Source organism: Lycorma delicatula, chromosome 9 (assembly GCF_047948215.1).
Source record: "Lycorma delicatula isolate Av1 chromosome 9, ASM4794821v1, whole genome shotgun sequence".
Lineage (NCBI taxonomy): Eukaryota > Metazoa > Arthropoda > Insecta > Hemiptera > Fulgoridae > Lycorma > Lycorma delicatula.
The window spans coordinates 254,051-398,229 of NC_134463.1; the positions used below are offsets into that span (position 1 = coordinate 254,051).

General features: G+C 40.2%; 1 long non-coding RNA gene across 3 annotated transcripts; it reads right to left on the reverse strand.

Annotated features, from left to right (window-relative positions):
* Positions 1 to 36,882: 36,882 nt before the first annotated feature.
* LOC142330295 (uncharacterized) lies at positions 36,883 to 109,396 on the reverse strand. 3 transcript variants are annotated; one of them, XR_012757752.1, is made up of 6 exons: positions 109,025 to 109,396; positions 67,868 to 67,947; positions 66,927 to 67,377; positions 52,854 to 52,998; positions 51,403 to 51,512; positions 36,883 to 36,992 (listed from the first exon to the last, which is right to left on the reverse strand). It is a non-coding gene; the product is annotated as an uncharacterized LOC142330295 (long non-coding RNA). The 3 variants fall into 3 exon arrangements; XR_012757753.1 differs by lacking the exon at positions 36,883 to 36,992 and adding an exon at positions 42,867 to 43,266; XR_012757755.1 differs by lacking the exons at positions 36,883 to 36,992; positions 51,403 to 51,512; positions 52,854 to 52,998; positions 66,927 to 67,377 and adding exons at positions 62,571 to 62,914; positions 63,008 to 63,053.
* Between the last annotated feature and the right edge of the window lie 34,783 nt (positions 109,397 to 144,179).

Genomic DNA, 144,179 nt, shown 5'->3' on the forward strand with positions numbered 1-144,179 from the left:
AGGCGAGCTGGCCAACGCAACGAGGCGAGCTGGCCAACGCAACGAGGCGAGCTGGCCAACGCAACGAGGCGAGCTGGCCAACGCAACGAGGCGAGCTGGCCAACGCAACGAGGCGAGCTGGCCAACGCAACGAGGCGAGCTGGCCAACGCAACGAGGCGAGCTGGCCAACGCAACGAGGCGAGCTGGCCAACGCAACGAGGCGAGCTGGCCAACGCAACGAGGCGAGCTGGCCAACGCAACGAGGCGAGCTGGCCAACGAAGCGAGGCGAGCTGGCCAACGAAGCGAGGCGAGCTGGCCAACGAAGCGAGGCGAGCTGGCCAACGAAGCGAGGCGAGCTGGCCAACGAAGCGAGGCGAGCTGGCCAACGAAGCGAGGCGAGCTGGCCAACGCAACGAGGCGAGCTGGCCAACGCAACGAGGCGAGCTGGCCAACGCAACGAGGCGAGCTGGCCAACGCAACGAGGCGAGCTGGCCAACGCAACGAGGCGAGCTGGCCAACGCAACGAGGCGAGCTGGCCAACGCAACGAGGCGAGCTGGCCAACGCAACGAGGCGAGCTGGCCAACGCAACGAGGCGAGCTGGCCAACGCAACGAGGCGAGCTGGCCAACGCAACGAGGCGAGCTGGCCAACGCAACGAGGCGAGCTGGCCAACGCAACGAGGCGAGCTGGCCAACGCAACGAGGCGAGCTGGCCAACGCAACGAGGCGAGCTGGCCAACGCAACGAGGCGAGCTGGCCAACGCAACGAGGCGAGCTGGCCAACGCAACGAGGCGAGCTGACGAGTGCAGTGCGGCGAGCGGGCGAGCGGGCGTGTGCAGCGAGTACAGCGCGGCGAGCGGGCGTGTGCAGCGAGTACAGCGCGGCGAGCGGGCGTGTGCAGCGAGTACGAAGCGAGGCGAGCTGGCCAACGAAGCGAGGCGAGCTGGCCAACGCAACGAGGCGAGCTGGCCAACGCAACGAGGCGAGCTGGCCAACGCAACGAGGCGAGCTGGCCAACGCAACGAGGCGAGCTGGCCAACGCAACGAGGCGAGCTGGCCAACGCAACGAGGCGAGCTGGCCAACGCAACGAGGCGAGCTGACGAGTGCAGTGCGGCGAGCGGGCGAGCGGGCGTGTGCAGCGAGTACAGTGCGGCGAGCGGGCGTGTGCAGCGAGTACAGCGCGGCGAGCGGGCGTGTGCAGCGAGTACAGCGCGGCGAGCGGGCGTGTGCAGCGAGTACGAAGCGAGGCGAGCTGGCCAACGAAGCGAGGCGAGCTGGCCAACGCAACGAGGCGAGCTGGCCAACGCAACGAGGCGAGCTGGCCAACGCAACGAGGCGAGCTGGCCAACGCAACGAGGCGAGCTGGCCAACGCAACGAGGCGAGCTGGCCAACGCAACGAGGCGAGCTGGCCAACGCAACGAGGCGAGCTGGCCAACGCAACGAGGCGAGCTGACGAGTGCAGTGCGGCGAGCGGGCGAGCGGGCGAGCGGGCGTGTGCAGCGAGTACAGCGCGGCGAGCGGGCGTGTGCAGCGAGTACAGCGCGGCGAGCGGGCGTGTGCAGCGAGTACGAAGCGAAGCGAGCTGGCCAACGCAACGACGCGAGCTGGCCAACGAAGCGAGGCGAGCTGGCCAACGAAGCGAGGCGAGCTGGCCAACGAAGCGAGGCGAGCTGGCCAACGAAGCGAGGCGAGCTGGCCAACGCAACGAGGCGAGCTGGCCAACGCAACGAGGCGAGCTGGCCAACGCAACGAGGCGAGCTGGCCAACGCAACGAGGCGAGCTGGCCAACGCAACGAGGCGAGCTGGCCAACGCAACGAGGCGAGCTGGCCAACGCAACGAGGCGAGCTGGCCAACGCAACGAGGCGAGCTGGCCAACGCAACGAGGCGAGCTGGCCAACGCAACGAGGCGAGCTGGCCAACGCAACGAGGCGAGCTGGCCAACGCAACGAGGCGAGCTGGCCAACGCAACGAGGCGAGCTGGCCAACGCAACGAGGCGAGCTGGCCAACGCAACGAGGCGAGCTGGCCAACGCAACGAGGCGAGCTGGCCAACGCAACGAGGCGAGCTGGCCAACGCAACGAGGCGAGCTGGCCAACGAAGCGAGGCGAGCTGACGAGTGCAGTGCGGCGAGCTGGCCAACGAAGCGAGGCGAGCTGACGAGTGCAGTGCGGCGAGCGGGCGAGCGGGCGTGTGCAGCGAGTGCAGCGCGGCGAGCGGGCGTGTGCAGCGAGTACAGCGCGGCGAGCGGGCGTGTGCAGCGAGTACGAAGCGAGGCGAGCTGGCCAACGCAACGAGGCGAGCTGGCCAACGCAACGAGGCGAGCTGGCCAACGCAACGAGGCGAGCTGGCCAACGCAACGAGGCGAGCTGGCCAACGCAACGAGGCGAGCTGGCCAACGCAACGAGGCGAGCTGGCCAACGCAACGAGGCGAGCTGGCCAACGCAACGAGGCGAGCTGGCCAACGCAACGAGGCGAGCTGACGAGTGCAGTGCGGCGAGCGGGCGAGCGGGCGTGTGCAGCGAGTACAGTGCGGCGAGCGGGCGTGTGCAGCGAGTACAGCGCGGCGAGCGGGCGTGTGCAGCGAGTACAGCGCGGCGAGCGGGCGTGTGCAGCGAGTACGAAGCGAGGCGAGCTGGCCAACGCAACGACGCGAGCTGGCCAACGCAACGAGGCGAGCTGGCCAACGCAACGAGGCGAGCTGGCCAACGCAACGAGGCGAGCTGGCCAACGCAACGAGGCGAGCTGACGAGTGCAGTGCGGCGAGCGGGCGAGCGGGCGAGCGGGCGTGTGCAGCGAGTACAGCGCGGCGAGCGGGCGTGTGCAGCGAGTACAGCGCGGCGAGCGGGCGTGTGCAGCGAGTACAGCGCGGCGAGCGGGCGTGTGCAGCGAGTACGAAGCGAGGCGAGCTGGCCAACGCAACGAGGCGAGCTGGCCAACGCAACGAGGCGAGCTGGCCAACGCAACGAGGCGAGCTGGCCAACGAAGCGAGGCGAGCTGGCCAACGCAACGAGGCGAGCTGGCCAACGCAACGAGGCGAGCTGGCCAACGCAACGAGGCGAGCTGGCCAACGCAACGAGGCGAGCTGGCCAACGCAACGAGGCTAGCTGGCCAACGCAACGAGGCGAGCTGGCCAACGCAACGAGGCGAGCTGGCCAACGCAACGAGGCGAGCTGGCCAACGCAACGAGGCGAGCTGGCCAACGCAACGAGGCGAGCTGGCCAACGCAACGAGGCGAGCTGGCCAACGCAACGAGGCGAGCTGGCCAACGCAACGAGGCGAGCTGGCCAACGCAACGAGGCGAGCTGGCCAACGCAACGAGGCGAGCTGGCCAACGAAGCGAGGCGAGCTGGCCAACGAAGCGAGGCGAGCTGGCCAACGAAGCGAGGCGAGCTGGCCAACGAAGCGAGGCGAGCTGGCCAACGAAGCGAGGCGAGCTGGCCAACGAAGCGAGGCGAGCTGGCCAACGAAGCGAGGCGAGCTGGCCAACGAAGCGAGGCGAGCTGGCCAACGAAGCGAGGCGAGCTGGCCAACGAAGCGAGGCGAGCTGGCCAACGAAGCGAGGCGAGCTGGCCAACGCAACGAGGCGAGCTGGCCAACGCAACGAGGCGAGCTGGCCAACGCAACGAGGCGAGCTGGCCAACGCAACGAGGCGAGCTGGCCAACGCAACGAGGCGAGCTGGCCAACGCAACGAGGCGAGCTGGCCAACGCAACGAGGCGAGCTGGCCAACGCAACGAGGCGAGCTGGCCAACGCAACGAGGCGAGCTGGCCAACGCAACGAGGCGAGCTGGCCAACGCAACGAGGCGAGCTGGCCAACGCAACGAGGCGAGCTGGCCAACGCAACGAGGCGAGCTGGCCAACGCAACGAGGCGAGCTGGCCAACGCAACGAGGCGAGCTGGCCAACGCAACGAGGCGAGCTGGCCAACGCAACGAGGCGAGCTGGCCAACGCAACGAGGCGAGCTGGCCAACGAAACGAGGCGAGCTGGCCAACGAAGCGAGGCGAGCTGACGAGTGCAGTGCGGCGAGCTGGCCAACGAAGCGCGGCGAGCTGGCCAACGAAGCGCGGCGAGCTGGCCAACGTAGCGCGGCGAGCTGGCCAACGTAGCGCGGCGAGCTGGCCAACGTAGCGCGGCGAGCTGGCCAACGAAGCGAGGCGAGCTGGCCAACGAAGCGAGGCGAGCTGGCCAACGAAGCGAGGCGAGCTGGCCAACGCAACGAGGCGAGCTGGCCAACGCAACGAGGCGAGCTGGCCAACGCAACGAGGCGAGCTGGCCAACGCAACGAGGCGAGCTGGCCAACGCAACGAGGCGAGCTGGCCAACGCAACGAGGCGAGCTGGCCAACGCAACGAGGCGAGCTGGCCAACGCAACGAGGCGAGCTGGCCATCGCAACGAGGCGAGCTGGCCATCGCAACGAGGCGAGCTGGCCATCGCAACGAGGCGAGCTGGCCATCGCAACGAGGCGAGCTGGCCAACGCAACGAGGCGAGCTGGCCAACGCAACGAGGCGAGCTGGCCAACGCAACGAGGCGAGCTGGCCAACGCAACGAGGCGAGCTGGCCAACGCAACGAGGCGAGCTGGCCAACGCAACGAGGCGAGCTGGCCAACGAAGCGAGGCGAGCTGGCCAACGAAGCGAGGCGAGCTGGCCAACGAAGCGAGGCGAGCTGGCCAACGAAGCGAGGCGAGCTGGCCAACGCAACGAGGCGAGCTGGCCAACGCAACGAGGCGAGCTGGCCAACGCAACGAGGCGAGCTGGCCAACGCAACGAGGCGAGCTGGCCAACGCAACGAGGCGAGCTGGCCAACGCAACGAGGCGAGCTGGCCAACGCAACGAGGCGAGCTGGCCAACGCAACGAGGCGAGCTGGCCAACGCAACGAGGCGAGCTGGCCAACGCAACGAGGCGAGCTGGCCAACGAAGCGAGGCGAGCTGACGAGTGCAGTGCGGCGAGCTGGCCAACGAAGCGAGGCGAGCTGACGAGTGCAGTGCGGCGAGCTGGCCAACGTAGCGCGGCGAGCTGGCCAACGTAGCGCGGCGAGCTGGCCAACGAAGCGAGGCGAGCTGGCCAACGAAGCGAGGCGAGCTGGCCAACGAAGCGAGGCGAGCTGGCCAACGAAGCGAGGCGAGCTGGCCAACGAAGCGAGGCGAGCTGGCCAACGCAACGAGGCGAGCTGGCCAACGCAACGAGGCGAGCTGGCCAACGCAACGAGGCGAGCTGGCCAACGCAACGAGGCGAGCTGGCCAACGCAACGAGGCGAGCTGGCCAACGCAACGAGGCGAGCTGGCCAACGCAACGAGGCGAGCTGGCCAACGCAACGAGGCGAGCTGGCCAACGAAGCGAGGCGAGCTGACGAGTGCAGTGCGGCGAGCGGGCGAGCGGGCGTGTGCAGCGAGTGCAGCGCGGCGAGCGGGCGTGTGCAGCGAGTGCAGCGCGGCGAGCGGGCGTGTGCAGCGAGTGCAGCGCGGCGAGCGGGCGTGTACAGCGAGTACAGCGCGGCGAGCGGGCGTGTGCAGCGAGTACGAAGCGAGACGAGCTGGCCAACGCAACGAGGCGAGCTGGCCAACGCAACGAGGCGAGCTGGCCAACGCAACGAGGCGAGCTGGCCAACGAAGCGAGGCGAGCTGGCCAACGAAGCGAGGCGAGCTGGCCAACGAAGCGAGGCGAGCTGGCCAACGAAGCGAGGCGAGCTGGCCAACGCAACGAGGCGAGCTGGCCAACGCAACGAGGCGAGCTGGCCAACGCAACGAGGCGAGCTGGCCAACGCAACGAGGCGAGCTGGCCAACGCAACGAGGCGAGCTGGCCAACGAAACGAGGCGAGCTGGCCAACGAAGCGAGGCGAGCTGGCCAACGCAACGAGGCGAGCTGGCCAACGAAGCGAGGCGAGCTGACGAGTGCAGTGCGGCGAGCTGGCCAACGAAGCGAGGCGAGCTGACGAGTGCAGTGCGGCGAGCTGGCCAACGAAGCGAGGCGAGCTGACGAGTGCAGTGCGGCGAGCGGGCGAGCGGGCGTGTGCAGCGAGTGCAGCGCGGCGAGCGGGCGTGTGCAGCGAGTACAGCGCGGCGAGCGGGCGTGTGCAGCGAGTACGAAGCGAGCCGAGCTGGCCAACGCAACGACGCGAGCTGGCCAACGCAACGAGGCGAGCTGGCCAACGCAACGAGGCGAGCTGGCCAACGCAACGAGGCGAGCTGGCCAACGCAACGAGGCGAGCTGGCCAACGCAACGAGGCGAGCTGGCCAACGCAACGAGGCGAGCTGGCCAACGCAACGAGGCGAGCTGGCCAACGCAACGAGGCGAGCTGGCCAACGCAACGAGGCGAGCTGACGAGTGCAGTGCGGCGAGCGGGCGAGCGGGCGAGCGGGCGTGTGCAGCGAGTACAGCGCGGCGAGCGGGCGTGTGCAGCGAGTACAGCGCGGCGAGCGGGCGTGTGCAGCGAGTACGAAGCGAGGCGAGCTGGCCAACGCAACGACGCGAGCTGGCCAACGCAACGAGGCGAGCTGGCCAACGCAACGAGGCGAGCTGGCCAACGCAACGAGGCGAGCTGGCCAACGCAACGAGGCGAGCTGGCCAACGCAACGAGGCGAGCTGACGAGTGCAGTGCGGCGAGCGGGCGAGCGGGCGAGCGGGCGTGTGCATCGAGTACAGCGCGGCGAGCGGGCGTGTGCAGCGAGTACAGCGCGGCGAGCGGGCGTGTGCAGCGAGTACAGCGCGGCGAGCGGGCGTGTGCAGCGAGTACGAAGCGAGGCGAGCTGGCCAACGCAACGAGGCGAGCTGGCCAACGCAACGAGGCGAGCTGGCCAACGCAACGAGGCGAGCTGGCCAACGCAACGAGGCCAGCTGGCCAACGCAACGAGGCCAGCTGGCCAACGCAACGAGGCCAGCTGGCCAACGCAACGAGGCGAGCTGGCCAACGCAACGAGGCGAGCTGGCCAACGCAACGAGGCGAGCTGGCCATCGCAACGAGGCGAGCTGGCCATCGCAACGAGGCGAGCTGGCCATCGCAACGAGGCGAGCTGGCCAACGCAACGAGGCGAGCTGGCCAACGCAACGAGGCGAGCTGGCCAACGCAACGAGGCGAGCTGGCCAACGCAACGAGGCGAGCTGGCCAACGCAACGAGGCGAGCTGGCCAACGCAACGAGGCGAGCTGGCCAACGCAACGAGGCGAGCTGGCCAACGCAACGAGGCGAGCTGGCCAACGCAACGAGGCGAGCTGGCCAACGCAACGAGGCGAGCTGGCCAACGAAGCGAGGCGAGCTGGCCAACGAAGCGAGGCGAGCTGGCCAACGAAGCGAGGCGAGCTGGCCAACGAAGCGAGGCGAGCTGGCCAACGAAGCGAGGCGAGCTGGCCAACGAAGCGAGGCGAGCTGGCCAACGAAGCGAGGCGAGCTGGCCAACGAAGCGAGGCGAGCTGGCCAACGAAGCGAGGCGAGCTGGCCAACGAAGCGAGGCGAGCTGGCCAACGAAGCGAGGCGAGCTGGCCAACGAAGCGAGGCGAGCTGGCCAACGAAGCGAGGCGAGCTGGCCAACGAAGCGAGGCGAGCTGGCCAACGAAGCGAGGCGAGCTGGCCAACGAAGCGAGGCGAGCTGGCCAACGAAGCGAGGCGAGCTGGCCAACGAAGCGAGGCGAGCTGGCCAACGAAGCGAGGCGAGCTGGCCAACGCAACGAGGCGAGCTGGCCAACGCAACGAGGCGAGCTGGCCAACGAAGCGAGGCGAGCTGGCCAACGAAGCGAGGCGAGCTGGCCAACGAAGCGAGGCGAGCTGGCCAACGAAGCGAGGCGAGCTGGCCAACGCAACGAGGCGAGCTGGCCAACGCAACGAGGCGAGCTGGCAAACGCAACGAGGCGAGCTGGCCAACGCAACGAGGCGAGCTGGCCAACGCAACGAGGCGAGCTGGCCAACGCAACGAGGCGAGCTGGCCAACGCAACGAGGCGAGCTGGCCAACGCAACGAGGCGAGCTGGCCAACGAAGCGAGGCGAGCTGGCCAACGAAGCGAGGCGAGCTGGCCAACGCAACGAGGCGAGCTGGCCAACGCAACGAGGCGAGCTGGCCAACGCAACGAGGCGAGCTGGCCAACGCAACGAGGCGAGCTGGCCAACGCAACGAGGCGAGCTGGCCAACGAAACGAGGCGAGCTGGCCAACGAAGCGAGGCGAGCTGGCCAACGAAGCGAGGCGAGCTGACGAGTGCAGTGCGGCGAGCTGGCCAACGAAGCGCGGCGAGCTGGCCAACGAAGCGCGGCGAGCTGGCCAACGTAGCGCGGCGAGCTGGCCAACGTAGCGCGGCGAGCTGGCCAACGTAGCGCGGCGAGCTGGCCAACGAAGCGAGGCGAGCTGGCCAACGAAGCGAGGCGAGCTGGCCAACGCAACGAGGCGAGCTGGCCAACGCAACGAGGCGAGCTGGCCAACGCAACGAGGCGAGCTGGCCAACGCAACGAGGCGAGCTGGCCAACGCAACGAGGCGAGCTGGCCAACGCAACGAGGCGAGCTGGCCATCGCAACGAGGCGAGCTGGCCATCGCAACGAGGCGAGCTGGCCAACGCAACGAGGCGAGCTGGCCAACGCAACGAGGCGAGCTGGCCAACGCAACGAGGCGAGCTGGCCAACGCAACGAGGCGAGCTGGCCAACGCAACGAGGCGAGCTGGCCAACGCAACGAGGCGAGCTGGCCAACGCAACGAGGCGAGCTGGCCAACGAAGCGAGGCGAGCTGGCCAACGAAGCGAGGCGAGCTGGCCAACGAAGCGAGGCGAGCTGGCCAACGAAGCGAGGCGAGCTGGCCAACGAAGCGAGGCGAGCTGGCCAACGAAGCGAGGCGAGCTGGCCAACGCAACGAGGCGAGCTGGCCAACGCAACGAGGCGAGCTGGCCAACGCAACGAGGCGAGCTGGCCAACGCAACGAGGCGAGCTGGCCAACGCAACGAGGCGAGCTGGCCAACGAAACGAGGCGAGCTGGCCAACGAAGCGAGGCGAGCTGACGAGTGCAGTGCGGCGAGCTGGCCAACGAAGCGCGGCGAGCTGGCCAACGAAGCGCGGCGAGCTGGCCAACGTAGCGCGGCGAGCTGGCCAACGTAGCGCGGCGAGCTGGCCAACGAAGCGAGGCGAGCTGGCCAACGAAGCGAGGCGAGCTGGCCAACGCAACGAGGCGAGCTGGCCAACGCAACGAGGCGAGCTGGCCAACGCAACGAGGCGAGCTGGCCAACGCAACGAGGCGAGCTGGCCATCGCAACGAGGCGAGCTGGCCATCGCAACGAGGCGAGCTGGCCATCGCAACGAGGCGAGCTGGCCAACGCAACGAGGCGAGCTGGCCAACGCAACGAGGCGAGCTGGCCAACGCAACGAGGCGAGCTGGCCAACGCAACGAGGCGAGCTGGCCAACGCAACGAGGCGAGCTGGCCAACGCAACGAGGCGAGCTGGCCAACGCAACGAGGCGAGCTGGCCAACGAAGCGAGGCGAGCTGGCCAACGAAGCGAGGCGAGCTGGCCAACGAAGCGAGGCGAGCTGGCCAACGAAGCGAGGCGAGCTGGCCAACGAAGCGAGGCGAGCTGGCCAACGAAGCGAGGCGAGCTGGCCAACGCAACGAGGCGAGCTGGCCAACGCAACGAGGCGAGCTGGCCAACGCAACGAGGCGAGCTGGCCAACGCAACGAGGCGAGCTGGCCAACGCAACGAGGCGAGCTGGCCAACGCAACGAGGCGAGCTGGCCAACGCAACGAGGCGAGCTGGCCAACGCAACGAGGCGAGCTGGCCAACGCAACGAGGCGAGCTGGCCAACGCAACGAGGCGAGCTGGCCAACGCAACGAGGCGAGCTGGCCAACGCAACGAGGCGAGCTGGCCAACGCAACGAGGCGAGCTGACGAGTGCAGTGCGGCGAGCTGGCCAACGTAGCGCGGCGAGCTGGCCAACGTAGCGCGGCGAGCTGGCCAACGTAGCGCGGCGAGCTGGCCAACGTAGCGCGGCGAGCTGGCCAACGTAGCGCGGCGAGCTGGCCAACGAAGCGAGGCGAGCTGGCCAACGAAGCGAGGCGAGCTGGCCAACGAAGCGAGGCGAGCTGGCCAACGCAACGAGGCGAGCTGGCCAACGCAACGAGGCGAGCTGGCCAACGCAACGAGGCGAGCTGGCCAACGCAACGAGGCGAGCTGGCCAACGCAACGAGGCGAGCTGGCCATCGCAACGAGGCGAGCTGGCCATCGCAACGAGGCGAGCTGGCCAACGCAACGAGGCGAGCTGGCCAACGCAACGAGGCGAGCTGGCCAACGCAACGAGGCGAGCTGGCCAACGCAACGAGGCGAGCTGGCCAACGCAACGAGGCGAGCTGGCCAACGCAACGAGGCGAGCTGGCCAACGCAACGAGGCGAGCTGGCCAACGAAGCGAGGCGAGCTGGCCAACGAAGCGAGGCGAGCTGGCCAACGAAGCGAGGCGAGCTGGCCAACGAAGCGAGGCGAGCTGGCCAACGAAGCGAGGCGAGCTGGCCAACGAAGCGAGGCGAGCTGGCCAACGAAGCGAGGCGAGCTGGCCAACGCAACGAGGCGAGCTGGCCAACGCAACGAGGCGAGCTGGCCAACGCAACGAGGCGAGCTGGCCAACGCAACGAGGCGAGCTGGCCAACGCAACGAGGCGAGCTGGCCAACGAAACGAGGCGAGCTGGCCAACGAAGCGAGGCGAGCTGACGAGTGCAGTGCGGCGAGCTGGCCAACGAAGCGCGGCGAGCTGGCCAACGAAGCGCGGCGAGCTGGCCAACGTAGCGCGGCGAGCTGGCCAACGTAGCGCGGCGAGCTGGCCAACGAAGCGAGGCGAGCTGGCCAACGAAGCGAGGCGAGCTGGCCAACGCAACGAGGCGAGCTGGCCAACGCAACGAGGCGAGCTGGCCAACGCAACGAGGCGAGCTGGCCAACGCAACGAGGCGAGCTGGCCAACGCAACGAGGCGAGCTGGCCAACGCAACGAGGCGAGCTGGCCAACGCAACGAGGCGAGCTGGCCATCGCAACGAGGCGAGCTGGCCATCGCAACGAGGCGAGCTGGCCATCGCAACGAGGCGAGCTGGCCAACGCAACGAGGCGAGCTGGCCAACGCAACGAGGCGAGCTGGCCAACGCAACGAGGCGAGCTGGCCAACGCAACGAGGCGAGCTGGCCAACGCAACGAGGCGAGCTGGCCAACGCAACGAGGCGAGCTGGCCAACGCAACGAGGCGAGCTGGCCAACGAAGCGAGGCGAGCTGGCCAACGAAGCGAGGCGAGCTGGCCAACGAAGCGAGGCGAGCTGGCCAACGAAGCGAGGCGAGCTGGCCAACGAAGCGAGGCGAGCTGGCCAACGAAGCGAGGCGAGCTGGCCAACGAAGCGAGGCGAGCTGGCCAACGAAGCGAGGCGAGCTGGCCAACGCAACGAGGCGAGCTGGCCAACGCAACGAGGCGAGCTGGCCAACGCAACGAGGCGAGCTGGCCAACGCAACGAGGCGAGCTGGCCAACGCAACGAGGCGAGCTGGCCAACGCAACGAGGCGAGCTGGCCAACGCAACGAGGCGAGCTGGCCAACGCAACGAGGCGAGCTGGCCAACGCAACGAGGCGAGCTGGCCAACGCAACGAGGCGAGCTGGCCAACGCAACGAGGCGAGCTGGCCAACGCAACGAGGCGAGCTGGCCAACGCAACGAGGCGAGCTGGCCAACGCAACGAGGCGAGCTGGCCAACGCAACGAGGCGAGCTGGCCAACGAAGCGAGGCGAGCTGACGAGTGCAGTGCGGCGAGCTGGCCAACGAAGCGCGGCGAGCTGGCCAACGTAGCGCGGCGAGCTGGCCAACGTAGCGCGGCGAGCTGGCCAACGTAGCGCGGCGAGCTGGCCAACGAAGCGAGGCGAGCTGGCCAACGAAGCGAGGCGAGCTGGCCAACGAAGCGAGGCGAGCTGGCCAACGAAGCGAGGCGAGCTGGCCAACGCAACGAGGCGAGCTGGCCAACGCAACGAGGCGAGCTGGCCAACGCAACGAGGCGAGCTGGCCAACGCAACGAGGCGAGCTGGCCAACGCAACGAGGCGAGCTGGCCAACGCAACGAGGCGAGCTGGCCAACGCAACGAGGCGAGCTGGCCAACGAAGCGAGGCGAGCTGACGAGTGCAGTGCGGCGAGCGGGCGAGCGGGCGTGTGCAGCGAGTGCAGCGCGGCGAGCGGGCGTGTGCAGCGAGTGCAGCGCGGCGAGCGGGCGTGTACAGCGAGTACAGCGCGGCGAGCGGGCGTGTGCAGCGAGTACGAAGCGAGGCGAGCTGGCCAACGCAACGAGGCGAGCTGGCCAACGCAACGAGGCGAGCTGGCCAACGAAGCGAGGCGAGCTGGCCAACGAAGCGAGGCGAGCTGGCCAACGAAGCGAGGCGAGCTGGCCAACGAAGCGAGGCGAGCTGGCCAACGCAACGAGGCGAGCTGGCCAACGCAACGAGGCGAGCTGGCCAACGCAACGAGGCGAGCTGGCCAACGCAACGAGGCGAGCTGGCCAACGCAACGAGGCGAGCTGGCCAACGCAACGAGGCGAGCTGGCCAACGCAACGAGGCGAGCTGGCCAACGAAACGAGGCGAGCTGGCCAACGCAACGAGGCGAGCTGGCCAACGCAACGAGGCGAGCTGGCCAACGAAGCGAGGCGAGCTGACGAGTGCAGTGCGGCGAGCTGGCCAACGAAGCGAGGCGAGCTGACGAGTGCAGTGCGGCGAGCTGGCCAACGAAGCGAGGCGAGCTGACGAGTGCAGTGCGGCGAGCGGGCGAGCGGGCGTGTGCAGCGAGTGCAGCGCGGCGAGCGGGCGTGTGCAGCGAGTACAGCGCAGCGAGCGGGCGTGTGCAGCGAGTACAGCGCGGCGAGCGGCCGTGTGCAGCGAGTACGAAGCGAGGCGAGCTGGCCAACGCAACGACGCGAGCTGGCCAACGCAACGAGGCGAGCTGGCCAACGAAGCGAGGCGAGCTGGCCAACGAAGCGAGGCGAGCTGGCCAACGAAGCGAGGCGAGCTGGCCAACGCAACGAGGCGAGCTGGCCAACGCAACGAGGCGAGCTGGCCAACGCAACGAGGCGAGCTGGCCAACGCAACGAGGCGAGCTGGCCAACGCAACGAGGCGAGCTGGCCAACGCAACGAGGCGAGCTGGCCAACGCAACGAGGCGAGCTGGCCAACGCAACGAGGCGAGCTGGCCAACGCAACGAGGCGAGCTGGCCAACGAAACGAGGCGAGCTGGCCAACGAAACGAGGCGAGCTGGCCAACGCAACGAGGCGAGCTGGCCAACGCAACGAGGCGAGCTGGCCAACGAAGCGAGGCGAGCTGACGAGTGCAGTGCGGCGAGCTGGCCAACGAAGCGAGGCGAGCTGACGAGTGCAGTGCGGCGAGCGGGCGTGTGCAGCGAGTGCAGCGCGGCGAGCGGGCGTGTGCAGCGAGTACAGCGCGGCGAGCGGGCGTGTGCAGCGAGTACGAAGCGAGCCGAGCTGGCCAACGCAACGACGCGAGCTGGCCAACGCAACGACGCGAGCTGGCCAACGCAACGAGGCGAGCTGGCCAACGCAACGAGGCGAGCTGGCCAACGCAACGAGGCGAGCTGGCCAACGCAACGAGGCGAGCTGGCCAACGCAACGAGGCGAGCTGGCCAACGCAACGAGGCGAGCTGGCCAACGCAACGAGGCGAGCTGGCCAACGCAACGAGGCGAGCTGGCCAACGCAACGAGGCGAGCTGGCCAACGCAACGAGGCGAGCTGGCCAACGAAGCGAGGCGAGCTGGCCAACGAAGCGAGGCGAGCTGGCCAACGAAGCGAGGCGAGCTGGCCAACGAAGCGAGGCGAGCTGGCCAACGAAGCGAGGCGAGCTGGCCAACGAAGCGAGGCGAGCTGGCCAACGAAGCGAGGCGAGCTGGCCAACGAAGCGAGGCGAGCTGGCCAACGAAGCGCGGCGAGCTGGCCAACGAAGCGCGGCGAGCTGGCCAACGAAGCGCGGCGAGCTGGCCAACGAAGCGCGGCGAGCTGGCCAACGAAGCGCGGCGAGCTGGCCAACGAAGCGCGGCGAGCTGGCCAACGAAGCGCGGCGAGCTGGCCAACGAAGCGCGGCGAGCTGGCCAACGAAGCGCGGCGAGCTGGCCAACGAAGCGCGGCGAGCTGGCCAACGCAACGAGGCGAGCTGGCCAACGCAACGAGGCGAGCTGGCCAACGCAACGAGGCGAGCTGGCCAACGCAACGAGGCGAGCTGGCCAACGCAACGAGGCGAGCTGGCCAACGCAACGAGGCGAGCTGGCCAACGCAACGAGGCGAGCTGGCCAACGCAACGAGGCGAGCTGGCCAACGCAACGAGGCGAGCTGGCCAACGCAACGAGGCGAGCTGACGAGTGCAGTGCGGCGAGCGGGCGAGCGGGCGTGTGCAGCGAGTGCAGCGCGGCGAGCGGGCGTGTGCAGCGAGTACAGCGCGGCGAGCGGGCGTGTGCAGCGAGTACGAAGCGAGGCGAGCTGGCCAACGCAACGAGGCGAGCTGGCCAACGCAACGAGGCGAGCTGGCCAACGAAGCGAGGCGAGCTGGCCAACGAAGCGAGGCGAGCTGGCCAACGAAGCGAGGCGAGCTGGCCAACGCAACGAGGCGAGCTGGCCAACGCAACGAGGCGAGCTGGCCAACGCAACGAGGCGAGCTGGCCAACGCAACGAGGCGAGCTGGCCAACGCAACGAGGCGAGCTGGCCAACGCAACGAGGCGAGCTGGCCAACGCAACGAGGCGAGCTGGCCAACGAAGCGAGGCGAGCTGACGAGTGCAGTGCGGCGAGCTGGCCAACGAAGCGAGGCGAGCTGACGAGTGCAGTGCGGCGAGCGGGCGTGTGCAGCGAGTGCAGCGCGGCGAGCGGGCGTGTGCAGCGAGTACAGCGCGGCGAGCGGGCGTGTGCAGCGAGTACAGCGCGGCGAGCGGGCGTGTGCAGCGAGTACGAAGCGAGGCGAGCTGGCCAACGCAACGACGCGAGCTGGCCAACGCAACGAGGCGAGCTGGCCAACGAAGCGAGGCGAGCTGGCCAACGAAGCGAGGCGAGCTGGCCAACGAAGCGAGGCGAGCTGGCCAACGCAACGAGGCGAGCTGGCCAACGCAACGAGGCGAGCTGGCCAACGCAACGAGGCGAGCTGGCCAACGAAACGAGGCGAGCTGGCCAACGAAACGAGGCGAGCTGGCCAACGCAACGAGGCGAGCTGGCCAACGCAACGAGGCGAGCTGGCCAACGCAACGAGGCGAGCTGGCCAACGCAACGAGGCGAGCTGGCCAACGAAGCGAGGCGAGCTGACGAGTGCAGTGCGGCGAGCTGGCCAACGAAGCGAGGCGAGCTGACGAGTGCAGTGCGGCGAGCGGGCGTGTGCAGCGAGTGCAGCGCGGCGAGCGGGCGTGTGCAGCGAGTACAGCGCGGCGAGCGGGCGTGTGCAGCGAGTACAGCGCGGCGAGCGGGCGTGTGCAGCGAGTACGAAGCGAGGCGAGCTGGCCAACGCAACGACGCGAGCTGGCCAACGCAACGAGGCGAGCTGGCCAACGAAGCGAGGCGAGCTGGCCAACGAAGCGAGGCGAGCTGGCCAACGAAGCGAGGCGAGCTGGCCAACGAAGCGAGGCGAGCTGGCCAACGCAACGAGGCGAGCTGGCCAACGCAACGAGGCGAGCTGGCCAACGCAACGAGGCGAGCTGGCCAACGCAACGAGGCGAGCTGGCCAACGCAACGAGGCGAGCTGGCCAACGCAACGAGGCGAGCTGGCCAACGCAACGAGGCGAGCTGGCCAACGCAACGAGGCGAGCTGGCCAACGCAACGAGGCGAGCTGGCCAACGCAACGAGGCGAGCTGGCCAACGAAACGGGGCGAGCTGGCCAACGAAACGAGGCGAGCTGGCCAAGGCAACGAGGCGAGCTGGCCAACGAAGCGAGGCGAGCTGACGAGTGCAGTGCGGCGAGCTGGCCAACGAAGCGAGGCGAGCTGACGAGTGCAGTGCGGCGAGCGGGCGTGTGCAGCGAGTGCAGCGCGGCGAGCGGGCGTGTGCAGCGAGTACAGCGCGGCGAGCGGGCGTGTGCAGCGAGTACAGCGCGGCGAGCGGGCGTGTGCAGCGAGTACGAAGCGAGCCGAGCTGGCCAACGCAACGACGCGAGCTGGCCAACGCAACGACGCGAGCTGGCCAACGCAACGAGGCGAGCTGGCCAACGCAACGAGGCGAGCTGGCCAACGCAACGAGGCGAGCTGGCCAACGCAACGAGGCGAGCTGGCCAACGCAACGAGGCGAGCTGGCCAACGCAACGAGGCGAGCTGGCCAACGCAACGAGGCGAGCTGGCCAACGAAACGAGGCGAGCTGGCCAACGAAACGAGGCGAGCTGGCCAACGCAACGAGGCGAGCTGGCCAACGCAACGAGGCGAGCTGGCCAACGAAGCGAGGCGAGCTGACGAGTGCAGTGCGGCGAGCTGGCCAACGAAGCGAGGCGAGCTGACGAGTGCAGTGCGGCGAGCGGGCGTGTGCAGCGAGTGCAGCGCGGCGAGCGGGCGTGTGCAGCGAGTACGAAGCGAGGCGAGCTGGCCAACGCAACGACGCGAGCTGGCCAACGCAACGAGGCGAGCTGGCCAACGAAGCGAGGCGAGCTGGCCAACGAAGCGAGGCGAGCTGGCCAACGAAGCGAGGCGAGCTGGCCAACGAAGCGAGGCGAGCTGGCCAACGAAGCGAGGCGAGCTGGCCAACGAAGCGAGGCGAGCTGGCCAACGAAGCGAGGCGAGCTGGCCAACGAAGCGAGGCGAGCTGGCCAACGCAACGAGGCGAGCTGGCCAACGCAACGAGGCGAGCTGGCCAACGCAACGAGGCGAGCTGGCCAACGAAGCGAGGCGAGCTGGCCAACGAAGCGAGGCGAGCTGGCCAACGAAGCGAGGCGAGCTGGCCAACGAAGCGAGGCGAGCTGGCCAACGCAACGAGGCGAGCTGGCCAACGCAACGAGGCGAGCTGGCAAACGCAACGAGGCGAGCTGGCCAACGCAACGAGGCGAGCTGGCCAACGCAACGAGGCGAGCTGGCCAACGCAACGAGGCGAGCTGGCCAACGCAACGAGGCGAGCTGGCCAACGCAACGAGGCGAGCTGGCCAACGAAGCGAGGCGAGCTGGCCAACGAAGCGAGGCGAGCTGGCCAACGCAACGAGGCGAGCTGGCCAACGCAACGAGGCGAGCTGGCCAACGCAACGAGGCGAGCTGGCCAACGCAACGAGGCGAGCTGGCCAACGCAACGAGGCGAGCTGGCCAACGAAACGAGGCGAGCTGGCCAACGAAGCGAGGCGAGCTGACGAGTGCAGTGCGGCGAGCTGGCCAACGAAGCGCGGCGAGCTGGCCAACGAAGCGCGGCGAGCTGGCCAACGTAGCGCGGCGAGCTGGCCAACGTAGCGCGGCGAGCTGGCCAACGTAGCGCGGCGAGCTGGCCAACGAAGCGAGGCGAGCTGGCCAACGAAGCGAGGCGAGCTGGCCAACGCAACGAGGCGAGCTGGCCAACGCAACGAGGCGAGCTGGCCAACGCAACGAGGCGAGCTGGCCAACGCAACGAGGCGAGCTGGCCAACGCAACGAGGCGAGCTGGCCAACGCAACGAGGCGAGCTGGCCAACGCAACGAGGCGAGCTGGCCATCGCAACGAGGCGAGCTGGCCATCGCAACGAGGCGAGCTGGCCAACGCAACGAGGCGAGCTGGCCAACGCAACGAGGCGAGCTGGCCAACGCAACGAGGCGAGCTGGCCAACGCAACGAGGCGAGCTGGCCAACGCAACGAGGCGAGCTGGCCAACGCAACGAGGCGAGCTGGCCAACGCAACGAGGCGAGCTGGCCAACGAAGCGAGGCGAGCTGGCCAACGAAGCGAGGCGAGCTGGCCAACGAAGCGAGGCGAGCTGGCCAACGAAGCGAGGCGAGCTGGCCAACGAAGCGAGGCGAGCTGGCCAACGAAGCGAGGCGAGCTGGCCAACGCAACGAGGCGAGCTGGCCAACGCAACGAGGCGAGCTGGCCAACGCAACGAGGCGAGCTGGCCAACGCAACGAGGCGAGCTGGCCAACGCAACGAGGCGAGCTGGCCAACGAAACGAGGCGAGCTGGCCAACGAAGCGAGGCGAGCTGACGAGTGCAGTGCGGCGAGCTGGCCAACGAAGCGCGGCGAGCTGGCCAACGAAGCGCGGCGAGCTGGCCAACGTAGCGCGGCGAGCTGGCCAACGTAGCGCGGCGAGCTGGCCAACGAAGCGAGGCGAGCTGGCCAACGAAGCGAGGCGAGCTGGCCAACGCAACGAGGCGAGCTGGCCAACGCAACGAGGCGAGCTGGCCAACGCAACGAGGCGAGCTGGCCAACGCAACGAGGCGAGCTGGCCAACGCAACGAGGCGAGCTGGCCAACGCAACGAGGCGAGCTGGCCAACGCAACGAGGCGAGCTGGCCATCGCAACGAGGCGAGCTGGCCATCGCAACGAGGCGAGCTGGCCATCGCAACGAGGCGAGCTGGCCAACGCAACGAGGCGAGCTGGCCAACGCAACGAGGCGAGCTGGCCAACGCAACGAGGCGAGCTGGCCAACGCAACGAGGCGAGCTGGCCAACGCAACGAGGCGAGCTGGCCAACGCAACGAGGCGAGCTGGCCAACGAAGCGAGGCGAGCTGGCCAACGAAGCGAGGCGAGCTGGCCAACGAAGCGAGGCGAGCTGGCCAACGAAGCGAGGCGAGCTGGCCAACGAAGCGAGGCGAGCTGGCCAACGAAGCGAGGCGAGCTGGCCAACGAAGCGAGGCGAGCTGGCCAACGCAACGAGGCGAGCTGGCCAACGCAACGAGGCGAGCTGGCCAACGCAACGAGGCGAGCTGGCCAACGCAACGAGGCGAGCTGGCCAACGCAACGAGGCGAGCTGGCCAACGCAACGAGGCGAGCTGGCCAACGCAACGAGGCGAGCTGGCCAACGCAACGAGGCGAGCTGGCCAACGCAACGAGGCGAGCTGGCCAACGCAACGAGGCGAGCTGGCCAACGCAACGAGGCGAGCTGGCCAACGAAACGAGGCGAGCTGGCCAACGAAGCGAGGCGAGCTGACGAGTGCAGTGCGGCGAGCTGGCCAACGAAGCGCGGCGAGCTGGCCAACGTAGCGCGGCGAGCTGGCCAACGTAGCGCGGCGAGCTGGCCAACGAAGCGAGGCGAGCTGGCCAACGAAGCGAGGCGAGCTGGCCAACGAAGCGAGGCGAGCTGGCCAACGAAGCGAGGCGAGCTGGCCAACGCAACGAGGCGAGCTGGCCAACGCAACGAGGCGAGCTGGCCAACGCAACGAGGCGAGCTGGCCAACGCAACGAGGCGAGCTGGCCAACGCAACGAGGCGAGCTGGCCAACGCAACGAGGCGAGCTGGCCAACGCAACGAGGCGAGCTGGCCAACGAAGCGAGGCGAGCTGACGAGTGCAGTGCGGCGAGCGGGCGAGCGGGCGTGTGCAGCGAGTGCAGCGCGGCGAGCGGGCGTGTGCAGCGAGTGCAGCGCGGCGAGCGGGCGTGTACAGCGAGTACAGCGCGGCGAGCGGGCGTGTGCAGCGAGTACGAAGCGAGGCGAGCTGGCCAACGCAACGAGGCGAGCTGGCCAACGCAACGAGGCGAGCTGGCCAACGAAGCGAGGCGAGCTGGCCAACGAAGCGAGGCGAGCTGGCCAACGAAGCGAGGCGAGCTGGCCAACGAAGCGAGGCGAGCTGGCCAACGCAACGAGGCGAGCTGGCCAACGCAACGAGGCGAGCTGGCCAACGCAACGAGGCGAGCTGGCCAACGCAACGAGGCGAGCTGGCCAACGCAACGAGGCGAGCTGGCCAACGCAACGAGGCGAGCTGGCCAACGCAACGAGGCGAGCTGGCCAACGCAACGAGGCGAGCTGGCCAACGAAACGAGGCGAGCTGGCCAACGCAACGAGGCGAGCTGGCCAACGCAACGAGGCGAGCTGGCCAACGAAGCGAGGCGAGCTGACGAGTGCAGTGCGGCGAGCTGGCCAACGAAGCGAGGCGAGCTGACGAGTGCAGTGCGGCGAGCTGGCCAACGAAGCGAGGCGAGCTGACGAGTGCAGTGCGGCGAGCGGGCGAGCGGGCGTGTGCAGCGAGTGCAGCGCGGCGAGCGGGCGTGTGCAGCGAGTACAGCGCAGCGAGCGGGCGTGTGCAGCGAGTACAGCGCGGCGAGCGGCCGTGTGCAGCGAGTACGAAGCGAGGCGAGCTGGCCAACGCAACGACGCGAGCTGGCCAACGCAACGAGGCGAGCTGGCCAACGAAGCGAGGCGAGCTGGCCAACGAAGCGAGGCGAGCTGGCCAACGAAGCGAGGCGAGCTGGCCAACGCAACGAGGCGAGCTGGCCAACGCAACGAGGCGAGCTGGCCAACGCAACGAGGCGAGCTGGCCAACGCAACGAGGCGAGCTGGCCAACGCAACGAGGCGAGCTGGCCAACGCAACGAGGCGAGCTGGCCAACGCAACGAGGCGAGCTGGCCAACGCAACGAGGCGAGCTGGCCAACGCAACGAGGCGAGCTGGCCAACGAAACGAGGCGAGCTGGCCAACGAAACGAGGCGAGCTGGCCAACGCAACGAGGCGAGCTGGCCAACGCAACGAGGCGAGCTGGCCAACGAAGCGAGGCGAGCTGACGAGTGCAGTGCGGCGAGCTGGCCAACGAAGCGAGGCGAGCTGACGAGTGCAGTGCGGCGAGCGGGCGTGTGCAGCGAGTGCAGCGCGGCGAGCGGGCGTGTGCAGCGAGTACAGCGCGGCGAGCGGGCGTGTGCAGCGAGTACGAAGCGAGCCGAGCTGGCCAACGCAACGACGCGAGCTGGCCAACGCAACGACGCGAGCTGGCCAACGCAACGAGGCGAGCTGGCCAACGCAACGAGGCGAGCTGGCCAACGCAACGAGGCGAGCTGGCCAACGCAACGAGGCGAGCTGGCCAACGCAACGAGGCGAGCTGGCCAACGCAACGAGGCGAGCTGGCCAACGCAACGAGGCGAGCTGGCCAACGAAGCGAGGCGAGCTGGCCAACGAAGCGAGGCGAGCTGGCCAACGAAGCGAGGCGAGCTGGCCAACGAAGCGAGGCGAGCTGGCCAACGAAGCGAGGCGAGCTGGCCAACGAAGCGAGGCGAGCTGGCCAACGAAGCGAGGCGAGCTGGCCAACGAAGCGAGGCGAGCTGGCCAACGAAGCGAGGCGAGCTGGCCAACGAAGCGAGGCGAGCTGGCCAACGAAGCGCGGCGAGCTGGCCAACGAAGCGCGGCGAGCTGGCCAACGAAGCGCGGCGAGCTGGCCAACGAAGCGCGGCGAGCTGGCCAACGAAGCGCGGCGAGCTGGCCAACGAAGCGCGGCGAGCTGGCCAACGAAGCGCGGCGAGCTGGCCAACGAAGCGCGGCGAGCTGGCCAACGAAGCGCGGCGAGCTGGCCAACGAAGCGCGGCGAGCTGGCCAACGAAGCGCGGCGAGCTGGCCAACGCAACGAGGCGAGCTGGCCAACGCAACGAGGCGAGCTGGCCAACGCAACGAGGCGAGCTGACGAGTGCAGTGCGGCGAGCGGGCGAGCGGGCGTGTGCAGCGAGTGCAGCGCGGCGAGCGGGCGTGTGCAGCGAGTACAGCGCGGCGAGCGGGCGTGTGCAGCGAGTACAGCGCGGCGAGCGGGCGTGTGCAGCGAGTACGAAGCGAGGCGAGCTGGCCAACGCAACGAGGCGAGCTGGCCAACGCAACGAGGCGAGCTGGCCAACGAAGCGAGGCGAGCTGGCCAACGAAGCGAGGCGAGCTGGCCAACGAAGCGAGGCGAGCTGGCCAACGAAGCGAGGCGAGCTGGCCAACGAAGCGAGGCGAGCTGGCCAACGAAGCGAGGCGAGCTGGCCAACGAAGCGAGGCGAGCTGGCCAACGCAACGAGGCGAGCTGGCCAACGCAACGAGGCGAGCTGGCCAACGCAACGAGGCGAGCTGGCCAACGCAACGAGGCGAGCTGGCCAACGCAACGAGGCGAGCTGGCCAACGCAACGAGGCGAGCTGGCCAACGAAGCGAGGCGAGCTGGCCAACGCAACGAGGCGAGCTGGCCAACGCAACGAGGCGAGCTGGCCAACGCAACGAGGCGAGCTGGCCAACGCAACGAGGCGAGCTGGCCAACGCAACGAGGCGAGCTGGCCAACGAAGCGAGGCGAGCTGACGAGTGCAGTGCGGCGAGCTGGCCAACGAAGCGAGGCGAGCTGACGAGTGCAGTGCGGCGAGCGGGCGTGTGCAGCGAGTGCAGCGCGGCGAGCGGGCGTGTGCAGCGAGTACAGCGCGGCGAGCGGGCGTGTGCAGCGAGTACAGCGCGGCGAGCGGGCGTGTGCAGCGAGTACGAAGCGAGGCGAGCTGGCCAACGCAACGACGCGAGCTGGCCAACGCAACGAGGCGAGCTGGCCAACGAAGCGAGGCGAGCTGGCCAACGAAGCGAGGCGAGCTGGCCAACGAAGCGAGGCGAGCTGGCCAACGCAACGAGGCGAGCTGGCCAACGCAACGAGGCGAGCTGGCCAACGCAACGAGGCGAGCTGGCCAACGAAACGAGGCGAGCTGGCCAACGAAACGAGGCGAGCTGGCCAACGCAACGAGGCGAGCTGGCCAACGCAACGAGGCGAGCTGGCCAACGCAACGAGGCGAGCTGGCCAACGCAACGAGGCGAGCTGGCCAACGAAGCGAGGCGAGCTGACGAGTGCAGTGCGGCGAGCTGGCCAACGAAGCGAGGCGAGCTGACGAGTGCAGTGCGGCGAGCGGGCGTGTGCAGCGAGTGCAGCGCGGCGAGCGGGCGTGTGCAGCGAGTACAGCGCGGCGAGCGGGCGTGTGCAGCGAGTACAGCGCGGCGAGCGGGCGTGTGCAGCGAGTACGAAGCGAGGCGAGCTGGCCAACGCAACGACGCGAGCTGGCCAACGCAACGAGGCGAGCTGGCCAACGAAGCGAGGCGAGCTGGCCAACGAAGCGAGGCGAGCTGGCCAACGAAGCGAGGCGAGCTGGCCAACGAAGCGAGGCGAGCTGGCCAACGCAACGAGGCGAGCTGGCCAACGCAACGAGGCGAGCTGGCCAACGCAACGAGGCGAGCTGGCCAACGCAACGAGGCGAGCTGGCCAACGCAACGAGGCGAGCTGGCCAACGCAACGAGGCGAGCTGGCCAACGCAACGAGGCGAGCTGGCCAACGCAACGAGGCGAGCTGGCCAACGCAACGAGGCGAGCTGGCCAACGCAACGAGGCGAGCTGGCCAACGAAGCGAGGCGAGCTGACGAGTGCAGTGCGGCGAGCTGGCCAACGAAGCGAGGCGAGCTGACGAGTGCAGTGCGGCGAGCGGGCGTGTGCAGCGAGTGCAGCGCGGCGAGCGGGCGTGTGCAGCGAGTACAGCGCGGCGAGCGGGCGTGTGCAGCGAGTACAGCGCGGCGAGCGGGCGTGTGCAGCGAGTACGAAGCGAGCCGAGCTGGCCAACGCAACGACGCGAGCTGGCCAACGCAACGACGCGAGCTGGCCAACGCAACGAGGCGAGCTGGCCAACGCAACGAGGCGAGCTGGCCAACGCAACGAGGCGAGCTGGCCAACGCAACGAGGCGAGCTGGCCAACGCAACGAGGCGAGCTGGCCAACGCAACGAGGCGAGCTGGCCAACGCAACGAGGCGAGCTGGCCAACGAAACGAGGCGAGCTGGCCAACGAAACGAGGCGAGCTGGCCAACGCAACGAGGCGAGCTGGCCAACGCAACGAGGCGAGCTGGCCAACGAAGCGAGGCGAGCTGACGAGTGCAGTGCGGCGAGCTGGCCAACGAAGCGAGGCGAGCTGACGAGTGCAGTGCGGCGAGCGGGCGTGTGCAGCGAGTGCAGCGCGGCGAGCGGGCGTGTGCAGCGAGTACGAAGCGAGGCGAGCTGGCCAACGCAACGACGCGAGCTGGCCAACGCAACGAGGCGAGCTGGCCAACGAAGCGAGGCGAGCTGGCCAACGAAGCGAGGCGAGCTGGCCAACGAAGCGAGGCGAGCTGGCCAACGAAGCGAGGCGAGCTGGCCAACGAAGCGAGGCGAGCTGGCCAACGCAACGAGGCGAGCTGGCCAACGCAACGAGGCGAGCTGGCCAACGCAACGAGGCGAGCTGGCCAACGCAACGAGGCGAGCTGGCCAACGCAACGAGGCGAGCTGGCCAACGCAACGAGGCGAGCTGGCCAACGCAACGAGGCGAGCTGGCCAACGCAACGAGGCGAGCTGGCCAACGCAACGAGGCGAGCTGGCCAACGAAACGAGGCGAGCTGGCCAACGAAACGAGGCGAGCTGGCCAACGCAACGAGGCGAGCTGGCCAACGCAACGAGGCGAGCTGGCCAACGAAGCGAGGCGAGCTGACGAGTGCAGTGCGGCGAGCTGGCCAACGAAGCGAGGCGAGCTGACGAGTGCAGTGCGGCGAGCGGGCGTGTGCAGCGAGTGCAGCGCGGCGAGCGGGCGTGTGCAGCGAGTACAGCGCGGCGAGCGGGCGTGTGCAGCGAGTACAGCGCGGCGAGCGGGCGTGTGCAGCGAGTACGAAGCGAGCCGAGCTGGCCAACGCAACGACGCGAGCTGGCCAACGCAACGAGGCGAGCTGGCCAACGCAACGAGGCGAGCTGGCCAACGCAACGAGGCGAGCTGGCCAACGCAACGAGGCGAGCTGGCCAACGCAACGAGGCGAGCTGGCCAACGCAACGAGGCGAGCTGGCCAACGCAACGAGGCGAGCTGGCCAACGCAACGAGGCGAGCTGGCCAACGCAACGAGGCGAGCTGGCCAACGCAACGAGGCGAGCTGGCCAACGCAACGAGGCGAGCTGGCCAACGCAACGAGGCGAGCTGGCCAACGAAGCGAGGCGAGCTGGCCAACGAAGCGAGGCGAGCTGGCCAACGAAGCGCGGCGAGCTGGCCAACGAAGCGAGGCGAGCTGGCCAACGAAGCGCGGCGAGCTGGCCAACGAAGCGCGGCGATCTGGCCAACGAAGCGAGGCGAGCTGGCCAACGAAGCGAGGCGAGCTGGCCAACGAAGCGAGGCGAGCTGGCCAACGAAGCGAGGCGAGCTGGCCAACGAAGCGAGGCGAGCTGGCCAACGAAGCGAGGCGAGCTGGCCAACGAAGCGAGGCGAGCTGGCCAACGAAGCGAGGCGAGCTGGCCAACGAAGCGAGGCGAGCTGGCCAACGCAACGAGGCGAGCTGGCCAACGCAACGAGGCGAGCTGGCCAACGCAACGAGGCGAGCTGGCCAACGCAACGAGGCGAGCTGGCCAACGCAACGAGGCGAGCTGGCCAACGCAACGAGGCGAGCTGGCCAACGCAACGAGGCGAGCTGGCCAACGAAGCGAGGCGAGCTGACAAGTGCAGTGCGGCGAGCGGGCGAGCGGGCGTGTGCAGCGAGTGCAGCGCGGCGAGCGGGCGTGTGCAGCGAGTACAGCGCGGCGAGCGGGCGTGTGCAGCGAGTACAGCGCGGCGAGCGGGCGTGTGCAGCGAGTACAGCGCGGCGAGCGGGCGTGTGCAGCGAGTACGAAGCGAGGCGAGCTGGCCAACGCAGCGAGGCGAGCTGGCCAACGCAGCGAGGCGAGCTGGCCAACGCAGCGAGGCGAGCTGGCCAACGCAGCGAGGCGAGCTGGCCAACGCAGCGAGGCGAGCTGGCCAACGCAGCGAGGCGAGCTGGCCAACGCAGCGAGGCGAGCTGGCCAACGCAGCGAGGCGAGCTGGCCAACGCAGCGAGGCGAGCTGGCCAACGCAACGAGGCGAGCTGGCCAACGCAACGAGGCGAGCTGGCCAACGCAACGAGGCGAGCTGGCCAACGCAACGAGGCGAGCTGGCCAACGCAACGAGGCGAGCTGGCCAACGCAACGAGGCGAGCTGGCCAACGCAACGAGGCGAGCTGGCCAACGCAACGAGGCGAGCTGGCCAACGCAACGAGGCGAGCTGGCCAACGCAACGAGGCGAGCTGGCCAACGCAACGAGGCGAGCTGGCCAACGAAGCGAGGCGAGCTGGCCAACGAAGCGAGGCGAGCATGATATGAATGATATGAATGATAACAATTACATCTGAAACAAAAAAAAAAATAAAAATAATTTTAAAAGTATTTTAAAATCTTAAACAAAAATGTATGATTTTATTATTAATCTATGTGCCTATTACCGAATAAAATCTAATATTCGTATCTAAAAATACTGTTAGTTAATATGACGATGCTAACAAAACTGTACATTACCGCTCTTTAATTTGTACTGAACAGAATATAGTAATCAGCTCGAAAGGCTTGAAAATGGCATAACTTAAAAATAAGTACAGTAGTTAAATGAAACCTCCTGCATCTGAAACACAAAAAAAACATATTTTATAAATCTCAAACAATAATCAATTATAATATTAATTAACTAGATTTATGATTCCCAATAAAATCTTATAATTATAAATCAACATGTGTAAACCAACAATATATATAGCACTAAGTTACTGACAAAAATGTTTACTACGTTGTGGAATTAATACTGAACATCGTGTATTTATTAATCACACCGAACAACTGTTTGAAACAGGCTGAATTTAATATGAAGAAAAAATTTTTATATGTTACACATGTACTTGAAAAAAAATTTGATTCATCAGAAAAATTTTGTTGATGATATTATTGAAGCAATAGTTATATTATATTATATTTATCATAAAAAATTATTATTACTTGTTAGAAAATATGGTGATGATTGTGAATAATTATCACAAACAATTTCTTAAAATTTAGAATCAGGGTAATCAGGCTAATGCATCTAATGCATTAGAATCAGGCTAGACTTTTGAACAGCTGACCGTATATTTGCATCCTAACTTTATTCTTTTTTACAAACGAGCAAGTAAATACGCACTTCAACTAAACCCACACAGAACAAGCGCAATACAGATGTAAAAATGATATAAATGTCTTATGAATATGTTTTTCTTTCATAGACCGGGTGTAACTTACTTTCTAATCGTCCCTAATATTTTACTCACAGTCAAGCAGTCTTGAATCATTATCATTAGAATCAGGCTGTACTTTTGAAGGGTTAACCGTATAATTGTATCCTAACAACATTCTTCTTACAAACGACCACTTTTCTAGGCACTTCAACTAAATACACACAGAACATGCGCAATACATATGTAAAAACCAAAAAACTCCACTACTCGCTCTTCTAAAGCTAACCGAATAACAAAACCAATGCTATACAGTAAGATAAACATTTATTAATGAATAGAGTTGTACAATCAGTTAAAAATAGCAAATATGATCGTTACAAAAATATCAGATTTAAAGAATATCCCCCTAAAAATTATTTAATGCGAGAAGTAAATTGTATGATCCGGTATTGGAATTTTTCAAAAAACATCAATGAAATTTTTTTTTTCCACTTCTTTTCAATATATAGTCATGTTTTACATACCTTTTTTACAGCTAGTTCTACAATATAATAAACAATAAAAAAATTAAAATCCAGTTTAAAATTACATCTGTTTGTTTAATATAGAATTTTGATAACTCTTACATTATATTTGATAAAATCTTCTTAGATGATTATCTGTTCTGAAATTTACATAGTAATCAGGTTACCATTAATTAAAAGTTATAGAAATTTTGAAAAAAAAATTATATAAACTATAGAAAACTTGTAAATAACATTATTATTGTGTTTATAAAGGTTTTTTTTTAATTATTAATAAAGTACTCATGAAATAAAATTAATAATTACTCATATTTAACAGAAGAAATAACAGAAAACAATGGTTTATGTTATGCCCAAATAAAAAATACTGAAATAACAATAAATAATATTAGTCTATTTTGTTTATTTAAGAATGACAAGTGATCATGTAATCTCAAGTAAAGAGATTCAAATTGTTGCTTTAAAACAGCATAAATTCTACCAGTCTCTCAATAATTTGTAAAATAAGTCTCTGATATAAGTAGTAATTTCATACTGCTGCTACTAGTTTAACAATTCAACGGTAAATATAAGAAAATGAAACATTCAGTTAAAAATCAAATAAGATTGTAGAGAAGATTTCAACTGCCTACAATGTTACCTTAAATAATCTTGGATTATTTAAGGTAACACCCAATTTCATTCTGTTGCAACAACTTTAACAATTAAAGTAAATATGATATGAAACATTCAGTTTCGCATCAAATAAAATTACAGGAAAAATTTCAACAGCTTACAATGAATAATCTTACATTATGTACGGTAGCAGCCATTTAATTTCATCATCTTTTTTTAAAATTCAATCAAAACAAAAAAAAAAGTTATAGAAATAAATAGTAAATATAGCGAAAAATCTGAAAATGTTGGTACATAAAAATGTTTAATTACATTACTGTAATAGAAAAAAGAAAGAATGTGTCATCATGAAAGCATGGAACATTATAGAAAAAACTATTTTTTATCAAACATATCATATTAATTTAAAATATAATACAAAATATATCATCATATAATTCAATCGATGCATATTTATATTAAAAATAGATAAAATATTAAATGAATTATTATGCTTCATTGCATTTTATAATTTTGAACAAAGGCATGTGCCTGCCACGTTGTCAGTAAACATTTACGTTAAAGTTTTAATTAAATAATTCAATTTAAAATACTTAAAACTAGCATTTAATACTTATTCCTAGCATTAATATGTTGTATTCAATAAGCTTACCCTAATTTTAACTTAAAATCCTGGTCAGTTTTACATTTTATTTTAAAGTAACGACGGATTTGAAGTTAACTACTCCGTAATTGCGACGACAAAGAGATACGTTAACCGACTGACGTCGAAAACAAGATTTTCGTTATCTTCTTTTTCTTCACTGAATTTATAACTTTTAATTTTAATGTGAATAATTTTTATTTAATTATGAATTTTTATTATAATTATGAGTGAATTGAATTTTTAATTATAATACTATTTTATTATAATTTATAAAAATAATGTAATCTTTATTTTTTTTAAAAACAATATTTTTAAAAAAATATTAATATTAATATTTTTTAAAAACAATCTTTATTTTTTTTATTTTTTTTAAATACAATAAAAATAGTCATCAATAAAAACTGCTGTGATTAATGCAACCGTACGTATATATGTAGCACATTTGATTTGATCATATGTTCGGGCAAAGATAGGTTAGGTGAAATTAAATCAGTCCTAGTGAGTAAAAAAATTGAGAGAACGTTTAAAAAGCAATGATTGTAGCAATTTTAAGAAAATCTTGTTAATGGTTTTTTGGTTACTAATAATTAAATACGTCTATTATAATTTAACCAAATTATTATTGAATTTTAAGATTGAAAGGTTATCCTACGTTCACGTTCGTTTTTAACAGTTTTATTTTCAGTTTTACTGTGTGTTGTTTTAATAGAAATAGATAATATAAAAACAGTAATGAAATGTAAGTAGTAGATTGTACTAAATGTTAACAAAAAATATATATTAGAATTTCTACCCGGCTTCGCACGGGCTCTATTCATTAACTTTGTTATCTTTCTTTTACAGGAAAAATATTATTCTGTTGATGAATTTTTGGTAATACTAATCAAAAATATAAGTTTTTTGCATCCCGTTCAACGTGTACGTAAATATGTGCTCAAAACAATTTCCAATGTATATATATATATATATATATATATATATATATAATTTCTTTTTATATTTGTTACTTATACTGACGTGATCTATATAATATAATGTACTATATTTCAATCAAAATAACGTTTTATTTTTCGTTTACATACACAAGTCTTTATGTATTGTTAAATTTTACTAAATATTCATAAAAAAGAATTTTTACTCGGCTTCGCACGGTTAGTTAATAAATAGAATTAGATACCTTCTTTTAATAGACAAATTTTTTTTTTAATCGTCAGCATTGTATTATTGACTATGTTGAAGTTGATTTATTTAAAATTTTCTTTAAAACCTAGCCGGGAATCAAACCAGAGACTTTGTGTTTTTATAAAACAAATTATATGAAATCGATTAATTATAAAATTTTAAATCTTTACCCATTTAAGAAATTAAAAAATCGCTGCAGCAGTAGTCACATTCGTATAAAAGTATGGTTTCCATAAAATATACTGTTAATTCTACGGGAACTATTATACATAATCTTAACAAAATACGGCAATCCTAAAATAACTTTTCAACAGTTAAATATAGAAAAGCTAAATTCAGCAATAGGATTATGACACATAATTGTGAAGGGGATTGAAAAACAAAAATGTTTGCTTTACATAAAGCAATCAGGCAACGTGAAGTCTAATAAAAATGGCGGTCATTTAATGCCTTTTTTTAGAGATAATTAAAGAAATAATCTTCAGTACCTCTTACATAACTGTTCAACAATCAAAACTAAAAAATAAATATACGAGTATAAAATAAAATTTAGTAAATGCTCCAATCTCAAAACGATTTAAATTTCGGTATTAGATTACCAAACACCCATGCTCTAAAAAGAAACAAGAATTTTGGGGTAAAAATTTCGGACTACAACAACCCTGTCAAAATGGTGGCCATTAAATATTTTCACAATTAGTTATAATACATCTACAGTAAATCACTAATAGCGTTCTCAAAAAATATTTTAAAAAAAATTAAAAATACGCTTTTGTTTAAAGATGCATGAAAAAAATAAAAATAATTTTACTTTCATATTAAATCAAGAATAAATCTTTATAATAAACTCTTTGAATAAATTCAAATAACGTTTTTTATTGATAATGATGATCTTTACATCTGTTTTCTACTGACGGTAGTGATTTTACTTTTATGTGAACATTTATTTATAATAATACATATTGAAGGAATTTATTAACAAAATTTCGGGTCTCATGAGTTATACGACCCCCACTATAAATATCCAATAAATAAATATCTGTCCATAAATATTTGTCCAATTACGGTTATGAGATAACCAAATAATATATATATAAAACCCACAAAACTTAACCTACCCTTGCTTCTCTCGCTAACCATGACTATCGAGCGAAGCGAGCGTAGGTAAGTTAGGTTAGATTGTATTTATACTTTTAGATTTATTTATTATATAAATTTATATATATATATATATATATATATATATAGGTCGTATAACCTATGAGATCCAAAATTTCTTTTCCATTTATATCACGAATAATAAAAGGGCGCATGGGGCTCCCTTTATTGTATTAATTATATTTTATAATCATTTCATTCATAATTTTCTATGTAATACAATGAAGGGCGCTCCATGCTTTTAATATTCGTGATAAAAACGTAATTTCTGAGAAAAATTTAAATAAAAATTCAAATTTAAATTTTAAAAAAAAATCTGGTTGGTTGGTTATGTAGTGATCTTGAATTTTAGTTAAATTCGTTGCAAAAGAAGTGGTTGAGATGAAAATTACATTGAAAAGCATAATAATACTGGAAAAGAATTACTATCGTTCTAAAAGTGACCCGTTTAGACACATTTATTTTTCCGACTCAACAGAATATCTATTCCGGGAAAATCGTTTACATAAGGGTGTATGTTGGAATTTATTACGCTTAATGGGTGAAGTGAATAAAAAAAAATATATTTACTTTTTCTCGTCGGTTTTTTAGTAAAAAAATTCGCTTCTTGTGAAAAAAAATTAAAATTGTTTGGTGTTTACGACGTTCGGAGTACTTATCGGCCTGATGAGAATTTTCTGTAAAATATACATAATTATTTTTTAGTATCTGTAAATATTTAAATGAAGTGAAAGGTTCTTTTTTCTTCTAATAATTACTACAGAAATTTTAATGCTACCTCAGATCAACCTGAAAAGTAAAATCATGTGCTGGGCGTTGTAAAACCGCTGAGTTAATGAATATGCGTAATCACAAAAATTATGTAGGTCTATCAGCGCTACGTATAAAAACTTAATTTTTTCAACAAATAATCGGTTTCTGCCTGATGTAAATAAAGAAAAGGGTGAAGGATTAAATTCTTATCAGAAGATTAAAATATTTCTTTGACTCGGGGTTTCAAAGCTGCATCAGCGAAGATTGTAGCAGTAGTATAATATGTCCACATACGGCATCAATTCGACCTTGACCCCGTCATCAGAAAGCTGGAAAATTAAAGGGAGACCACCCCTCCACAATTACTTCCTGTTTTTCGTTAAATTTTCAAGCTGAAAGAGTGCATTCACTGTAAAATACGTATTAAAACACGGGTTTCAAATTTTATTTCCCAAAAAATTAAGGGGGTCAAAGGTCAAAATGATGTATGTAATAACTTCTCATCAAAAAAATCAGTGGTGTTTTACTATTATATTTTCATTGAATCCACTCTTTCATCGTGAAATTTAACTGCAAACGCAAAAAATGTGTTAAAATTATCTAACAGCTACTCAGGTTACAGCCTGTGACTCTTCGTTTGTCTCGTATCTTACTACTTTTTCACTGTTAATGGTGAGTAAGAAACTATATTTTCATAAATTAATAAACAATCCGCTATTGTATTAGGTGTAAAGTTCTCTTTCTGTTTCGGTTTTAATTTTCAAATCGATAACGCCTATTTTAACCGATTCATCTTGTCTCGAACAATCGATCGCGTACAACGGATATTTGTTTTTACAATCTGAAAACGTGTACGGCGAATCGATCTTTTTATAATATGATTTTTGAAAGTCTATAAACATCTTAAACATCATCGTTCGATTCCCTTCTAAATCCTCGTACGGATAACGATTTGAATTTATGAATACTTCAATATTTTTCACATTACACGAATCAAATTCTGACGCGTCCCTTGTAGCTTTATTTATCCTATCGGTTTGAAAACCCGCAATAACGTATCGCGGTTTGTCTAATTGTGATGATGTTTTCACGTTCCACGCCACAGATTTTGTTTGAGGAACTGTTGGATTTTCGAGAAAGTTCCCAAATTCTAAACGGCATACGCAACTCTTCGTTTTTCTTTATCGAGCGATTCCAATAGATATTGAGACCCCGCCTTTAAATACGGTATAACCCGTGCGATTTCTGTTATTTCTAGTGTAGATTTACGATATGAAACTCTAGCCGGTATCGGTTTCACATCATCTCGACTACGTTTCAAGAATAAAACTCCTGCCTATTGTTTACGATTATTTTTTTACAGGCTTCAGCGAAACCTATCGACATCGATAACGGTATACAAAAACTAAAATTACTATCGTAGTCGGTATCAATTTTATTTGTATCCTTAACCCATCCGCCTAATTCAGGTAATGGAATTAAAGAATTTGTCATTGAAATTGCGTTTTTCATTTTAGAGGTCACACCTGCATTTCCCGTTCTGGCCACTTCTTTCCCGTTTATTATATTTTGTATCTCGTCAAATAGAAAGGCGCCCGCGAAATTAACCAATTCTGATGTTGTTAAGTTTTTACCGTTTTCGCCTACAAGCTTCCCACAAATACGTAAAAAACTATCACCCGGTTGATTTATTCTTATTCTAACCTTATCGACCGCTTTGTGAAATCTATTATATGTTAACAATTAATCTGAACGCGTGACTTTTTTCAAATCGTCTCCACATTTCTTTCGTATTTTTTCCGCCTAATTAAATCAGCAGTTCCCAGATAAATTGATCGATCGAGACGGTACACAACCCTCGCCACCGAGATCACCAGATCTTACGCCAATGGATTTTTGAGTATGGGGTTGGATGAAGTGTAATGTTTATAAATTGAAAGTAAATACCCGATAGAAGTTACTTGACCGTATTACTGATGCTTTTGTGACGTTAAAGAACAGCCCCGATGAACTAAAGCAACACGACCGATCCACAATCGTGAAAATTTTATAACATTTTTACAATAAATTTTCGAAAATTTATTGTAAATTTTATCAACTTTTTACGTTAAAAATCATTTTTCCGTCAAATGTAGCTTTGTATCGCTCTAAATAAAAGTTCATTTTATTTAATTGTTACTCGCTTTCTGTTTGCTTTATTTACTATTCTCTTTAGAATTAAATTTCGTACAAGTTTTATCTGTTTATTGGCAATTTAAAAAAGATGTTAAAAGTTAGACTAAGAATGTCCGTTCTTCGACTACCGTTTTTTGCGTTTTTCTAAAAAGAACTACAGAAGTTACGGTTCTCGGACTCATTTTTTTTCAATTTTTCAGATTGAATTTCATATGAAACCATCAAATAGCTTACATTTTTGCGTCCCAAGAATTAATGTATGGCTTCACTGGAGGAGATGAAATACGAGCGAAATTTTTCGCTAGCCGTTAACTCGTTAACGCAGCGTTTCCGGACGTATGTTTACATGTACTTTTATTTTCCTGCCTAGCGCTGCAGTAGACATATACTGTAGAGGGAAAGTACGGCAATCTGTCCGATTTGGGCATATGCGGTTTTCACCGGATTTTTACGTTTTGACACCTAAGGAACCCGAAAAACCGGGTAGAAATTTTCCGAATCTTGGAATGTACTTGTACGTGTTTGGTTTACTTCTATATACGGGGCACTGATGCCGTTAAATTTTCAATTTAAAATGTCAAGGGGGTAAGCTTGCAACTAGGTCGCACTCAGTATCTCGAGATTTCCACTGATGAAGGTCTTATTTTTCTTAGGCCCATTTGCTACTTAAAAAATAATATTTCCAAAAAAAGTTATCCAAAATCGCACCCCGCTCTAAAATGTATTCTAAATAAACTAGCGACTAAGCGGGTTGGTGTGTCATTAGTATCCGTTCTCACCACAAGAACCGCTAGTGTACCGCTGATGTACAACTACTGTAGTCGTACTGAAGTCTTTTTCTGTTTAGCTCTGTCACTAACTATGTTGTAACGTCACAGGTGAGCGATAGAATTAATGATATTTTAAGTGGCTGCTAGTACCGCCACACCCGCGCGAATGAAATCAGGTATGCGCGCGCGTTTTAGTTAGAATCATTTAATTAAATAAAAAATACTATATTTAAATAAATTGATTAATATTTTTAATTAAGTTGTATATGTTTGTGTAAAGCCGCGTGACGGGAAAGTCCTACAACCATGTTGTCAGCTTTTATTTTTATTTTTACATGTAATGAATGAGCTGCTAAAATATCTACTTAACGTGATATATCATCCGTATTTTAACCAATATTATATGGTTTACGGTTATAATATTATTACACGGTCTATATGGTTTATAAACCGCCAAAATATAGTAGACAAGTTGTACGTACCGTATTAATTCCAATAATCAATTATCGTGGGATCCAGCATCTTCAGATTGTATTTAATTTATAATAATATTAAAATATGAAGATGCAGGATCGATTACTGCGAAAGAGAGAAAATCGATTATTGGAATATTTTAAGTGCAACTTTGGTTTTGGCGGTTTATATTTCATAAAATGTTAAGTTTTATAAACACAATTGTCAATATATTAATAAATTATTAGAATTTCCGATAAAAAATATACGTATATTAAATGAAAACCTAACCACCAAAACTCAGTAACAGATAAGCAAAAGCTTAAAAAACTTAACACCAAAATCGATCGCGGGATCCCGCATTATCGATTGGAATAAAATGTTATAATTACATTAATCAAATATTAAAAACCTAAAAATTTAGAAAAAACTTACATTACCAGTATTATAACACTAAAATTTGTTACGATGAAAACATAACTCCACAACTATTACTGGAACGAGTAATAATTTGAGTATAAATCTAGGTTTTTTAAAATTTGTTTATGCAATTATATAATTGTATACCGGCTGATGATGCGGGATCCCGTAAAATCGATTTTGGTTAAGTTTTACTGTGTTTTAGTGATTAGGTTATCAGTTAATATTGAATTTAATTAGCACACTAATCATTAGGTAATTATGTTAATCGATTATTTAAATTTTCAAAAAAAATAGTTATGTATATATATTATAGGGTGTCCAAGGAGGAATTGGCCAAACTTAAGGGACTGATTCGGGATATGAAACTAAACAAAAACATTCACATGAACAAGTACCTTGATTCACTTCATTTTGTAATTTTTCAATAAAAAATAATTATATACTTTAAGAACAAATTTAGATATTTTAATGAAATTTGATACACATATCCCAACACAATTTAAGAGAGGAGTATACCTGAAAAAAAATGTTTTTCCTGTAAATCATATAAAGCTGATATTTTATAATGCGATTCCTGTAGGTAAATGAAATATTTTCATTATACATAATTAGCATTCAACCTCAACCGTTCCTTAAAAAATGTGTTTAAGTGAAAATGCAGGATGGAGATGGTCATAAATTAGAGTTCTCTTGCCCCATTATTAAATTTAGCGTTAAATAAGAGATAAAACCTCATTCTTTGATTCATAAGAGGTTTTTTGTGTTAATATTTTTTTTGTCAAATTATAATTTTTTGGATAAAATTAAACATTTACTGAAACAGTAATTACACCGTTATTTTGAGCAGACTTTAGGCTTTCAGAAAAACAGGAAAAAGTTTGGCGGTTTTTGTAAATTTTCCTTAGATTAATGGGGATACTCCACCCTTAAGTTTTACCTTTGAAAATTCCAAATCGGTGGCCATTTACATTTTTTAATCGTTAATAGGTCTGCAAAGAGCTTTATCGAATAAAAGTAATTTATTGTACGTATTTTACTGAATTAAAATAATCATTATACAAATAGCGTTAGTTTTATCGAATTGTGTTTTATTAGATAAAATTTTAAGCATTTTATTATGAACAAAATGATTCCCCATTCGTTTAAATACATCGATAAAAAAGTTTGAGATATGGTTGAAATTGTTAAAGCGAACACAAAATTTATGCAGCCAAACATTTTGCGCCTATTTTTACCCCGAAAAATGTTGGTGGCAAATATCTCCTTCAACACTCTTATTATATGTTTAATATTTAAACTAGTTTTTATACTACCAGCTAGAATTACGTTTATTATAAAAATATTTTCCATTTTTTTCAAATTCAGCTTCAAAATTAATATAACAAAAGAAAAGTGCAGTTGTATATTCAATAGCGGTTGAAGAAAGAACAAAAATAAATGGTAAAACATAATGAAATCCACCCTATAAAATAATAAAAGAACATCATCATTAATTTATAAAACATAAAATAACAAACATTAAATTTTTTTTTAAATTACGGGCGTGAATGTATGAAGGAATGGAAGTATTTACGGTTAATAAATTACAAATATAAAATGAAAAGTTTTACAAAAGGTTTCAGCGATGGCTATGAGTTCCTAACATGATTGTTAAGTTTTCTAAATACATTCTGTTTTCTAAATATTTAGAATAATAATATTATAATAATAAATATTTAGAATATAATAGATATATCTAATATTTATAATATTTAGATATATCTAAATATTTAGAATAATAATATTTATATTTTCTGTTTTCTAAATACATCTTGTTTTTATTTTACAGCTGCATGTCAAAGTTAGTATTTCTTTTATTATAGATCTACCTAAAACATTAAATATCTAACACTTAATTCACCGATTAACACAATGAAACATGATAAACTAAAATATTAAAAATTATTACTCGCTTTCAAATTACATCAAAATCGTTCTTCTAAACCATTTTTTAGAGATACTTATATAAATAATTTACTGTAGAAGCTATCAAAGATTATTTTGTCTAAATATTATATATAAATATTTATGTATATTTTAATGAGAAAATAATATATTTTTTCATTTAGTATCTTTTTTTTGTAATGAAACCAGTCATTTGACTGGTTTGATGCAGCTCTCCAAGATTCCCTATCTAGTGCTAGTCGTTTAATTTCGCTATACCCCCTACATCTTACATCCCTAACAATTTGTTTTACATATTCCAAAACATGGTCTGCCTACACAATTTTTCCCTTCTACCTGTCCTTCCAATATTAAAGCGACTATTCCAGGATGCCTTAGTATGTGGCCTATAAGTCTGTCTCTTCTTTTAACTATATTTTTCCAAATGCTCCTTTCTTCATCTATTTGCCACAATACTTAATCATATAATATAATAATATTAATATTATAATATTAATATAACAATAGGAGGAGTAGCAGGAGTAGGTTTCGTGATGAACAAGAAGATAGGGAGGAGAGTGGAGTACTTCAAAACGCATAGCGATAGAATCATTGTAATAAGGATAAAATCAAAACCTAAACCGACAACGATTGTTAACGTCTACATGCCTACAAGCGCCCATGATGATGATGAGGTAGAGTGTGTATACGAAGAGATTGATGAAGCAATTAAACACGTAAAAGGAGATGAAAATTTAATAATAGTTGGAGATTGGAATGCAAGCACTGAAAAAGGCAAGGAAGGAAATATAGCGGGTGAATACGGGCTGGGCAAAAGGAATGAAAGAGGGGACCGACTTATAGAGTTTTGCACGAAGTATAATTTAGTAATTGCCAACACCCAGTTTAAAAATCATAATAGAAGAATATACACTTGGAAAAAGCCAGGCGATACTACAAGGTATCAGATAGATTGTATCATGGTTAAGCAAAGATTTAGAAATCAACTCGTTGACTGCAAAACTTACCCTGGAGCAGACATTGATAGCGACCATAATTTGGTGATAATGAAATGTAGATTGGGGTTTAAAAACCTGAAGAAAAGGTGTCAGATGAATCGGTGGAATTTAGAGAAGCTTGAGGAAGAGGAGGTAAAGAAGATTTTTGAGGAGGACATCGCAAGAGGTCTGAGTAAAAAAGATAAGGTAGAAAATGTAGAAGAAGAATGGGAGAATGTTAAAAAGGAAATTCTTAAATCAGCAGAAGCAAACTTAGGCGGAATAAAGAGAACTGGTAGAAGACCTTGGGTTTCAGACGATATATTGCAGCTGATGGATGAACGTAGAAAATATAAGAATGCTAGTGATGAAGAAAGTAAAAGGAACTATCGGCAATTAAGAAATGCTATAAACAGGAAGTGCAAACTGGTGAAAGAAGAGTGGATTAAAGAAAAGTGTTCAGAAGTGGAAAGAGAAATGAACATTGGTAAAATAGACGGAGCATACAGGAAAGTTAAGGAAAATTTTGGGGTACATAAATTAAAATCTAATAATGTGTTAAACAAAGATGGTACACCAATATATAATACGAAAGGTAAAGTCGATAGATGGGTGGAATATATTGAAGAGTTATACGGAGGAAATGAATTAGAAAATGGTGTTATAGAGGAAGAAGAGGAAGTTGAGGAGGATGAAATGGGAGAAACAATACTGAGATCTGAATTTAAGAGAGCATTAAAAGATTTAAATGGCAGAAAGGCTCCTGGAATAGACGGAATACCTGTAGAATTACTGCGCAGTGCAGGTGAGGAAGAGATTAAGAGATTATACAAACAGGTGTGTAATATTTATGAAAATGGGGAATTTCCATCAGACTTCAAAAAAAGTGTTATAGTTATGATACCAAAGAAAGCAGGGGCAGATAAATGTGAAGAATACAGAACAATTAGTTTAACTAGTCATGCATAAAAAAAAAACTAGAATTTTACACAGAAGAATTGAGAGGAGAGTGGAAGAAGTGTTAGGAGAAGACCAATTTGGTTTCAGGAAAAGTATAGGGTCAAGGGAAGCATTTTTAGGCCTCAGATTAATAGTAGAAGGAAGATTAAAGAAAAACAAACCAATATACTTGGCGTTTATAGACCTAGAAAAGGCTTTCGATAACGTAGACTGGAATAAAATGTTCAGCATTTTAAAAAAATTACGGTTCAAATACAGAGATAGAAGAACAGTTGCTAACATGTACAGGAACCAAACAGCAACAATAACAATTGAAGAACATAAGAAAGAAGCCCTAATAAGAAAGGGAGTCCGACAAGGATGTTCCCTATCTCCGTTACTTTTTAATCTTTACATGGAACTAGCAGTTAATGATGTTAAAGAACAATTTAGATTCGGAGTAACAGTACAAGGTGAAAAGATAAAGATGCTACGATTTGCTGATGATATAGTAATTCTAGCCGAGAGTAAAAAGGATTTAGAAGAAACAATGAACGGCATAAATGAACTTCTACGCAAAAACTATCGCATGAAAATAAACAAGAACAAAACAAAAGTAATGAAATGTAGTAGAAATAACAAAGATGGACCGCTGAATGTGAAAATAGGAGGAGAAAAGATTATGGAGGTAGAAGAATTTTGTTATTTGGGAAGTAAAATTACTAAAGATGGACGAAGCAGGAGCGATATAAAATGCCGAATAGCACAAGCTAAACGAGCCTTCAGTAAGAAATATAATTTGTTTACATCAAAAATGAATTTAAATGTCAGGAAAAGATTTTTGAAAGTGTATGTTTGGAGTGTCGCTTTATATGGAAGTGAAACTTGGACAATTGGAGTATCTGAGAAGAAAAGATTAGAAGCTTTTGAAATGTGGTGCTATAGGAGAATGTTAAAAATCAGATGGGTGGATAAAGTGACAAATAAGAGGTATTGCGGCAAATAGATGAAGAAAGTAGCATTTGGAAAAATATAGTTAAAAGAAGAGACAGACTTATAGGCCACATACTAAGGCATCCTGGAATAGTCGCTTTAATATTGGAAGGACAGGTAGAAGGGAAAAATTGTGTAGGCAGGCCACGTTTGGAGTATGTAAAACAAATTGTTGGGGATGTAGGATGTAGAGGGTATACTGAAATGAAACGACTAGCACTAGATAGGGAACTTGGAGAGCTGCATCAAACCAGTCAAATGACTGAAGACAAAAAAAAAAAAAAAAAAAATATAACAATACATATCTTTTCTTTATAAATTTCATATTATTTTCAGGTGTTTTTCATACTGTATATCTATAATACAATATGAATTGTATTTCATGATTTTATATAATTTGTTTTTAGTTGTAAAATTAATACAGTAACTGATTTTCTTTAAAATACTGGTAATTTTGCATGCCTGCTGGTTAATTTATATTATCAAAGTATATTTTAATTTAAACTATTTAATTCAAATCGCTAGTTAAATACAAGAAACTCAGAATTTATAAATACCTTACTTATTTAATGCCAACAACATAACCGTATTTGCGATAAGATCAAGAATCAATCAATTTAAAACGGCACTTTTTAAAACTGATAAAAAGATATGATTAATAGAAAGTAGTAAACTTAACAAACATTTAAATTAGTAATAAATAAACTGATAGATAATTGTAATAGCTTATCGATTAGATGCCCACATGCAGCTAGTACTTAGTACCTTTTTTTCTTTTTCCTGTTTAGCCCCCGGTAACTACCGTTTAGATAATTCTTCAGAGGATGAATGAGGATGATATGTATGAGTGTAAATGAAGTGTAGTCTTGTACATTCTCAGTTCGACCGTTCCTGAGATGTGTGTAACTAAGTTAATCAAACATTGATAAACACCGGCTTTAAATTTATCGGGTTACATTTTTATGGAAATGTTTCACTAAAAATAATATGAAAATAGATAAATCACATCTAAGAAATGACATCATTACACACTGTAATATTACATTGTGTTATTTTGCATGTAAAAAACCAAATTAAAATTTCAAGTTGTTAAGTAGATAACAGTGGAAGGTTTTTATAAATTCTATTTGTAATTAAACTGTACTGCAGTCAACTAAAAATCTGTTCTACAAATATACTGAATAGTCTTAAAAGATCGATTTAAAATTTCAAAGGTTTATTTTTTTAATTCCCAAGCAGCTAACATATGAAAAATCAGGTACAGTTAAACAGCTACTGACAGCTGCCTGTTGACATTAGCAATAGTTTTGAGAATACTCATGCGGGTTAACCATAAAAATTTGATTGTGAAACTATAATATAAAGTGATCGTATACACATCTGGGAGATTTTAAACTAACCCTTGAAATATTTTTACTTATATAAATAACTAGGCGGAATAAAAAAAAAATTAATTTTAACCACTGAAATCAGAACAAAATAATAATTACATAGTTTTAAATGAATTCCCTGTTTGTGAAAATTATAACAAGTGTAGTCATGACCATCTTTAATCTCAAAAATTAATTGTTCATTAAGCGTTTGCTAAGCATTGTTCATTAATTGTTCATTAAAAACGAACTTAAATATGTTAGATTCTTCATTTTATTTAATCTAATACAAAGCATATGCTAATGGCTTAACACCTACTGTGTAAAATTAAACAAAAAACAAATTGAAACAAAAAACTACTTATAAAAAATACAAAATAGGTAGTTTTAATTATTTTTTTTTTGTCTTCAGTCATTTGACTGGTTTGATGCAGCTCTTCAAGATTCCCTATCTAGTGCTAGTCGTTTCATTTCAGTATATTTAATTATTACTTCATTAAAACTAAAATCTCTGAATTACAATGTTAGAGGCAAAGACAGCATCTATTTGAAAGTTTTTTTAAGTTTACAAAGAATAATTGGATATAACTTCAGTATTCAACAAAAAATATACAAATAAAAAAAACTAACTATACTATGAGCAGAATATTTTAAACAGCATAAAGAAAATAAACAAAGTAACAGTGATTACATGGAAGACCATGTTATACAGCAGAATATTTTATAACAAAAAAAATTTCTTTTTTAATAGAACGAACTGGATGACCTTAATGTAAAAATTAACCAATATAATGTATAAAAATGTTAATACACTTTTCTTCTCCTTAATCCCTGGAACATTTAATAAATAATTTTTTTCTACGTTTTTGTTTATGACAGCAAAAATATTAATTTAAAATTGTAACTTTAAACGACAAACTGAATGAAATTGCATAATAAATTTTTTTTTTAAAAACTTGAAAAAGTTTTCAACCTTCATCAGTAACTCAAGTCAAGCAGTCTTTCTATAAAAATTTAACTTCTACAATGATAAACAAAACCAAATTGTAAGCAACTTCTTTTTTTTTAATCAGACTTCAAACTAAAGGTTGTCATAAAAGCATATGAATATGTGTTAAAGTATATATATTTTTTTATAGTAATTACACAATTTGGTTCAGTTTATTGATATGATAAGTTAAACATTTTAAATTAATAATGACTTTATTCAGATCAGTTATAATTGTACTCTTTACACCATCTCAGGAATAGGGAAGTGTGAAACCTTTTTATTCCTTCTGGAATTGTTGACAAATCATCTTTTATTAGATATTGTCTAATTCCACGCATATAAATATTAATATATTTTTCCCGTTTAAGATCTTTTGAATTAAATGGAAAAATTTCTTTGTCTCTCTCATCTAATGAGTGCCATAAATCCTGTGTATTTTTATCAGAAAATTCCCATTGCCTTAAAGAGAAATATGAGATTACATCCATAAATTTGTCAATTTTTTCTGAAATTATTAATAACCTGAAATCAAATAAATAAAAACAAGTTAATCGATTAATTTAGGTATCAGGTTTTTAAATTTATTATTTGTTTATTATTGTAGTTTTTTATTATTATTACTGTTGTCACTACTATTGTTATTGATTTGTCTTATTTTATTTATGTTCTTAAATTAATAACTTATAATTATAGAATCATTTAAAATTTTTAATCTCTCAATATCTTGATCGCCGGGAACACGTAACAATATGTTTATTAGCCCGACGGGCTGGTCTAATGGTTAAATCATTGTCACAGATCAGTTGTTTAATAGTTGATTTTTGAAGTCGAAGGTTTTGAGGTTCTAATCCTTATAATAGTTAATCTCTTTTATATTGATTTGAATGCTAGACAGTGAATATGGTATACTTTCGTGATTGGGGTTCAATTAACCACACGAGTCAGGAAAGGTCAGCCAGATTCTGTACAAGACTACATCTTATTTACATGATGTCATACATATCACCCTTATTTTAATTGGCCATGAGGGGGGGGTTGTTTGTTGAAATCCCATAAATTAGAAGTAAAGACCCTGTTTTTTTATGTGGAATATACAATAACTTTATTAAACGGGTAATAAACATAGAAAACTTTTAAACAAAGCGTGTAGAGAATTTAATTCTATATGAAATAGTGTAAGATAAGTTGAATAAAACAAAAAAAGTTAGAACAATTTGAATTTTATTTAGAAACCGTACACTAGATCAAGTTTACTAGTGCATTATACATACCGATTTGTAATAAATGTTCAAAAATGAGCCCACCATTTTCAACACATTTTTTTGCATGCTTCTTTCTATACTGTTTTTGTTGCTCTTTTTGTTCTTCAGTTGTCCTTAAGCGACTCAGCTGCATCCATAATGTGGACAATTTATCCCTCACGAGAATGTATTTTTGTTTCATACAAAATCTTTTTTAATCATCCTCAGACGCAAAATTCTAACTGTGTTAGATCAGACTATCTTGGTCACCAGGAATGTGGATCTCCACAACCAATCCATTTTTCAGAGAAATGATGATTTAAGTGAGTTGAAACAGCATTAGAAAAGCGGGGAGGTGCACCATCGTGCTACACTTTGTGTCTCATTGGCAGAGTAACATCTTAGGTACACCTGAGGATGTAAATAGACCTCAGCATTAAGCGGCCAGGTTATATGAACAGTCAAAACAGCTGGTTATGAAAATGGTTGTACCATACACTGATGCTAATTCTGTGTTGAACATTGTTTTTCACCGTTCCATGATTTACTTTTGCCTCTGTAAGCTCATTTCATAAGTTGTTGACACCATCTCAAGTGAAATTTGCTTCGTCAGCAAATAAAACGTACTTGTAGAGTTGTCAATTTGTATTCCATCAGTTGTAGAACTGTATGTGAATCAGACCATCTCCTGGCTGTAGATGTTGAAGTGGTTGTTTATTATAAGGATAAAACTTGTTTTTTAAATGTCCTCCAAACCATCAAATGTGAAGCTCCGGTCCACTTAGAAAGGTGCCGTACATGATGCCTGGACTGCAATGAATTGCTTCAATAATAATTTTATCAATAACAGCATCGTGTCGGTTAGATCATTTGTAGCTGATACGAATAATAGGTAGTGAACCAGTTTCCTGAAGATTGTGAAAATTCATGTTAATTGTTTTGATACTGCAATCCTGTGATTCAGAAAACGTATTTCATATTCTACAACAGCAGCTGTAGCATTACCATTACATTCACCCCATATCAGCGTATTTCTCTATTGTAAATAAGTATGGCATTACTTCAATGACAGACCGATTACATTCAAAGTGAAATTCACAGAAAGACTTCGATAACGATAGCGCAGTTTGCTGTACCCGATATACTTAATGTACCTCAAGAATGATTTAAAATCCAGTGTTGCATAATGTTGAACAGTTATTTTATTGGCAACTTTGAAATAATCTTTTAAATTTATTTTATTTCTGTCAATAGTTGTGTAATTTCCACTTTTTTTTTTATTTTTTAACAGCAAATTTTATTTTTACAAATTTTTCACATGCCCAAAAAATAATTTTTCTTTTTTGTTTATATTATGTAAAAACTTTTCTAAGAAATATAGTAATTCTATTACTTAGTAATAGTACCTAGTAATAGTAGTAATTCTATTACTTATAAATACCTTCCAAGCAAATGAACGTTCATAAATCCAGGAGAATGCTAATGTTGCATCTGAATACAAATGTATTTCATGAATATGTTTATTCAGAGCATTTATTACCTTCTCTAATAAATGTGAGAGTAGTAAAGAACCAGATAATTCAAACCTTGGTAGTGTTATTTGCTTTAAAGAAGTAGGTCTTGATTTGGAACAAAGTAAATTACACAAAATTGTTTGATTAGAAAATAAGAGTTTGAATGTACGACTGTAATCCTTTATGGAGGCATCTGAAAATCCATGTATTTAGATTGAATTAACCTCAGCACCATCGATGAATTTAATTGGACGAATCATCTTAATTAAATCAATTAAGTGCAACTGATTGTATAATTTACATCGTTGAGGTAACATCATTGTGAATAATCTATCATCCCAATCAATTTTAAGTTGCATTAAAGATAGCATAAAACATTTATGATAGAAAACAATAGGACCAATTAGACCTAATGGGTCAAATATTCCTGCAATAATAGTGAGAATAATTCTTTTAGTATCAATAGATTGAGTAATTGTGTCTGTAGAATTGTTCCATAAAATGCCTAAGATATGTAACTCATGTTCATGGGCTAAAGGAATAGAACAGTTGTGCTCAGGAGTAGCAATATTATGATTACACTGATAGGCAAAAAAAAAATTTTTTTAATGTTTCTCCAAGTGTGATACCATTTCTTGAATTTCATTTTTGCATACAATACAGATCTGTAAATAGAATTTTTCTATCGCCCTTAGTTTTAAGTAAATTACGCTTCAAAAAAAAATGAAAGGAAAATATAGTTAAAATCTGTAAAATTTATAATTTTGCATGGCCATACCTATGTTAGAATGATTTCACTGATGTTTTTCTGTTATAAATAGCCTCAAGCACATCCCAAATTAATATCCAACAGTAATCGACTAGCATGTTAGTATTCCATTTCCCTTTATAGACAGCTTTCCATCACCAAAATGTCTCTAGAAACATTCACTGTGTTCATCACTATCTCCAAGGTTGTCTGGGAAAAATTCCAAATATTAGTGGAGGAAATGTATTTTCAGACATATTATATAACATAGCTCTTATGAAGTAAAAGTTGATTAACAATATCATGGTAATTGTTGGATTTTTGTTTGCCGAGAAAAGTTTGCAAACGTCTTTAAATGAAGCCCAAGCTACACGTTCTACATTATTTAACATTGTGTTAAATACATCATCTTTGACCTCTCTCTTATTTGAGGACCAACAAATATTCCTTCTTTAAGTTTTCCTTCACTTGCATTCAGAAATTTCTGAATGCAACTATCCTTCTTCATTGCTTTTACAAAATTTTTCATTAGTCCTAGCTTGATTGGGTAGGAGGTAAAAATATTTTTTGGGGTTCAACTAAGGGCTCATGAATAATATTTTTCCCTTTTGGAGTTAAGTTATCTCATTTCTTCTACTCTTTAGTAACTAAATGTTTATCCCTAGCTTGGCTGTCCCAATCGCAAAGAAAACACATGTACTTGGTATAGTCTAACAAAATAGCTATAACTTTCAAATCACCACATATGTTCCAGCTATGTTTTTTATAATTTATTTGTTCAAGGACGTCTTCATCACATCGTATATCTCTTTCAAATTAATATCATAAGTGATTGGTATTGAAGGATATTTGTTACCGTTGTGTAGTAGAACCGCTTTTAAACTATACTTGTTTGACAAATCTATCAAAAGGTGCCAGTCCTCAGGTTTATGAGCTTGTCCTAAGTGCAACATAAGCTCATATATTTTTGCAATAAATCAAATTATTTTCATCGATAAGTACTGAAAATTTCTTTTTGCCGGCTTCAAAAGGCTGAAATTTTGTATTTTTTTGAAGTAAATTCCAACCTTGCAGTCTTAATCCTAACAGTTCAGCTTTTTTTTTTTTTTGATGAATTTAAATCCCTAACTAAGTCATTTAATTACCTGTTAATTAAAGGTTTAGTCACCTTGTGATATAAGAGTGGCTTATTTGAAGATAATTCAAAATCAAAATCATTGTTGCCCTTCAGTACTGCCTGATTCTTCATCGCTGCTTTCAAAACATACATCCACAGGTGGCTCAGGAACTGGAATAATTTCAGTGTGAGGTACAGGTCTGATTGTAGATGGCAATGAAGGATATTTTACATATGTTTAGGTTTTTTAGAAATTCTAGACACGTTTGTTAAAAAAAGTAACAATCGGTTGCATGATCCTTTGGTTCATGCAAAACCATAGGTATACAAAATGGCAAAGCCTTCTGTGTACGTTTCAGCCGTCCTCTTAAATATGCAGAACAGTTAATGCATATCATATGAGGAGTCATAATTACTAAATTTATCATTACTTAATTTAGAATCATTAATGTTATCAGTATGAACTAGTATGTTGTATTTTTGTTGACATAAATCATATAAGTTATTTGAGTAACATTGATTGTTACTATGACCTTTGTGAAAACATATGAGACAACTATTATTATCCTCAAAAATCTCTTCGTTCATCATTGGATAAATTTAAAGATTCTTTGCATTTTTTTTTAATTTATGATTGCCATTACAAAATAAACAATGTTTAAAGTTAGATCTAGAATAATAACTAACATTGTTGTTTATGAATCTTGTTAACATTTAAAGTAGGATGTTTGCAATGAGATTTAAATGCATTGTAATATTGTTCTTCAACATTTCCAATACTGAATTGTGAATTTATAGTACTCAAACTAAGATTTTCCAGGTTGTATCATCGGGTTTCAAGAAATTCTAAGAACTCTTGAAAGTTTGGACCACCCTTATTTGATAATCTTTCCTTCCGTAATCCAGCCGTGTTGTTAGAAATTGAATTGCAATGAATTTGAATATGTTAACTGGATGTTGTATTGCTTCAAGTGAGTTTAAAAATGAAGAAATATCATTAATGAATTTAGACTGAAGAGCTAATGATTCTCTTTTTAAAAAATGTATTTTTAAAATGCAATCTGTATTAAAATATAGTCATAAATTTTTTATCAAATGTTTTATTAATAAATTTAATGTGATTTTATCATTTTCATTGGTTAATGGAAGCTTTTTAATAATGGCTAATGCTTCATTTTAGCGGTGAATGTAAGTAATGTAATTTTTGAACATTTGTTAAATCTTTTCAAGTGTGGATTGATTCATTAAATGTATTAAAAACTTGAGGCTATTCAAGAATGTCACCATTAAACAACGGTAAATTGAAAAGGTGTAATTGTAATTGTTTAGTAGCTGTGTCTACAGAATGTTCTTGATTATTTACTCTATGCTGACTATTTAAAAAATGTTGCGGCTTACATTCTATGTTGCATAATTTTTTCTTGATTTGTTCTTGACCTAAAGACAAACTATCATTATCAACATCCATTTCTAATTGTATCTGAATGGAATCATATTTGCGGTGCAAATTTTTGTAATTTGAGTACAGTATAGCTCTCATCTTGTGATGCGTCAAATTTATCCGCGAATGTTGCAATTCTTGTTACGAAAGCCTTAATTGATTTTCAATGTCTTAAAAATTGTTCTTTATCCATAATGATTACAATAACTAATATGGCCAAAAAAACTAAATAAAACTAAATTACACTAATAATATTATATAGATATTGGTGTTAACGTAAATTATGAACCTAGATCCAATGTAGTGAACAAAACTCCAAAATAATATTTTCATTCATTCATAATTTAATTATTATTATTGAATATCACCAATGAAGATTGAATTTGCCAAATTGCAATGTATTTATATGTATTTCGCAATATGAGAATTTCACAAGTAGCTGATATTTCACATAATTATTTAATTATCCAGTCATATCCATATTTCTTAATTATCCGGCCCAGAGGACAAAAAATAATGTACAACAATTTCAGCCATGGAGCAATTCGTTGGATCTAAACTGTATATAATAAGTAATGCCATATAACCGATTATTCATAATCACTTCCTTTATTTGCTTTCAAAATTTACACTTCATTTATTAAACATTGCAATGAGTTATAATAATTTATGTTTTTAGTTAAGTTCACATTTTAAGTATATATTAAATATGTCTAGCTAGAACAATAAAAATTCAGTAATGTTGCTTATACATGTTAAAATAATTCAATTTAACAATTAATCGGGCGTACAGATACTTACATGTTAGGAGCATTCAATAAAAAAGCTTCTTATTACATTTCCAAAAAGGAAAAAAATTACAGAGAAATATTAATGCTACAAGAAAGTGAAATACTAGCGGGTTTAAATTCCCTTACATAACTGGTGTAGTAGATAGCATCTACATTGAAATTAAAACTCAAAATTTTAATAAATTATAATAATAGGCAAGATTACTTGAATGTTAACATCCGTGCAGCATCTACTGCTGAAGGATGAGATAATTAATTGCCAGGATGAAGAATTTAGATTTGGACCCAAAATAGTATCAAGCAAGTTATGGTTAAATTTACTGAAGCTTGTTTACTTGCTGGTATTCAGAAAGGTAAGAAATAGCATCATGATTACTAACATTATTTGAAACTGCTAACTCTAGGGAAAAAATATTATATAACAAGCAAACAAAAACACAACATTTAAGAGAAGTTTCAGATAAATGAAAAATTGTTTTCACATATTTATGCGAGTAAAACTAGACAAAGTTTCTACAATTACAATTTCATTAAGTCTATAGTTTCATTAACATTAAGTCTATGCACAGTATTTATTAAGAAAAAAAATAATACTTCATAATGTGCACAAATACATAAAGGACAACTTCAACACAACAGTTTTCATTTTCTAGTGTTAGTAAACGTTTAATCAGAAACAAGTTATTACTTTCACTGAAATATAATTATATTACTCGGTTGTTGTTCCTGCCTACATCAGTTTTAAACCCTGTGTTGGTAGGATATCTTAAGAAGAACCCCTCAATTCTTTCTTCTGATATGTTAAAGCAGCTCTAGTAAGAAACTAAGTGCTCATTGGAAGCTTTTTCAGAGTGAAGTAACAAATCATTAGGGTGGGTATTCCATTTTGATTGATCTACATTTGCAAATGTTTATAAAGAACCGCGTAAAAAAATTATTTGTTTTAACATTTTTAAGCTAATCTAGAGCAGCTTGATTTCCTCTATATTTGCTTTAAAGTAATAGTAACCTTTTATTTAACTTATTTTAGGCGTTACTGATGATACAAGTATTTGATTAGTTTCCGGTAATTACACAATCTAGAAATTGTACAATCTAGAAAATTATATGGCAGTTGGTAAAAAGTAAATTCATATAATTTTTTTGTACATAATTTCTCAGTCTTCTTAAAAATATCTCAGTAAAAATGACTTCATCTCATTTAATGATTAAATAATACATATACTACTCAACCTGTACCCACTGAGTTGGTCTAGTGTTGAACTTATCATCGCAAATTAGCTGATTTTGATATCGAGAGTTGAAACTTAGTTACTTTTATATGGATTTGAATATTATATTGTGAGACCAGTGTTCTTGGTGGTTGGGTTTCAATTAATTGCACATCTCAGGCATGGTCAACCTGAGACAGTGCAAGACTACACTTCATTTACACTCATATAAATCGTCTAAAGTAATGCTGTAACAGTGGTTCCGGAGGCTAAAAACAGAAAAAAAAAGAAAAACTACGCCTGTAATTCTAATTTTCCAGCCTTATATTGCACCCTCAATGAGATATTTTTAAAAATCTGTTCTTTGCAGTTCGCCTAAGTATGAAAGGAACATTTCGTTTTCAAGTATTTATGTTGACATCACCGATGAATTGGATTTCATTTTTAATTACGATAACAATTATAATTTCATGATCGTACTACAGAAGATATAATAATTTGAGTATTTGTGATCAGAGCTGTTCTACCAAGATTAACTTAAAGAATATAAGCTGATAAAATTAAAAGCCATACTTACTTCATCATATATACTTACTTATGCTTGGTCGTACTACAACTACTGGTAACCCTTTACTACATCTTCTAACAATGTCTTCTGCTACTGCTTTAGTATATACATATGTATTAGGAATATCATCCAGCAGTCTGAAATAAAATAATTTTCATATTAAGTTCTACATATATATAAACCATAAAGATGTTAATCATATATAAAATCATGCCTCTCATTGTAGAGATGTTATCTTGAGTTAAATGATATAATATTGTATTACCACTTTTTTTTAAAATGTTAGCACTTGAGATGAAACTAGTATGCAGTCTTTCTGCACACTTTTGTATATCTTCATTCGGTTATAAAAGGTTGTAATAATACAGCAAACAGAAATATTAAGAAAAGTTTTAATTACCGTTTGGTAAAACGGGTATCTAAGAAATTTATCGGAACTAGTTTTGCTAAACTGATTTTTATAAAATGAATAAATAAATCTTTAAGATGGGGGATTGTCTTAAAGACTCTTTATTAACTGATTGTTTCAATTAATTATTTTGCTAGTATGCATTGTACAAAATACCATTTTATAAATTATACTTAAGAGAACATTTTAAGAATCTTCAGCTTTATTAGATATTAATATACTTTAAACGATTCAAGTCTCTATCTTCATTAAAAAATAAAACATGTTGTTCTTTACTTTCAAAACATAGAACTAAAATGATTAAAGCCTATGAAAGTGTTAAAAAATTTATATATCTGCACCAAGAAAGTTCAGTTTCCCCCCATAATTATATGATATTTTTACAGTGTACTGATCTTGTATGTTCCAGCACATAACAGATTTTAAAATAAGAATGAAAAAATGATTTGGATCTTCATTCTATGGTAAACTCACATCTAATTTTTTTTTTCATAATCTGTATTATTCAAATATGATTACTAATTAAAATATTTGAATATGGAAAATAAACATTTTTGAATACTTATAATATAATAAACATTTAATGAATCATTACTTCCTTCTCTGAACACAATTCCATGCCTATTTTTGACAAGTAATCTTAAGGTATGTATACTGATAATGGTATATAATATAATAATGATCGTAATTCACTTTCTTTTTTTTTGGCTTTTTTAAATATATTATTATAGATAAACACATCAATAATTTTGTATTAATTTCTCAAGCATGATTACTGCTGATATGTTTAATAAATTATTAAAAAAGTGAAATCCACCTTAACAGCAAATTAAATGTGTCTCTAGATCTTTCAGTTCCTTAGAACATCGTCAGGAAAATAAAATAATTTTATAAAATAGTCAAAAATTAAAATGATTAAGCAGTCATTATTCTCCTGACAGTGGTCTAAGGTAAAGATCTAGAAAAACACATTTAATTTGCTGGTAAGGTGGATTTTCACTTTTTTAATAATTTTTTAGTACTAATGGATACAATCAATAAATAAAAAAGGTAATAAAATAAATCTTACAAAGTGTCAGATTTTTTAACTGTTGATTGTTAAGGCACTCTGTTAATGTTATTAATTTGTTGTCGTCAATGGTTGATATATAAAATTTCGCTTCAATTTTATTCAAGTGACAGTTAGAGTAGGCTGTTGATACATATACAAATGCCTAAAATGAAAATAAAAAAGAATTTGGTTAATTAACAGCATCTGTTTAATTTGAAATGTAATTAACTTTTGCTATTTATATTTGCATGATAGTCATTGATGAAAATAGATTTAAAAAAATACACAGAATTAAATAAAATATGATTTCAAAACTCATTCTGGAACAGTTTAAGTTTTTTGTAGTAATCTTTGGTGAACAGGAGCATATTTAAAACAGTAGGTTTTATTTTCTCATGATTTTAAACAACTGATTTTATTTTTCTTATATCTGTTTCCTACAAGTATTTTTATACAGTTATATAGTAATAATTTTTGTTAGTTGTTTTTTTAATAGTTTGGAGTAAGGCCAGAAAAAGGTATTCATACAACTTTGGTAACGTTTCAAAATGCATTAATTTCCTCTTAAAAACAGGTAGAAATCTGTGCTATAAATCAAATTCGATTATTTATTAAATCAAGAATCTTCTCTGAAAAATGTTTAATAACATATCACCCTTGAAATTGACACAGCCTGACGACATGCTATCCTAAACACCCTCAAAGAATGGGGACTCAAGGGCATTATACTTGCTTTTATTAGGGGTTTCTTAAATGGTCGAACTCTCCATGTTTGTGTGGAGATTCTCTCTCAGGTAGCGTCAACGTGGAGAATGGAGTACCAATGAAGTGTATTAAGTGCCACGTTATTTTCTATAGCCATCAACAGTATTATTAAATGTGTGCAGACGCCTGTTTCATCTTCTTTATTTGTTGATGTTTTTGCTATATATATTGCGTCCTGTTCTACAGCCACAGCGAAGAGACCTACTACAGAACACTGTATCTCGCCTTTACATTTTCACCTTAGAAAACAAAATGTGTAGTCTTTTCTTGTTTGCAGGACTCCTTTATTCTGCAAGTCTTTCTCTGTGGAGAGCTAATTGCTATCTCAACTGATGTCGGATTTTTAGGTTTATTTTTGATAGCCGCCTTATGCGGGTCAAGCACATCAAAGAATTAAAAACGAGATGTTCCAAACTTTTAAATATGCTGGCAAGTCCTTAGGAATACCAATCGGGGTGCCATTCAGTCATGTATGTTGTGTTTTTATTATTCCTTAGTTAGTTCCCATTTTGATTACGGGTGTGTCGCTTACTCTTCAGTGCGTAATACCATGTTTAAAATGGTGGATGCTGTACATCATGCTTTCCTTCACTTGCTACAAGCGACTTTAGTTCAAGCCCTGTCATAAGCATCCATGTTGACTGTGGTGAGCCTTCACTTTGGGATAGACAGAACCAGGTTCTAGCATCTTATTTTACCCGTCTTAAGGGACAGCCAAATCACCCGACTTTAGACACAGTCCTTGGAAATCCTTATTTTCAATTAATTCAATTAATGTTGCCAACCTAGCTTTCCAACGGTCTAAACTTATTGTTCTAAAAAGAACTGTTTTTAATTTTTTAATTCCTAGTTCCGCGTAAAGGAAGTTTTGTAATAGCGAAAAATTTCCTTTTCCAGATTTCAACGGAAATATCCATTTTGACTAGTTTCGGCGTGACGTCTGTACGTCTGTATCTCGCATAACTCAAAAACGATTAGCCGTAGATTGTTGAAATTTTGTATTTAGGACTGTTGTAACATCTAGTTGTGCACCTCCCCTCTTGACTGCAATCGACATTTAGAATAATCGAATGTTATATTGGTATTAACCATGTATATTATATCTGATTATGTAATATTAATTAAAAATTATAATATAGAATTGTATTATGTTTGGATTTTCTTAGCAAAATCTCCTAAAAATGTTGTATATTTTTTTTATCGTTTTATTTAATTATTTGACAAAACAATACAATGCGGGTACTAACTGTACATTTTTGAATCGTATTCAATTTAAAGCGATTTTTGGAAATTATTTTATTAATTACCGTTGACATTTGAATTAAAATAATATATATTTTTTTAAATATTTGTATTTACTAGAAAAATTGTTTTCATTAATAATAAGAATGACTTGCAAATTATTAATTTCAAAATACTTACTTTATCCTTCAAATTTATATTTCTGTTTAAGGAAAATGTATGTATATTTCAAATGACATCTTTTTCTTTATGTTACGGGTAAGTGATTCTGGTCGTAGGAAAAGTATAGTACATAATTCGACTTGCAACACGTATTACGCACTCGTGAAAATACGTAAATTGTTTCACTAGTGCGTAATATGCTTCTTATAACTCTTGTTACGTAATATACTGTTCTAGATCCGGTATTATTCGTATCTTCGTGAGTTGCTGATTAACAAAAGTTTCAGATTTCTGGTGTGTCGTATAAATAAAAGTTAATAATAATTAAACTATTCCATTTAGTGAATTCCTGTATACCGGTTAAAAATGTTATTTTTGAACTTCCGGTATAAAATATTCAATTTTTATTATCGGATTATTATTTGTCGAATAATAAAATGAAAAAGAAACAATCATATAGGAAAAAGAAAGATAACATGGAAAAATATATCTAAAAAAAAAAAAAATGACTAGATATAATGTCTGTGTTACGACTAATATAATGAGAAAGTAAATGTTGCAAATAAAGAAAGAATAAAAACATTAAGAGAAGATGATAAATATAAAGAGGAAGAAAATGTTAAAACCAAATTTTTGTTTTATTTTGTTGTCGGTTACATCATAATAATTTAAAAACAAGTATTGGATAGACACAAGGTTACATTTATTTAAAGGGTAATAAAGGAACTCTATCCTAATATTTGAGCAAGATTGTCGAATTAATAATCGTATAGATATTTGATGTTAATAAAAACTAATATTTTACCAACTATGTAACTGTCCACTTTATTAAAGAATTGGAGGACCGATTCTCACTTTCAAATGAAATAAGTTTAAATGACGAGCAGCAAAAAATGTATGCATTTAATTTAATAGGCATACAAGGAAGTCGTATTAAATTTTTTAAATTCATGTACATATATATACAAAATAACATTCGCGAGTCATTCATATTCAACGTCCAGCAAAAACTACTGAAGATAAATTGACGAAAATGTTTATACACGTTCTTCTTACGTAAGTGCACATGATTTATTGAAATTTTGATTTTAAAGGATTAAAATCGAGTAGAAATGAAGGGTACTAATTTTGTTTTTTTTTCTCTAACAAATAAAGATATCAACTTGATTTTTGGTGTGTATAATTTTCATGTGAGTATCCAAAAACCAGTTTCTACATGTTTTGAAATTTCGAGTTTTTAGGGGTTAAAATGGATTTTTGAATTTTTTTTAACCCGACTATTTTTCACATTCTCTATAATAAATGAAGATATCAACTTAATTGTTTGTGTATAAAATCTTCATATGAATATCTAAAAACAAATTTTCTAAAATTCGACCTTGAGAGAGGTGAAGAAAGACAAACAGATTTTGAACTACGATTGCAAATTTTCATCATTTCCAACTATATTAAACGAGATATTCAGTAGATTTGGGTTTGCAGATCCTGTTCAGTTAAATATTTAAAAACCATTTTTGGATTTCTTTGAATTTCTATTTTTTAAGGGTATGGCTGCTATTACTCTATGTGCGAAGCAACTGGCTGTTCTGTATTAAAAATATATAAAATAAAACAAATTATTAAAAAAAAGTGAGAAAAGAAGTGCGGTCACCTCCTAGTGGTGTTTGTCGGGTAACTCTAATAAACGGCAAAATACAGATTTACCCGTACAAAAGAACGGATAAGCAACTACTATAACTAATATTTAATTTTAAGATGGAGGCCGGCTATTTTAAAACTCGCATTCTTCAGGTCACTATCACTCAAAGTTTCGGTTCCTGCACAGCCAAACTGTTGTTCTGAAGGAATTATAATACACTGATATTTTTTATAAATTGAACAGACTTTAATTTTTATTTATCATTATTATTCTCACAAGCATGTGCTTAACGAACACATGGGAACCCAGGGAGCAGAGTCCCCTGGCTAGAAGGGATGGGCTCGCTCTGACCTGCTAAATATTCCCTGACCGCGACGGGAAACGCAAATAATCACATAACAAAATCACGCACAAAAAAATGGGCACACAAGTTACTAAACATTAGAGGGAACACTGCTTACAATGTGAAATTCAAACGTTACAATACGGTTACAAAAAACCTCAAAGTTTTTACGCTGTAGAAACTTTAAATAATCAGGGAAGACTAAAGAATATTTTGAATAAGGCAAAATAATTTTAAAAAAATATTAGACCCGAAAATAGTGAAAAATAATAAAATTGTTTTAATATCAAACGAGTAAATTTACAGAAAATTTGAAAACATAATCGGCATTTATTAAAGTAGAAGAATAATGTTTTACACAGAGTTATATTTCTTCCTTAACCTAAAATGTACTTTTTTTTTAACCGAACGTTAAAATTAAAAATTAATACAAATAATAAAAATTTTTATACGATATTAAAATTCAACTCGATGTAAAATGTTTAATTTATTAATATATAATAGAAATATATTAATAAATAATATAATATTATATATATTATTATTATATAATAATACATTAATAAATAAAAATATATTTTTAAATTTATTACTGTATTTCTCTAAAACGATATGAAAGAGCGGGCATCAACATCTAAGGTCATTAGCCGGATGGAAATCGGTAACATGTTGAAAGATGCCATGCCTGACCGGGATTCGAACCCAGGACCTCCGCACGGAGGTCAGCAAGATTCAGTCAAGTCTCTCAAGATTCAGTACAAGTCTTATTGACATTGAAGACAACATACTGTGAACGAATCGTAATCAATGTTAAGCTAAAACTATTGAATATAAATCGATGAAAATTTGTATACGTGTTCTTCTTACGGTGTAACTGCACACTAAGAAAGGTTTTTTTTAAATTACTAGTTTAAAGGGTTAAAATGAATGCGGGAATTTTTTTGAAACCCTGCAAATGTTTTTATTTCTCTGTAACAAATGAAGAAATCAACCTGATTTTTGACGAGTGTAATCTTCATGTTAATAAACCGATTTCTAGATTTTTGAAATTCCACCTTGAAAAGCGATAAAGAAAGGTAAAAAAATGTTGAACAACGATTGTAAATTTTCCCAATCCGTGCTGTAATAAACAAAATATTCAGTAGATTTGGGCTTGCAAAACCATTTTCAGATTTTTTAGATTCCGATATTTTTAAGGGGTGAGAAGTTATACAGCGCTGTGACAGCCGTTGCCACTTGTTACTGTATGTGTGACTGGCTGAACCTGCCTCTGGTTATTCGACTAAAAAACATAAAATAAAAATATTGACCGCTACGGAAAACACAAGTAAGCATATAGGACGGACGAAGCTGCGACAGGGAGCTCGTATCTGTTTAAAACTAATAAGTGGGAAATTGGATCGCATCTTACTCCCTTGTCTATAGGGGTGCAGACTGGAAATTATATAGTCTTGCTAAAGACTGTCGAGCGGTGTGGCTGGCCGTCCCGTCCTGTTGAAATCACTGTCTATCTATCCAAAGATTCCTGCCAGGACGACCTTCTTAAATCCTGAATAAATAGCGGGACCATCATGTTCCTATAACGTTTCTGGGTAACAGTAAGAGGTATACCGTTATCATTCTCGATGAAATACGGACCGAGCACACCGTGTGCTGACACAGCACACCGTATCGTCACACGCTCACTATATAACGTTTTCTCGACGATAACATCTGGCCTCTCGAAACCACGGAAGCGAGTTGTTTGGCGATCCAAGTGAATGTGAATTTCGTCGGAGAACCACACAACGAGCAAGAAATCCGGATCTTCGTACACCGTGAACAAAAATCTTCCACAATACACAATAGATGCCTTCCTGGCATCCATATCTTGGTTCGTGAATCGTTGTTCGACCTGAATTCGGTACAATCCACCTATGTCTTTAAAAACAATCGCCGAAACAACGTATTGCTGATGTTCATTTTCAATGTGTCTAAGATTTTGTTTAGGTGACTCCAAAACCTGATCGAGGACACGTTCATCATTCTTTACTGGCCTACCAGATCTTTCCTTCCGTTGATACGATACACTACCGGTACGACGAAATTTCGTAACGATAGACAGCATAATTATATAGCTCGGTGCTACCTTATTAAAATACTAAGCTACCACTAGACCAGATTAGGTTTTCTTGTGTTCTTATCAACAGATAAAATGTTTGGCTTGTAAATAGCAGTAGGTCGACTTATAAATCGTTAACAGTATCATTATCTGTCGTGTAACTGAAAATATGTTTCCAATAATCGATTCAAAAATAATTTACGTACTTATATGGTGTATAAACGCGTATCAAAATCTTTTAGTTTTTTCTTTATGATCCTAAACTGTTAATTACAGAGAAAAGATGTCCCCTGATAAAAAAGTATTGATAAATTTCATCAAATTTACTCGATCCTGCAAGACGTAATGTTGTTTTACTAGAAAAAAATGTGAAAAATGTGCACCCTTTTAATCCCTGCATTAAAATAATGTTCAGAAAAATTTTTATCTTAATTTGCCTCCTTTTTTGTAATTCCTTCAAGATTGTAAACAATAAAAAATGAATTTTCAATTTTTAGTTCATATACAAAAAATACTGACTTGCAGTTGGCAGTAACTTGTTCTACGTTCTCGTTGTCGGGGCTGTACACCGATGGGTGCCGGTTAGTCAACCTACATCGCTGCAGAGTGTTACACAAAACAGCGGCGTAGTGTGTTGCAGTAGTGCCACCATCGGCTAAATAAGGACATTTCCTTTGCGTGTGAAGAGTCCCTATTTCATAGTTAATGAGGCCAAGGAAACTTCAGGTCCTCTGGAAGCAATTTCACTCTGACCTTGCCAGCGGTCATATATCGAGGGCATTTTAGCTTTTGACTGTTCGAGCAGGTTTGTGTAAGAACAGACAGCCTTGCTCGGACTACATTTGAAGACAGTCACCTGGTTTTGGGCTCCGGCTATGGATCCCGTGGTCTGCGCAGGGGAGGTACCCCTACCCCATCGTGATCAGGGGCATTGTACAAAAAACCTGCGGTAGCCTCTGCTTCGAGTTGTGGAGGGTAGGCGGTGGCTGGAACTGCACAAGGAGATCACGGTGGCAAGGGGCGAGCCAAGTCGGAAGGTCGTCCGCCTGTAAAGGTGAACTACGGGTCCAACAGTTCAGACGGTCCAAAATCTCCTCCAAGGAGTCGCGTATTTCGGTCGAGTTTCGGCAGCTTGTCGACTCGTACCTGTCTGAATGTAGCTCGATGGCTGCTGAGCCGGCGTTAAAATCTGAGGGCCTCCAGGACGCTAACCGTGCCTTAGATTCAGTCGTTGATCGGCTGTCGGGCAAGTTGCACCAGACGGTGGAAAGAGTCAGGGACTTCAAACCGGCAACGGGAAGAGTCCTCGGTGAGATCCACACTTCTTTGAAACGGGTGGAGGAGAAGGTAAAAAAGCCCGTCTCCTTCGCTGCGGTAACAGCCGCACCTAGGCCTAAACGAGTTAGTCCCCCGCCGCCAGTCCAGGCGCCGGCAAACAAAATTAAGTGGGCCACCGTTAAGGTGGTCCCAGTAACCCTGGTCCGGGGGGACTTGGTCTGCGGTGACGGAGCCGACTCTGAAAAATGTCCTGGACCCGCGGAGCGAAAAGTCCGGGTGAAAGTTCGGGCAGCGATGTGGAAATTGCGAAGAGGCAAGGAGGCCGAGGTATTTGGGATGCGGTTTCGAGCCGGGCCTGTACCAAAGCGGAACGGTGATCACAATGCACCGGTTCTAAATTTCATTCTTTTACCCATCTTCCGCCTGCAGAAGAGGGTTTACAGCCTCACGATGGATGCACGGCAGCAAGAATGGCATACCACGACTAAGGGAAGGTCCTTTCTTGTATGGATTTATACATACAAGGAAGATGGTATGCCTCTCCATTTTTAAGGGCAAAGTTGCCCAAGTGCTCTCCAACCGCATGAACTTGAACCGATATTTGTTTTGGTTCTGCCTGGCAGCTGATGAGCTGTGCGTCTGCGGGAAGGTCCAGTCGAACGAACATGTGATGTTCGTCAACCGCCCAGCTTTTAGGGGGGCCAGAACTCAGGCCACCCTGAAAGTTAGAGGTCAAGGGGAATTGGCCACTCAAAAGCAGCGAGTCAATGTGACGTGAGCCGCATTGTCAGACCGTACGGTGTTCCTTGATTCCGTTGCTTTGTTCAACCGGCATCCGCAGTTTATTTAAGGGAAAGACTCCTACCTTGCTGCTATGGAAGCTACCCGAGAGGTATGGCTGGCGATCAGCCAATTATAGCTCCAAGCGCTTTAATATTGGTGGGCAGGTACTTGCTGGCATTCAGCGACCTAGGCGTGGCAGCGAATTGCTATCATTGATAAGATAAATTTAATTACCGATAGTCGTATATATTTTAGTAGTTGACGGGGTGCGCCTACCCATTTTAGAATAATGACAAGTGAGCAGTGGGACAAGAAGCAAGTGATGTGTGGCACCATGCTTAGTTTGAAAACGCAATTAGGTTAGCTCTAGGAACTATTTAGTTCACCGGTCGCTAAACTGATTTGAAGCTCAGTAGCTGTTTGTAGCACAACCGTTCAGTCTTATGCTTTAAGGCGACCGAATGGGATGGTGGCGGAATAAATGCCGTGTAAATCAATCACAGTTTGCACATATAGAATACCTCTTGAAGGGGAATGCATGGAGAGGGAAAGTTTTGCATGTAATCAGTGCACACCGTGCAATATTTTTATTTTCTTAAAACGATTCTGAATTTCATTTAATCTATTGTAAGATTTCTTACTCTTTCTTATACGGCTAAATCTTTTCTTATAAGGCTGAAATAAAGAAGAAATAAATTATCAAATGTTCACCTGACATACAGTCTTACAAACAGTTTTGTATTGAAAAGGTCACTGACTCATGCCCAACAGATTTTTTCCCTGATGCTTTTCTTACACATTTTCATGTGTTTAGGTGTGTGTAGAATATGAATCCTACATAACCTGAATTTGTCAAAAATTCTAAGCGATGCCCTTTTCACAACAATCGATTCGATTTGAATATATGTTTTGGGAAAATTACAAGATTTATGACAAAGTTTCATAACATAAAATTAAGCTTTTATTTTTATAAAAGCATTTTTGTAGTTTTTTTTATTAAATTACAGGAATACCAGTCGGTAACAGTGAATGTGATATTTCTTTTAATAACCAAATGTTATAAACAAGAGTGGATGATGAAACTTTGCACAAGGATTTTTTCAATTAAACTACATTGTTAAGGTGATACAAAAGAGATTATATTAATTTATAGTCACAGCAAAGAAATTATATTTAATAAAATATACAAAGATAGAAAATCGCTATATCGTCATTTACTTGTTAAACGCATGATATATGAATTATGTAGTTAAGATTGAATATTAAATCATGTTGGCAGGTTGTGTTTCCTTGTTTTTATATGCAAGAATATTAATAAAATTTTTACATGTAAGATCCTTCTCCTAAAAAACAATGTGTAATTGTCATACAAGGAATAAAAAAATAGTCGTACTTAAGTTAAAAATTATTATAAAGGTATCTGCAGCTGATATACATATTTAATAGATATATATGTTTAACAGTTCAATTTTAAATAACTTTTAATGTAATAAAAATTAAAATTAAAAATACAAATGTACGTTCTATTTTATTTACTGTTCTAAAATCAGAACAAAAATTGGCAGCTCTAAACTGAAAACCAGCAACTGGGCCGCATAAGTTGATATTACTTTTAATTCGATTCAACCGGTTACTTAGAACTGTTCATCTACTGTTACCTTCTAATCTTGTAAATGATACATTGTAAACTTTCTCATGGCGAAATACAACAAACATATAAATGTAATAACCTGCTTTCCTGCTCGGTGGATTTGGAGCCTGGTATTCTGAAAAAATTAACGGTAATATCAGTATGAAAATTTAATGTCAAATTAACAATAAATACTAAGTTATAATGAAAACAAAAAAAATTTACTTACTTCCCACAACTGAATTCGCAGGTAATTTTCCAGCCAGATCATCAATCTATTTTAAATAAAGATAATAACATATTTATAATATTTTTGTATTAGAAATATTAAAAATTTAATAAAATTATAACGGTTATTAAAATAAATATATTAAAACATTTTTATACATTAAATTCAATTTTTTGTAAATTTCTAAGAAAAAAAATACTCAATTTAAGAAATATTACTGCCACCATATTGAAATGGGAAATTTGATCAAAAACTGTTATGCATTCATTGTTTCACCTAACAGCTAAGAACTCCAATTCAGAATTTCATATCAAATCCACATTTGGCTGTAACTGGCTCAAAATCAAATGAAATAGTGAAAGTCAAGTCAAGAATCTCAATTTATTTGATCAAATAATTACTGTAGTGAGCTTCTTATGTAGACTTATCATTGCTACTTTGTAATAAGTGAAAAATGCCACGCCTGACTGCGATTCAAACCAAGAACCTTCTACATCAAAGGCAGCAATGCTTTTATATTCTACTAAAGAAGTCAGTTAAATAAGGGCTCCAAGGAGGTTTCTTGTCTTCTTGGCGCTTTAATAATTTTATACTTATTACTATAGTTGAAATAGACTTGTTTGAACCGTTCAACTGCAGTGTTCATTTATAACAGGCACTTGAAGTCATTTCCAGTCGTCAGGGAAATTCATGTTGCAACATGCTCATTTATGCTTATTGCATCATTTGGCTTTGCAGTTACAGACTGGTCAGTTTGACGTCAGTCAGTGACCTGTTCACATCTTACTGAATGTCTCAAATTTCATCCTGTGCTTGGAAGTGTTTATTAAATAAATAAGTTTTACTTAATATTATTATAATCTTAAAATCAGTTAAATTTTTACATTATTTTCAAGTAATTTCAATAACAAGGGAAGAACAACATTCCATAGGAATTTATGTGAATGAAGAGTGTTAAAAAACATGTATGGTACAGTGTCAAAAGAACTGATTAAAATTTGTGAATTTGGTGATGAAAACCAACAACTTACTTTTTTCCATGTTAATTCAGATGTCACTAGTGTTTGTAAATATTATGAAAAAAGCTTATGTAAAAATTCAGTCACCTGTATGGACACTTCTGTTGTGACCCTTTGAGAATTCATAAAAACAATTAAGAAAAACTTAAGAACAAATAACATTAAAGCAAGCTCTTAAAAAACACATTTTTCCAAATTTAAATTTAGTTCCTGGAATGGTCTCTTTGTGTTAACTGTTTCAAAAGGTTTTTTTTTTCAGCAGAATAAACAACTACATGAACGCAAAGACCAAGAAAATTGCATTGTCCCGCATCACAATACTGAACAATTGAATGCTGCTTAAATTATGCAACATATCATTAATAATTAAAAAACAAAAGCTATTTTAAAAATATTGTGAACATCAACTTCAACAACATAGGGGCTAAATATAAAAAATGTAAAGTGCAAAGAAGACAAGAAACCCCCCCTTGGAGCACTTATTTAGCAAATCAAAATGGTATCGCTTTTAACAGGTTTTTGATGAGTTTTGAGAGAGATAATGTTTTTAATAGTACAATACACAAGAAATTTTTTTATTTACCATAAGCATCTACACAAAAACACTGCAAGTTGTGCAAATTTGAGATTTTTATCACCAGCCCCATCAGAGTTATTTAAAGACAAAATTTTAAGTTTTTAATAAAAATTATTTTCAAAAATTCATGAAAATTTAGGGGCAAGTATATCACCATTGATATTACTTATGGTAATAATACTAACATATACCTACACATAAAAAAATAATTCAAACTGTGTTTGCCATCCCTGCATCTTGAAAAATAATTAACAAAAGTGAAATTTCACAATCTTTCATGTTCAAATTTATTTGTAATTTTTTCATAGAAAAAAGGGAGATAGGTGAATAAACCACTGAATCAGTATTTTACCTTGAAAAAATATGAATAAATTGCCTTTTTTTCATCCTTCCAGGACCAATAGTTTTTTAGTTATAATTTTTTCTGTAAACCCTTAAAATCACAAAAATAGGTGTGCACACCATAACAAAAATGGCCACCACAGGTAAACTGCTTAAATAAAAATTTTAAAAAGTAATTTTAAGGTCCTGAAACGTGTAGAAAACAAGTGGGTATTTTGAATTGAATTGAAAGTGGCTTTTTTTTTTAATCGGTCAAGCAACCAGCTTATGTTTTTTTGGGACACTTAAAATGGATTGACCCATACACAAACACTGTGGGTTCTACTCGCAACTGCAAGAACACAGTACTTAGGCCTGAGTTCACAGAACTTTGAAAATCCTAATTTCAGCAACAGATATCTCTGTTTAAACGATGCAAAAGCTTCACGGAGATAACACAAAATTAATTTATTTCTGAACATGCTCAATCTTCCATTTATCTAAAGTGAAATAAAATCTTTTTTCCAGGCATCGATCGATTCTTCACCCTCGTACAATTATTTCTTCACTCTCATACAGATTAGTTACTTTTTATGCTCTTATTATCTGCAGTATTACATTTTTCTTTCAATCGGTTGATAATTTCACAGTCAGATGAGAGGAACAGCTTCTTGTTCAGAATCTGAATCGATGTTCAATATTTTGCTTTTGAACATTACTGCTGCTTTCTTAACCTTTTCCTGAGAGTATTTTCTCTCGCATAGTCCTTTTTTTCTGAATAGGTGATTCATTTAAAACAATCAAACTTTTGATGAGAGCATTTACAGCTTCATTTTTTTCTGGGGTATACAAAGGATCTAATTGTTGAAATTCTTCATCAGAAGTAGTTTCGTCAGCATTATTTTTAGCAGAAGCTTTAATCTGTTTGCGGCAAGTACTACAAATTTTGTAACCTTGTTTAAGAAAAGTAAATGTACACACCAAATTCTTGCTTGCACTTCTCAGGTTTTTCTTACAGGATTTATGACTTTGACTTTTCAAATGGATTGCAACAGTACATTTTACTTGAAGCTATAGAAGTTGATGGTTCCATGCTGGTCACTGTATTCTGGTCCAAGACTATGATGAATTAGTCATAAAACTGCAAATATGTAGAGAAAAGCAAGCTTAGTAACAAAGAGCGACTGAAGTCTGAAAAAAATATTTTTTTGATTCACATTATAGATATGATCAATTCTCTTGGGAGTGCACCACCAAACCTTCTTTTCCAAGAGATGATCTAGACTGAATATTACTTTACTTATCTCAACAGGAAGAAACATATACATTCTTTTGTTGGCACTAGGAGTGCATGCTACTCTTCTGTCTATCGAGTGACCCAGTCTGAAAGAGTGGAAGGGTTTTCATTGACTGTATATCAATTAGCAACTGCCACAGAGGAGGAAAAATTGTAATATTCTGGTGTACCTAATTATTTTTTAACATGATCCCATTGCAACCCTATTATGAAATGTACATGTACATGAACAACACAATTGGAAGCAAAAAATATGGTACTTTTAAAGACGCCCCCAGCCGATCTGTAGATAGTCAGTTGTTGTTGTAGTTAGTTGTTAGATAGTGTCACTGAAAGGAGAAAATAAATAAATGGTACATATTTTTTTCTTTATAAATACATACATTGTACTGTAATATCACTAAAATAGTGGTACATTGACACTGTAATAGTAAAATAAAGTACAGTAATTTACTGTATAATTTACAAAGAACCTGATCTGTATTTCTGCAAATTTCTTAAATGTGAGTCAATTTTATCTAGCAATGATCTATAATATATATATATATATATAGAGAGAGAGAGAGAGAGAGAGTTAAAATTTAGAAAAAAATAATTATATCACACTAAAAAGCAGATTTTAAATAATCAATAAATGACACAAAAAATTATTTTTTTTTAACAAACAAAATAATATTTTAGTAGTCAAAATATGGGTTTACTTACCCCCTTAAGACAAAATAATGGTGACGAAAATCCCACTTTTCGACTCAATTTTTTCTATTTACCCCAGATTCCTCGAAAATTATTAAAAATAAAGTTCTGGGACCTATTTTTTTGTTTAATTTTTCACGTCAGATTTTTTATAAAACTTCTATATTTTCCTTTTAACTGGGTTCCAAAAATTACATCCTGGCTTAATTTTACCATAGGTGCAAAAATCTGGGCGAAATCTTTTGCCAGTTAATGAAGCGTTTCCGAACCTATTATGAACTGAACTCCCTTCTTTATTTTCACCGGTTGATCATGTCCTGAAAGTTTATCACATTCTTCACAAATCACTCTGTGGAAAAAGCCAATAATGATACTCATTCATAATATGCCAAACTACCCGACCTCACATATAATATCTACGTTTAGAAATACGATACACAGATTGTTCAAAAAGCAGTGTCACCTGTAAACCATACAAAAGAATTCAGCATTATAAAATACTTAATACACACTGACATCTCTTACAAAAAATAAATAAAAACAAAAGTAAGCGAAACAAAAAAATATGTCAAATTAACAAACATAAACAATTCTCAGTTAACATTTGCCAGAAATCTAATAGAAACAAACCAGAAGCTCACCAAATGTGGATTTGTCATTTAAAATTTTAGTTTTAAATAATTATAATAATTAGAAAAAGTATGGTAACATCACATGATCACTACGGTACAATAAGATCAAATAACTGTTTATTGAATTTATTTATTAATTGTATTTTTAAAAGAATACTTATAATAGAAATGAGAAATAGCATGAGCTTCATTTTTAATGAAACTATTAAGAACCGACTGACATTGTGACAAATTTATATTTTTGTCAAACAGGTTACTATTAACATTAATTTTAATATTTATAATTATATTGAATATTAATAAATGCAGTAATTAACTTACACTTAAATTGTAAACAATCCAATGAATCGTTATCGGGTAATGTGATTTTGTTGTTAAAGAATCTCTCCGTATTGTTCTGTCTGTAATACAATAATTAATTATTTTCATAAAATATAAATACAAAAATTTATTTAAAAAAAAATCCATTTAAGATAAAATAAATTCATCATAGCTTCCAAATCTATGGTTCTAAAGAAAAAATTTCCCCAAAGGATTTTGAATAGACTGAGGATGCTATGATAATCCACTAATCTTTTAAATAGCAAGAAAACAGAAATTGTAGAACCGATTAGATCGCAAGTTGAACAAATCCAACCGTCTATGTTTCACTGACGCAATCCAAAGCAAATCAAATTGCGGAGCGTGAGCATGATTAATTCTTCATACCCAAGTAGATACTTTCTAAAAAGAGCCTCTATAAAAAAAAGGCCTTGATAACTATAGTTGATCTGCCCTTCTTAAAACTGCGATAGGGATTTAAAAATAAACCGTTCTCCTCAAATAATTAAGCCGGAAATTCATGATATATCCAAGTTTATTTATTATTAGTGTTGTTTTAAATACTATCATGTCATGATATAAATATCAGGACTGTTCAAGTCCTTAAAATGAAAATCCTTAAAAAATATCTAGGAAGAACCCTCTTATCAGTTTAAAAACTGGATATCTACAATAGCCTCGACACTGTTAGCAGTTATTTTGTCTTTATTACACATCCGATTTACAATTTCATTATTGGTATAGCATTGGTAAAATTTTTTAAATGTATTATTGGGAATATTATTTAAATTTCATAAGACTTGCAAGAATTATATGATCCTCAATAAATTTGGCGCTAGTAGTTTTCTTGGCTAATCGCTCAACCGATAGAGTGAATAAGAGTAAACCGGTTCGATATAAACTAAAAGAGTAAAAAATGAATTTCTACTTTCATTAATTTCACTCCTATTTAATCACTCCTCCAGGTTTATAAACTATGAAATTTATAAATTTATTTGGTAAAACTGTTTACCGTAAATGATTTCAAATGATTTAATAATGTTATAGGGATAAAGGAAGATTTTTTCAAACACACCACTGCCACCAAAATAACAAACAGATAAAAATTTTAGGAGGCTAAAGATAAAAATCGATATTTTAGCGTAAATGATGACCACATTTTTACAAAATTTTATCAGAGTTATAGAGCTTGAAAAATATGTTAGCAAAAAAAATAAAAATAAAAATAACGGAATTCAGTTTTCCTGTGATTTCTACATAATGTTGGGTTTCTTACAGTATAAATAATTATTTTTAAAATAATGTAAAATAGAAGTAGCTTTCATTTGGTATAAACTGTTCTAAACTTATAAGGTTGTAAATTTATAATCGCAGAAAGTCAGATGATGCCTTCTTTTGTCGACTAAACAAGTCAAATGAAAGTTAAAACAGTGCAACAGTGTAGGCGACTTAAAAATTCCGTGATAGGAAATCTGATACGAACATTAAAATCATATCCCAAATATAAGACTGATGTTTAAGAGTGATCAGAAAAACGAGTTAAAAAAACCATTAATAAAACAGAACAAGTTGATCAAAACAGTACATTGACAATATAGCCAAGGAGGAGCATGCTAGAAACTGGATCTCTAAGTATGGCACATTGCACGTGCAGTATGACATGATTAGTTGGAGCGCCTTAAATATTTTCTTAGTAAAAATTTCTCTTCCGCCAAAATTAAATCAAGTTTTTAATTTTACCTATTACTTTTTTTTTGGAAAGCACATTGTGAATCGATAAAGCCCTAAATCTGTTTTTCTTAGAGGGCACATCGGTAATTTTAACCCGTAAGTGTCAGACCCCACATCTCAGGAATATAGTAACGGTGCCGATTCCCTTTGGTCTAGGCCACTACCTCCTCCTAACCTTTTACTCTCAGTACCGACTTTAATATCGTGCAAGGTCGTTTCTGTTGTGCGTTCTGGTGAGTGAACATCTTTATTTGAGTTTGTCTAGCGATCCCGTAGATGAACGATAGTGATTATGTAACTTTTTTTATGTATTGCGACAGAATTAATCATTTTGATTCGTCTAACTAATTCCTTTTAACTTTTGAAGACGTTCTTTCGATTATTATTTTCATAGAATTACTATAATTATTATTTTCTTTTACGTCATGGACGAAGCGACAGCAGGTACCTTATTGATTTCTTTTATCTTTATCTTGTATTTCTTGTTACATTAGACATCAAATGAGTGTTTGTTATTTTAGATGATAATAAATCGAAAAGAAGAATCACTGGAAGATCCATCTACACAGACTCCTTCCATGCGGTCTGCTGATGGCCCCAAATGTGATATGTTGAACAGATATCGGGTGAAAATAATGAAACGCTACATCCCCTACAGACAGCAACAATGACCCCGACTTTGAAATCCGAAGTGAACACGAATTTGATGATTTAGTTGACAATGAAGGGGAAATCATCGATGACCTAGAAGTTGAACAAGACTTTGGAGAAAAAGGAGGCGAGCCTTAAAATTTATTTTATTTTGGAAAAAAACGTTGCTTCAAATGGAGGAAAGGACAGCCAGGCGGCACAATATAATAACACAATTACCAGGGCCATGGCCTCCAGTAAAAATATTTGGAGAGTCTCCCCGTATGAAAAAATACGGTCACTTTATTTTACCGAGAACATTTTGGAAGAGATTTTGAAATGGACCGACGTGAAAATTGAAAAAGCTCGATACTCGAGGAAAACATTGAACCGGTTTCAAGACCTGAATATCATTGAAGTAAAGGCATTCCTTGGTTTCCTTATTTTCACATCTGCGTTCAAATCAGAAGACGAGTCGGTTCACAGTTTATATGGATGGTACTGTACAGAACATTTTCAGATATACCATGTCAAAACAAAGATTATTGTTTATTTTGACATGTTTACGGTTTGATAACCCCCGTGATTGTGAAGAAAACCCACCGGGTTGGTCTAGTGGTAAAGGCGTCTACCCAAATCATTTGATTTGGAAGTCGAGAGTTCCAGCGTTCAAGTCCTAATAAAACCAGTTATTTTTACACGGATCGTGGATACCAGTGTTCTTTGGTGGTCGGGTTTCAATTAACCACACACATCTCAGGAACGATCGAACTGAGAATGTATAAGACTACACTTCATTTATACTCATACATATCATCTTCATTCATCCTCTGAAGTATTATCTAAACGGTAGTTACCGGAGGCTAAACAGGAAAAAGAAAGAAAGAAAGTGATCGTGAAGAAAGGAAAATACAAGACCCAACCGCACCGATTTCCAATATTTTTTCTACGTTCATAGAAAATAGCAAACGTTTATATTTCACGGCTGCCTATGTCTTCATAGACGAAAAGTTGGTTTCATTCGGGCGGTGCCGATTTCGGATGTACATGCCGAGCAAGCCGGCCATAATCGGCATAAAAGTGCAACGCCTCACAGATGCAAGGACGAATTATCTATATAATGTTTACATATACGCCTGAAATGATAGTGACGGGATTACCTTGGAAGAGAGAAATGGAAAAAAAATTTCAATACCTACTCAGTCCGTTTTACAATCTATCCCGCCTATTGAGAATACCCGACGAAATCTAACTTCCGTAGATTTAATCGCAGAATTGTTAAAAAGAGGTATTACGTAAGCCGGGTCTACGAAGAAAAATAAAAGGAAGATTCCCCTTCGGTTTTTATCAAACAAAGTCTGTACGGGTTCACAGAAGACATGACGCTGTTATTTGTTTCGGATAGGAATAAAGCGGTCGTGCTGATATCTTCAATGCACCACAAGACTTGTACACACCCGTCGACCGGAAAATAAGAGATAGTGGAATTATAATGTCACGAAAGGTGGAGTTGACAGTCGACAAAAAATTCGCCGACTACTCATCAAGCCGGAAAACACGAAGGTGGCCGATGGCTACTTTTTTCACGTTGCTTGACGCAATGACTGGGGTCAACTCTTATATTTTGTACAGCCGGTACAAATTCACTCCTGAAAATCATACTACTTTCTACAGAAAGCGATTTAATTAAAGATTCAAAATATTGCTACAAGATAAATGACATTGTAAAAGAAGACGTGAACCGTAACTTATTTTACAAACCTAAAAAAAGGTAACTCTTAAGCTTTACTACCGATCCTAGTAATGTAATTTGTGAAAACAGTGAAAGAAAAAATTTTAATCGGTCAAGCGGTTTTTTTAATTTTTAATAATATCAATTCAAACAAACAAATATTTTGACATTATCAAAATGACTTTAATATTAAGTGTTATTACCTCATTAGCATTTAATATGTTTATTTTCGGTGGATATTTAAAGTGCGCTTTATTCACTATTTTATTACACTTTGAACTATTGAAATTAATATTATCAAACGTTAGTAAAACTATATTTTGAAAAGGGCATGCTGATTTGAAAGTAGTGTTTTTCAAACATTCTCCTTCAATCGCGGTTAAGATGATTAAAGTCATACTCAAAGTACGTAAAATATTTTTTAACATTTTCTAATCGATCAAATAACATAACATATTTAACACGTGTAGGTTTAGTTCCGATCGGAATAATTTGTGGAAAAACTGTATATACTCAGTACGTGTGTGCAGTAAGCAAATGATTACTTTTCAGAATATATTTATGTGCTTTCAGTATTTTATTTACTTGTTTGAAAGGTAATCATTTACATAATTATGTTACGTTTATTAGTTAAATTGAAATCTGTCTTAAGAAGATTTATCGGTAAATTTACAATACAACCGGTACCAGTATTTGTTTACTTTCTGTCAAACTTTTCAACACAGTGTTTATGTTATTCTTAATCAATACATTGTTGAACTATTGCTTTGTCTAACTGCCATTATTTTTAAAGTGATAATAATATTAACTGTAGTTTTATTTATACAAATCTAGTAACAACTGTTGTTCGAATTTTATAATTAATGAAGATAATTTTGTTTGATATAAAATAACAAAATATATATATATATATTTTACTGATAAATAAAATTCTGCAAAACTTTATTAATAACGAAATAAATTGAGATCTGGGTGAAAACCAAATTTTATTTAAAATTATCAGTTTTGTGTTAATCCTAACATACTGAGGATATTATTTATCATATATCGTTACAATTCTCACTATATCTGATATTTCCCAATCTGCCACCCGGGTAGTTATCCAAAGGGAAAAGTGTAACACTTTTACAAAACATGAGATTACAAAACACGATTAAAATTTACTAATACACATTCGTAAAAGGAATAAATTACTTTAAAATTTAAAGAATATTTTATCTGTAATTTAAAATAAAAAAAAAATTTAAATCGTTTTCTTTCTTTCTTGAAGTTTATATCTCTATTAAATATAGTATTGTATTAGAAAAAATCTGTTAGCTAGAAATGCAAGAAAAGACATTTATAATGATGAAAAAAAAATCTCAACAAAATGTCGAGAGCTCATCACTGACAGTAAATTAAAGTCTTGAGTACGTCTGGAATATGGGATTGTGTTTTATTTAGCCTAAATTTTATAACTATTTTCTTCAAGTTTCATGCGACTATACTTAGAATATCAAATGACATTATCCTTTTGCTGTATATATATTTATAAAATTTGTCGGCTGTCTGTTAAAAACCGCTCCGTGGTTTTAAATTAAATTTTTCTTTATCGCATTTAATTACAAATGTACCTATTTTATTACATGAAAGTACAAAGTAAAGATTTTTTTTAACCTCTAAATGTAACTCAACATGAGCACCATTTACAGCCCTGCAGACGTCGGGATAATCCAGGTGGATTATCCCGATAATCCACTCTGGCAAGCAAGTATGCAGGAAACGGTTCCACGGCTGCTGTCATTCTTCGGCTCAGATAATCGAGCGACTGAGTTTTTTTGGTGTACAATGTATTTTACGTATATCAAAAAAAAGAAAAAAGAAAGACCTTGCCGTCAAAACGGAACTTCGTGGTTGCAACCGATGACAACATCTCTTCAGATCCGATCTTCTGGGATCGGATTTTTGTCGATTCATTTTGTCGTTGAGCGCACGCAGTCTGCAAACTTTTTGCTTAATATGGAGAGGTTCTATGTTATTGGAAAATTAGGCCTTCCAAATTATCAGTTTGTCGAAACAAAAAGTTCTCTTAATATGCTCGTAATAGTCTGATCGTGGAAAAATGACCCAAAAATTCGATTATGCATGATACCGTACCAGACATTCACTTTCGGACAGTTGCGGGCGAATTTCACCGATTTGTATGTATATTCTGAGCGCATGCTCACACAGATTCACACGACTCGATGAATATGAAATGATCCTTCATCAAAAAATAAAATGCGCAACAGAAATAAACTAAAACAAGGTCGTTACAAATTGAACTGTTCGTGGCTTATCGTTAGGTTTAACTTCACGAAGTAGCTGCGGTTTATAAGCTCGAAGTTTCAATTCCTTGCAAATACCGTACGCAGCGCTTACGGATGTTTAGTTGACGGACTGACACTACGAACTGAAAGTTTTGGACTTGGCCTCTCTGTCTTTGGCACTTTTTTTACAAAACGCTTTTCCTTTACAAATGACTGTCCTTTCAAAAGGCTTCCTACTTCCGAAAACTGTTCTCGCCACTTACGGTGGCGAGAACAGCTGGTTACGGTGGCGCCACTTACTAGGCTCATAACAGCTTGGTCCGTGCAACAGTCTAATTCAGCAGCTACATGACAGACAATGCGTAAATTAAATTAAAACCTAACTGTTGTCCACGTAAAACTATATTCGTTCTTGAAACCCCGGATTTCTTTTTCGTACACTCATTGTACGAGTATAAAAATAAGATATACGTATGATTAAAAAAAAAGTTGTGTACACACACACACACACACACACACACACAAGTATATACACATAATACACTCACCTAAGTTATCTGGGAAATTTCCTCTACAATATAAAAGAAAAATCAATAAAATCAGGCCAGCATGTGAATCGAATCGAGAAAACCTTTTTGTTAGTCGTGTAAAAGCATCGGTATTTTAAATAAGTTTTCTTCTTATTTTGTCTGTGTATTTAGAATAGGTTAAAAATTCTGGATTTGTAATTTGTTATACCTGTTTGTGTTGATTTAAAGCGAGAATCAAAGAGCAAGGAGGACAGTTTTAGTTGCGCGCATGGCCGTAAATTGATTACCTACTGATTTGAGTGTTATTTTCTGCCTTTTCCAGTTTTGTCACTACTTTTAGTACTACTTTGGATTACTACTTTTAGCACTACAGAGTGCTAAAGGTACGTAGTTTTGAGAATTGAGGTACTCCGAAACGCGTGAACTACGAATGTTGGAGTAACAATACTAGGAAAGGGGGAAAATAATTTACAAATAAATTTTAATAATCTTAACTGAAATATAACATATTTTGAAAAAAGTTTGATTCTCTCTCTATCTTTTCACTCGATAGCTCCTGAACAGAAAGCCTTCTGTCCTTTGCAGTCGGCTAAATGTAAATCTGTAGTTACCGTTCAGCATGCGTTACGTAGAAAGTTTAATTGTGATCCTTCGAATGATAATAACACTCGCCGATGGCAAAATCGGTTTGAAATGACCTGATGTTTCTTAAAGGGACGATCGACGGTGTCTGAATAAAATATTGAACTTATAAGGGAGTTATTCCTACGTAGTCCTAAAAAACGTCTGTTTGGAAGGCCGGCCGTGAACCAGCAATGCCGGTGATAATATTGTATAATGTTTCGAGGAAACTCTTACACGCCGTTTGCAGCTGTTACAGGCTCTGAGGCCTATCTATTACGCGTGTCGACTTTGCGTTCGAAATGTTGTAGCATAAAACGATGACTTTCTTGATCGTTACGTGTTTAATAATGCGTCATTTCATCTTAGTGGAAACGTTAACGCTCATAATGTACGTAGGTGTAGGTCAGAAATTCCCCGTGAAGTGTTACAATGCCAAAGGGATTCTCCAAATTAAATGTTTTCCGTGGCATATCCCGATGGCAAGTTCGCCCGGACCGTTCTTTTTCGCTGAGAGTACAGGAGTTGTGTATCTAGATATGCTCCGTACATACCTTTTTCCTCGACCGCAATATGGACCGAAGAATTTAATTTGGCAACAAGATAGTCGTGATCGGTCGAATGATATTTTCTCCGACCGCTGCATCAGTATACATAGACCCGATGACAAAGACCTCTAAGTTACCCGATCTGACCCCGTGAAATCTTTTTCTTTAAGATTTTATAAAAGCTATCTCGTATTTGGCTTCGCTACCTGCTAATCTACTCCGTTTGAGGTAAGGATAGAAGCCGCTGTCGCTTTTGTTACTCCAGATATGCCAGTTAAAGCACGTGACGAACTCTCGTATCGGTTTGATGTTAGCCGCGGGAAAAAGGTGCTCAGACTGAACATATTTGTGATTCGTTACTGCGATAATTTTATCAAACGATTATACAATAATAATAATTTATAAAAACCACTTACCGACAAACTTTTTTTATATATGTTCAAGTACTTTCGGATACCAAATCCATCTTCAGAAACTCAAAATACTTTTATATTATTCTTAAAATGAAAAAACTAAAACTCATTCGTCGTATGTAAGTCGTTATTAAGTAGTATTAAGTCGTTACTAAGGAAAAAACTTGCGAAATGTTTTGTGTGGAGTGTAGCCCTTTACGGGGCAGAGACATGGACTATTAGGAAGGGAGAGGACAGAAGACTGGAGGCCTTTGGAATGTGGATTTGGAAGAGGATGGAAAAGATCGGCTGGTCGGAGAAAGTTCGGAATGAGGAGGTGCTTCGTAGAATGGTAGAAGAGATGGCGATTATTGAAATAATAAAAAGAAGAAAATTCAGTCGGTTGGGACTTTGGCTGAGACGTGACTGTCTGTTGGTGACGGCATTGGAAGGATTTGTAACGGAGAGGAAAGCAAGAGGTCGGAGAAGAATGAAAACGGTAGACGATATAAAAAGGGAAGAAGTTACTATAAAATGAAACGGATGGCACAGAATCGAGCAGAATGGAGGGCGGCCATGTGAAAACCTGCCTTTCGGCAGAACACTTATTATTATTATTATTACTTCAAAATAAAAAAATTTTCCAATTTTCTTTTCTCTTCTGATTGTGTGTAGGATTGCATCGCCTCAACAATCTTTCTAAGCACCTCCTCATTTTTCACTTGATCCAGCAGTTTTATATCTCCATTCTTTTCCAAGATAGAAATTAATTAAAAATGTCTATCTTAACCTCTCTCTCTCTCTCTCTCTCTCTCTCTCTCTCTCTCTCTCTCTCTCTCTCTCTCTCTCTCTCTCTCTCACACACACACACACAAAATATGTAATTTATATAAAATACCACTTTTATATTCTATTTTATTCCATGTATTTCCTAATGGAATTAATGTTTAAAAAAAGTTTTATGGTTAAGATTTAACTCCTTAACATTTAGTGTTAGAATTTGTTTAACCATTACACCAATACAGTAACGCATAGTAGAATGAGGTACTTTATATAGTACTCAATGTTGTATTTAATCAGTATGTACTGTACAATGTCCTAGGTACACATTAATATACCAAAATTATACATCTAATTTGAACACTCTATAAATTTTCTAACCTACCAACTTTTTTAGACTCAACATTCCACGCTCCTACTCGTAGAATGTTATTTTTTAATTTTCTGGTGACCTCTTCCTTAGTAGTTCCCACCCGGAGATCCGAACCGGGGACTTGTTTACCTCCGGAATATTTTACCAAGGAAGGCGCCTCCATTTTTGTTACGTGAAAATGCAGAGCTACATTTTTTTTGGAAAAAAGACAACAGCAGTTATCCATTGCTTTCAGCTGCGCAGTACTCAGAAGATTGAGTGATGTTTATACGGCCTTTAAGTTATGACCTACGCCCTTAACAACTACTGAAAGAGGTACTCGATCGTGGTAGGACCCCAAGCGGGTAGGGTTCCGGCTTAGGTATTGGATCGGTTGGAGGTAGACGCATTGGCATCGTGCCACGGTTATATTGGTGTTGTTTATGATTCGATTTGGGGCTCTCGCCGGTGGGGGTGGCCGCGCCGCCGGGGTATGGTAGCCCGTGCTACCGGGGGCGTGGCTTCGTTCCGCCGGTGGCGGTGCTGATGGTGACTTGTCCCACACGAGACTCCATGATGGGACCGGGTGGACGTACGGGGTTTGTCCCCGGCTCCTGCGCGGACCGTAATGTGGTTACGTTTCCCTTGTTAGGTGACCTTAAACCGGTTGACTTATTAGGGTGTATGTCTGAATTTCTATGTTGCGCGAGACATAATTTTGCGAGTGTAGCACTGATTTACCTTTCAACTCGTTTGTTTTTTCAGGCATTCGCAGTCACGAAAGGTGCTGTCAAATCTGGACTAGGCGCGGGGTTCGCGCTTCCGAGGTTTCGGTCGGTTAGTTTGAGGGAATCATGTCAAGTCGGATGTGAAGATGTCCGTTTGAGGCCTATGCGAAGGCAAAATTTGATTTGTATTTTACCGATGCAAATGTCTGCCGAGGTATTTACATCGGTGGGATCCCGATCGAGGCCTGGCTGACGGCTGTGAGCTGCAATCAGTTAGAGGGTCTAAAGACGACCTCCGGTAAAGCCCCTCAGGGCTCGCAACAGAAGGGGCGGTGTGGCGACCGGTAACTTTACAAAGTGAATGTCTTCCCCCTACGGGGTTGGGATGCCTTCTTTCAGCAATCATTCCTTAATCTGGCTCTCAACAGATACCTCTCCGATACGGTTGCACCTACGGTCCAGCTACTCTGTATCACCGAGTGCTCAAGCCCTCTCGCCATCGGCAAAGTTTCGCGATTCATAGAGTAAGATTACACACTTGTAGACAATTGTATTGCGATACTATCGTTCATAATCGATTTCTTTCGACCTATTGATTATATACCTCGATGTCAAACTATAATGTTGTTTTCGTGTTTTTAATGAGCGACGTAGGTTAATAGTTTTACATTTATCTTCGGTTTTTTTGTCTACTACTTAAGTATTGTGTCTGTTAGTCTATAACTAAGAAACACACTAGTTAATTTTTCAATATTTATAAAATCTTTGTAATTTTTTTAGCGTTAGCAATACCGGTATTTTTATTTTTCGTTTTATAGGAACGTTCTGTGTAAAATGCAGTTTGTGCTTATTTTTTATAGGTTAGTGTCGGAATAAAACTAATTTATAAGTTTGTTATTTACTTTGTGATTTGTATTTTTTTTGTACTCTTTTTTATTTTATAATATGGCAAGTACATGCAAAAAACTTACTGAAGCAGAAATTTCTGCATTTTTTGGTACTAGTATGTCTGGTTATAGTAGCTGTAGTTCTTCAGACAGTGATTTTGTATTACCTGCTCTTGAGAATATTTCTGATTTAGAAAACGAATCTGATGATTCTAATGCTGTTTCAATTGTTGTTCCTGCAGCAGGCGGTAATCATGCCCCTGTTTTTATGTGGAACATATATAAACGTAACGGTTCTAATTTTGATATTCTTCTTTGCTCATGCGGCAGGGCTATAAAGACCGCAACATTATGAGCCACAATCTTCTCTTGAGTTTATTTAGTAATTGTTCACAGATTAACTTCTGACAGGAGCAGTAAATGAAACTAACCGTTAAGCTCAAGAAAAATTAGTTAGAGGCCTGGGAAAGAACCTTCAAGTAATCGATCTGTATGGTATTCTTGGAGTAACGTTACATTCCCTGAAATAAAAGCTTTTCTTGATATTATTTTGAATACGGCATCGAATAATAAACTACATATTGAAGAGTATTTTTCTATAAAATGACTTTATAAACAGAATCGTTTTACTGATGTTTTTTCAAGCGAACGGTTCCAGCAGATATTCTGGGCTTTCCATATCTGTCCCGCAAACCCCATAAATCAAGGGCGTACCAGAAGCGGCAAGATAAAAAATTTAGTCGCTCTCCTTCAGAATAAATTACAACAGTATTTTATGCTTCATATCGTATTTCAATCGATGAAAGTACAGCGGGTTTCAAAGGGCAAATTTATTTAAAATCTTATAATAAAAATAAACCGACTAAGCGGGGGTCTTATCAGATGCATGTTCTGGTTATATATTTGCGTTTCTACCACAACTTTGTAGACCAGATCCGGGTGTAACAGCTCGTGTTGTGTTACAAAACTTAAAGTTTATCTCAAAGTTTTCCTGGATGTGGTTTTCACATGTACACGGACCGGTATTACACAAGTTTACCGCTGGCTATGGCTCTGAAAGGAATGAAAATTCATTTCACTGGCGTAGTAACGAGTAATCGTATTGACTTGTCGGAAGAAGTAAAAGGTAAAAATTTGAAAGCGCTCCAAAAACTAAAAAAAAAAAACATTTCAAAGTCCAGAGGATGACGTTCTTGTTTTTGCATGGCGGGATAAAAGAAACATCATTATTTTGTCTTCTTTTCATAATAATAAATCAAAAATAATTAAAAGAAAGGTAAAAGATAAAGGAGAAGATAAAATATTGAAACCTTACGTAATTTGTGACTATAACATGTACACGGGTGTTGTAGACAAACTTGATCGTTACGTTTCATCGTACAATTTTTCTCGAAAATCACTCGAGTGGTGGAGGTAGTTATGTTTTTGGTTCTTGGATGTGTCCATTGTAAATAGCTAACTGCTGCTTAACATGAATTTACAGAAGCAAGCAAAATCAATGATGGTTCATAAAGAATATGGAAAAATAGCGATAGAGGAACTCATTGACCAACACCGATGTAGAATTAAACAACCTGGTTGTCCATCAAGCCTCGACCGAGAAGAAAGATTGAATCGGCAACCTCCCTTATAAATTTATAAAACACCAGCAAGGACTACAGTCCTTGCAGTAACAAAGCTGTTGCTTATGGGTTATACGGGTCCCTCGTCTGATTAAACGGATTTCAACGCATTATCGCAGGTTTATAGAGGGAGATTTTAGCTATCGTGTGCTGCCACGCCTAACTCGAAAGTACCTTTTGTCTTCGTGTAGCACCCTAGTGTGCAAAATTTAACAGCCGAGCTCCTATTTATTATCGTCGTGTCTATACGTTTCTATTTCAAATAGTTAATTTGAACTTAAACCGTATATATATTTTACCATCCTCATCCGTCACGGATCAGGCTCATCGCTTTCCTGGGCATCCAATATCTCTTCTTCTCCTCGGTTTGTACCTCCATACTTGAGAAGGAAGTCTACAAAGCGATATACGCATCAAATGGTCGCTCCATTTTTTACGACGGATAAATATATACTTTATTATTAATTGTACATTTTGTGATGCTGCTATGATTAAGGTTTATCGTTATCTATTTATGACAAAATCTTGCCTTACTTTATTTTTACAAAGGTAATATGTCTAAAGTAATTTTTTATAATAATCTTTGACATCAAAGAAAGAATCAGGAGAGGTATTGGTGATTCCGGTGTTGAAAAATTCTGCTGCTAGCAATCAGCGGTGAGAATTTGGTGGATGTCAAGATTAATCTGGATGGTCTTTCCACTCAAAAATTCCTTTTTAATCTCGGGAAAAAATTTTAATTTAAATGAAAGATATAAATTGCTGTCAGATCATCTTTATATATTTTAAGTTTTATAAAAAACTACATTTAAAAAGTTAAATTTATAGTAAGCGAAGAAAATTATTATTGTTGCTATTTAATTAAAAAAGTTATATTTTCCTTCTCCCAATAATTTCAGAATGAAATTATTAAGAAAAAAAGCGGTTTTAAATATACGAGTATGTACTGATTTTTTGCTTGTATGTACTAACAAAATTGCTTAATGTATTCCCTTAACAAATCAATATTTTGTTTAAGTTTAAATAAATAATGGAATTAGCACCATATAATATATTTTTGTTTTTTAATTAGCAAAGCGATGAAGTAAATTGTTATTTTTCATAATACTGTAACTCTTTAAATGTTTTTAGGTAGATTTCATAAGAAAGCTATACATAAATAAAGCTTTATTATATATATATATATCACTTTCTTGTGTACACGATAACTGCCGTAATTTTGCACTAATCACTTTCAAATTGTTCCTTAAAAATAACCCGTCCGAAAATCTCGTTCGAGTTCGTTAACGGCCAAAATCGGACCGTGGGAGTAGTAATGGGGAGGCTTTTTCGAAAAAAAAATATCGCTATAACTTTCTTATTAAGTAAAATATCGAATTCGTTTAAAGTTACTACTATTCTTTGGATAAGAGCCTAAAATTTCTCAAAGTAAATTGTCTTTATATCACCAACCACTGGCCCAGGGGATTGAAAAAATGGGATTTCGAAGACAAAAAGAATCATACCTCCCTTAATAGGCACAGTATCGAATCTGTTTAAAGCGGTCGTTAGTCGTATGAACAACATTACCTAAAACTTATATTTTAAACAATTTTTGATATGACCAACCCTTACGGCAAGGGATGACCAAAATGTTGCTGGAATTGTAAGATGCGCCTTGTACGATAAACATGTGAAATTTTTTTAACATGCAACCGTTGTCGTATCGAGTAAATTTGAAGTTTTTCTTAACTTTAAGGTGGAAATCTTTTTTATCCCCTATTTAGCACCGGTGAAATCTACCTCCGCCTTCCGGCGTGCCGAAAGGAATTATTTTCTTTGTGACTAATATTTATTTGAAAATAAAGTTGCTGTTAGATGTGTAAATAATATTTTATTAAAAATTTTAAGGGAAAAACAGGAATAGGTGTAAACAGGTTTAAATCTACACGAATCGTCATAATCAGCTGAATTAAGCGGAAACAATACCAATTACAACAGATTGTTGAACCGCCTTCCAAAGGATTAATGTAAAAGAACTAAACTATTATTTAGAACTCTTTGATGACAAATTTACGATACAAATGTTAAAAGTTTTAATATTAGATCTCTGATGATATATGATTATACCGCAAAACATGTGTATACACATAGTATTGACTTTTGTAAGAACGATTTATAATACAATACTATTTTGCAATTTAAATGTACTATGCGGTTATTATTAAATTTAAAAATCATGGTTGTTGCATAATTAACATTCTTCATCGCTTATTATTTTCCACTCTGAAAAAATAAAACCGATATGTGTACAGGTATATTTATGTTACAGACATATTATTATCGATTAGTTACACTAAATAGCTTAAAAATAAATAAAACGTTGTTTGTACCAAAAGTAATTTAAAGCAAACTTGTACAAAGGAAAGCTCAATGAAAGAAAAAATTTTTACACTTTTTACCAAGTAATAAGTGACAAAACAGTAAGGAAATTTTGTTACTGTTTTAGTACATTAATGTTTTTTTAATGGCATTTTTTTCTCATAAGTAAACTACTTCTTCCTCTAACCAGTCCCATATTTGCATTGTAATAGCACTTATTGTCTTAGTAAGTGACCTTGTCGGACGCCTTGGCAGTGTCGAGTTCGCAAACAGGTTTCGCAAGATGTTATTAAATACGTATGTGTTCCTGCGCACTACCGACTAAACCTCCACCCCTGGCTACTCAAACTTCCTGGTACAGCTGGTGTGCACTACTTCTGGAAGGGGGGAATGCGCCCTCACACACATTCAGACACCACAGTCAACAGACACTGACCTCACACGACCACAAGTTACCTCACATCAGACTAAAATCACACCACATACTCCACGACATCCAATCATCGCTCCAGAATGCCTCACGCCTCACAGTCCACACATCGTGCCACAATCGATCGGTCGCATCCGATCGCATAAACAAACACCTCACAGGCAATCGAACACTACAGCGTACTTAACTCACGGGTAACTAATCGGACGCGGGAGCGGGGTGCCCACGACCTCATCACACCCAGGCGACTCCCACACGTACGGGGAACCCCCTAGGCTCTCAGCCGCGTGCCTGTCCACCTCCGAACCCTCCGACGACCACTTCTTCTACCCCTGAGAGACTCCTTCCAGATGTACAGCTCCCCCATGATTTTCCTAACAAACCTTGCTACAGCCGTCCAGTTTTCCGCGCTTTCCAACATGATCTGCTGCATTTCCCTTCTATCTATGGTGTCCAATATTTCTCTCCTCGCATCCTCAAATCGGGGACAACAAAGGAAGACGAAATACGCTGTCTCTTCCTCGTTTACTCACACCGGACGACTAGCGGAATGATCAAGTTTAAACAAAAAACTATATTCTCTTAACCCAGCGTGGCTCGCTAGAAACTGTATGAGACTGTAATCCGACGAGCCATGAGACCTCTCGCACCAACTTCTTAGGTCCCCGTTAATGCGGTGTGTCCATCGGTCTGTATCGCTAGTGTCCCACCGCACCTCCCATTCTCTCCTCGTTTCTTCCATAATGGAGTTAGCCACTCTCCTTTTTTCCGCAGGTGTTGACACCCGTTGCTCTTTAAACTTCTTCCTGCGGGTGATCTCCAGGTCGGTAATATTCCCGCCAACACTTGGACTGCCTCTCGAGAAAATGTGCGATGTGCAGCTGTAATACGGAGGCAGCTCCTTCTGTGTACTGACTCAAAAGTACCCCTGTATACGCCGTATCTAGTGATCCCTCCCCATATCTCGGCACCGTACAGTAACGTGGAGTATATCACTCCAGAGAGAAGCTTCCTCCTCTGCTGCCTCGGTCCCCCGCAGTCCGGTAGTAATCTGGCAACCAGACGCATCACCTTTTCATGCCACAGACCTGCTAAAAAAAATTAAACGTTGAAATTTAAAGCGAATGAAAATTCTTACCTCGATTGTAGTTGAAATGCGGTGATGCTACGCTCCGCTTTAGAGACGGGTGTTTTTAGATATTTCCGTTCGACAAAGTTTTGTGTATGTAAATAATGTACTACAATCTATAAATCTTTAAATATTGTATTCCTTATATAGAAGTTAGAAACTGAAATTAATGCATCATTAAAACACCCTCACAGTGTATCCTTACAGTGTAATCCTCACAGTGTAATTACTTATGAGACAGAGCGTTTCTAAAACGGTGGGCTGGCTGCACTTTTTAGAATTCTAATCGTAAAACCAAACAAAAAATACCGTTAGGAAAAATGGCAATTTCTCTTTCGTTCTCCCACGGTCCGCCATCTTGTGATTTTTATATAAAAATGTATATCTCAAGTTCGGAAAAACGAATCATATTAATATTTGGTAAGCGTCTTGGTAATAAAGTATTAAAATTAGCGAAAAACAGGACTTAAATACCTTCGCAAATTACAAAATGGCGGCCATGTTTATTTTCCAATCCGTTTTATCTCAATAAATATTAGTTTTATCAAAATTTATATTATTTGCTAAAATATTAAGCCTTTGAACAAAATGATGTTTTATTTTTTTTTTAAATCGGTTAACAAATAGTCGAGTTACGGGAAAAAACTTTTGTTGAAGTTTTGTGTATAATTATTAGGTGTATTATTGTGAGAAAATTATTACTTATTTGATATAAATTTACAGTACTAGAATTAACAATAAATAGAAACGATTAATATTTCATCGAATTGAACGTAAAGTGGAGGTCATGAAAACAGACACATAATTACAACATCAATTTTCTCTAGTAACTCGGCTATTTGTCAACCGATTTTAAAAATTAAAATGTCATTTTGTTTAAAATAAAAGGCTTAATATTTTAGAAAATAACATAAATTTTGATAAAACTAATATTTACTGAGATGTAAAGAATTGAAAAATAAACATGGCCGCCATTTTGTAATTTGCGAAGGAATTTAAGTCCCGATTTTTTTCTAATTTTAAAACTTCAATATCAAGACGCTTGCCAAATATTAATGCGATTCGTCCGTCGGAACTTGAGATATAAATTTTTATACAAAATTAGTTTTACAAGTAGAATCCGAAAAAGTAAGCCAGCCCACCGTTTTAGAAACGCTCTGTTATATTGCAAAAAATCAAACAAAAAATTTAAAGAACAAAACTCAGTAGATGACTTTTAGAGATGCATTTTTTTAAAAGGTAACTTTACGATTATTAAAGCAATTATATAGTATATATACATACAAAAAGTGAAATGCGTAATGGCTGCCATGTACAGTCGGCAGCACTACTTTACGCAAAGGCAAACTTGCCACTCAGTCTTCATGGAGCAGTGTGCCGTAAAAATGTTTTACAAAACTAATGAGAGTTTGGAGGGTACACAGAGGGAATTCTAAAGTTCCCATTCTTTTTTGTGTCATCTGAATTAACGCATAACGTTTTACAGTCAGCATTATTCATTGCGTTAAGGCTATACAATCATGAAATTGTCTAACTTACTTTGTGATCCAAATAGCTTGCAATTTTTCAGCAACATGTTACAAAGAGAGTCAAAAGTTTTATACGTCATAGTTTTGTCTCCGTTGTATGCGCAAATCGGTTGACATACAAAATAAAGAGGACACTGAAAATCTTTATCGGTGCAGTTTACTTCATACGTTAAATAAGTTTCACTTGTTTCTATATTTAAAATTAACGAAAGCCAGTAGACACATATAAGTGAAACTAATAAAAAATATTAGTAATTTATCTTTGTTTTATTTCTACTTTACTAGTAAAAAAAGACCTAGGATAAATTTTCTCACTACTTGGGAAAAATAATTTTTTTTAGGGAGGGACAGATACCCGACTAACCCACACTTGCATGCTTTGGTGATAAAGTAACAATCAACACTGGAAACTACCAACAATATGTTGTTAAAATTAACCTAATTCGGACGTATATATACGTCCATTTCTCGATTATACAAAAGATATGAAAAAATAAAGTTTAACTTTTGAAAATGACGTCATCCAGAAGACGTATATTTTTCATTAGACATACTTCAAGCCTTTCACCAAATCTCTCATAAAACACAACCGTTTGCGTTACGGTAGCATTTTCCTTTCTTATAGTCTTCTGAAGTTCATCCAAATTAGGGGTCTATTTACGTACACTTTGGATTTAGGAACTTCCTTAGGAAAAAATAACATCTACTGAGGTTACGAGAACGAGTAGGCATTGTTTGGCATTTTTGTAATACCAAAATGGTATTAAGGGAACGCTGTTCAAATTCGTTTGTTTTCTTTGTTCTCCTGTCATCTTCTTTCTTCCTTACGACATGATCACTCGAGCGGATAGCCTTGATTAATACTTTTTTATTATCCTTAATCGTTAACGTAGTGCTAATAGTTAAGTGATAGGTGATAAATAAAACCGTATCATTTTCTTACCGTTTCGTTGTAGGGTAATTGCAGTAAAATATTTTACTATTATAATAAAATTTATGAAATAGTTGATAATAGTTGTAATTAATCGGCAGAAAATATGTTTTTAAATATTACACTACCTAATTATTTTGTTTCCTATTACAATAACGTACTTAGTCATCGTACTTTATTAATTAATTTCGCATTTTATCGGATAAATTTGGATTTAAAGTAATACGTGTAGTTTATGCTATAGATAAAGTACCTTATTTTAAGATCGTATTTTGATTTTAATATCAACTAAATATATTAATTAACGAATTCATAATAATTATTTCTAAATTACGTATTAATGAGGTGTATTATGAAATAGTTTAATTTTGACGAATGTTAGTTCTGCAGTTTACATTAGCCGTACTACAGGTGTCAGCCAAGCACGATATTTTCGGTTAGGTTGGTAACGACATGGCTGCAGATATTTTGGCTCGATACTATATCACCCACCGGGTTGGTCTAGCGGCATCGCAAATCAGCCGATTTCCAAGTCGAGAGTTCCAACGTTCAAATCCTAGTAAAGGTAGTTACATAATTTTATATGGATTTGAATACTACTAGATCGTGGATACCGGTGTTCTTTGACGGTCGGGTTTCAATTAACCACACATCTCAGGAACGGTTGACCTGAGAGCGTACACGACTACGTTTCATTTATTTTAACACATATACCTTACGGTGGCTCCGGAGACAGAAAAAATCTGATGTGGGAACCACATGACTTCCTTGTACGCCTATTAAATTTCATATACACATTTTTTTTTAATGAAAATGTACATAAAATTTTATTTTATAAATAACTTGTGATATTTTTTCATCCTTTTTTTTGTTATTGTTATTATTAAATTATATTTATCGTATCGATTATTTTTTACAATCAGAGGTTAGTAATTATTAATGAATCGATATATTTAAATTAAAAAAAAAGAAGAAAAAGTCTGATTTAAACCGCCTTCCCCGTGTAAGATCCAAATATTTCATTAATTAATATTTTACTTGTCTATAACTTTGAACCGATGAAAATAAGTACCGCTTATGATATATCGCTGAAAAGCTCTCTCCGAATGAGGGCTTATTACTGCAGTTAAGAAAAAGTCCAAAATCCAGTTTTTTTTTGTAGTTTGAGCTTTTTTGGACACTTTTGGTCCAGTCGATTGCAATCAAAAGAGAGGTGCACAAATAGATGTTACAACAGTCCTAAATCAAACATTTCAATACCCTACGGCTAATCGTTTTTGAGTTATGCGAGATACATACGTACGTACATACATACATACATACATACATACTTACATACGTGCGTACAGACGTCACGCCGAACTAGTCAAAATGGATTCAGGGATGGTCAAAGTGTATATTTCCGTTGAAATTTGAAAAACGAAATTTTTCGTCATCGCAATACTCCTTCACGTTCCAACGCGATGCAGTCGAAGTGGAAAATTGACTTATTCATTATTTACGGAGATATAAACCGAAAAACGATTCGTAAACTGTTAAAGATGCGACGTGAAGTTTAAGAGGTGATAAATTAATTGTACGGGCTTGTATAAAACTTTGAGCGAGCTTCGTAAGAGTAGTTTTTTACGACAAGCGATTGAAATCAAGCTACGCGACAGAAGACTAAAAAACCGGTGCCCTTTTCCATTATGACAGCAAAAATATACATTTAAAAATGAATTTTAAAGTACGTTTAACATCATCAAACGCAGAATGAAATTATGTTAATTTTGATTCGGCTTGTTTTCGAAAATCGGACGGGGAGTTTTGTGTTTTTATAAGGTTTGAAATTCGAATAGTCGAGCGTAGAATGTACTTTCTGATTCCGTCGAATAAAATATTTCCTTTTTGTAAGAGGGTTAAGGTACAACAGTCTACATAGATCACAGGTCTGTGAAGTAATTCTATTTACCGAAAACCATCAAACCGATATAAAATGTTTTTGGTATTTCATTACTTTTACCCTAGTTACAATTTTAGAGAAATTTAATTTTATAAATAAAAAATGCAAAACGCAAATTAAAATTTCGTTTTTTTACGGCTTTAAATTCTGTATGCCTTCACCAACCCGGTAGGGGGAAGACATCCACCTTGTGACGTTACCGGTCGCCGCACCACCCCCTACGTTTCGAGCCCTGAGATCCTCTAACCGATTACTTCTCTGTCATCAGCCAGGCCTCGGTCGGGATCCCACCGATGTAAATGCCTCGGCAGACATCGCATCGGTAAAATACAAATCAAATTTTGCCTTCACGTAGGCCTCAAACGGACATCTTCACATCCGACCTAGCATGATTTCCTCAGACTAACTAACCGAAACCGCGAATCCCGCGCCTAGTCTAACTTTGACAACACCGTTCGTGACTGTGCACGCCTCAGAAAACAAACGAGTTTTAAGATAAATCAGTGTTACACTCGTACCGATCAAAACGCCTTCACCGACCGGTTCAAGTTACCTCTTTTACGTCGCATTTATGAATTATAATTTAAAAAAAATTTATATTATCTGTAGATTGAATTTTTCCTATCCTATCAAAAAATGTTTTTATAATGCGATTCGTTTAGATAAATTTGTTGTTCGCGTTCATATACCGCAAATAATTTTTTTTTCACAAAAATAACTTAATTTAAAAACTATATCTAATTACCTGACACATCATTCAACGTTTTTCCTTTAGCCAAATACTCTTTTTTATATAAATTTTTTATCGAAGTAAGAATTAAAAGCAAAAATCATATATCTAATAAAATCGTTTCCGAATGCCGATCGGCTGGTCGGTTGGTGACGATAATTTTTTTAAATCTATATTTAAAAATATACTGTCGTTTAGAATTATTTACATAATTATACTGAAACATGGCGAATGATGATTACTTACAAATTAGTGTTGGATTTAAAAATCCTGATTTTGGCATATTTCTTTTAATAAAAAAATTTACCCGTTTCTGCATATTTTTAAGAATTAATTGGTAGTACGGCCAACGTATTTATGCGGTACATTAATAAACTGAAATGATAGTTTAGCAAATAACCGATAAGTCACGTACTACACATTACGATTGTTATTTAAATGCCTCTTAAATATTTTTAAACATTAATAATTATTAAACTGAAAACTTTAAATAAAAATGTTATTTTTTTATTAAAAACTTTACTAAAGCCTTTTACTTAATTTTACTTTTTTAATACAGGCATACGAGTACGAAACAGTTTTTCCCTTATTCACAGCCTGGGTGGTTAGTACTGATAAGATAGATCTGAATCTCTTAACCGGCTTCGCCAACCGCTCTTCACATTTTCATTATCAGTGGCGGCTCGTAGCTAAAATCAGCGGGGATCAGTCCTTTTCAAGGCAACGGTTGAAGTTCTATACGTACGTACGTACAGACGTCATGCCGAAACTAGTCAAAATGGATTTAGGGATGGTAAAATGAATATTTCCGTTGAAATCTGAACACCGAAATTTTTCTCGATCACAATACTTCCTATACTTTGTACAAGTAAGTAAAAACCTACTTTTATTGCAAATTATAAAATATTTTTTTTAAATATATGTACTGTATTAATAAAATAACTCATTTTTATTTATTTTCACGTACCGATTTGTTTTTAACTTGCAAAATCTCACAATATATAATAATTTAGGTGACAAAAATCAGCGATCAAAATTTGCATTATTATATTACATTATTATCTTTACAAAATTAAAAATACATAAATTATTTTGCCGATTTTGCTACAAAATAATTCCCGGCGATTGGTTTTCCAAGTTTATATTTTTTCATAAATGCGCTAGTTTTGAAACTCTTTCTTTCCGCCATATCACTGAAAAGAGAAAAATACATAAGTAATAAATTATAAACCTTTGCTCGCTTCAATCGGTACACCGGTCTAAAAATCACATAAAAGTATTACATCCCACTATGTAGGTTTGAAAATACAGTTTTAAGATGTTGCGATAGCACAAGCAATAAATGCGCTGCTATTACACGTCAATAAATATTTTATTCTCTTTGTATTTCTATATTTGAGCCGACAGTGCCCGACGATTAACATATTACTAATTAAGGTATGCTTTTTTTTCGATAGTTTTATTAAATAAAAAGGAATCTAAAGTTAGGTTCGGCTAAATAATTTTCTTTTACATTTGTTTTACTTATGTAAACGGACAAAAAATTGTTTGTTTTATGATTCGCATAAAATATCTATACGGTTTTAACTTCCAAATTAAAAAATATCGTTTATTATTAGATTACCTGTTAAAAAATCAAGACCCGTATTGGTAGTAACTATTTACGGGATAGAATTATCATAAACATCGCAAGAAGGTCGACACTGTTCTGAAAAAAATGATAAAGCTACAGGGGTTAACTTATAATAACAAAAAAAATCTTTTCTTCTTTTTCTTTGATCCCTAGCTGGCGACTGGAGGGAGAGACTGGCCGCGCAACCGGTATACGATGCTGTGAGTGCCGCACTTTTCCGAACTTTGTTCACAACACTTTTCCGTGCTTTACCGTCTATAGCGATGATCCTGGCCTGGTCGAGATCAACTCGCCGATTCCTCAGGTCATCTGCAATTTGTTTTATCCAGATTTTCTTTGGTGCAGCTCTTTGAATTGTAGCAAGTCGCCTACAGAGGAGTCTGTGCGGCAAGCGATCTGGATCCATCCGGTACGCGGTTGACCGAGCCATCTCAGCCTACGCAATTGGATCTGCTCTTCGACTGTCGGTTCCTGCCCGCATCTGGTGATCTGATGACTTCATTTCGGATGCGGTCGTAAAGCTAGACCCGTATGATCAGATGCAGGCACCGCATTTGGAAACCCTGTAGCCGGTTCAAGTCTGTTTGGAAGAGGGTCTAAATTTCTGATCCGTAGAGCAGAATTAGGATGATAAGCGTGCGGAAGAGGCGGATTTTTGTCTGCATGGTAATCTTTGCTCGCTTTCGTAGGCACCATTTTAGCGAGACGAAAGCTGTAGCTGCCTGCCCGATCCTGGCGTGGATTTCAGCTGTAGATGCCGCTTTGTTTTACTGGACCGGCTATCCGAGATATGTGAATTATTGTATCTGTTCGATCTCAGCTCCTCCGAGGTAAACGATGGACTTTGAGCCGTCAGTTTTTAGTACCTTCGTTTCGTCAACACTGATCCTCGGTCCAAAGGACTCTGCTACACTGGAGATCTCATACGAAATATCTCGGCATCACTGTCAGCAAATATGGCGCTGCCGACTGCAAACATCAGGTCGGTTAGGTAGTTATCCTTATCGTACTGTACTCCACACCTCTCTGCAAATGCTTTTCTCATTATAGCGTCGATTAAAATGTTTAATAGTAGTGGAGAGATGACATCCCCCTGGCAAACTCCTGTTTGAATGGAAAACGAATTAGATAATTCGTTTCGGATTCGCACACAGCCGGTTGATCCGTTGCATGATGCTTGGAAAAAGCGAACGGTTTCCTGGGGTACGTGTTCGGCTTTCAGTGCGTTCCACAGTGCAGACCGGTCGAATGCTGACTTGAAGTCGATGAACGCAACAACTGTTCGTATCCCGCACTTGATTTTTTTCTTCCATCAGCTGGCGGATGGCGAAGAACTCATCACATCAGCCACGATGCGGCCGAAATCCAGTTTCCTCTTCACGGCTCGTCTGTTCACGATTTTTCTGCGGTCGCACTTGAATGACTTTCATAAAGACTTTGCCGATGATTGAAAGGAGACTGATGTCACGGTAGTTTTTGCAATCTTGACTGTCCCGCTTTTTACGGATCGGTATGATGAAGGCTTTCTTCCATGTGGAAGGTACATACTCTATGAGCCGGATCGACTGAAATAGCGTGTGGAGCCGGTAAAACAGAATGTCTCCTCCAGCTTTGATCGCCTCCGCTGTGACGTCATCCACTCCCGGTACTTTTCCATTCTTCAATGTCCTTATTGCTGGTCCTTAACTTCTTCAATCGTTGGTTGATCACGACCAGTTCAGTCTGGCTATGGGTAGTGACTTGCGCATGGCGCGATGAAGGCGAACATGTATTTTGGGCCGAATTAGGTAGTGTTCAGATCCACAGTCTAGTCCTCGCATGGCACGCGCATATCCTGAAGCGATTACCGGAATCGAGAACTTTTCAGAACATAGCCCGACGCTGCAGAGTCAATGCCAGATTGATTTTGCCAAGTGATTTGGTGCTTGAGTGGATGTTGGAAGATCCTGTTTCCTACAACCAGATTATTTTATGCTGAGAAGGGCAATAAGCGAAGGCCATTGTTGTCGATAACTTCATGCCTGAAGTTGCCCTTTGTTAGCTTCCATCCAAGCCTATTCGTACCGACGCGGGCATTGAAATCGCCGGCCAGAATGATCATCTCAATTGTTTGGATTAAATCCAGCGTGTGTTGGGGCTGAGTATAGAATTCATCCTCGGCTGGATCGGAGCTTGTTTCAGCAGGGGCACGGACTGACAGGATGTGGGTCCTGATAGTGCCATCAATGCTGAGGACTGCTAGCCGACATGATATTGGCTGGAAGGTGACTACGTTTTAGCCGCTCCTAAAATATATTTTTAAAAATATTAAATCAAACATTAAAAAAGTACATTCATCAGGAAATACACGCAATATTTATTTTAATAGTAGTCTAAAGCACGATAATTGCGGCAGTTCAGTTGTGGCACAACGTTGTTTTTTGCCAGCAAGCATATGAAGTCAGTAAATGAACGATTGCCTTATACGTAAATCTGTTGAGGAGGACGGCAGCAAGCGAAGAACTGAGTACGGCCGTGGCGAGCGCTCAAGTCTGTCGTCTGTTGAAGCTGACAGTCAGGTATCTGGTGTCTTGTTGCGCCATGGCGATTTTCCTGCCATTCTGCTGTTTCAGTGAAAGTTCTTTTATGTAAAACGTTTACATTAATTTTAAAAAAAATGTAACTTGCTTTAGTTAAAATCCTAGGATATTCTAGTGCATTTATTTTGTAAGTACTTAGTTCAGTTAGTATACTTTTGGTCTAAAGTTAAGTTTGGTTGTGTTATTTTAACCAAAAAAAATGGATGGACGCAAAAGGCTTAGCGGTGCAAAATACCGAAAAGTAGCGGACCAGAAGATAATTAATTTTAATGAAATAGTAAGTAAAACCGTAAAATTAGATAATTAGAAAAAATATTAATCCAGGGGAGACTTCTTCCCTACCTGATTCGATTAAAGAGTATCTACGATCATCGATTGAACGCAGCGATGCTATATTGAACGCACCGTCGAACGCAGCGTTGAACGCAGCGATGCTATATTGAACGCGAATAGATTATTTGTTTCAGTTTTTAATTTTTTTATATATAGAACAACGTATAAGAAGGAGAAACAAATGATGGAAATTGATAGATTGAATAAAGATTTTAAACGTAAACGTGCGGCTTTCATGTTGGGTTTAGCCGAAGAGGAAGCTTTATTCGCTAAACGTTTCAAACCGATAATCGAACCGATCCAAGAAATTAGAGAAAAAATAGATAAACCAAAACCGTCTCCTCTACCTTTGACCGATGGAGAAATTGATATAGATAGAGTAGGACGCGAATTGGGCGATAGACTGATGAGTAATTTAGACAGACATGAAGAGAGATGTGAACAGAGTTTATTGGAACAAGATTTAGAACTTTCAGATGATGAAGAAGATGTAGCTTCTTCTACAATGTTATTCCAACAAACAACTCTACCATGTGAACAAACTCAAACTGCGTATGAAGGTGACGAAGAGCTTGTTAAATATATACATATTTTGCCAGACACTCCATCTACACAAATTTCTGAGACGCAAGAAACAATTACAGGTGAAGATTATTCAGAAGCTATAAAACCATACAAACAAATGTTGAAGACCGGTCCAAAAGTATCTCTAGATCATGTAAACGGTGTGAAATACGATAAAAATACAGATACGGCTACATCGGGCGATATTAAAATTGAATTTGTCGGTGATAAAATCCATTTGGGAGAGATGATATATTCGGCCACACCGGGCGTTCTCGAGCTGTTGTTGTTTAAAAATCCAGATCTGAGAAAAGTTCACACGGCAGATATGCAAACTTACGGTGAAATGTTGAAGCGTACCGGTGCTCACTTGACGGACGCCGGCGCAGTAAAAACGAATAAATCTTTCAAATACAACGAAGTCATCAGGAAACTGTTCCCTTCAAAAAGACCCGTCAAATCAATTTCACCATATAAGACACCATCGTCATCGTTCAGCGGCACCGGGCTGTTGCACGCGCAACTCAATTATAATCCGGTCTATTTATATTGGCACGATCCAAACGATCTGGTAGCTAGATCGCATACTCTTGTAGGCGAATATGACGCTGGAAACAAGGGCGTTTCTAACGAACTGATATCCATAATTAAAGAATTGAAACAAGTTGAATTTGAAGAATAGATTATTTGTTTTTAATTTTAATTTTTGCAAATATAGAAATGTCACGATTAAGATTAGGTCGTAATGGACGTCGAACAGCGAGAAAACGAGGGCCTCCTGGGGAAGGTTTTTCGTCGACTAGTGATGGAAATTATGATATAAATCACCATAGATTGTGCAACGTGTCCGATCCTATCGGTGATTCGGATGCGGTGAATTTGAAACATGCCAAACAAATTTCGTCGGGTTTTCCCATCACAACCGATGGAAATTACGATATAAAAAATCATAGGTTGTGTAACGTGTCCGATCCTGTCGATGATGCGGACGCGTTGAATCTGCGTCGAAGCAAAACTATGTTTAATGAATACACAATCCATCTGTATGAAAAGTTTATAGGTTTAGAAATATTAAATGCATACGATGCGGTTATTAGAAAATACGTAGAAGATGAAATGGAAAAGCTTGCTAACGATACTTTACGATTTATAAATGATGAAAACATCAAGCTTAAAACAAAAGTTGATAGATATATAGATGATGCGATAGAGACGGCCATTAAGGAAATTTTGGAAGCGATTAACAAAAACAATAATGATGGCATAAAAATAAATTTGGTTCGTCATGATGAATAATTTATTTGAATGAAAAAATAATTTTTTTTATATAGAGAGATATGAAGGTGAAGAAGAAAAATATTTCCAAGAAAAAAGGCGGACGCGGTATAATCGGGTCAGTAATCAATAAGGCTGTAGATTTATTACCGTTTGAAGCTCATATACCAGGTTACAATTATTGCGGTCCGGGCACGAATTTGGATAAGAGGTTGAAGCGTGGTGATAGAGGCTTAAATAAATTAGATGAGGCGTGTAAACTGCACGATATAGCATATTCGAAATATTCAGATAATAAAACAAGATCACAAGCCGATAAAGCGCTTGCCGAACGGGCTTGGAAACGTGTGGTCGCACCCTACGCAGTAACTAACGCGATGAAACTTAAATCCAAATTTGGCGGACGATTGAGATTGAAGAAAGGCAGCGGTATGGTTAAGAAAAAAAAAAATTAATCGATTCAATACCAGATCGCGCTTTGTACGATCACGAAATGATTGAATATGCGAAACAATTGAAAATTCCACATTTTCGCGGTGTTTTTATGTTGGATGCTTTACCGAAAATGATTTGGAAAAATGAATGCTCGATAGTGAATTTAGACACTTCAAACGGCCGCGGTACGCATTGGGTTTGTTTCCGAAAAATCGACAAAAACGTAGATTATTTTGATAGCATAGGCGATGCGCATCCGCCTCCAGAACTGATGAATTATTTCAGAAACTCTAACGTAACGTACAACTACAATAGATATCAGACCGATGGTGATGTGATTTTCGGTCGATTATGTTTAGAATTTTTATCCGAATAAATTATACGTTTTTTGTTTTTTTATTTTTTCTAAATAGATATGTCGTGTCTATTATCGATTGACGGTAACAGTTCGATGATTAAAAAATCATTTTTTCCTCCGATCGATCTTTCAAAAGGCCAATACGAATCGGGTCTCAAATGGTTGATGACAGCCAACACTATCCCGAACGTCGAGGAAAACAAAAATAATAAATTTTGTTTCGCTTTGGAAAAGGATGTCAAAAAAGATGAAAATAATAATTATGTGTTGACAAAAAAGCAATACATAACAATACCAACGGGCAGTTACGAAATTGAAGATATCAGTAACTATATACAGAATAAAATGAATAAAATTAATCAAACCATCACATTGCGAGCTAACCCAAATACGTTACAGTGTGAAATTAAAAGCACCGTATGGATAGACCTGTCGGATACAGATTGCAGTATCGGCAGGCTGTTGGGCTACGGGCCGATAATTCTGAAAGCGAATGCAACGCATCTTTCGGATGAAATAATAAATATCGCTTCCGTGAATATAGTACGCGTGAAATGTAACATTATTTCGGGCAGTTATAGAAATGAAAATCAAGACCGCATTTTATATGAGTTTCCGCTGAGTGTAGATCCGGGTGATATGATTGAAGAATATCCTCCCTATATTGAATTTCTACCGGTAGATGTGAGAGCAATTTACGATTTAGTTATATCGTTGACCGATGAAAATGATAATTTATTGAATTTGCGTGGTGAACGAGTAAACACGATGTTAGTATTGAAAGAATCAAGGACCCATCGGAGTTTCTGAATATAATATTGTAATTTGGATTTTTATTTTGTTATTTTAGATAGACATGCCGCTAGTATTTGAAAGTGATGATGAAATTAATGTTAAAAAACGTTACAAATTGACCGAAGAAAGCGTTAAAAAATTAAAATCTTTAGGTTTTGAAATCGTCGACAGGAAACTTAAAAGCACCATTACGTTATTGAAATAAAAAAAATTAAACTTTCTCTATAGAGATGAATTATTTAACAGTTAATAAAATAGCGCGTTCAGATGAGTCCCTAACATATAATCAATTTCACAATCACTATTCCTTAGCGAATAAAATCGAAAAGGAGATTAAAATCCCTATAAATCAACCAGACGTGTATACCGTTCCGGGTGAAAGTTATTTGATTGTTTCCGGTAAACTCGTCGGAGCAGACGGAAAAAAATCAACTACTTCAGAATTAGTTAATTTTTGTGTGGCCTTCTTATTCCAGGATATACGATATCTTATTAACGCGCAAGAAGTAGCTTCGGTGAGAAATGTAGGCGTGACAACGGTTATGAAAAACGCTCTTTCAATGACAAATTCTACGTTGACATCTGCCGAAATAGCGGGATGGATTAGTGGAAAAAATAAAGTCCATTTAGATGAAAATGGTAATTTTAATTTACGCGTACCGTTATTGATGCTGTTGGGTTTCGCTGAAGACTATAAAAAAATAATCATAAACAACAGACAGGAATTGGCGTTGAGACGTTTTGATAGCGATGTAAACGCGATATGCGCTACGGTTTCCGACCATAAATCTAAGATAGAATTAACAGACATCGTGTGGGTTGTTCCGTGCCTCAAGGTGGCACCCGAATATGAATTGGAATTAGCTAAAATAAGAGATCAAAATAAAGATGTGCGTATGGCGTTCAGAGCGTGGGACCTTCATGAAAATACGGCGGTTCCTCAAACGAATTCTTTTATATGGAATGTGACAACGTTGTCGCAAATTGATAAACCGCGTTATGTTATTGTAGGTTTTCAAACCGATAGGAAAGATAAAGCCATGAAGGACGCGTCAGAATTCGATTCGTGTAACGTTAAAAATATTTGTGTAATGATTAATTCGAATAAATATCCGTATGAAGATTTACGAGGGAATCAAGCGTTGATGTATAGAATGTTTATTAATTTTCAAAAATCATATTATCAAAATATAGATTCACCGTACACGTTTTCAGATTACAAAACCAAATACCCTCTGTATGTGATCGACTGCTCGCGTCAAAATGAATCCGTAAAGATTGGTGTAATCGATTTGAAGATTAAAGTTGAAGCGGAAGAGAATTTTAAACCAAATACATTAGCATACTGTTTATTGATATACGATAATGTAATCGCGTATTCTCCGCTGACTGGTAAAGCGATAAAGCAAGAATAATAAGTGAAAGGTCGCAGATATTTTTATTTTCATTTTTTTGCCATCGATAGATTTTTAGTTTTGTATTATTTATTTTGCGCGAACAAAGGTTAATGCTACAGACCAGGGAATCCCCATGATGTCATGCATACGCTTTATTATGTTATTTGTATGAATGACTTACATTTCTACCGTTTAATCGGTATTTTGCAGCATATCACAAATCTGAAGGAACATATACAATAGATAAATAAATAATTTTTTCCCTCGATAGATTATTTGCATTGAATTATTTATTTTACAATATAGATTTCAAATGGAAATTTTTAAAATTAAGAAATTGAATAATTTCGTTGATTTTCCTAAATACGCTACCGAACAAAGCGCCGGTTTAGATTTAGTTTCAACGATCGATACTATTTTAAAGCCGGGTGAAATAAAAATAATCGCGACCGGCATTGCTATATCGCTGCCTAAAAAGTATGAAGCGCAAATAAGGCCTAGATCGGGTATGGCTATGAGCTATGGCATTACTGTTGTGAATTCACCGGGTACAGTCGATGCTGATTATCGCGGTGAAATTAAAATCGGTCTTATAAATTTGAGCGATAAAGAATTTACAGTGCAAAGAGGAATGAGAATCGCGCAAATGGTAATATCGAAATACAAACGCATATCGTGGACGGAAAGCGAAACATTAGATGAAACCGAACGTAATGATAAGGGTTTTGGCTCGACTGGTCTGACACAATAATCTGTTACTTAATTCGTATGAATGACTAACATACAGATAAATTTATCATCAAGGCCGCGCTGTTAGATAATTTAACATTAACAAAAAATATAATGTTTATATTTAATTATAATTAATTTTTTATAATGTTTCTGTTAACGATGAATATATTTTATTTTTTCGTTTTTGCAAATGTTTTTCAGTAACATATACAATAATGAATCGTCAATAAGAAAATTGTGATTGCGAAAGAATGTGAAATATGTGATTTCTTCCTGTAAATGTTGCATATATGTAACTTTTTCTCTAAAACAGTGTGCACGTCTTAAGTAAGTTGATCGATTGAAATTGCAAACTCTACCCACAGTCTGGACGACTGCTCTCTCCGGGCTGTGGCTCGTCTAAAAAAATATAAATATATTTATGCTTTAGACGATATAAGGATGGCCGAACCGTTCGACGATCACCTATGGTCAACAGCTGCCATAGGGACGCTCTTTGTCTGTCTACTGAATTCGGCCGATTTAAAGGTCGGGAAAAAGCCACTCTATATATGCATCTATACAAACCAAGCGATATATGTTATTGATGTTAGCATTCACTCTATGTATATATAGTCATGTAAAAGATTGGGATTCCCCATGACGTCATAGATCTGACTTTCACATTGAAAACTGCCTTGATAGATAATCTTATTTATTAACATTAAAAATAAATAATCAAAATCGTATAAGTAAAGCGCATTTAGTATAAATCATTCTTTAATGTAGTCGTATAATTTTGTTTCAATATTCTGGGTTGATTATTTAATGTAATGTAAATCGTTCTTTAATGTATTCAATATATTCATGAAAAAATGTTCTCGATAACTGGTTATTTAATGTATTATAAAATCGTTCTTTAATGTATCGCGAAAACGACGTTCAGGTTCTGCTTAAATTGTCTGGCCGACCGGTCCTGAGAATTCAAGCACAACCTGCACAATATATACTACTCCTATAAACGTTTATTACTTTAATACGGATTTTATACTAAAAATTGGATACCGGTGTACTTTGGTAGTTTTTTTTAACCCTGCCTCCCGAAACCAGACCCCCCGATTAAGGATGAACACGGTTCCGGGAGATGCCTTTGCCTCTATCCGCCAGATGAGGGAAACGCCAGGCCCGGCTATGCCGTTCCCGGCCACCGTCATCCAGCAACCAGGACTTGGACCTTTGCGCTTTGCCTCTAACAGGGACACCCTCAAAGGGACCGCCCCGCCGGGATTCAGTCTTTTAGCTCAGGGGACGAGAGTACCTGCCCTTCATCACCACCGCCTACCCGTGTAAGAACGGGCAAAGGGCAGCTTTGTACGTAGCCGTCGCTAACCCTTTCTCGCTTCACGATATTATAAAACCCGTCTAAGTGTCGAACTTCGTAACATCGTTCCAACGATGGTCCCCCATCTCGAGATGCCCGGTTACGGCAGTACAGTCGCGGCGTTCCTCGTCATACCGAAGCACTGGAATATCACGTGCTCCGGCGTGTCTAACTCCCGACAGTAGGGGCAGAAGGGGTCTTCAGCTCTTCTTCGTCCAGACAGGTACGAACGAAAGACCAAACGGCCGGTCAGGAATTGTGTCAACCGTACTTCGGTGGTAAGATTCAATTACCCGCTCGTCTTAGTAACGGTCGGCCTGAGTCTGTACCAGATTATACTTCATTTACATATCATAGATATCCTCATCTCATTTTACCGTGGGGGATTGCTTATTGTTCACTAGTTAAACAGGTTGCAACGTACACATTAGTAAAATAAAATTAAAAATAAACCCCAGGAAAAATATGCAATTTTTTGTTTTTTTTATTTGATGTTTTTTTTTTTTTTTTTTTAATACAATTCCTTTGCATGAAATATCTATTACACACACAATTTTTCGATTACGCGATAAAAATAGCTTTAAAAAAAATAAGTTTTCATATGTAGATTAAATTATAAGCCATTTGTATGCAGAGTACAGTCAATAAATCACACAAAAAAAATAATAATAGATAAATGAGATTTACAGATGAATTTTTTTATTAATATTTATTCATTTTTTTTTTAATCACCGGATTAATATTTTATCCTGAATCGTATATGTACGTGATGAAATACTTCCATTATATTTTTTTAAATATAAATTTAAAAAAATAATTTATTTGATTTTATATAACAACTAAGCTATGCATAAAAAAGTTTGAATACGGTATCAAAGATTTATATATATTTTGTGTTAATGTGCGCGCGCGTTGTGTGCGTGCGTGTGAATATACGCGTAACCGGGCATATTTATACGTAAAACAAACACGTAATACGAATTTACCGTATTGTAAATCAAATTTTTGAAAAGAGTATCGGCGTATTTTTTTCGGAAAACCGAGAATTCGGCCGAAACGAAAATTGACGTAATCGAGTATATGTCAGCCAGGATCGAAGCTATTCGACCGGTACCGAAGCCATATCGACCGTCCGGCCCCCCCGGTGATGCCTATGCCTTCTGCATCGGCGTATTTTTTTCGGAAGACCGAGAATTCGGCCGAAACGAAAATTGACGTAATCGAGTATATGTCAGCCAGGATCGAAGCTATTCGACCGGGACCGACGCCATATCGACCGTCCGGCCCCCCCGGTGATGCCTATGCCCTCTGTATCGGCGTATTTTTTTCGGAAGACCGAGAATTCGGCCGAAACGAAAATTTACGTAATCGAGTATATGTCAGCCAGGATCGAAGCTATTCGACCGGGGACCGACGCCATTTAGACCGTCCGGCCCCCCCGGTGATGCCTATGCCCTCTGCATCGGCGTATTTTTATCGGAAGACCGAGAATTCGGCCGAAACGAAAATTGACGTAATCGAGTATATGTCAGCCAGGATCGAAGCTATTCGACCGGGACCGAAGCCATATCGACCATCCGGCCCCCCCGGTGATGCCTATGCCCTCTGCATCGGCGTATTTTTTTCGGAAGACCGAGAATTCGGCCGAAACGAAAATTGACGTAATCGAGTATATGTCAGCCAGGATCGAAGCTATTCGACCGGAACCGAAGCCATATCGACCGTCCGGCCCCCCCCGGTGATGCCTATGCCCTCTGCATCGGCGTATATTTTTCGGAAGACCGAGAATTCGGTCGAAACGAAAATTGACGTAATCGAGTATATGTCAGCCAGGATCGAAGCTATTCGACCGGGACCGAAACCATATCGACCGTCCGGCCCCCCCGGTGATGCCTGTGCCCTCTGTATCGGCGTATTTTTTTCGGAAGACCGAGAATTCGGCCGAAACGAAAATTGCCGTAATCGAGTATATGTCAGCCAGGATCGAAGCTATTCGACCGGGACCGACGCCATATCGACCGTCCGGCCCCGCCGGTGATGCCTATGCCCTCTGCATCGGCGTATTTTTTTCGGAAGACCGAGGATTCGGCCGAAACGAAAATTGACGTAATCGAGTATATGTCAGCCAGGATCGAAGCTATTCGACCGGGACCGAAGCCATATCGACCGTCCGGCCCCCCCGGTGATGCCTGTGCCCTCTGTATCGGCGTATTTTTTTCGGAAGACCGAGAATTCGGCCGAAACGAAAATTGACGTAATCGAGTATATGTCAGCCAGGATCGAAGCTATTCGACCGGGACCGACGCCATATCGACCGTCCGGCCCCGCCGGTGATGCCTATGCCCTCTGTATCGGCGTATTTTTTTCGGAAAACCGAGAATTCGGCCGAAACGAAAATTGACGTAAACGAGTATATGTCAGCCAGGATCGAAGCTACTCGACCGGGACCGACGCCATTTAGACCGTACGGCCGCCCCGGTGATGCCTATACCCTCTGCATCGGCGTATTTTTTTCAGAAAACCGAGAATTCGGCCGAAACGAAAATTGACGTAAACGAGTATATGTCAGCCAGGATCGAAGCTATTCTACCGGGGACCGACGCCACTTAGACCGTCCGGCCCCCCCCGGTGATGCCTAGCCCATCTGCATCGGCGTATTTTTATCGGAAGACCGAGAATTCGGCCGAAACGAAAATTGACGTAATCGAGTATATGTCAGCCAGGATCGAAGCTATTCGACCGGAACCGAAGCCATATCGACCGTCCGGCCCCCCCGGTGATGCCTATGCCCTCTGCATCGGCGTATATTTTTCGGAAGACCGAGAATTCGGCCGAAACGAAAATTGACGTAATCGAGTATATGTCAGCCAGGATCGAAGCTATTCGACCGCGACCGACGCCATATCGACCGTCCGGCCCCCCCGGTGATGCCTATGCCCTCTGTATCGGCGTATTTTTTTCGGAAAACCGAGAATTCGGCCGAAACGAAAATTGACGTAAACGAGTATATGTCAGCCAGGATCGAAGCTATTCGACCGGGACCGAAGCCATATCGACCGGCCGGCCCCCACGGCGATGCCTATGCCTTCTGCATCGGCGTATTTTTTTCGGAAGACCGAGAATTCGGCCGAAACGAAAATTGACGTAATCGAGTATATGTCAGCCAGGATCGAAGCTATTCGACCGGGGACCGACGCCATTTAGACCGTCCGGCCCCCCCGGTGATGCCTATGCCCTCTGCATCGGCGTATTTTTTTCGGAAAACCGAGAATTCGGCCGAAAAGAAAATTGACGTAAACGAGTATATGTCAGCCAGGATCGAAGCTATTCGACCGGGGACCGACGCCATTTAGACCGTACGGCCCCCCCGGTGATGCCTATGCACTCTGCATCGGCGTATTTTTTTCGGAAGACCGAGAATTCGGCCGAAACGAAAATTGACGTAATCGAGTATATGTCAGCCAGGATCGAAGCTATTCGACCGGGACTGACGCCATATCGACCGTCCGGCCCCCCCGGTGATGCCTATGCCCTCTGTATCGGCGTATTTTTTTCGGAAACCCGAGAATTCGGCCGAAACGAAAATTGACGTAAACGAGTATATGTCAGCCAGGATCGAAGCTATTCGACCGGGGACCGACGCCATTTAGACCGTCCGGCCCCCCCGGTGATGCCTTCCCTCTGCATCGGCGTATTTTTTTCGGAAGACCGAGAATTCGGCCGAAACGAAAATTGACGTAATCGAGTATATGTCAGCCAGGATCGAAGCTATTCGACCGGGACCGAAGCCATATCGACCGTCCGGCCCCCCCGGTGATGCCTATGCCTTCTGCATCGGCGTATTTTTTTCGGAAGATCGAGAATTCGGCCGAAACGAAAATTGACGTAATCGAGTATATGTCAGCCAGGATCGAAGCTATTCGACCGGGACCGACGCCATATCGACCGTCCGGCCCCCCGGTGATGCCTATGCCCTCTGTATCGGCGTATTTTTTTCGGAAAACCGAGAATTCGGCCGAAACGAAAATTGACGTAAACGAGTATATGTCAGCCAGGATCGAAGCTATTCGACCGGGGACCGACGCCATTTAGACCGTTCGGCCCACCCGGTGATGCCTATGCCCTCTGCATCGGCGTATTTTTTTCGGAAGACCGAGAATTCGGCCGAAACGAAAATTGACGTAATCGAGTATATGTCAGCCAGGATCGAAGCTATTCGACCGGGGACCGACGCCATTTAGACCGTTCGGCCCACCCGGTGATGCCTATGCCCTCTGCATCGGCGTATTTTTTTCGGAAGACCGAGAATTCGGCCGAAACGAAAATTGACGTAATCGAGTATATGTCAGCCAGGATCGAAGCTATTCGACCGGGACCGAAGCCATATCGACCGTCCGGCCCCCACGGTGATGCCTATGCCCTCTGTTTCGGCGTATTTTTTTCGGAAAACCGAGAATTCGGCCGAAACGAAAATTGACGTAATCGAGTATATGTCAGCCAGGATCGAAGCTTTTCGACCGGGACCGACGCCATATCAACCGTCCGGCCCCCCCGGTGATGCATATGCCCTCTGTATCGGCGTATTTTTTTCGGAAAACCGAGAATTCGGCCGAAACGAAAATTGACGTAAACGAGTATATGTCAGCCAGGATCGAAGCTATTCGACCGGGGACCGACGCCATTTAGACCGTCCGGCCCCCCCGGTGATGCCTATGCCCTCTGCATCGGCGTTTTTTTATCGGAAGACCGAGAATTCGGCCGAAACGAAAATTGACGTAATCGAGTATATGTCAGCCAGGATCGAAGCTATTCGACCGGGACCGAAGCCATATCGACCGTCCGGCCCCCCCGGTGATGTCTATGCCCTCTGCATCGGCGTATTTTTTTCGGAAGACCGAGAATTCGGCCGAAACGAAAATTGACGTAATCGAGTATATGTCAGCCAGGATCGAAGCTATTCGACCGGAACCGAAGCCATATCGACCGTCCGGCCCCCCCCGGTGATGCCTATGCTCTCTGCATCGGCGTATATTTTTCGGAAGACCGAGAATTCGGCCGAAACGAAAATTGACGTAATCGAGTATATGTCAGCCAGGATCGAAGCTATTCGACCGGGACCGACGCCATATCGACGGTCCGGCCCCCCCGGTGATGCCTATGCCCTCTGTATCGGCGTATTTTTTTCGGAAAACCGAGAATTCGGCCGAAACGAAAATTGACGTAAACGAGTATATGTGAGCCAGGATCGAAGCTATTCGACCGGGGACCGACGCCATTTAGACCGTCCGGCCCCCCTGTGATGCCTATGCCCTCTGCATCGGCGTATTTTTATCGGAAGACCGAGAATTCGGCCGAAACGAAAATTGACGTAATCGAGTATATGTCAGCCAGGATCGAAGCTATTCGACCGGGACCGAAGCCATATCGACCGTCCGGCCCCCCCGGTGATGCCTATGCCCTCTGCATCGGCGTATTTTTTTCGGAAGACCGAGAATTCGGCCGAAACGAAAATTGACGTAATCGAGTATATGTCAGCCAGGATCGAAGTTATTCGACCGGAACCGAAGCCATATCGACCGTCCGGCCCCCCCGGTGATGCCTATGCCCTCTGCATCGGCGTATATTTTTCGGAAGACCGAGAATTCGGTCGAAACGAAAATTGACGTAATCGAGTATATGTCAGCCAGGATCGAAGCTATTCGACCGGGACCGAAGCCATATCGACCGTCCGGCCCCCCCGGTGATGCCTGTGCCCTCTGTATCGGCGTATTTTTTTCGGAAGACCGAGAATTCGGCCGAAACGAAAATTGACGTAATCGAGTATATGTCAGCCAGGATCGAAGCTATTCGACCGGGACCGACGCCATATCGACCGTCCGGCCCCGCCGGTGATGCCTATGCCCTCTGTATCGGCGTATTTTTTTCGGAAAACCGAGAATTCGGCCGAAACGAAAATTGACGTAAACGAGTATATGTCAGCCAGGATCGAAGCTACTCGACCAGGACCGACGCCATTTAGACCGTACGGCCGCCCCGGTGATGCCTATACCCTCTGCATCGGCGTATTTTTTTCAGAAAACCGAGAATTCGGCCGAAATAAAATTGACGTAAACGAGTATATGTCAGCCAGGATCGAAGCTACTCGACCGGGACCGACGCCATATCAACCGTCCGGCCCCCCCGGTGATGCCTATGCCCTCTGTATCGGCGTATTTTTTTCAGAAAACCGAGAATTCGGCCGAAACGAAAATTGACGTAAACGAGTATATGTCAGCCAGGATCGAAGCTATTCGACCGGGGACCGACACCATTTAGACCGTCCGGCACCTCCGGTGATGCCTATGCCCTCTGCATCGGCGTATTTTTATCGGAAGACCGAGAATTCGGCCGAAACGAAAATTGACGTAATCGAGTATATGTCAGCCAGGATCGAAGCTATTCGACCGGGACCGAAGCCATATCGACCGTCCGGCCCCCCCGGTGATGCCTATGCCCTCTGCATCGGCGTATTTTTTTCAGAAAACCGAGAATTCGGCCGAAACGAAAATTGACGTAAACGAGTATATGTCAGCCAGGATCGAAGCTATTCGACCGGGGACCGACACCATTTAGACCGTCCGGCACCTCCGGTGATGCCTATGCCCTCTGCATCGGCGTATTTTTATCGGAAGACCGAGAATTCGGCCGAAACGAAAATTGACGTAATCGAGTATATGTCAGCCAGGATCGAAGCTATTCGACCGGGACCGAAGCCATATCGACCGTCCGGCCCCCCCGGTGATGCCTATGCCCTCTGCATCGGCGTATTTTTTTCGGAAGACCGAGAATTCGGCCGAAACGAAAATTGACGTAATCGAGTATATGGCAGTCAGGATCGAAGCTACTCGCTTTAGAGCAGTGGTCTCGAAAGTGGTGTACGCGTACTCAGTTCCGGGGGGTATGCAAAGTAATAGTTGGGGATACAACAAATAAGTAGTATAAATAATTTGATTTTTGACTATATACACACGTGGACGCGCGCGCGCACACACACACACACTCACTCACTCACTCACGTACTCTATCTCTCTATCTATCTATCTATCTCTATCACGCACGCACGGACACGCGCACACACATTATGTTATATGGGATACAACTTATCATTTTCGTCTTAGGGGTACGCCACACATATCTCCGGAGTGTGGAGATCATTGCTCTAAAACTACAATACCAGGCAAGCAAAATAGATTAAACCACTTTGTCCTGTAACATTCTGAGATAAAAAAAAGTCAGGGGTTTCAAAATGTAGTTTTTTTAATTAATATTATTTAATAAATGATTGATAATATAAAATTATTTTAATAAAAAAAATAAATGTTTAAATAAATTACTGGGAATATCCATGAAATAAGGTCGATCGGCAAAATATATAAATTTGCTAGAAAATACACCCAAATTTTTTAACAGAATTAGTAACAGATTATGTGTTATATGTTTTGCCTTTGTAAATATACTGTATTAAAAAAATTGAAAACTGTTATTACAATAATGTTTATTTATTCTACAACACACATACGCACACACACACACACACACACACACACACACACACACACACACACACACACACACACACACACACACACACACACACACACATAAACACGCGCAACATACACATCATGAAATACAGACAAAAAAGTGTACATCTTACTGTTACAATAAAAAAACCTTTAAATATTAACAAACAAAAAAAAATAGAAGAGTTGAAATTATGAAATATATATATATATATATATATATATATATCAATAAACGTACCTTATTTAACTACACGTACTTCGTTGTATATCCAGCGATGACTAACTAGACCGAGTCGGCTGTTTGTTACATTCGTTCCCTTCCGCGTACAATCGGTCATCTTCGTTCTTAACTATACAACTGTTGACTCATCTTGTTAGCCGAGTTCCAGATGTACATAACAAATTGTTTTTATTACTTTATTTCAAGAGAAGGAAAATAAAATTATATTTTTAAATTAATAAATCTTTTTTTCAAGAGGTCAAATAATTATTAAATTATTCAATAAAAATTAATTTTTGTAATATATTTAACTAAAAATTATTTATTTATTTATTATTATTATTATTTTGGAAAACAATTTTCATTTACCATATAAATAATATCTGTATCTGTAAAACATTGACTGTTCCTAATCGATTGATTCATCATTAACGCCCAGTAAAAACTACTAAAGATAAATTATTGAAAATTTTAATTAATGCACGTTCTTCTTAGGAAGAGCACACTAAGAAATAATTTTTTTGAAATTCAGAGTGTTTATGTTTAAAATGTAATAACAATGAAATTTATTTTTTTATAATTTCTTGGTAATAAATTAAGGTATCAACTTGATTTTTGATTCGTCTAATTTTCATATGAATATCTAAAAGCTAACATCTAGATTTTTCAAAATTACAAGTTTAAAGAGTTAAAATTGATTTTGAATTTTTTTTCAAAAACGGCTGTTATTTTTTTTTTTTAACTTTTTGGTAAGAGATGAAGATATCAACTTGAGTTTTGGAGTGCTTAATTTTCATGTACATATCTAAAAAAAAAGAAACAATTTCTAGATTTTTCAAAATTATTACACTTAACACTTATTACAAATTTTCCCCATTCCCGACTATACTAAACACGATATTCACTAGATTGGAGCTTCCAAATACTGTTCCGATAAATATCTAAAAACCATTTTCGGGTTTTTGAAAATTTTTGAAGGGTGAGACGATATATAACGCAACGGTTCAACCAACGTAGCAACTGTTACTGTATGTCCGATACGACTGGCTACATCTGCTCCAGTTACTTGGCTAAAAAAATAAAAGTAATTAAAAAATTAAAAATATAAGAAACGAAATACGGTCACCTTGAAGTGGTATTTGTCGAGTAACACTAAGAACCGGGTAAAATACATTTTTACCTTTCCGAAGTACGGGTAACCAGTTGTCTATATAAACAAAAACGTGATGTTCGTTTGTTCAAAATCTTATATCTCCGAAAGTTCTTCAGCAATTGCTTTGAAATTTTCACACAACGTTGCATCCGAATAATCGCGTGTTTTTGTATACCTACTATTTATATACCTAAGATGTTACACCTGTGACGGGTAAAATGTTTTTTTTTTTTTTTTTTAAAAACAACGCTATCTGTTGGACGTAAAAGTAACACACGCTATAAGAAATATTTTACGATTCCATTTCAATGTTTCCGATATGTGTGTCCGCTATAGATTCAAAAACTACTGGACCGATTTACACGAGGGGAAAAGGGGAAAAATCGAAAAAAGGGGAAGAGGGAATGATTCTTCCCTCTAAAGGTTGATTTGGAAGTCGAGAGTTCCAGCGTTCAAGTCCTAGTAAAATCGGTTATTTCTACACGGATTTGAATACTAGATCGTGGATACCGGTGTTCTTTGGCGGTTGGATTTCAATTAAACACACATCTCAGGAGTGGTCGAACTGAGACTGTACAATACTACACTTCCTTTACACTCATACATATCATTCTAATTCATTCTCTGAAGTAATACTTGAACGGTAATTCCAGGAGGCTAAACAGAAAAAATAAAGAAAAAGAAAGTAAAATCTGCCAAGTTTTGATAAACGAATTGTTTTTAATAAATTTCGAAATTCTTACGTTTGTATATCTTCCTTTTTCCTGTTTATCTTCCAGGAATTACCGTTCAAGTATGACTTCAGAGGATGAATGAGGATGATATGTACGATTGTAATTGAAGTATAGTCTCAGGTCTATCATTTCTGAGAAGTGTGATTAATTGAAACCCAACCGCCAAAGAACACCGGTATCCACGAACTAGAATTCAAATCCGTGTAAAAATAACAGAATTTACTAGGACTTGAACGCTGGAACTCTCGACTTCTAAATCGGCTGATTTGCGACGACGCGTTCACCGCTAGACCGACCCGGTGGGTTTATATATACATAGATAACTAAAATATACAAAATATTTATACTCGGAGAATATTGATGCTGTTCAGGATCGATCATAAAAGACCCTCGACTTGCTGAGTCAACAGAAAATCAAAATGAACTTAACCTCAAAAAAATTCACTACAGAAAATAAATTATTGGAATGTGTTTGTATAGAATAAAAGTGTGTCCTAATGGACATGAGCTATTAACTATTTATTTCATAAGACAGCTACTTAATGTAATGGGGTACCATGACTCCACTTCCGAAAAATTTCGACATATCTTCGCGTTTCTCATTCCCCAGACCCCAAAACCACCGTCAGTTCAAAAGCTTATATATACAATATATATTTCACTTTTTTGGGAACAAGATAACTACCGTAATTTTGCGCCAATCCCTTTCAAACTGAGCCTTAAAAAATAACTCGTCTAAAAATCTTGGTCGAGTTCGTTAATAGGAAAAATCGGACCATGAGGGTGGAAATGGAATGGGCTTTTTCGAGAAAAAAAAATTCGCTATAACTTTGTTATTAAGTAAAATATCGAATTCGTTGAAAGTTCCTACTATTCTTTAGATAAGGGCTGATAACTTAAGTAAAGTTTCTTGCTATCACTAACCATTTGCCCAGTTGGTTGAAAAAATTGTGTTTTGAAGACAAAAAAATATGTTTTTTCGATTTTTCAGAAAAGAAAAAATTAGGAGGCAAAATTTTTTTAAAGAACGTAAGCTTGTAAGCATGTATTGAGGTTAATATAATGGAGTTAAGTTAGCAAAATTTTCAGAAAGACGTTTACTAACAAATCGCCCATACACACGAGCCTCTGAGTCAAATTTCATCAAAATCAGTTTATCCGGTCAAAAAGTTACTGTTAAGCTTCAAACACGCCAATACACGTACGTATACAAACATTACAACCTCATTTGTTGTTGTTTGGGGTCCCTGGCTCATGAAAATTTGAGAAATATAAGAAAAAAACACATAAATCATTTTTTGACCGATTACCAACCGTATTTTCCGTTTTTCAGCACAGCTATGATGCTAGGAAATTAAAATGACGCTATAAAGACGCTAAATATAATAGTGAGAATATACATGGTTGTTACCGCCATGCTTAATATGAATGCAGAATGACGTAAACAGCTGTGATCCTAATCACAGCTAAATGCAATTTTTCCATACGTTATTTTCCCTGGTCCCACGTTATGTCAAACTTTCAACAGAATATTTTAATAATAAAATAGATATTACATGAATGGCGTAAATGTTAAATTAAAAAATCCCTACGTTGAAGCAAAGGAGTTAAGATTTAGTTACTAAAATAAAAAATAATACGCTAGTCACCAGTAATAAACGGATTTTAGTGTCTGTATTAGTGATCGGTTCGTAAATAAAAAGAATGTACTTTGTAGATGTTATATTTCTGATTCCGTAGTTTTTAAATGGAGACTTTAAATCTAACGATCCGAGTGTATACTTATTCGCTTCGTTTCAAAGTCGGTCACGTTCAGAGCTCGTATTTCAGTATTCCTGAAATCTGAATAACTAGGCCAGCTCGTTATGTTTTCTGGTGAAATACGATTTCGGAAAATCAATAAACATTGTATTCATTTTATTTGTATTCCCTTTTACACCCTCGTCGTTGTACTCATTTTTAATTAGAAAGAAACGATTTCCGATTATGTCATTAGTAGGCGAACTGTTTATACCGATTTTGAGTCTACTATTATATTGTACGGTTTAGATTTAATTTACTAAGCGTTTGGCACCGTTACTATTAATACGATTGTATAAAATAATGTTTCACCGACCGATCATTTTAAAAGTATATATCGGACTACTTTCGGAGCCGTTACACCGTCATCAGGAATTATCTATTAAATGGACATAATAGTCGCAAACATCTCACGAACATGACGTTACGTTCTTATTGACGTACAATTTAATTTTATTTCTTGCCGACCGACTGTTGTGAACGTAACAATTTTACTTTAAACAGAGTTATACATTTGAATTTTAACTAACATCTTTTGGGAAATTCCTGATGATGGAGGAACGGCTCCGAAAGTACTCAGATATATACTTTCATAATTGTTGGTAAGTGGAACTTTATCTTATACAGTTGTACAGTTTGTCATCCATAGGTATCGTTTTACCCTGACCTAACATATTCGATGGCCTACAACAAAAAGAAGATAGTTAATCAGCCTACTCGATTCTTGATGAATAGTTTATATATATATATATATATATATGTGTGTGTGTGTGTGTGTGCGCGCGCGCGTGTGTGGACATATATATATATATATATATATATATATACTTTTTTTTTGTCTTCAATCATTCGACTGGTTTGATACAGCTCTCCAAGATTCCCTAGTGCGAGTCGTTTCATTTCGGTCAACCCCCTACATCCTACATCCCTAAAAATTTGTTTTACATATTCCAAACGTTGCCTGCCTGCACAATTTTTTCCTTCTACCTGACCCTCTAATATTAAAGCGACTATTCCTATTCCAGAATACCTTAATATGTGGCCTATAAGTCTGTCCCTTCTTATATATATATATATATATATATATATATATATATATATATACTCGTACATACAAATATGCACGAGCATACATTTGTTTAATTTTGTAAATTTCAATTTACTTTTACTGTAGATATCAATTTTGTTTTTGAAATATTCTGATGACCGTACGGCGTAGTCACAGATCAGTAAAAAAAACATACGGAAAAATTGGAACTTTCACATGACCTACGTATGATGGAAAAAGGTGGATAAAATTGCTGTATGAGGTTAAAAATTGCTGTACTGACAGAGCAGTATGGGATGGAATTATCGTGATGCAGAATCCAATTATCAGCAATGTTGGCACGGACACGAAGAACTCGTTTACGAAGTCTTTCTAAAATTTATTTGTAGAAATATCGGTTAACTGTTTGTCCAGGAGGCACCCGCTCTTTATGAACCCCTTGGAATCGAAGAAGCACACAAGCATGCGTTTCACTTTTGACTTGCGAATCTGATCTGGGTGATCCCTTTGAGCACCATCGCGAATTTTGGCGTTTTGTCTCTGGATCGTATTGAAAAAACCAACCTTCGTCACCAGTGATAACACGGCTCAACAAATGTGGATCGATTTCCGTTTGCTCTAACAGACCGGCTGCCACATTTTTCCGTGTTTCTCGCTGTTGTGTGAGATTTTTGGGGGCCATTTTTGCACTAATCTTTCTCATACCAAGATCTTCAGTTAATATTGGACGAACCGTTTCTCGATCGATGTTGAGTTCTTCTGCGATCATTTTCACGGATAATCTTCGATCAGATCGTACGATTTCACGCACTCTGGTCAAGTTGACATCTGTCCGTGAGGTTGATGGTCGTCCACTGCGGTCTTCATCCTCGACATTCGTTCTGCCTTCACAAAAATTTTATGCCGCCGAAAAACTTGAGCTCTTGACATAACCTCCTCTCCAAAAGCCTTCTGAAGCTTACCGTAAGTTGTCGTCCCGTTTTCACCCGATTTAACGCAAAAAGAAATGGCATACCGTCGCGCAATATTTTGCGGTTTCATTTCTGTGCCGAGAGACGCAAACACGTGTTCACTTATTACAGCACAACTCACGACCGAGCAGTTGCATCAATGTGCCGCTTGGACTAGAAGTAGCTTATAGACCAAGGTCAAAGATGGTGTGCCTACCCAAGCTGCAGGGTTGCCACATCTTGCAAAGAAAAATCAGTCTCATTACTTTATTATTGCACCTCGTATATATATTTTTATATAAATTTAAAAAATTTGAAAAAATTATCAGACAAACGGGTTGTTTTTGAATAACTCGCATCTCAACGCTTCGTTCTGAATGATTCGCAAACCTCGTATCTCATACGTATTAAATTGTCTTACTAGTGTTTTTACACGACTGTCCAAAAAGGACTGTAATGTATTTAGGATGTATATACTCCTATGTTTGTATGTATATTTGTTCCACCGAAACAGCTCAATGGCTGAACCGATGTAGATGTGTGACTCTCGTGTCGGAATCCTTACGTTACCAGGAATGTTATAGGCTATATATATGTATGTTTACGAAAATTTAAAAAAATTTAAAACAAAATTATACTATATACAAAATTGCCCTTTAATTATTCTATATGAACAAACATGTTCGTATAGATACTTTTTTGTTTTATTCACTTATCTTACACTATTTTGTTCAGAATTAAATTTTCTACAAGTTTTTTTAAAGGTTTTATGCGTTTATTACCCATTTAACAAAATTATTGTACGTCGAACATAAAAAAAGGCGTTTTTACTCCAATTTACTGAATTTCACGCCAGATTTTTCAGAAACTACTGCATATAAGATTCTGGAACATATTTTATTCAATTTCTCAGGTAAAAAGCCATAAAAATTCACTAATTTTGTCCCTTAATTAACATACTAAAAATTTCAGTACGATCTCATTTCACCGGGTTAGCTGAAATCCGGGAGAAAACTTTCACTTCAGGTGGGATGTATGTCGCACCACAAATGGAAGCCGCATCGAACCAAAGTGAACGTCGGATGACAAACTTGATGTATTTTTCTATGAAATGAGACTTAAACCGAATCTGTAAGTGTTATCTACATAAATTTTTATACGCTTTTAAAGTTGTGAAGTTCATTTTAAATCATCCTTATACCCTCAATAGGTACAACAGGAGAAGAGATGTAGCTCCTGAACGGTTGTGATTAAGGGAAAATGTAAAAAAATAAAAACATGTTATAATATTATATGTCGTATCTAAAAGTACGATAAAAATCGGGAAAGGATTCCATTAAAAAAAATTAAGTTGTTGGCCGCCTTATTGACAAAATGGTGGAAATTTCAAAAATGCCAAGAGGGTATTTTTAACGGAACTCAAAAATCGAAAAAAATTCTCCATTTAAAATTCTTCACAGCTTTTCTGGTGTACGAGATCCCGACAACGGTAGCAAAGTTAAAATGTAAGCTAGGTTTTGTCAGTAACGTTATCAATATTATATGATTTTGCTACAAAAACAATAGTAAGTTAATGATGATGACAAGAAAATGAAATGAAAAAAAAATTCTTCAGTTTTTTAATTAATACTTGCCGATTACGGCAGATGTCACAGTAGCAACGTTTGCCGACGATGAAAATTCTTACTTTCTAAGAAAATCCGACTACTGGGTCTCGTTTTATTCAAGATTATATCTTGGCTTACGCGGTGGAAAAAAAAAATAAACGAAACAAAATCAAAGCGCGTCAAGTTCCTTAGTAAGGAACAGTGTGCTACTGTTTCTATCTTCATTATTCCGATTCCGAGATCTCAGGACTGCAAATATTTGGGCGAAACATCAGTTGGATCTCAAGTACTGGCGGATAGGAAATAGAGAAAGTAAATTATCGATTTATAAATGAGTTTTCAAGCCTATTTGGACTTACGGGCTTGAATTGTGGGGTTCAGCGTGTGTAACTCCACTATTGACATACTTGAACGCTACTAGACAAAAACATTGCGAAAAACGCTAAACATACCTCAGTACATAAGCAACAGCCTCATATATTATAATGATCTTAAATTTCGAACCGTTCGGCAGGAAATCTCTCTGATCAGCCTACGGTATCAAAATCGTTTGATCGTCACCCGAATAATTTGGCGGTCAATTTATTGGTTAACACGATCGATGATTTTTCAAGATCGCTAAGGAACAATATTCTTGATCTGCATTATCGTTTCAATCAGGTGACTTTACGGTCTGGCCGTACAGAGTGCTCTTCTATTTCATTATTAAACAAGCCGCTGGGTTTGTGGCTGCTTAATGTTAGTTCAAATAGATCTTATTTACTTATTGTTCAATTATCTTGCTGAACAGATTGTAAAGTTGCTATGTCGTTATAATAAAAAAAAATTAAAACAATGTAGGTTCTTTTTTTTTTTAAATTATATTTTACGTGAATATGACAACCGCATCTTAACGCTGAATGATCAAAGCTACTTCGTCGATAATATAAAAGCATTTGATGAAGAGTAATGCTTTAACGGATACACACAAAAAATAAATGGACTGAACTTAGTCTCTTTCTTTCATGGAAGTCTGTTAAAAACAATTTTTATCGATAACTTTTCTTCCAAAATTATTTCCTGGATAAGATAATACAATAACTATTATGTAGTTTTACCGGATTTGTACAACAATAACTGAAAAATTATAGGTTGTTTCTGATGCACGGCTTATATACCCATACACACAAGTTAATTTAAAATACTTATCGTTATATATAAATATAATATTTTTTCGTTTATTTTAATTCAATTTGATAGATTTTAGAGCGAGTATGGACTGTATTTGATGAGTTTTCATTATCATACCGGACGATTCTTTGCGATGGGAAGTCCTGAGTATCGATGCGAATTTGTCTATACATTTTGGGAATATCTCCTGATAGCACGTAGCTAGGAGTTCTAAAACGAATTAAGATTGAAAATAAATCTTGTTGTATTACTGGACCGTAGCGAGAATTGAATCGAGCGATTAGCCGTTCAAAGTTTTCACCCCACCATCAAATACTACTCTAGGTTTAGTAGCGGTGGAAGATTCACGAAATACTCCGTGGTGAAGCAAATAAAAGGTTTCAGATGGAACCTTAGACTGAAATGAATCTACAGGTCGCATGCGATCTAATTCTTGATATTCCTTCGTGAAACGGAAGTAATCTTCTTTAAGTTTAGCGTTTTTCTGAAATCTACGATGTAACAAATTGAAACGACGTCTCGCATTTTCATAAGAATCTCCTAAAGTACAGTTTTCCTTACGAGGAAGAGATACAACAAATCTGCCTTGTTGATCACGAAAATATTTTGAAGGAAATGTTTTTCGCAAAAGGATTCCTCCACAGTCGGTAAACGATCTTCGATCTCTTCAGATCTCCAAAATGTCTCTATTTAAGAGGAAAGTTGTTCGTTACTAACAAGAAGCGATATTGAATCTGAATTATTTTTCCGTTTACTAGGCTTAGTAGGGAGTTGACCAGAGACTATGAAACCAAGACGAGTTTCTTGAAGTACGGTACGATCGGAATTACGAGTCGATCGAACAGATTTAATATTTAAATCGACACTTAGCTTAGATTCAGTAACCTAAATCTAAGCCTGTTTTATGCCGGTGATCGGCATTAAAACAGGTTTGGTTTGAAGATCAAGTTTAGCAGCAAAACGTATGTTAGATCCTTTGCGATGCGGAGGACCGTAAAACCTTTGCGGTTGGTTTTAGAGCGAGTATGGACTGTAGATGATGAAATAAAACAACTCCTTGTCGCCTTTGAATCGTTACGTTTAATATGTCGTTACACTCTTGACATAATAACTAACACGACAAACTAAATTGAAAATAATAAATGCTAATATAACTAGACTTGAACGTTATCAAAAATACTACTAGTAACACTAATCGTCCATCCGGACGAAATCGAAAATACGACTGCTCTTTGCAGGATTCGGGCCCCGAATGAATAGAAGTCGCTGCATCGTAATGACCGCTCCTTGCGGTATTATGTCGTAGGACATCGTATGAACATAGCTTGTCGGAGAGCTCTAGCACCCGACGGCAAAAGCGGAACGTAACATAATAATTCTAACTAAAGCACGCGCACATACCGTATTTAATTCGCGTGGACGTGGCGGTTGTAGCGGCGATGATCGGCACTAACTAAACAAATTTCGCTTGTACGGTTGTACGGTAGCCGCGAGGCTTAACGCACCAAGAAGCGAGTAAACCGAGCGATCCGGTTCGTCAAGACCCAGCTAGACCGAGTTATTTTTTTACAATTTAAAAAGTATTCGTTTACTTAATTCTGTGATGTTCATTCATCTGTGACGTTAAAACATAGCAGACGACTACAGTAGTATTTTTTGATCCGGGGTGCGATCTAGCGGAAGGTGATTTAGAGGCCGACACCAAATACGAACATTAACATCCGAAAAACTTCCATCCTTTTTTTTTTGTTTTATGGGTTCCTTACGTGTCAAAACGCCATGCCCAAACCGGACCGATTACAATACTTTCCCTTCTACAGCTATAGATCTGCTGTAACGCCCTCTAGATGGAAAAGTAAAAGGTAAATTAAATGAAAATAAATTAGACTTTTTACGATCGGTACGTTATAATTACAGGTATACAAAAACAAGCAAAGGAAAACTTAAGGAATAAACGAATGAACTTTTCATGTTAATAATACTGAATAAATTCAAGATATTATAAAAGAAATCCCTTTCGGCATGCCGGAACGCGGAGGTAGATTTCATCGATGCTAAGTAGAAAATAAGAAAAATTTCACCTTAAATTTAAGAAAAACTTCAAATTTACTAAATACAACGACGGTTGCATATGAAAAAAAGTTTCACGTGTTTAGCATACGACAAGCTATTTAAGCATATCTTCTTACAATTCCAACAACATTTTGGTCATCCCTTGCCGTAAGGGTTGGTCGTAAAAAATAGTTTCAAACAAAAGTCTTAGGTAATGTTTAGAGGACTAACGACCGCTTTAAACCGATTCGATACCGATATTTCTGAGAATATAAAGTAGTATCCCATGACAGGTTTACTAGAGAGAGTGAGGAATCAAGCGATTTCTCTTTTTCATCTTTACTGAGCTTATTAAAATTTTTATTAGAAAACTATCAAAAATTACTTCAATTTTTAACGGGTAAAAACAGATGGAAAAAATTATTTGCTAATTTTCGATTAAAATTGAAAACGAAACTACAATGAATCAAAGGTAAACAATATAATTAAAATTACAAAATAAGCGTTTTTTAGGTAGATTTCATAAGGAAGCTATGTATTATAATATGTATCATGATTCGACTTCTGGAAACTTTCGAGATATCTTCGCGTTTCACATCTACCTGACGACAAAACCAACGTCAGTTCAAAAGTTTATTTATATATATATATATATATATATATATATATATATATATATATTGTTATTTCACTTTCTTATGGACATGATAACTGTCAGAAGTTTGCGCCAATCCCTTTCAAATTTATACATAAAATATAACGACCCAAAATCTCGTTCGAGTTCGTTAATGGGCAAAATCGGACCAAATTGGCGGAAATGGGGGGGAGCTTTATCGAAAAAACAAAATATATCGCTATTACTTTCTTATTAAGTAAAATATCGAATTCGTTTAAAGTTCCTACTATTTTTTTGTTTAAGGTCCTAAAACTTTTCTAAGTAAAGTTTTTTGATATCACCAACCATTAACCCAGAGAATGGGAAATATGGGGTTTTGAAGACAAAAAAATCATACCTCCCTTAATAGGTACAGTATCGAAGCGGTTTAAAGTGATCGTTAGTCCTCTAAACACTACCTAAAATATTTGATCTGAATCAATTTTTGATATGACCGACCCTTAGGGATGATCAAAATGACCGTAAGGGATGATCAAAATGCATGTGAAACTTCTTTTCATACGGTACCGTTGTTGCATTGAGTAAATTTGAAGTCTTTCTTAACTTTAAGGTGGAAATCGTTTTACCCCCTACTTAGCACCGGTGAAATCTACCTCCGCTTTCCAGCGTGCCGAAAGGGATTTTTTTATATTTTTAGTAGCGATATAGCAGAGTTATGTAGCTATAGAATGGGAAGTATAGTAATCGGTCTAATTTGGGAATATCCCGTTTTTACCGGATCTCACCTATGGAACCCATAATATTGAAAAAACGGGATGGAAATTTTCCGGATGTAAGTATATACGCGCGCGCGTGTGTGTGTTTTCGGTGTTTTTGTCGCAACCCAAATCATCTTAAATTTCCAGAACTATTCGACCGATTTTGATTAAACTTGATCAGATTACATTTATACACGGGGCATTGATGCCATTATATTTTTATTTTTTTGACGCCGCTACAAATGAAATACGGTATATATTGGTTACGTACCGTATGTACGGAATGAAATACAGTTAGTTGGAATCGTTGAATTAAATTAACAAAAAATATTATTTTTAAATAAAATGATAAATATTTTAAATTTAGTCACGCGTGTATGCTGCGGATGAGAAAAAAACCGTGTGGCGGAAAAGTCCTACAACTGTGTTGTCAGCTTTTTTTATTTAACTTTATACTTTCTACGCAAAATAATGAGAGCCTAGATTTCTAGAAGAAATGGAAAAATGCAGCAAACGAATTAAACAACTGATAAAAAAAGTGTAATAAAAAACAAACATTGTACAATTTTAAATTTATTCATACCGACCGTGTATGGGGAATATAAAAATTATGACTTCAAATGTAAATTTTAAAACCGTTTTTACATCTTATTAATGCTTCGCTTGTGAACGTTTTTTAGGTGCTTAGTAAAATACATTCTTTAGTCGACTGTTAATTTGTTGCTATTAATGATGAAAAAAATGAGTTTTTAATGTTTAAAAATTAAGAAACTAAAATTATATCTCTCGACTCACGAATAAAACAGGCTGAAAAAACAGGATTAAAACGTTGAAATCATAAATTTAACATCGGTTGTTCCAGTCTGGTATAATGTGTAACTTGAAAAAGTTAATTTTTAAGTAGATAATATCTTTGTAGCACATATTCAATAACATAGTCGAATCTGACTCGACTTACTGTTGAAAGTTTTTCTTTTTCTTTTTTTCCATAAATGTTACTCAAAACTTTTGAAAGAAAATCAAAATATCGAGGTATACACATGTAAAAAGTTGTACGTTTTTCATTTTTCTCAGTTTGACACAAAATGACGAATGCGTTTTGTACCGCTTGAACCAAATGTAAAAATTAAGTTACACATTTTTTTTTAAATTACGTATTGTTTTTCAACAAAAAAAAAGGGGTACTTAAATCGTTATAAAATTGTTTATATGATCGTTTAGCCCGAGTGGAAATTTGTACCGTATGAAAATACCATGCCTGACCGTGATTCAACCCTGAACCTCCGGGTTCAGGGTTTGAACCCGGATATTATAGCGACCTAAAATCGGAACGCTGGTACTTTTTTTAAACCTGTTGTATGTTACAGGTATTGTTAATACATCAGCTTTGTAGTCTTTCCACAGAATATATGAGTCGTTCTTTTCATATGATAAGCGATTAATGTAAATGTACAGTAAATTAGTTCACTGACTTCTCTCAAAATTACTTTTTTTCATACGTCGTAGTCATGCCGTTTAGGCGATAATATTTTCAAAAAAATGTTTATATTCGATGTATAAATATTAAATTATTAAAATACGAGGTATATCTCTAAAGTAAAGACCGCTGGGAAATTTCTCTCATTAAAGTTGGCGAACCTGTGTCGTTCATGGCCACGCTAGTAATGTACACACTCCATTGTTGCCTGTAAGTTGTCGTGTTGTAGAATATTTGATTACGTTATAAAACGAATAGGAAAATCGATGATGTTGCCGCCGACTGTGAAATACGTGAAGTCATACGTTTTTTAAACCATCAAATCATTAAGCCGGCTGAAATTCATAAACAGTCGGTTGCTGTGTACGGTGATAATATAATGAATGAAAGAAACGTCTGAAAACGGTGTGAAAGGTTTAGAAATAACAGAATCAACGTGCACGATAAAGAACGTTCGGGGATGCCTCGATAATCACCGTGGATTTGTTGAAACGCGTCGATGATGAAATCAGAAAAGATCGTCGCTCAACGTTTTCCGACCTGGTCCTTCTTTTTCCCGATGTTTCAAGAGCTTTTATCGATCGCATTGCTCATGACCGTTTAGGTTTCAGAAACGTTTATGCACGTTGGATGTCGCACGTCTTAACGGAACGTCACAAAGAAATCCGAACGGGATCTGCTTTGAAATTTTTGTGCGCTTCAAAGAAAGAGGTGATAAATTCCTTAATTCGATTGTTACCGGCGATGAAACACGGATTTCGTATTACACACCAGAAAGAAAACGGCAGTCAAGTGAATTGCGTTATCCTTAATCACCGATCAGACCAACAACGGTAAATCCACAGCCATCTGGACGCAAACTGATGGCCACAATCTTTTGGGATCGGTTTGACATACTGCTGATTGATTTCATTCACCGTAGAACAACTATAAATGACGAAGCCTTCTGAAACAACTCTACGTAAGTTACAGCATGCCATTCGAAATCGGCAACGTGGGCGGCTGACCGACGGCGTCGTCCTGCTTCACGATAATGCACGTCTACTTGTTGCGGGTCCGGTACTTGATTTACCGAGAGCATTTGGATGGGAGATTTACTATCACCCACCATATAGTCCGGACTTAGTTCCTGCTTATTGCCATTTGTTTGCGAAATTGATAGAATTTTTGAACGGTAAGCGATTCACGGGTGACGAGGAACTTAAAAATGCTGTTAATGGGTGGCTAAATAGACTAGCGGCTGAAGAATACGACGAGGGTATATTGAAACTGGTGTATCGCTACCATAAATGTCGCAAATATATAAAGACGTAGTTTAAGATATGTAGTTTAAGAAAAATAGAAAATATTTATAAAGTTTTCAGAATAATATTTTTGCAATGAAACGGTCTTTAGAAACAACCTCTCGTAAGTTATATATTCCCTGTATAGCTTATTTATTTTTATTTTAGGTTTTCTGATAATACCATCAAATCTGTATAACGATAAAATTAAGAATTTACTCGTAAAACTTTTAAAAATATAATAATAATTTCTGTTTTTCAGAATGTCAGCTTTATTAAAAAAAAAAACTAAAATCTACAAATCTTTGCCCAGATTATGCAAAAGTTTCTATCTACCGTATTTTAAATTAAATAACAATCTAAATATTTTATTTGTCTACAAGTAAAACTAAACAGAATGTCACGGGAAGTTTTACCAGACTTAAGAGATGGATTCAGAACATCAAAATATTCAAAAATATTCATATGGATAAATGCCCTTATTTTACACTACTTTCCTTCTGTCTGCAATTTTTTTCCAATAAAAATAAAATTGATTGATTATGGATAAACATTAGAAAAAAATATTACAGGGAGGAAATCTTAATAAAAATTTCGAAATTTTTTTAATTCTTCATGAATGCTCTAAACTCCTTTCGGTAAAGCATTGTTTTTTGTTTTTTTTTAATTTTAACAGAAATTCACTCTTCTGATAAGAAAATTTTTTTTTGTAATTTACTCGCATTGGATATATTTTAACAAAAGATTTCATAATAATTTTCATATCCTGTCAAAGTAAAGCAAACTGTTACTTATTTTATTTCACTGTCCAAGAAATATAGACGTAATATGGTTAAATTTTTTTTAAATGGAAAATTGAAATCAAAATAAATTTTATTTCTTGAGGCTTCCTCAAAAAATCAGAACTAGTTTTATAAAGAAACAAATATGGGCTGTTGGATCATTAATTGGGGCCCGTAAATGTATAATTGAAGATTTATATTTAGAAAATTAAAAATATTAATTTATTCTTATGTTTATATTTATAAATGTGCAGTCTATCAAAAAAATAGAAATTTATTCTTAACAAATAACGTACTCATTAGTGCTAAACCAGATAAAGATTCTATTTTTATGCCAATCAAATCAATAATTCTACCTAGTAAAAGGGTCTTATACTGCTTTTAATAAATTTTGGAACCGACTGAAAAAACTTCCACTAATTTATTTAAAATTTAATAAAAAAGGGTTTCTTTTACAAAACCAATATAATCGAAGAATTTTTAAATAATACTAAATAAAGATATCTTTATTAAAAAACCAGAATTTTCTGTATCCTTTTTAAGTTGTATATAAATATGTTCTCAAATAATTTTCATTACTGCCATTTGACGTGTGAATTGTTTTTTTAATATTTAAAAAAATTTTAATATAATTCCATCTATTTATATGTAAATAATTAATATGGCATCTAATCACATTTATTTACGTTTATAATAAATTGTATATTTCGTGCTCTGATCAAAGTTTGACCACGGTTTTCTTCGATTTATCCAGCAAACTGCTGAAGCTATTGTTTATTCGTGGAATAGCATAATATATACCCGTTCCGAACGTAACCTATGAAATAAATTTTTATGAACTTACCACAAAAAAAAAATTATTTATATTTACTACTACTTAAATCTAGTTCAAAAATTGTGACTTTATGAGATAAGACCCTTTATAACGAAAATGAAAAAAAAATTAATCGCCTACTACATACCGATACTCTACATAAGCCGCAATTTCATTTACAAATAAACAAGTAAAATAAATAAATATACATTTGATTTTCAAAAAATTATTTAAATATACACAACTGCTGTTTCGGTACACAGTACCTTCCTCGGGTGTTACAAACAAAATACTACAACGAAAAAGGTAAAAAGAAAACCTAAAAGAGGTAAAAAGCACAAATATAAAGAGTAACAATAAGGAGTGTACATACGTATGGTTTCTGTATTTACTTTTTTCATTGTAATTTTCTTTTTTACAACGGAGACGTTATATATGCGTTTGGGGTAAGAGATTGTGTGTGTATGACTGTTACCGTTTTCCTCAAAAACCACAGGATCGATTTCGATGCGGTTTCATACATTACATAGGTATCACTTCAGAATAGGTTTTTAGAAATGTTTTACGGTTACAGGCCACCAGTGGAGCCGCAGTAGATGTGTTTGTCTAAAACGGTTGGACCGATTTTGATGTGATTTTATGCATTACACAGGTACTACCTTAGAGCAGTTTAGATTAGTTTACGTTTATAAGGTGCCAGGAGGCACTGCATTAGGTATGATTCTTCACAACGGCTTTTGAATGCTTGCAAGTCTTTCTAACTCTAGCAAGGTTACATTATTGTACGGGTTATTAAATAATTTTCGCCTGTCAAGTATACTAAACTTTCATCGTCATCGTCATCAGCCTATAAAAGCCCCACTGTTGGGCACACGCCTACTAATCTTTGAAAAGTAATGAATAAAAAAAACAATTAAAAATGTTAAAAACCCACGATGAAAAAACCTTACAAAAGGTGGAATAATTAAATAACAGTATTTTTACATTATAATCCTCTGCGACACTGATAATGTTTTAAAAGACAATAAAATTTAAGATTTTGTGTGATCGTGGTGGTGATCCGTAGACTACACAGATAAGTTTTTTAACCCTGCCTCCCGAAACCGGTCCGCAATTAAGCATTAACATGGTTCCGGGAAGTGCCTTCGCCACCGGTAGCCAGATAAGGGAAACGCCAGGCCCGGCTATGCCGTTCCCGGGCACCATCATCAACCGAGACTAGGTCCTTTGTGTTTCCCCTCTGACGGGGACACCCTTGAAGGGGCGGCCCCACCGGACTAAGTCTCGCACTTCATCAACCACCGCCCACCTGTGCAAGCACGGGCGAACGGCAGCTCCGTACGTACCTGTCTCTCACCCCCTCGCTTCCCGATCGTTTATTTGAAGTATTTTCAACACAAAATCCGCCACAGTTTCCAAGTCGCACCGGACTGCGTAACATCCTTACAACGATAGATAAGCTTAGATAAGCTTTAGTTATCATCATAGTCACACACAACGGTTAATTTTTAATCTTGAATTTTATCGTCTTAAAAAAAATATCAAAATGTCACAGAGGATTGTAAGGTTAAAATGGAATTACTTAATTGTTTCACGTTTTTAAGGTTTTTCTCGTGGGTTTTTTTTTAATTTTTAATTTTATTTCATCGATAATTTAACAGATACTCTTTAATAAAATCTTAAAGTTCGATAACCATCTTCTTCTCCAAACATACTGTTCAACCGTGTTAGTAACCGATTTTAAAAGAAATTTCCATTAAGAAAAAGGTACATTAAGTATAATAATTTGATCAAACGTGGACCTTTGTTACGATTATGTAATTAATAATTAAAAAACCCACTTACCAACAATTCTTTTACGTATACGTTCAAGCGCTTTCAGAATAAAATTACATCATCAGGCGCTTAAAAAATGTATGATATAATCTTAATAAAACAAACTTCTTCGTCGTGTAAATTTGCTTACGAAACGTAATATAATATAACGGTTTCTGGACCGTTATCGATAACAGTGGAGAAATTCATATTGACAGGACGTTAAGTCAACATAATTTTAAACATTTGACGACCGCATATTATATTACGTTTCATAAAAAAATTTACATGACGAACAAGTTTTAGTTTTATTAAGATTATCTCGTACATTTTTAAGTTCCTGATGATGGAATTTTTTTCTGAAAGAGCTTGAACGTATATATAAAAGAATTGTTGGTATGTGGGATTTTTAATTATTAATTACATTAAGTATGTTAAACACCAGAATGAAACGGATCTCTTTATAAAGGAAAAATATGTAGTAGCTGAACAGTTCTCTTAATAATTTAAATTACTTTTAAACGTGTGATAAATTAAAATTATGAATACGGTCTCAACGGATTTCAGTAATTTAAAATAAATATTTTAATATAATCTAGCAAAAATCAATTTTTATTTTAGTTCAGAATACCGCTTTGCATTTAAACATAATAAAATACAAGAGCCATTTAATCTAGATCTGGCGGTCAGTACCCGTATTTAAATATGTACTATATTCTTCTTATATGATAAAGGTTATAATAAAAAACTGGAAAGAGTTGTATTACTTTCCTGAGTTCACCTATGACAGATTTTTATTTCAAATATGCCATGGAGTTTTTTGACTTGTTTCATCAAATGGCTTTTTACCTTAAATATTTTGTAGTATTAAAAGTATAACTGAAACAAAATTTCCTATTTGAACCCCGATCACGACACTGACTCGTTTAAGATTTTTTAATAACATCTACAACATAAAAAAAGATAAATTATGAGAAAATATAAAAAAAAGAAAAAGTTTTCGTGACATACGTTAATACAACTGGATTCTCAATCTTGAAAATTAAAGTTTAAAAAATTGAAATTTTAAGTAAGGGTCCTTTGTTGTATGAGTCTGAAAAGTTTATTTATTTATGTAATTATTTACTTCAATAAGTTGGCGCAATTTGATGGAATGCTATTCAACAAGGCTAAAAAAATTATAGTTAAAAAAAATAAATTATGAGCACTCTCTTATCCAATCGGGTAAAAAAATTAGACCGAAGCTGGGATATATTAAAATAGCTAAACGTTTGTGCTGAATTTAAATCGCTTTGGTCAATCACTTTTCGAGATGAGAGGCCAAAACTGTTCAGAAATAATGTTGAATAGTCTTCCGCATCTAAATCCGATTGACTTTGGAACTTTGGAATTTTTAATAACTTAAGTACTTCCATAACATAAAACTCAAATTTTTATGTCCGCCATACAAAAAGTCAAAAATTAAAAATGACAAAAACTATCTACGTCTTTCTATTAATTTTGCCCAAATTTAGTGTCATCGATACCCCACTATGGACATTTTTTGAACAATTTTTAAAGAAATTATGATGAACCGATTCGACAACATTAATCAAAATGACAGGCAAACACGCGTACGGAAGATGTATCTGCATACATCTCCGGAAAAATTTTGTATCTCTTTCTGTGATTTTTGGACTAAGGGATGTTTCAAAACGTTTACATTAGCATAAATCCCAATTCTCAAAATGTTGGCCGATCACTATAAATTTCTTATATACGAGTATTATATATATATTGCTGCCTTGCTGCCATATACTATGCAAATTATAGGCGAGGGCTACGTTAGCCGATATATCTCGGGGGAACTCAGTTCACCCACACACGCGTTTCTTCCACCGATCCAGTTGACCGCGCAACTCTCCCGCCATAGCGGGGATCATTTAAATTCATTGAACACCTTCCTTAGTCTTCTATGGCCCTAATAATATTAAAATAAAGAAAGGTGGTTGTTAAAGTCATATTATCCTATAATAACCCGTGCGTAAGTTTTTATTTGGTTGATCCCAGATCGTTAATGATAACTAGTTAATTAATCTTAACTCGAAGTTGTCTATTCAATAATAAATTTTACCTTGTTTGAGCTAAAATCCAACTGTATTTAGCAAGTTAAAATACCGTCGTTTCTTGTATTTTACTTGGTAATTTTATAAACATTAGCATAAACATCCCAACCTTTTACTCTATCTTTGTCTTTATTTAAAATATAAAGTAAATAAAGCCGTAGAATATGAATGGAAAATTAATAATCTTGTTGTAAAACAAAATATATAGTGTAATTTAATGAATAATGTAGGCTAAATTTAAGACATTATTTTTAGACCTCTTTACAGTATACAGATGATGTATACCATTATTATAAAATTAAATATTTTAAAGAAAAAGTACATCAAAAGAAAAGGCCGGATTACTTTAAACCCTTATAAATAAAAGATTAATTTCTAACAAAACTTTGAAACATAAGTTATTCATCATTTTCATAATGAAAAACTTTTCAATTTATTTAGCTAATAATAAGTATAGTAAATCAATGCTTACACTATTTCGTCAAGTGTGTGTGTGTGCACGCGCGGGCAATAATTATATATATAAATAATAAAAACTTCATATTTAGGATTTGAAACACTTCGATTTTGAGTTATGAATAAAAATATTTCACCCGGATATCTCTCTAAAGATTAAATAAAGCTACGAGGGTCATCAAATAATTAAAGAGACAAATGGCCACATCGCAAAAACTACTTAATAAGGGTGTTCACCTTAAAAAAAGTCCCTATCACTTAGTTTAGTCTATAAATAATAGTTTATTGGTAAAACCCTTTATATTAATTTACAGTGTTTAAAATGACGTTCACCGACTTGTCAACACGTTTGATCATGTTCCTGGCAACTCTTCTTAGTTATACCCTATCTATTTCCTGGATTCCTTTGGTAATGTTTATCTTCAATTCCTACAGAGTGTGTGGATTGAAAATAGAAAGAATTTCTTTTAAGTAACCCCCAGAAAGATGTCTAGACTAGTCAGATCAGGGGATCTTGGTGGCTACAATCCTTTAAAAATGATTTTTCCACCGAAAAAATTCTGTAGTATCTCAATTATACAGCGAGCTGTATAGCAAGTGAGCTTTCCTGTTGCAACCAACAGTCATGCTCATCCTCTTGCTGTAAGGCTATGAATTATTGGATAATTTCTTGGTAGACGGCAACATCCACAATTTTTTCATAAAACAAGGGTACCGTTATTCGTCGCCTTGACATACCATAAGCCTACTTTTTGTGGGTGTAGGGGAAATTCAAAGAAAATGTGTGTGTTTTCAGTACCTAGGACCGCTAGTTCTGACTATTAATATATCCACCAAGGTGAAAGCACGCTTCGTCTGGGAAAAAACACTTGAAATACCATTGTTGCCTCTAATGAAATTCTTGAACCGTTGACAGTAGTGATACCTTTAAGCATAATCAACATTAGTTAGCTCATGGAAAACCTGCATTCGATACGGATAACATTTCAACATTCTCCTCACTGCAGTCTGCGCTGAACTTAGTGTAATGTTCTTTACCCGCCTTAATCTCCACAAAGATTTATGAGGAAGTCATCTAACTGCCGCTTTAATGTCCTGTACGACTGACGTCGTTAAAACTGACCTGTGTGGGGCACGTTTCTGGTCTTATACCGAACCTGTTTCATGAAATTCTTTAATTTCTAAGTATACTTTTCACTGATGCTTCCTTTTCAAATTTCTCTATGAACTTTCTCCGACACACAACATGAGATTTCGTCTGTAAATAAGTTTCAATCATAAATATACGTTCTTCACCAGTTAACTGCATCTATCAAACAACAACACATCATTATGCGACCTTGTTCAAAAGCCAATGATTGACACAAATTTACCCAAATGTGCAGGCCAATTTAGGTGTGTACCCAAATACATTTGGGTACAGAAATGTAAATATGGATTTTGGCCTTTTTTGGACACATTTGGTTAAATCGATTGCAGTCAACCACAGCTGCACAACTAGATGTTACAACAGTCCTAAATCCATAATTTCAAAATCCTACGGCTAATCCTACGGCTTTGAGTTATACGAGATACATACGTACGTACGTACAAACTTCTCGCCGAAACTAGTCAAAGTGGATCCAGGGATGGTAAAAATGGATATTTTTGTTGAAACCTGAAAATCGAACTTTTTCGCGATCGCAATACTTCCTTTACTACTTTCAAGGAAGTAAAAACTGCACCGAATTCGGTCCAGTAGTTTTTAAAGAAAATGGTAACAAACATACACACAAACACACACTCCGAACACTATTGCGAAAAGAGAGTGCTAATATGTTCCGATTCATTAAGTGCACTCGTCGCAATTCGGAACAAGAACATTAAGGATGTCCTAATTGCAAACATCCTGTCCATTTTATACGTACTAAAACAACGAGGACAGCGATGCGTATTTGTATGGACTCCGGGGCATGCTGGTATTACAGGTAATGAAATCGCAGACGAAGCTGCCAGAAAGGCAACAGTCTGCGATGTTTTGGATGCATTTCCTGTAAGAGTGGCAGATGTTAAAAACCGTCTAACAAACATAGTAAAAAACAAGTGGAATGGTGAATGGAGGAGATTAAATACAAAATTAAACACAGTAAAATCTTCTCCTTATAAATGGAAAAGCGACTATAAGTTGACTCGCCGTGAACAAGTAGCGGTGACCAGACTTAGAATCGGTCATACGCGATTAACAAATTTATATTTGTTAACCGGCGAAGTGAGACCAATATGCGGTGTTTGTAATAAAACACTGACAATCAAGCATCTTATAGAAGAGTGTACCATATATGAGGACCTCAGAAAGAGGTTCCGTTTTAGAAATAATATTACTGCTGATCTGGATAATGGAAATGAAGAAAATATAGTTGCATTTTTACACGCCAGTGGACTTCTTAAAAGTCTATAAAAATGAAAGTTTAAAGCTGTGACAAAAGAAACTCTAAGCGGTAGCTTATATATATAAAGAAAAAATGGTATTGATAACTTTAATTTTAATTTTAAATGTATGCATATATACATAAGGGAGTCTCGAAACGTGGCACGTATAGTGACGGGAGGTAGCCCTCTTGCCTAGGCCATTTTGGCTCACCTGCATTCAAGAGCAGTGAGTCGGAGTGTGTCCGATGATGGCATGGGGAACCCTCAAGGGTGGATTGAGGGCCCGAGGCTGTGGGTGTACGCTGTGCATGCCTATAGCCTGTTTATAAGAAGGATTCAACTGCCACGGCACCCTGGCGCGACTGATATACTGCTCAACGGCGGTTCTGGTCGCCCCGAGGGTGCTTAAACAACTATAAATGAGACTCGTAGAAGAAAGAAAGAAAGAAAGATATGGTAGGATAAGTTTTAATTTAAATTTAATGGTCTTTTGGGAACCTATCTCAAATTTTAATATCGGGGCCCTTTACACCCCATAAGTGTTTGTGATTGTCGTTGTCTTTATGTCTTAAATGTTTTGTGTAGTTTTGTGATTTTAAATAAAATGTAAGGGCCCTTTACACCCTTACATATGACGATCCAGATGGTGATAGTAGTTTCTTTTAAAGATTATGACGAGGGCTAATGACCTTAGCAGTCGATGCCCATAAAAATTCAGAAAAAAAACACACTCCGTTCTGTTGTGGGTAAAAACAGATTAAAATATTTTAATGTAATTTATTGTACTTATATCCAAAAAATTTACAAAAAAGTAAACATTATAAGTAACTACTGAAGTTTTTTATTTTAGTTAAAGATGGAGTCTAAATAAATAATATATTCACAGTTTGAAAATGGTACTGGCGTATATAAAAATTTTATATTCCTAGTTATTTTTACTTTTATTTATTTATTTATAAAGTGATTAAATATAATTATTAAATATACTCTGTAATTTACATAGAAAATTTGCTGTAAAAACATACATTGAAAAAAATGTAAAATACTCGTATTATCATATTCCATAAGGTAGTTTTATTAATTAATGTTGTATATACGAGGACTTTATTTTCCCAAGAGTAACAATTTGAGGCTGATCTTGCATATCAAGTAGAAATTACTCCCGCTAAACATCTAAACTGTAATTATTTGGTAGTTAGCAGAAAACATATTCCACACGAAAGTACAAGTATATGTGTTAAATTTCTAGATTATAAATTATCACTACGTTTTTCTTAATTATAAGAAAAAAATAGTGAACACATTTATGCTAGTTTATTGTATTAATGTTCATTAATAATACGACTAATAACACCTAATAGATATTTTTATAAAATACTAGAATTTTTATTTATCAAAGAAGCCGACAAACCATTTCCCAGCAAAGAGATATGAAACGATAAAGTCAACTCATAGAAAGTTAATTTTTACAAAGACCAAAAACTAACGTTAATTCTGGAGGCCAGTATGTCACAATATATCATAAAGTATTCTATTGAATAAAACCTCTTCCCTCGAATTATTGTGGAGTCGGCGACTCCATATTAACAAGTAAAGGTACGAGACAAGTCACCGTCCAATGCGAGTCGTACTGCAATTTATATCGGTTTTTTGCCAATTTCCACTTGCTTTCTATTTTTTTGTGTACCCATTTTTAGAAAAGGGGTCAATCATTTTTTTAGGGGAGTCAATAATATTTTAGTTAAATTTCACTGTTTTATGTTCGTAACCTATATTTTTCAATCGATTGTAGTTCTTCCGTTAGTTCGAAATTATACTTGTACCAAGTAGATAAAAATTACCAAACAATAGGTAAGAGTTGTTCAGCCGACCTATTATCAACAGTTACCAAAAACTTATTTCTAGTTTCTCTACAAAAGCCAAAAAGTCCACTATTCAGGAAGTTGATGACCTAATATATTTTTTCTACGGGAAAATTGTCCCATCAAATTTCTACTTTATATTGAAGAGTTATACGGAGGAAATGAATTAGAAATTGGTGTTAGAGAGGAAGAAGAGGAAGTCGAAGAGGATGAAAGGGAAGAAACGATACTGAGATGTGAATTTAAGACAGCATTAAAAGATTTGAATGGAAGAAAGGCTTCTGGAGTAGACGGAATACTTGTATAATTACTGCGCAGTGCAGGTGAGAAAGCGATTGATAGATTACAAACTGGTGTGTTATATTTATGAAAAAGGGGAAGTTCCGTCAAACTTCAAAAAAAGAGTGTTATAGTCATGATACCAAAGAAAGCAAGAGCGGATAAACGTGAAGAATACAGAACAATTAGCTTAACTAGCCGTGCAACAAAAATCTTAACTAAAATTCTGTACAGAAGAATTGAGACGAGAGTGGAATAAGTGTTAGGTGAAGACCAATTTGGTTTCAGGAAAAGTATAGGGACAAGGGAAGCAAGTTTAACGCTCAGATTAATAGTAGAAGAAAGATTAAAGAAAAAAAAAACAATGTACTTGGCATGTATAGACCAAGAAAAGACATTGGATATCGTAGACTGGAATAAAATGTTCAGCATTTTAAAAAAATTAGTGTTCAAATACAGAGATAGAAGAACGATTGCTAACATTTACAGGAACTAAACAGCAACAGTAATAATTGAAGAACATAAGAAAAAAGCCGTAATAAGAAAGGGAGTCCGACAAGGATGTTCCCTATCCCCGTTACTTTTTAATCTTTACATTGATCTAGCAGTTAATGATATTAAAACACAATTTAGATCCGGAGTAACAGTACAAGGTGAAAAGATAAAGATGGTACGATTTGCTGATGATATAATAATTCTAGCTGAAAGCAAAAAGGATTTAGAAGGAACAATGAACGACATGGATGAAGTCCTACGCAAGAATTACCGCATGAAAATAAACAAGAGCAAAACGAAAGTAATGAAATGTAGTAGAAATAATGATGATGGAGCAGTGAATGTAAAAATAGGAGGAGAAGAGATTATGGAGGTAGAAGAATTTTGTTGTTTTGTAAGTAGAGTTACTATCTGTTACTATCTAAGTAGAGTTAATATGATCTGCCGTGCCGGACGTACAGCCGGTGGCTGGGGAGGCCCCCTTAGAGTCACAAGGACACATCCCTGGGCCGTGTATACTTGAGTGGATGTCCGGCCCAGGGATATAGGGCGAAAAAAAAAGTAGAGTTACTAAAGATGGGCGAATCAGGAGCGATGTAAAATGCCGAATAGCACAGGCCAAACGACCTTTCAGTCAGAAATATAATCTGCTTACATCAATGATTAATTTAAACGCCCGGAAAAGATTTTTGAAAGTATATGTTTGGAACGTAGCTTTATATGGAACTGAAACTTGGACGATCAGAGTACCTGAAAAGAAAAGATTAGAAGCTTTTGAAATGCGGTGCTATAGGAGAATGTTAAAAATCAGATGGGTGGATAAAGTGACAAATGAAGAGGTATTGCGGCAAATAGATGAAGAAAGAAGCATTTGGAAAAATATAGTTAAAAGAAGAGACAGACTTATAGGCCACATACTAAGGCATGCTGGAATAGTCGCTTTAATATTGGAAGGACAGGTAGAAGGAAATATTGTGTAGGCACGCCACGTTTGGAATATGTAAAACAAATTGTTAGGGATGTAGGATGTAGGGTGTATACCGAAATGAAACGACTAGCACTAGATAGGGAATCTTGGAGAGCTGCATCAAACCAGTCAAATGACTGAACACAAAAAAAAAAAAAAAAAATTTATTGAAAATAAGATCTATTTTATAAATGGTAATTTTACTTTCTCTTTTAGCGCTACAGCATAACGATAGCTATGGAAGGGAAAGTATTTTAATTAGTCCAGTTTGAGCATATGCGGTTTTCACCGGATCGCGATGTTTTGACACATAAGGAACACAAAAACCCAAAAACCGGATGGAAATGTTTGCATGAACGTGTGTGTGAGTGTGTCTGTTTTGTGTGTATTCGGTTTTAACCCCTTACACCTCCAGAACTATTCGACCGATTTTGACCAAACTTGGTAAGATTACTTCTATATATGGGCATTAATGCCATTAAATTTTCAATTTAAAAGGTCAAACGGGGTGAGGTTATAGAACATTCACCTTCAGTATCTCGAGATTTTGCCTAATAAACATCTTATTTTACTTAGGCACATTTGTTAACAATTAAAAAATAATATATAAAAAAAATATTGCGCAGTATTGCACCCCCACACCAAAAAATGGTCTTAATAAACTACTGGCTGAGTGGGGATAGTGTGTCATTAGTACCTCCTCTCATCACAAGGAGCGCTAGTGTAGCCATGGCGTACAGCCCCTGTAGTCGTCTGCTATGTTGTAAAGTCAAAGGTGAGGTTAGAATTAAATAAATGAATAATACTTAAAGTGTAAAAATGTATTTAAAGTAGCCGCTATTACCGCCACACTCGTGCGAATGAAATACGGTATGCGCGCGCGCTTTAATTAGAATCATTGAATTAAATAAACAAAAACTATAATATTTAAATAAAATGACAAATATTAAAAATTAAGTTGTGTGTTTGTATGTGAAAGCCGTGTAATAGAAAAAATCTGCGTGGCGGAGAAGTCCTAAAACTATATTGTCAGCATTTTTATAATGTAAGTTTGTCTAAAGTACGATTATAAAACGACCAAAATTCATCACTACTTTTACTTCCTTGTACGTAGTAAAGTATCGTGATGAAATTTCGGTTTTCAGATTTCAACGAAAATATTCATTTTGACCGTCCCTGAATCCACTTTGACTAGTTTCGGCGTGAAGTTTGTACGTACTATATATCTCGCGTAACTTAAAAACGATTGAAAGTTGAAATTTTGGATTTAGGACTGTTGTAACATCTGGTTGTGGCCTCCCCTTTTGACTGCAATTGATCGGAACAAAATTGTCCAACAAAGTCCAAAATCAAAAAAGATTTGAATTTTTTACTTTTTCCTAACTGCAGTAATAAGCCCTCATCGAGAGTTTTTAACGATATATCATAAGTAGTTGTTATTTTCATCGGTTCCAAAGTTACAGCCAAATAAAATTTTAATTAATGAAATATTTGGATCTTAGGTGTAGGCACATCGGTTCGAATCAGACTTCATATTCTTTTTTTTAACTTCTATTATTTTTATTTAAATATATTGATTTATTAATAATTATTAGCCTCTGATTATATTAAAAAAATGTACGATGAATAATAATTCAATAATAACAAAAAAAAAAAAAAAATTAAAAAATATCATAAATATTAATGATATAAAATTTTACGCACTTTTAGTAAAAAAAAAAGAAAAATGTACATGTAATTTAATAGCCGTACAAGGAAGTCATGCGGTGTTCAAATCAGATTTTTTATTTTTTCACCTATTCTTTTCAAAGTACCAGAAATCTCGGCAATGAACCCAGCATTTTATCAAAATGAATATTTATTAATATACATTATTTTTATTATTATTTTATATATATATATAAAATTCTAGTATTTATACTATTATATTTATACTTATAAATATTTTATTTGTCTTTAAAATTCTTTTAATTAAAATTTGTTTAATAATTTTTTTATCTGAACAAAGAGATTTTAATATTATACAATAAATGTTTTAAAAAATACTCAAAATAAGATATCTCTTTAAACATTAATTCATATAATAAAAACGCAGGTTAATACGTAAAACACAGTATAATTTCAATTAAATAACAAAAAACAATCTTCCTCATTATTTACCTCATATATATATATATATATATATATATATATATATGAATAAATATAAAACAAACTGTACTGGCTAAATGAGTAAATGAGTCATCAAAGCATCGCACAAACGGCTTAACCAAAATAGGTGAATTTTAGCAGGTAAATTATGTTTAATAACGTTGGCATTCACTAACGAAGGATTTGGAAAACTCTGTTTATAAGCAGAAAAAAGGGGGCAAATTTTTACTAAAATCTCCCTCAGGATACGAAGCTGTTACAGTCATGAAAATTGATATTAAGATATTTCTTTAAAAGCAAACAACTCCTTTCGGCATGCCAGAAGGAGGAGGTAGATTTAGGCGGTGCTAAGTAGGGAAAAAAAGATTTGCACCTTAAACTTAAAGTTACTGAACACGACAATGGTTACATACGAAAAAGTTTTCACATGTTTAGCTTCATCTTCTTACAATTTCAGCAACATTTTGGTCATCACTTGCCGTAAGGGTTGCTGGTCATATCAAAAATTGCTTCAGAAAAACGTTTGAGGTAATCTTTAGAAGACTAACGGTCACTTTAAACCGATCTTCTAAATCCCATTTTTTTCACCCCCTGGGCCAATGGTTGGTGATACCAAAAAACTTTACTTGGATAGGTTTTAGGCCTTTATCCACAGAATAGTAGGAATTTCAAACATATTCGATATTTTACTTAATATGAAAGTTATACCGATATTTTGTTTTTTTGAAAAAAATTCCCCTTTTTCCACTCCTAAGGTCCGATTTTGCCCAATAACGAACTCGACCGAGATTTTGGGTCGTTACATTTTATGTACAAATTTGAAAGTGATTGGCGCAAAATTATGGCAGTTATCTTGTCTACAAGTAAGTGAAATATATATATATTTTACTTGGTGGGTGATCAAACACTTCCCGACGAAAACGCTGCAGGAGCTTCTTTGTTACAGCTGGAGTGTGCGGCCGACGATTGTCATGGAGAAAGACAATGCCTGATGAAAACATTCCTCACCGCTTATACAGCTCGGAATTGGTTCGATCCGATTTTCACCTCTTTGCACACATGAAACGCTGGTTAGGAGGACAACATTTAAGCACAGACATCGACCTGCAGACCAGCGTACAAACACGATTAAAAACACAGGCCGCTCCGTTCTATGATGAGGGTATTGGAAAGTTGGTACCACACTTCGACCCATGTCTAAATCGGAGTGGCGACCATGTAGAGGAATAGCGTAACTATGTAAGTACTTGCTACAAATAAAATTTTTTTTTTTCATTAGTTATAATTACGTGACCGATTGGACCGTGAAAAAACCCTCGTACTCTCACCTTATGATCGGTTAAAAAACGAAGAATACGATCGGTTGGAATTTTGTGCCCGATAATGAAAAGAATTATGTAACTCGTATTAGACACCAGGAATATCAAGGGTGAACCCAATTTCCCAATTAATATATATATACACTTTCTTCTTTTTTTACAATCTCCGGGTTCGCAGTTAAGCATTACTGCACAGGATGAGACGAATGATTTGTAGCGTGTGTGAAAAATGCATGCCCTACCGGGATTCGAACAGGGGATCTCCGGGTGAAAGGCCGAAACGCTACCACTCGCGCCACGGAGGCCGGCAATTTATATATATACTGAATGACTGTAACGACATTACCAAAAACCCAGTAGAATTATTATTATTAAAATAATTGTTTCTTCGTAATATTTAAGTCAGAACCTAACAAATTAATCCAAGAAATTATTATTTTTTAATCGTAAAATAAATATATTTTATTGTAATTACTAATTTTATAATTACTTAGTTTATTAGTATTCGTTATTACGTATACTAAAAAAACAAATTTATGAATTCATTAAACAGGTTGAGCAATTTAAGTCGGCTTACCTCAGCAATATAACTTCAGAAACTTCGTAACATGAATTTTAATTGTTAATATCATAAACTTCTGTTTCTATAATTTTCTATTTATGAAGGAAACAAAAAGAGCAAGGAAATATCCAAGTAAATATTCAAGTAACATCAACACCGATATTCATCTTTACAGTAAAAGCAAAAACCCTGAAAACAAAAGAAAAAAAGAAATAATAAACAGTTCAACATATAAAGTTTACCAAAACAAATTTTGTAACTAGAAAATATCTCTTATTTTCTAAGTTTTCAAAATAAAATTTTGACGAGTTACAAAAGACTTAGACTTAGGAAAGACTTTTTGAGTTATATCGATCGATTTCTCAAGTTTTCGAATTCAATTTAAAACATTTTTTTTTTTTGCGTTATATTATTCAGGATAATAAAAAATATGGTAAAATTTAATTACACTCAAAAAAATTCAGGAATACAAAGATTAGCTAACAAATTTTCCTTATTTCGAATAATAATAAGCGTGCAGCAAAAGATAAGATCGATGAAAAACTATGGTCGGTGATAAAGTAACATCTACCGACGAAGGAACAGTGAAACGAGTAAAACAACTACATAATCTTGGATTTCTCTGAGAAAAAAACACTGGCCTCACAGAATTCCTCTAGAAATTGAGGTATCTTTACTCAAGATGGAAGCAAGATATTACTGATCGACCATTTTTGGGAGACCGGCTTTCAAATATCTTGCAACCAACCGAATCTACTTTTAATCAGATATTAAAACAACAGCTAAGGAAAGCTTTAGGCTTTCTAAAGGAATACTCTCAGGATTCCTCAGAAATTTGTGCAATTATCTGACTGAACAACATCGGTCGCGGTTTCGGTATTGAAGGGCACGGTTAAACACAACTAGGACTTGGATTCAGTAAAAATGATCGTAATCTATCCTAATAATTATATATCGACATACCATCTTAATATGTCTGATATGATAGAAATTAGTTAAAAATTTAGTATTACAATTTAAAACAATTTTCATAATTTTAGATATACTAAAATTATTTTTTTTCTTGAGTTTACACAACACACCGAAATACAATGTTTTAAAATAATTACAATAACAGTCAAAATCATCAATCAATATATAGCTGTGCTATCTTTTCATTTTATGAACGTTATTTGATCATTTACAAATGTAGCAAAGATTAATATTTGTCAGTGCGATTACGTTTACATTTAATAAACGAACGTTTGTGAGATAACATTAATTACAGCTAACGTTGTAACCTTTATTAATTCAATTTAATGAACTATTAGATCGATTCATTTCGTTAGGCTTCATTTCTGCCGATGAAAACTATCAGCAGTGCATTTTATATTTTGATGAGATAACATTCCACGTTCGTGGAGTCGTGAATCGGCATAATTGTCGAGCATGAGGTTCAGAAAATCTACGCAAATTGATAGAATTCGTCCCCAACAATCCGAAAGTGAATTTTTATCGGGTATCATACAAAATCGAATTTTTTTGGTCTTTATTTTCGACGAACCAACTATATCGGGCTTAGTATAAAAGACAACTTTGTGTTTCCGCAGGTTAAAAATATGGAAGGCCTAATTTTGTAACATATAAAATAACACCTCATCACGAAGAAGTCGTCCGGAGTTCGCTTGTCATCCGGTTCTCAGAATGCTGGAAACGCAGAAAAGTTTCAATCGCTTGGCCACTGCGAACTCCCGATTTGACGCGGATGAATTTTTTCTTTTGAGGCTATGAAAAAGACGTCATAATCGAGAAAAAATCCAGTCATTTTACCGCATGCGTCGATGGATAAGTGAAGTAGTGGAAGCGATTCTTGTAAATATACTCGCCGGTTTGGTGAGTATAGGTGGATTATCGGTTCGACCTCGGCAGGACATTTAACGGTGCTCATGTTGAGTCCCATTAAGAGTTATTAAAAACTTTAAACTATTTCCTTTCACATATGAAATGTGTGTGCGTGCGCGTGTGTGTGGAAAACAAACGTTTGTAACTATAAATGAAATAAAATAGATTTAACTTAAAACCGCGTTTTTTTTCGGACAACCTATTTAAATATATATATACATACAAAGTTTTTCTAAAATGATTGATTGGCTATGCTTTTTCGGATTCTACTTATAAAACTAAATAAAAAATATCCTTTTGAAAAATGTCAATTTCTCCTTAGTTTGTTATTTTGTTATTTTTATATAAAAATATATCTCACGTTCGAATAGACGAATCGCATTAATATTTGGTAAAGCGTCTTGGTAATAAAGTTTTAAAATCATCAAAAAATCAGGAATTAAATAACTTCGCAAATTACAAAACGGCTACAATGTTTATTTTTTTCAATCCGTTATATCTCCTTTAATTATAGCTTTCTCAAAATTTATGTTTTGTTAAAATATTAAGCCTTTTATTTTAGACAAAATTAAACATTTTATTTTTGAAAATTGGTTAACAAATAGCTGAGTTATGGCAGAAATTGATGTATTAATTAAGTGTCTGTTTTCACGTCCTCCACTTTACGTTCATTTAGATGAAATATTTTTTTTTTTTTATTTATTGTTAATTATAGTATTGTAAATTAGTATCAAATTAAGGAATAATTTTCTCACAATAATAGACTTAAAAATTATGACACAAAATTACATCTGTTTTCTCCCATAACTCGACTATTTGTTAACGGATATAAAAAATAAAAATTTATTTTGTAAAAATAAAAGGCTTAATATTTTAGCATATAATATAAATTTTGATAAAACTAATGTTTATGATTTACGGAGATATAACGGATTGTAAAATAAGTACGGTCACCATTTTGTAATTTGCGAAGGTATTTAATTCCTGATGTTTTGCTAATTTTAAAACTTTATTTCCAAGACGCTAACCAAATATTTATGCGATTCGTCTATCCCATCTTGACATATAAATTTTTATATAAAAATTACAAAATGGTGGACAGGGGAGAACTAAGGAGAAATTGCCATTTTTCAAAAGGATATTTTTTATTTGGTTTATAAGTAGAATCCGAAAAAGTATAGCCAGCACACCATTTTAAAAACAACCTTTATAAATATATATATATATATATATATATATAACCGGGAGTCCTAGACCACCCGTCCACCCATTCTAAAATTAAAGGAAGTATTTTTTCTGGAAAATGCAATAAAATTTGATCACCAAGTCGAGGACGCTCTACCTTCTGATCATATTGCCAACTTCCGGTTTCGACCAAAAGTGGACTAACTAGACCGGTAATTCATTTTTAAATGGGACACATAATTTTCCCGCGAATTTAGATTCTAGAGAGAAAGATACGTAAGTCTTATCCGAAACATTCTTCCATCTTTAAGTACCATCTTTAACCTCTAAATGACCTTCGAATTTTAACTAATCCTGGATTCCTTTTAAAAACTGTTTTAACCACCATAAACTTGATTTTTACTAAACAAACAAAAATTTACAATAGTATAGCTTCCGGTTTTGTTTTAATAAGTAGTACGTTCTATGGAAAAAAAATAGAGATCCAGTCAAAATAATCTAGTTCTGGTCCAGACTGGAAATTCATGAGCTCAGCGTTCGATAGGATGGACTTGTTTTACAATAAAACTGTTTTCTTTTCTTTTTATCATTACCGAGGAATTGAAAAAATTGTGAAAGAGTTTAGGGTCAGTTGGAGCTTAAAGGTCATTTTAAGTATATAGAAGGCACTCTTTCGAAAACTTTCGAAGACGTACTTTTGTACTCTAATGCAAATTCAAAGCAATAGGTCCCGTTTAGAAAAATGAAGATCCGGTCTCGTTAACCCCACTTCCGGTCAGAAATGGAAACCGATTATATCACTATAAAAAATACACGTACGCTGTTTATTACTTAATTTTTTGTTGTTGTTGTAAAAATCATGTTTTTGGTGCTTAAAAGGAATTCAGGACTAGGTAAAGTTCGAAGATCATTTAGAGGTTAATGATGGCACTTTATTGAAAAATGGGATGGACATGATTTACGTATCTTTGTCCCTAGGATCCAAATTCGCGATGAAAATATGTGTCGCATTTAAAAAAATGAACCTCCGGTTAAGTCGGTCCACTTCCGGATGAAACCGGAAGTTGGAAAAAACCAAAAAAAGATAAAAAGGAAAAGAGACTAAGGACTAAGAGACATAAAAATTAATGGGAGTAAAGGAAAGAGAGCGACATGAACAAAAATGTTAAACGTGGAAATCAGCTGTTCGAACGAAAAAAATAGCCTACGTTTCAAAATAGAATATTATTTATAATTATTGTTAAATAAAATTACATGTGCTATAAAAATGATTATTTATATACACTTTTCTTTCAAGTAAATATTATCTTCAACTCCCATTGTGATAGTATTGGACATCGGATATTTATTTTGTGAACCTTCATTAATCAACAATTACAGAAAGAAGAAAACAAAGATAACAACAAGACAGAATGAGAAATGGTTTCCTTAAATCCTAGCCGA